Source organism: Patella vulgata, chromosome 9, assembly GCF_932274485.2.
Source record: "Patella vulgata chromosome 9, xgPatVulg1.2, whole genome shotgun sequence".
Lineage (NCBI taxonomy): Eukaryota > Metazoa > Mollusca > Gastropoda > Patellidae > Patella > Patella vulgata.
This window is the reverse complement of record NC_065887.2, coordinates 4,085,578-4,229,756: the sequence shown is the minus strand read 5'-3', so window position 1 is coordinate 4,229,756 and position 144,179 is coordinate 4,085,578. Positions and strand designations below refer to the sequence as shown.

General features: G+C 36.8%; 7 protein-coding genes, 2 long non-coding RNA genes and 1 other non-coding gene across 15 annotated transcripts; 7 read left to right on the top strand and 3 right to left on the bottom strand.

Moving 5' to 3' along the window:
• Positions 1 to 2,656: 2,656 nt before the first annotated feature.
• Positions 2,657 to 27,329, bottom strand: LOC126832499 (ADAM 17-like protease). Its single transcript, XM_050563295.2, has 20 exons — positions 27,263 to 27,329; positions 24,543 to 24,675; positions 23,745 to 23,878; positions 22,488 to 22,576; positions 21,221 to 21,345; positions 19,510 to 19,595; positions 19,133 to 19,263; positions 18,255 to 18,347; positions 15,325 to 15,420; positions 14,251 to 14,389; positions 12,108 to 12,218; positions 11,249 to 11,376; positions 9,728 to 9,797; positions 8,203 to 8,341; positions 7,729 to 7,830; positions 7,278 to 7,337; positions 5,577 to 5,662; positions 4,190 to 4,293; positions 3,773 to 3,854; positions 2,657 to 2,787 (listed from the first exon to the last, which is right to left on the bottom strand). The coding sequence occupies exons 1-20, from the start codon at positions 27,312 to 27,314 to the stop codon at positions 2,657 to 2,659; spliced, it is 2,091 nt and encodes a 696-aa protein (XP_050419252.2). The 5' UTR covers positions 27,315 to 27,329.
• A 1,184-nt stretch (positions 27,330 to 28,513) lies between these two features.
• On the top strand, positions 28,514 to 33,176 carry LOC126831578 (tripartite motif-containing protein 55). Its single transcript, XM_056103437.1, has one exon. The coding sequence runs from the start codon at positions 28,860 to 28,862 to the stop codon at positions 30,108 to 30,110; it is 1,251 nt and encodes a 416-aa protein (XP_055959412.1). The 5' UTR covers positions 28,514 to 28,859; the 3' UTR covers positions 30,111 to 33,176.
• A 5,446-nt stretch (positions 33,177 to 38,622) lies between these two features.
• On the top strand, positions 38,623 to 42,481 carry LOC126831568 (uncharacterized). Its single transcript, XR_008789284.1, has 2 exons — positions 38,623 to 39,136; positions 41,924 to 42,481. It is a non-coding gene; the product is annotated as an uncharacterized LOC126831568 (transcript).
• A 3,926-nt stretch (positions 42,482 to 46,407) lies between these two features.
• LOC130010326 (gastrula zinc finger protein XlCGF26.1-like) lies at positions 46,408 to 51,345 on the top strand. The gene has a single exon (XM_056103363.1). It carries the CDS (start codon positions 47,230 to 47,232, stop codon positions 48,757 to 48,759), a length of 1,530 nt encoding a protein of 509 aa, XP_055959338.1. The 5' UTR covers positions 46,408 to 47,229; the 3' UTR covers positions 48,760 to 51,345.
• Positions 51,346 to 54,101: 2,756 nt separating this feature from the next.
• Positions 54,102 to 68,428, bottom strand: LOC126831563 (gastrula zinc finger protein XlCGF26.1). Of its 2 annotated transcripts, XR_007684197.2 has the most exons (7): positions 68,133 to 68,428; positions 64,127 to 64,280; positions 63,233 to 63,354; positions 62,793 to 62,940; positions 61,296 to 61,419; positions 56,516 to 60,812; positions 54,102 to 56,452 (listed from the first exon to the last, which is right to left on the bottom strand). XR_007684197.2 is itself a non-coding variant. In XM_050562133.2 (6 exons), the coding sequence occupies exons 2-6, from the start codon at positions 64,243 to 64,245 to the stop codon at positions 59,616 to 59,618; spliced, it is 1,710 nt and encodes a 569-aa protein (XP_050418090.2). In that variant the 5' UTR covers positions 64,246 to 64,280; positions 68,133 to 68,428; the 3' UTR covers positions 54,102 to 59,615. The 2 variants fall into 2 exon arrangements, 1 of the variants encoding a protein (XP_050418090.2); XM_050562133.2 differs by having other exon boundaries at positions 54,102 to 60,812.
• A 5,883-nt stretch (positions 68,429 to 74,311) lies between these two features.
• Positions 74,312 to 102,941, bottom strand: LOC126831601 (guanylate kinase). Of its 5 annotated transcripts, none has more exons than XM_056103127.1 (8): positions 102,856 to 102,941; positions 85,568 to 85,705; positions 84,387 to 84,428; positions 84,137 to 84,233; positions 82,994 to 83,138; positions 81,321 to 81,405; positions 80,444 to 80,529; positions 74,312 to 78,746 (listed from the first exon to the last, which is right to left on the bottom strand). In XM_056103127.1, exons 1-8 carry the CDS (start codon positions 102,923 to 102,925, stop codon positions 78,726 to 78,728), a joined length of 684 nt encoding a protein of 227 aa, XP_055959102.1. In that variant the 5' UTR covers positions 102,926 to 102,941; the 3' UTR covers positions 74,312 to 78,725. The 5 variants fall into 5 exon arrangements, with proteins under 5 accessions (XP_055959102.1, XP_050418151.2, XP_050418152.1 ...); XM_050562194.2 differs by lacking the exon at positions 102,856 to 102,941 and adding an exon at positions 92,919 to 93,036; XM_050562195.2 differs by lacking the exon at positions 102,856 to 102,941 and adding an exon at positions 87,095 to 87,168.
• Positions 93,385 to 96,063, top strand: LOC130014233 (uncharacterized). Its single transcript, XR_008789189.1, has 3 exons — positions 93,385 to 93,737; positions 95,258 to 95,325; positions 96,008 to 96,063. It is a non-coding gene; the product is annotated as an uncharacterized LOC130014233 (long non-coding RNA).
• Positions 102,942 to 103,372: 431 nt separating the features above from the next.
• LOC126831573 (beclin-1) lies at positions 103,373 to 121,834 on the top strand. Its single transcript, XM_050562145.2, has 15 exons — positions 103,373 to 103,673; positions 105,194 to 105,261; positions 105,962 to 106,017; positions 109,110 to 109,197; positions 109,966 to 110,028; positions 110,674 to 110,820; positions 112,253 to 112,377; positions 113,157 to 113,219; positions 113,790 to 113,873; positions 114,481 to 114,541; positions 115,197 to 115,285; positions 115,594 to 115,704; positions 117,057 to 117,099; positions 117,857 to 117,960; positions 119,118 to 121,834. The coding sequence occupies exons 1-15, from the start codon at positions 103,535 to 103,537 to the stop codon at positions 119,224 to 119,226; spliced, it is 1,350 nt and encodes a 449-aa protein (XP_050418102.1). The 5' UTR covers positions 103,373 to 103,534; the 3' UTR covers positions 119,227 to 121,834.
• Positions 121,835 to 123,363: 1,529 nt separating this feature from the next.
• On the top strand, positions 123,364 to 127,277 carry LOC126831608 (uncharacterized). The gene is made up of 5 exons (XR_007684209.2): positions 123,364 to 123,391; positions 124,235 to 124,291; positions 124,678 to 124,771; positions 125,332 to 125,421; positions 127,267 to 127,277. It is a non-coding gene; the product is annotated as an uncharacterized LOC126831608 (long non-coding RNA).
• Positions 127,278 to 128,452: 1,175 nt separating this feature from the next.
• On the top strand, positions 128,453 to 141,602 carry LOC126832497 (pre-mRNA-processing factor 40 homolog A). The gene is made up of 16 exons (XM_050563293.2): positions 128,453 to 128,559; positions 128,825 to 128,852; positions 129,570 to 129,761; positions 130,813 to 130,915; positions 131,647 to 131,784; positions 132,383 to 132,474; positions 132,927 to 133,035; positions 133,313 to 133,463; positions 134,219 to 134,352; positions 134,771 to 134,977; positions 136,133 to 136,249; positions 137,045 to 137,101; positions 137,542 to 137,622; positions 138,504 to 138,680; positions 140,328 to 140,450; positions 141,585 to 141,602. Exons 3-16 carry the CDS (start codon positions 129,661 to 129,663, stop codon positions 141,600 to 141,602), a joined length of 1,608 nt encoding a protein of 535 aa, XP_050419250.1. The 5' UTR covers positions 128,453 to 128,559; positions 128,825 to 128,852; positions 129,570 to 129,660.
• The last annotated feature ends 2,577 nt before the right edge of the window (positions 141,603 to 144,179 follow it).

The window sequence follows — 144,179 nt, the reverse complement described above, 5'->3', positions numbered from 1 at the left end:
TATGTTAAGAACACAAATATTTAACGTTAAAAGTCCTGTTTGTCCATAAAGGATCGTATGGTATATACAGGAAAGTAATATTAACACCCCTTGTTGCCATTAGTTACCTACATAACATATAATAAATAGCACAATGTACAATTGTTTTATCTTAAGAGTGCAAGGTTTTCCATGATGATACTCTCATCAAATAATTCAGGATGGTAGACAAATATTATATACAACAATAATAGTGACCAAAGTATCCTTGAAACGTTACATTGAAATCAATTCAGTAATTGTGTATCCATAAAAATTGTACCTTGTGTTAAAGAAGCCAAGTCTTTAACTCAATATCATCAACAGTCTTCGACATTGCAAACAAGACTTAATGGTCAATTTAAATCAACATTGATGTTGTTATCTTACTGTGAAAAGATGGGCTTCTGATATTTCCAATATTTAAGACAAAATGAAAATTTTAAAATTGACAAATGAATCGTGTGCCAGAATGCGTTCAAGTGCCATTTGTAAAGAAGCAACTCGATGAATGCTACTAAACATACCTACATGAGAATACTACCAGGGTAGACAGGAATAACAAGACGCCAAAGATTGCCATTTAATTTGGACTCTTAGATTAGAAACTACAGTAAAAACAGAATTATACATTCATATTATATTACATTATTATTTGCGTTGGGACCCATTTGTGTCTATTTTTAGGCGATTCAGCACCTATAATATGCTAGATTACTAATTGTGCATCTATATAAATTGTACCTTGTGTTACTATGCTCAAATACTAAATCTCTAAGAAAGGAATGATCATATCACAGTTTCTGAGAATTTGTGTTAGTTAATATGTTCTAAATGTCTAAAAAAGAATTGATCATATCGCAGTTTCTGAGAATTTATGTTAATCTGCTCAAATACTAAATGCCGAACAAAGAAATGATCATATCACAGTTTCTACGACCTTGTGTTAATATGCTAAGAAAGAAATGATCATATAGCAGTTTCTGAAACTCGTGAACGACTATCTCTATAAGTCTGCGGATTAGGACGATTAACAACAACTGTAGGTTGTCGAACGGAAGCCATGTGACGCTTGATTCGTTGTTTTTGTGAATTCTGAACTTTAAATGAATGAATACTGTCTTGTAGAAACAAATCGTGGCTCTGAAAAATAAAAATAATCTAATTAAATATATTATTGAAACTAATGATTGTCATTTTGTATTTTTTGGACAATATTTAATTTCTCAAGATTTAAAGATAACGAGTTGGCAGTTCTCACTAAGATAGTTAAAAACTAGAAAAATGTAAAGACAATTTGCTGAAAATTTCATTCAAATTGATCCACTATGAACTGAGAACTAAGCGATTGAAATTTCACCTAGCCTCGATCATCATTACTAAACTCAGTACGATAAACAGCATAGTCTTGATTATCCATTTAATCATTAAATCGTGAAGGAAAGTTTTGCAGTAAATCGGCCCATAATCCACCAAAGATCGCAGGCTAACGATGCCATATAAAGTTGATTATGGTCTGGATAAGTTAATTAATGACTAATTAATAATTTAGATAACATTTCAGGCCTAAAGGAAGACCTGCAATAGACAGATTTAGCTCTTGCATAATGCATGTTTAATTCACACTAAAATAATTATTTAACATTAAATAGAGAATATGAAACCAATCGGACTAAAAGTACTACATAGAGCCATGTCAAAATATTTTAACCATTTGTCACACCTGAACCATATGTCATGATGGCCACATCTGAACCATATGTCACGATGGCCACATCTGAACCATATGTCACAATGGTCATATCTTAACCATATGTCACGATGGCCACATCTGAACCATATGTCATGATGGCCACATTTGAACCACACGTCTGAATGGCCACATCTGAACCATATGTCACAATGGCCACATCTGAACCATATGTCATGATGGCCAAATCTGAACCATGTGTCACGATGGCCACATCTGAACCATATGTCTCAAAGCCCACATCTCTTGTACCTCTCTGTTGGTGCAGGATGGAAGGCCTGATATGGAACTGTTTGTGATGGGACGAAAAAAAATGAGGTCCCGTATACCGAACCGTGCACATAAATTAAGACATTCACAATGTGTATGTTATGCCAAAATGCCACTGTCCAGGCAAAATTTCCCTCATAGCACACTGTATGGCATATTATAGTTATCTTCATTACCCCAGTCGGTGCAGAATAGTAGGCGGTTAACTCTATTTCATTTAAATTTCAAATTGTGAGGTATTCCTGTAATAAAATTAGGATATGGCACTGATATAGATGTCAAAGGGAAATAACCCCTCTCATATCAGCAAACTGACTCAACTTTAATAAAACTTACTCTTAAACTTTTCCACTCAGATAGTTGACGCATTTCTTCTTCTCTTTTTTTATCCTGCAAAAAATAATTTTTACTTTATCATAATGTCCACTAGATACAAACTAGGTTATTTTGGGACTATCATATCGTTCAATTTTGTCAAGTACAAGCAAGCAATTGAAACCTTTACACGTTGGACTTGACTCACTGACAGACCTTATGTTCTAAAGCACATGTGTTATTCCATTCTGCCAAACAACGCCCCGTTTCCACAGTATGGATTGTATACTAAATTGCACTATATTACAAAATCCATATTACCATAGAGAATATAATAATACTTACTATACAACTAAATGTCCAACTAGCTGGAATCCATATTACCATAGAGAATATAATAATCGTCCCCACTATATTACTCTTCATGAACTCAACTAAAATATGACATAAAATATATTTCAATAATTCTTATATATTAATCAAGACCGAGGTATTGGAAGAATACAAGAGTAGGAAAACCCACGAGGTTGGACAGGCGACCCTATTCCATGTCACGTACAACCAGGGAATCGAAACCACACCACTTGACTCAATGACAGACTTTATGATCTAACATGCATGCATTAACCATTCGGCCACCCAAACCAATTGTAACAGTTACAGGCTTGTTCTGGCTCAAATAAAACATCAAATATGATGTTACTTTCAGGAAGGAAACAAAGAGAGAGAGAAATGGGGTTAAACACACAAACTAGGTCAATTCGGGACTAACATACGGTTCAATTACATTTCAATAATTTGTTTGCATGTAGGGGTCTTTAGCAGTGGGAGGAAACCGGAGAACCCGGAGTAAACCCACGAGGTTGGGCAGGCGACCCTACTCCTTGTCACCTACAACCGGGGATTCGAAACCACGCCAGTTGACTCAATGACAGACTTTATGATACAGCACGCATGTGCTAACCATTCTGCCATCCAACCCCCCTGGAAGGAAACAAGTGCTACATTCATTGAAACAGAGAAGAGAGAGAGAAGAAAGAGATAGGGGGTTCAACGTCTACTCGACACAATCTAGGTCAATTCGGGACTAACATACGGTTCAATTTCATTTCAATAATTTGCATTAATGTAGAGGTCTTTAGCAGTGGGAGGAAACCGGAGAACCCGGAGAAAACCCACGAGGTTGGACAGACGACCCTACTCCTTGTCAAATACAATCGGGGAATTGAAACCATGCAAGTTATCTCAATGACAGACCTTATGATACAACATGCACGTACTAACCATTCGGCCATCTAACCCCCATCATTTAAATACTGTCAAACAAGCACAAATTATGAACACACCCATGAGTAACTGATTAACTAGAGGTCAGAGGTCAGGCTATACATGCATACTGAATAATAACTAGAAACTTACCGAATGCATTGGGAGTTAATTTTTCTATAAATGAGAACAAACGTTGAACCAGATTTTGTTCGCTCTTTTTACATTGTCCACTCTGTAATTATTGTAAAAACAAGTTATCAAGTTGACTTGTGTAAAAACACAAGTTATCAAGTTGACTGGTGTAAAAACACAAGTTATCAAGTTGACTGGCGTAAAAACACAAGTTATCAAGTTGACTGTGTAAAAATACAAGTTATCGAGTTGACTCGTGTAAAAACACAAGTTATCAAGTTGACTGTGTAAAAACACAAGTTATCGAGTTGACTCGTGTAAAAACACAACTACAACAATATTGTATAAATTGTGTCTAACTATAAATACCATGTTGTATATATCGTATCTAACTACAGATACAATGTTGAAGTATATAAACTGTATTTACATTACCTTACAGAAACCACGGTAACAGGCTCTTCCATCAGGTAGAATCTCATCACCAAACCGTTCACATTTACCCGATTTACGTGACTTACAACATCTATAACATGCATCTACAAATAAAACAACCTGTATAACACGCATCTAAAAATAAAACAACATTTTAACCTTGGTATCGTTTTATCAAAACTTAACAGTCAAAAGTACAAATTAGATGAATTTGGGTGATTTTAATTCATTTTTACGAATCTTTAAACAAAGATTTGATATTGAATGAATGTTAAAGAAATAAGTGCTAGATACACAAGATTAAATGATACCCAGGTTACAGTGATAGTCATTGGCCAAGTTCCTAAACGTCTTCAAAAAGAATATAGTCATTTGGGTGAGACTAAAAACAAACAGGTCCTGTGTGTGTATACATTGGCGTGCACGTAAAAGAACCTTTGAACATCGGAGTTCGATATAATAATTGACCGTAGTACCGCTTTCCAGACAAAATTGCCCTCATAGCAGACTGTATGGTGTATGCGTGTCTTCATTAGCCCATTTGGAGCAGAACAGTAGGACGTTAAACCCCTTTTCATTTCAAAAAGAATATGTCCGCCGAAATTGCAAAATAAATAGATGACACATATTAATTAATTGCACATTTTCATCTTTTTCAAAAGTATTGAGCAATCAAACTGATTATCTATACTAAGTCTACACATAAAATGTTCACCATCTAACTTAGTCAAGGTTTTAAAGTACCTGGTAGAAGAACTGTACATTAAGTTGAATCACTCTCCATCAGTTAGAATCAAAGTTATCTTGTCCCAAAGCATCGACCAATGAAATTTTAGTCGTTGTACTAAGTCAAGTCATTCACCTAATGAACATCTACCTCAATTAGAAGGAGACTTATTGTGTTCCAAAGTTTCGACCAATCAGACTGAAGTCTCCACTTTGCCTAAGCAGAAAATGCAGAGCTATTATGTTCCCAAGTCATGACCAATCAGATTTCTTATCGCTACTTAACCTTAGCAGAAAATTCTGATCATTGATCTTAGTCATGGTAGTGATATAATGAATCTATACTCAAGAGCTTAATCGCTCTCACCCAATTAGAACCAAAGTCATCTTGTTCCATGTCTCAACCAATCAAATTGTTTATCTCTGCTTACCCTCAGTGAAAAATGTGCATGTTCTAACTCTGTCAAGGCATTGACCTAATAGACACCTACACCAAGTTTGAACATTCTAGCTCAACTAGAAGGAAAGTTATTGTGTCCCAAAAAGTGTGACGGATGGACAGATAGACTCATTTTAATAGGGGCGGCGGCAATATACATCCACATGAAAATATGGGCGTATAAAAATTCTCTGTAAATTATAAAATAAATAATAATCTAACCTGCTTCATTTTGACATCTGCAGGGTAATTTACTTGGCTTTGCTCTCTCACAATATGATACACACTTACCATTTCTACACTTTCCCCTATAAAATCAAACAAGGTAATATGACCCACCTGTCACAGGTAAAATCATACAAGTTAATATGATCCACCTGTCACAGGTAAAATAAAACAAGTTAATATGACCCAAATGTCACAGGTAAAATAAACACTATTATAGAAAACAATTACTGTATTTTCATCAGAGCAACCTTATTAAAATGATTCTCTTGTCGTTTTCCAGTACAATACTGACACAGTAAAGAAAGAACGTGTCTTTCAGGCTAGCGAGCCACCATGTACCATCAAAACAGTAGAGAAACCAATAAATTATAAGAACGGCTAACCCTTTCACTGTAATCTGGGTATCATTTAATCTTGTGTATTTAGCATTCATTCAATATCAAATCTTTCTTTAAAAATTTGTAAAAATCTTTTAAAATCACCAAAAAAAACCCATCTAATTTGTACTAGTTTAAAGCTGACCATTCACTTTTGATAATGAGTGTCCAATTTACAAGTGTTTAATTTCTCGATCACTGTTAAAAAATAAACAACCCAACTGATTATTGATGTATAATGATTCATTTTTGAACAGTGGTCAGAATGTGAAAGAAATCAGTGCTAGATACACAAGATTAAATGATAACCGGGTTACATTGAATTAATAATGTATAATATGACAATGTTCCTTGCTGTTGTTAAATTTAATTGTCCAATACATTATATATGATGGACAGGTTGATTTATGTTATTTACATATGGTAGGGTGACCCATGCACCTACAGAAATACAGTCAACCGCTGATAGTTCGAGACTACCACTGAAGCGTGCACATTCGCCGTGTCGAGGCCAACTTTCTGACAGTATGATACTATAAATAGCCATGGCACGTGCAATTCTTTACAAATCTATCAACTATTACAGCGTAAAAATTTTATTGTTGACGATTTTGAATAGCAGTAAAATTAAGCTTCTTGGTTATTACAGCAGATTTAGAAATTATGTTCGTTTCATTTTTTAAATCGCTTTATCATTAACTGTACCGTTAAGAGCGGCATCTTTTGGTTTAGTACAAATAATATCTCTGAAACACTCGGGTTAGACAGGAACATGATACTAGCAGTAGTTTCATTTTACTTTTACAAGCTTCTTGAAACAATTGTTGAGCTAGCTAACGTGCTCATTTCTAAATTCAATTTCTTGTTCTAGCTTTCTGTTATGTTTCGTAAAAAAGTAGTCTTGATTATCCCGACCTGTCAATCAGCCCTAGAATGGTCGATAGACTGGTTAAGCGAGACTAATTTCAAAATAAGGGCACGTAACCTATCTTTTACTCAAAAGTGTCTGGATGTTATGGACGACACATGGAACCAGTTTTCAGTCTATTATTTATAGATGATTAATGGTCATACCTTATTAAGTACAACATGATCGTTTATTTAGTGACTATAGTAATTGCTTCGGAAGTCGGGGTCGATACATTCGTTGATTAGGGTAATCGATTTGAATTAGATGGACTTTAAAGATGTGATTGAATTGTAAATCACTTTGGCTAATCAGTGGTCAATAAAAAAAAAAGTGTTATTTAATAACCAATCTAAAACCAGAATAAGATGTTACAGGTTTCCAACATTTTATAAAAAAACCTGTACTCACCCTTCTAAACAATCTGTATCTTCATCTGCAGGTTCAGACTTTGGACAATCCATTGTTCCACTGTAAAAAAAAAAACCAGAGAAAAAATCCCACAATCTTAATTACAACTTTCAAAATATTGAGTAGATCTTTTATTATTCCCAGTTTCTTTGTTCACCATTTTACTAGTAGAGGTGGTGTTTGAAATCCAAGGAAATTTTTTTATTTTTTAACATGTTGGTAGAGTAGTGTTTGAAATCCAGTAAATTTTAGAATTTTAAACTTCATGTGTAGCATTCTTACTACATGTTTAACATGATGGAGTGGACATACTTACTACACATGAAATACATATGAGGTGGGGGGAGTGGTGACTACAATACGACAAGATATTCCAAGAATTCTGACCTGAGATATTTTAGCTAGGTAATAACAGGTGTACATGGCCTATAAACTAAACACCTGAACTTACTTGCATGCTGCCTGTTTCTCACAGCTTCCAGTATATGTTTGACGACATATTGTTCCAACAGGTGCAATCTTACAATCTTTACAACACTCATAATTCATAGAACTGAAAATAATAAAACAGTCTAGGTAGATAATAATATAACAGGTGTGTTGAGTGGATGTTCACCCCTCTTCACCTGCATTTCTCACCTATATATAACATTTCTCACCTATATATAACATTTCTCACCTATATATAACATTTCTCACCTACATATATGTATAACATTGCTATATATAGCATTTCTCACCTGTATATCACCTGTATATACATGTAACATTTCTCACCTGCATATAATATAACACTTCGCACTTGTATATAACATAACATTTCTCGCTTGTATATAACATTGCTCACCTGCATAGCATTTCTCACCTGTATATAGCATTTCTCACCTGCATATAACAATTCTCACCTGTATATAATATTTCTCACCTGCATATAGCATTTCCTTTAAGTTTACAATCTGGAGTACAACACGCATCTTTATCCTCCTTCCCTGTTTTACCTCCGTCGCACTCCTCCCCAGTATCTAGTACACCATTACCACAATACGGTGTACTCTTCGTCTGAGCTGAAACAATCAATTAATATTCATTTATCATAGTAACACAACCAAACCATTTATCATAGTAACACAACCAAACCATTTATCATAGTAACACAACCAAACCATTTATCATAGTAACACAATCAAACCATTTATTATAGTAACACATTCAAATCATTTATTATCGTAACACATTCAAACTATGTATTATAGTAACTATAGTAACACAATCAAACCATTTATTAAAGTAACACATTCTAACGATTTATTATAGTAATACATTCAAACCATGTATTATAGTAACACAATCAAACCATTTATCATAGTAACACAACCAAACCATTTATCATAGTAACACAACCAAACCATTTATCATAGTAACACAACCAAACCATTTATCATAGTAACACAATCAAACCATTTATTATAGTAACACATTCAAATCATTTATTATCGTAACACATTCAAACTATGTATTATAGTAACTATAGTAACACAATCAAACCATTTATTAAAGTAACACATTCTAACGATTTATTATAGTAATACATTCAAACCATGTATTATAGTAACACAATCAAACCATTTATTAAAGTAACACATTCTAACGATTTATTATAGTAATACATTCAAACCATGTATTATAGTAACACAATCAAACCATTTATTATCGTAACATAATCAAACCATTTATTAAAGTAACTATCATTGTTTCAGGCCAAACTGGCTTACTTTTCCCTTCCTCATTAGCCTAGTCAGACTAGGACGTTAAACCCCATTTAACTTCATTGTCTCACCTCAAACTGAGACTTTACTGAAGTAAAATAGGGTTTAACGCCCTACTGTTCTGCATTTATTAACACTCCAACTACTCGTTGTCTCAGCTCCACCTGCTGAGTTACATTTTATATTTCTTATTACTGGTCGTACATCAACCAGGGATCACAATCTCATTCTAATATAGATCTATATTTCAGTTCGTTTTTTATACTTTCAATGGCCTACACTACATGAAGATCTGACCGGTTTTAGTGGAAGGTCACGTCAGAGGTCATACGAGCGACTTTTGACCCTATGATGCCAGACATTTGATTAAATAATCAGCATCAATGTTTTTAGTGGGTTGCCCACAGTTTGGTGCAACTCACGCCAAAAACTCGCAGTAACAGACCGTTTCATTAGCTAATCCCTCACATCAACCAGAATGCGGGTTATATAACAACTCTTCCAGATCCTAGTGCAGTAAAGAAAAGTAAAATGAAATTTTGATCTATAACTATGGTCAGCCGCCTACAGACGGCCAAGATATTTCATAGGTTGATTGATATACGGTCAGCCACCTATAGCAAAAGATACGATTGGCCGAGATATTTGATTGGTTGATTGATATGCACATAAAGTAAACATCACCTGTGAAACAGACACTAGCTTTGGATTTTAAAACATCGAAAACATAACGCTGGCTACATGGAGAAAATTTCTACAAAATAAAAAACATAGACTTAACAGGAAGCAATCAAAATAGTTCTACCTAAAGACATTATGGCTCCAATTTCGACAGTTTTTATTCTGGGTAACAAGTTATACCCGGAACAATCAACTCCTGCACTTAGGCCCGTTCTGATTTCTGAGTGTTAGGGGGAGAGCATATATGGTTCAATTTGATTTCAATAATTCGCTTGCGTGTCGGGGTCTTTAGCAGTGTGAGGAAGCCGGAGGGCCTGGAGAAAACCCACACGGTTTGACAGGCTGGTGTGGATTTTTGCAGGAGGGGCTTTGCCAGGTTCCTGCGACAATGTATCCCCCCCCATCTCCCTCCCACATGGTCTCTATCGTCAGAGAAATTCAACACCTTGTTTGACGACAATTTTTATTATGAATTATACAATGACATTGTGATTCAATTTCATGAATTCAAAGCATTAATTGTGATATCACATTATGTCTATATCATTATCTCGTGCTTTGAGTGCCCATCCTATCCCACATCTGACGATAAAGGATAAAGCACACGGCCATTAAACTTTTCTCATAAAAAGTGTTGATTTATAAAAAATTTATGAAGCTGAGCGGGGGGTCTGCCCCTGACAGGCGGCCCTACTCCATGTCATGTACAAGATGGAAATGGAAACTTGAGTCACTGACAGATCTGATAATCCAAATAGCAAACGTTAAAACAATCAACCTCCCAACCCTCCTTGGGAGTGTCAGGGAACATTCAACATGCTTCTAATGGTCTACATGGGAGCTTATTGTTTTGTATCAGATTCTTCTCCATGACAGATCCTCGCCTCCTGCATTTCGGACAAGGCGAATCCAGGTTGACGAATCCCAAGGAACTTTCTAAGCCAACATCAGCGTTTCTGGTTAGCAAGGAATCCCAGGGAAAAAGATATTCACCGAGTCCACCAACTGATACCCTGATACACGAATGCCACCTAATCACACAGTGTAATATGCCATTCATCTAACAACTGGTTGGTTGCCATGCCAGAACCGTAACAACCGGTTGGTTGCCATGCCAGAACCGTGCCAACCGGTTAGTTGCCATGCCAGACCGTAACAACTGGTTGGTTGCCATGCCAGATATGCCCACATTTTGCAAGAGATTGGCAGGGAACATGCTAAAAAAAAAAATAAGCGATTTTTCGGACAATCAGGGGCCATAATCCAGGAAGTTAGGGTAAGATATGCACAAATATCGAACGGAAAAGAAATCTTTGGGTTTTAAGTTTCATCAAAATTCGATTAAATTAGTGACCATTAGAGTGTCCACAAGCTACAAAAACGTGATTTTTCGTACAATCAGGGGCCATAATCCATGAAGTTACAGTCCGATACATGCCAATATCAAGAGGAGGCGAGATCTCTTGAAGTGACGACAATATGCGTGTAAAAACGGGGCTGAGCAGAAACAACATTGAAACATACCCTATTATTATCTTCATACCCATCCACGGCGTAGGGATACATGATATATTTGCCGCTACCTGTTATAGATGACGGAGCACACTCACTCGTTTCAGCATCGTGTTCACTTCCCCAATTATGACCCAATTCTGAAAACATAATTTTTTTTTAAAAAGATTTTTATTCAATAGAAAATAGAAATAATATTGTAATATCAAATAAAGCATTATACAACTGTTTTAAACCCCACACAATCTCAGGTTGACCTTTTAACCCCAACACAATCTCAGATTGATCTTTTTAACCCCAACACAATTTCGGGTTGATCTTTTAACCCCAACACAATCTCAGTTTGATCTTTTTAACCCCAACACAATCTCAGGTTAATCTTTTTAACCCCAACACAATCTCAGTTTGATCTTTTTAACCTCAACACAATCTCAGGTTGATCTTTTTAATCCCAACACAATCTCGGGTTGACTTTTTAACCCCAACACAATCTTGGGTTGACCTTTTAACCCCAACACAATCTCAGTTTGATCTTTTAACCCGATGTACGTAATATGTTGGTGATTCGATGCATGAAGTGTGAAAAGCATCATTCAAAATCTAGACATTTTGGGGAATTAATATCAACCATTTTGACTGTATGACCACAAATATTAGCCATTCTGACTGTATGACCACTCATATTAACAAGTTTGACTATATGGCTGCTAATATCAACCATTTTGACAGCATGACAACTATATAATATCAACCATTCTGACTATGATAGGATTGTAACCTAAATATGATAGAATTGTAACCTGACTGTGATAGGATTATCACCTGACTATGATAGGATTGTAACCTGAATGTGATAGGATTTAAAACTCACCATGAGCTGTAACAAGGTTGGCTTCCTGTGTTAATAGACGATCACCGTTTGTGTTCATGGAACTCGACCAACCACTGTTTAATGTTAATCGTATCGTATCTTTAACGTAGGCTGGAATATAATATTCATCTATATAATAAAAACATTCCAGAAATCATTTAACGACCCGACATAATCAAAATGGAATCAAATGAAATGGGGATTAACATTCTACTTTTCACGGCTAGCCAGTTTAATGAAGACGGGCATAAGCCGCCCTATATGTTATGGTCCAAGTGAATCCAATCCTTTACTCATCAATTCTGCCTGAGTGACGAATCACGAGACCGTTTTCTTTGTAGAATTCACGTCCAAAAACATGTAAACAAATCAATGACATACATTACCACATTATCCGTCTTGTCCTTTAGATATAATTACCTTATTACGGCCCGTTAGACCAATAAAATAACGCAAAAATGGATATCAAGACTTTGTTAATTATCGTGACAGCTTAAACAAAGCCAATCGAGGCTACAGTGATTTTTAAAATAAGGTTTTCTCAGCTTAGAGTGAAGCAATTTGACTGAAATTTTCAGCATATTGCCGTTACATTATCTAGTTTTTAACTAACTGCCAGCTCGTTATCTAATCTTCCATAATGTATCTTTAAGCTCCTTATATAACTGGTGGCCTTACTAAGATTAAAGACCATAGATAAATAATATCCTGGCTGTGGGAATAAATCTATATATATATAAATGGCCTTCGTTTAAAGGCTCATAAGCTTGGTTATTTGCAACTGCAATATTATAGCAGCATACTTGTCTTGTCCGTCCCTACAATTTGTAGGTGCCATGACATGACATCACCCAGGATATATCAAGCCAATTATCGTACCGCATTAAGGATATGTTAGCAAATAAATATAGACATGAACTTCATATGTGGAAGTGACATTTGATCACGTGCGATGAACAATGTAGTGTGCATGGTATTTCTGGCTTAGCGTTTAAGTTGGATTTTATTAAACCCTCTAATTATGCAGTAAGGTTTCACCTTTATTTCAATGTGAACTGGTTTATTACATGTTAGGCTATGTACAGTACAGTTTGGGGTCAGTTTAATTGGAAATTAAGGGAGTTATAGGCCAGTAACTTTATTGTCATCAAATGTCTACAAAACTTGCTCAAAGAATGATCCACTACTGTAGCTGGAGCAAGATGGAAGATATTAGTAGTGGAACCAATTCTAAACTCACCCAATATGCGATCTATACACGTCGTATGAACAGAGCAAATGTATTTATATACCTAATTCCCATTTCCCCTTGATCCAACGTATCCAATTTCATCGTAATAAATATGTTTGATTTTTACATACACACAAGATTGTTAGTTCTTCCAATTAAAATGCTAGACTGGAACGAACCCCTAAAAAGTCTCTACTGCATAGAGGAGACGCTACACAGTCATCCTATCTAATCAATAAATGATGATAATCAATCATCCTATCTAATCAATAAATGATGATAATCAATCATCCTATCTAATCAATAAATGATGATAATCAATCATCCTATCTAATCAATAAATGATGATAATCAATCATCCTATCTAATCAATAAATGATGATAATCAATCATCCTATCTAATCAATAAATGATGATAATTAATCATCCTATCTAATCATGAATAACGAATGATAATCAGTCATCCTATCTAATCAATAAATGATGATAATCAATCATCCTATCTAATCATGAATAACGGATGATAATCAGTCATCCTATCTAATCAATAATGAATGATAATCAATCATCCTATCTAATCAATAACGAATGACAATCCTCCAGATTGGGAGGACTCAAAGATTATATTTCAAAAATAATGACTTGCGACTTTTGATTCATTTTGCTGTCACAAGATCACATTTGTTAAGAATTGTGCATAGTTTGATGACATCCAAGAATCATGGGGAGTATAAAGCCTGTCTCCATGTATGCTTTTTCGCTGTGTTTCCGCACGCTTTTTTGCCAGTTACATGGATACGGTGCCATTGCATTTGCATCAGACCGACCTTTTCAGCTGCGAAAACATGTAAATGGAAAACAGGTCGCAGTACTTGATATTAATTCATGACTTAAAAATTAAATTGATCTTACAGGGAGAGCAGATTCCTCCTACTGTACGTCGTCGTGGTGATGCTATATAAGCTAACCCCAGTACACCTCCTTTAAACTTCTGGTATGTAAACAAATGGGCCAAACAAAAGTTCTGATGATAATTCTCTCGACTAAATATCTTAAATATAACGTGATAAAGGTTTAAATATTAATGGAACTATTTCAAATATAATATGATAAAGTTATAATAAAGGTTTAAATAATAAAGGGACATGATAAAGGTTTAAATAACAAAGGGATGTGATAAAGGTATATATAACAAAGGGACATGATAAAGGTTTATATAACAAAGGGACATGATAAAGGTTTATATAACAAAGGGACATGATAAATGGACATGATAAAGGTATAAATAATAAAGGGATGTGATAAAGGTATATATAACAAAGGGACATGATAAAGATTTATATAACAAAGGGACATGATAAAGGTTTAAATAATAAAGGGATGTGATAAAGGTATATATAACAAAGGGACATGATAAAGGTTTATATAACAAAGGGACATGATCAAGGTTTATATAACAAAGGGACATGATAAAGGGACATGATAAAGGTATAAATAATAAAGGGATGTGATAAAGGTATATATAACAAAGGGACATGATAAAGGTTTATATAACAAAGGGGCATGATAAAGGTTTAAATAATAAAGGGTCATGATAAAGGTTTAAATATAAAGGGACATGATAAAGGTTTAAATAATAAAGGGATATGATAACGGTTTAAATAATAAAGGGACATGATAAAGGTTTAAATAATAAAGGTTTAAATAATAAAGGTATAAATAACAAAGGGAGATGATAAAGGTATAAATAACAAAGGGACATGATAAAGATATAAATAATACAGGGACATGATAAAGGTTTAAATACTAAAGGGATATGATAAAGGTTTAAATAATAAAGGGATATAATAAAGGTATATATAATAAAGGGACATGATACATGTGTAAATAAAGGGAAATTATTAAGGTACAAAATAAAAAATGAACATCAAATTTTAAGCACCGAAAACAATTAAATTGTAAAAGTATAAAGATATAAATGTTTACCTCTAGTAGATCGCGAGTTTCCCATTGTGTTGATTTGTGCATATTGTAGTGAGATTCACCAGAATCGACTTGTGTTGATTGTTCATGTATCTTCATCTAATTCATTGGTTAGTAGAAAACAAATACTCATTAATATCAAAAGAAAACAATTCAAACTTTTACAAAACAAATACTCATTAATACCAAAATAAGGAAATTGTTACGATCTAATCCTCTGATCCAAACTCACATCCAGTCTATGCTCTGATCCAAAGCTCACATCCAGTCTATGCTCTGATCCAAACACACATCCAGTCTATGCTCTGATCCAAAACTCACATCCAGTCTATGCTCTGATCCAAACTCACATCCAGTCTATGCTCTGATCCAAACTCTCATCCAGTCTATGCTCTGATCCAAAGCTCACATCTAGTCTATGCTCTGATCCAAAGCTCACATCCAGTCTATGCTCTGATCCAAAACTCACATCTAGTCTATGCTCTGATCCAAACTCACATCCAGTCTATGCTCTGATCCAAAGCTCACATCTAGTCTATGCTCTGATCCAAACTCACATCCAGTCTATGCTCTGATCCAAAGCTCACATCTAGTCTATGTTTAGATCCAAATCTCTCATCTAGTCTATGTTTAGATCCAAACTCTCATATAGTCAACAATCTGATCCAAATCTCTTATCTAGTCTATGTTTAGATCCAAATGAGATCATTTCCTGACTAAAGATATGGTAGGCCTACAATTTTATTTCAATAATTCGCGTGGGAGAAAACCGGAGGAAATAAATAAAATACAAGCGGTTGCCATGCAAGATACGCCCACATTTTGCAAGAGATGGACAGAGAACAAGCTCAAAAAAAGAAGTGATTTTTTCGTACAATCAAGGGCCATAATTTAGGAAGTTATGATCCAATATGTGCGAATATCGAAAGGAACCAAAATCTTTGGGTTATAAATATGTATTTCAAGTTTCATCAAAATCGGATCAAAATTGTGACCTCTATAGGGTCCACAACCTTGATATACCATATTCTTACGCAATTTGAGAACGAACGGCAGCCATTTTTGTCTGTCAATAAAATTCGAACTCAGTCGACCCTAGGGTGTAACAGTGATATAATAATACGTTTTTTTATATCGGATAAAAATTATGACCTCTATAGGGTCCACAAGCTAAAAATGCTATTTTTCGTACAATCAGGGGTCATAATTCAGGAAGTTACGGTCCGATATGCACGAATATCGAAAGGAACCGAGATCTTTGGGTTATAAACTTACATTTCAAGTTTCAACAAAATCGGATAAAAATTGTGACCCCTATAGGGTCCACAACCTTGATATACCATATTCTTACGCTATTTGGGAACCAATGGCGGCCATTTTGTCTGTCAATTTTGGGCCGATTTTCAAGAAATTCGAACTCAGTCATCCTTAGGGTGTAACGGTGATATAATAATACGTTTTTTAAATCGGATAAAAATTATGATCTCTATCGGGTCCACAAGCTAAAAACGCAATTTTTCATACAATCAGGGACCATAATTCAGGAAGTTACGGTCCGATATGCACGAATATCGAAAGGAACCAAGATCTTTGGGTTATAAACTTACATTTCAAGTTTCAACAAAATCGGATAAAAATTGTGACCTCTATAGGGTCCACAACCTAGATATACCATATTTTTACGTTTTTTGAGAACGAACGGCGGCCATTTTGTCTGTCAATTTTGGGCCGATTTTCACGAAATTCAAACTCAGTCGTCCTTAGGGTTTAACGGTGATATAATAATACGGGTTTTTAAATCGGATAAAAATTATGACTTCTACAGGGTACACAAGCTAAAAACGCGATTTTTCGTACAATCAGGGGCCATAATTCAGGAAGTTACAGTCCGATATGCGCGAATATCGAAAGGAACCGAGATCTTTGGGTTATAAACTTAAATTTCAAGTTTCAACAAAATCGGATAACCAGCGGCTGCCAGGCAGGATACGCCCACATTTTCGAGAGATGGATAGAGAATAAGCTAACAAGAAAGTGATTTTTCCTACAATCAAGGGCCATAATTCAGGAAATTACAATTCGATATGCGCATATATCGAAAGGAACTGAGATCTTTGTGTTATAAACTTACATATGCAAGACGATGTTGTCTTTAATCGCTGTCCATTTATCAAAAATATCGAAGCATAATTAATCTCTCGAATTATCCACTGCCCACGTCTTTTATCTCAGAAACTGTTGTGCGTCTAAGCTCACTATCAAGTTTATAAACATACATTAAGTGCTCACTAACGCTGAGAAATCACACAATGTTTGTGTGCAATCTTTGCTCAAGCAGACATCCCTAATCGTTGGGTTGCCAATTAGGGAAACCCTTACATTTTTGTCCTGCATGCACTCCATGAGTAATTTTCAAAGAATCCAGTACTTTTCAAGTAAGATTGGGTGTCTCTAATTTCCATATATACCAAAATTGCCATACTTTTATTGGAAATACAAATGTAGGTACCTGATAAATCTTTTGTGGGAAATTATTTTTAAATAACAGACTTTATGATCTGAAACGCACATGTTAAAACAAATGACCAGTTAACATTTTAAACTGAAATAAGATTGACCTGTTAAGTGCGTAGGTCGTTATATAACGTCCTGGACAACTGCCACTCACTGTGTGTAGGCCGTAATATAACCGCTTGGAGGTATTTTCCCCAACCTATTCTTAGAACATAGTTCGTCATAGATCGCAGCATGTATGGGACATTATATTATGTCCTGGAATATAACGCCTTGGAGGTATTTTCCCCAACCTATTCTTAGAACATAGTACATAGTTCTTCGTCACTTCGTCAATTAATAACACAATTGGGGGTAGTTAACGTTTTAAAAATGTCACGCTTAACAGGTTTATATATAATTTAAATAGAATCACTCACCTCTTTAAGCTGAAATCCAATATTTCTCATGTCCGTCTGTTTATCCCATAGAGTAGAACGAAATATACTATCTACCGCTTGGAACGTATTTATCTAAAAATAAAATAAAAACAATTTAAAATGATGTTTAACGTCCTACTTTTCTGCACCGACTGGGCTACTGAAGACGTCTTTAAAAGACAAATTAGGTATGTTCTGTCCAGATGTCAGACAGGGTTGAAGGTAAGCTTTTTGACTGACAACCTACTAGTAGCTGAACATACCAGTCTATAACACAGACATGTGCGTATTTTTTGTCCAATCCGAATGACTAGACACTGTCCGATCCTCCATCCTGCTCCAATGGTAGTGCTCCGGGTCCTTCGATTTCCTCCCACTGCTAAAGACCCCTACGTGCAAGCAAATTATTGAAATAAAATTAAACCATATGTTAGTCCCGAAATGACCTTGTTTGTGTTGAGTGGACGTTAATCCACATTTCTCTCTCTCTCTCCAATGGTAGTGTACAAACTGGATATGGCCTGCATAAAATGTTAAAACTTGCAACAGATAAATAACTTTATAGTGGATGTGAATATGGCCCATATAGTGAATATGGCCCATATAGTGGATATGGCCCATATAGTGAATGTGGCCCATATAGTGGATATGACCCATATAGTGGATATGGCCCATATAGTGAATGTGGCCCATATAGTGGATATAGCCAATATAGTGGGTGTGGCCCATATAGTGGATGTGGGCCATATAGTGAATATGGCCCATATACTGGATATGGCCCAAATAGTGCATGTCACCTATATAGTGGATGTAGCCCATATACTGTAGTGGCCCATATAGTAGGTGTGGCCCATATAGTGTTAAAATATACTACAAACCAGATAATTAACAGTGGTATGAGGACGACTGCTACCAATACCACTATGAAATAAATGATCTGCAACAACATACAGTTGACAGGAGTTGGCACCATATAAAATTCCTTGTCGCTTTTTCCTGTGGTGAACAGCTGAAGACAAAAATACAAAACATGTTACATGCAATTTACAGTAACTTGATTCGCAAAAATACACTACTGCGTCCCCAAATGAATGACCTAACTTTGAATGACTAAACAATCGAAATCATGCTACGTGACTCTATGACAAACCTTCTGATCCAATGCGCACACATTAACCATTCGGCCATCCAACCCCACTCATATCTATACTACAAGCGTATGACAATTGTAGCACACCAACACCAACTTGCTTACCTTTAGTTTTATTAACATCGGTCTCTCTGTCATCAATTATATCATCTGGATTTACATCAACATGGATACCTTCACATAACTTTCTCCTGAAAATAATACAAGTCATTTTTATTAAGTAACCTAGCTCTTTTTTAAATTTCATTTTTTTCTTGTTGTAACGGAGAGGTGAACCTTTAGACCACATCACTACAGTATGGTTCACTCTAACACACAATCATTGAAAACTTGGTCGATGAACCGGTCAATGTTCGGATAAAAGAGAGAGAGAGAGTCGACACAAACTATGTTATTTTGGGACTTACATTTTATTTCAATAATTCGCTAGTGCGTACAGGTCTTTAGCAGTGGGCGGAAACTGGGGGACCCGGAGAAAACCCACGTGGTTGGACAGGCGACTCTAATCCTTGTCACGTACAACGGGGAAAATCGAAACCACACCAGTTGACTCAATGACTAATGTCCGGATAAATTTCCACTTGTAGTCCACAGTATGATGATGCCTAGTTGGTGAAGACAAGTAGGATGTTAAACCCTATTTAAACATACATTATGCAAGAGCTAAATCTGATTATTGCAAGTCTTAATTTAGGCTTCAGATGTTATAGAAATTATAAATTAGATCTTTATTTAAACAACAAGCCCAAAATCAACTCTGTAGACCCACGGATGGCTCGGCTACAGCTCGGATTTAAATAGGATTTCACTAATTGATTAAATCAAATATGGCGCAACCTGATGAAAATACGTCAGTTAGATCGAGGCTAAATGATAGAGTGTACTTAGCGAGGCCGCTGTAAAGCGTTTCCGTATGCCATTGAAAACTTTACTTGATAATCAAGATATGTAGGTGGAGTTAACGCCTGTCAATCAAACGATCGGCCAAGGTGAAGACGCATTTCGCTACCATTTCTAGTCAAATATCACAACGATGATAACTATGTTCAGAATAAAGTAATTGGACTGAAATTGTCAATATATTCTTCTTTCATCATCTACTTTTGAACTGTTATAGCAAGAATGGCCAACTCTCTATAAAAATCTCCCATAATGTATATTTAATTTGAAATGTACACACAAGATAAATAGACTACACCTTGAGTTGAATATTTTATTGAAGACTTCCGGTGTCATACAACATACTTGTTAATTGACCACACTATATTAAATTCAATGGTATTTTATTCTGGGGGTCACGATGGCTAAGTGGGTAAGACGCTGGCTCGCTAGCCTGGAGGTCGGGTGTTCGATCCCTGCATTGGCCGTGAAAGTTCACCCAGATTTTCCGGCGTGGTTCCCCCTTGTCAGTGTTGCAGGAAGGAGGGCCTGACAAGGACAGCTGTCTAGTCATTCGGATGAGACGAAAAACCGAGGTCCTGTGTACACATTGGCGTGCACGTAAAAGATCCCTTGACAGTTGGAATTTGATATAAGAGTAGGCCGTAGTGCCGCTGTCCGGGCAAAATTTCCCTCACAGCACACTGTATGGCGTATGCCCGTCTTCATTAGCCCAGTTCGGAGCAAAACAGTAGGACGTTAAACCCCATTTCATTTCATTTTGTATTTTATTCTCACTTGCATTAAACCAATACAATAAATATGTTCTCGCTTCGATTTACAGAAGACTTGTTCATGCTTTACCATGGCAACTAGACATCACATTACTATTCATATATATACAAAGGTCATGAATATTCATGTTAACAATACTTACCGGGGAATGTTTCTCATATTCTGTCGTTGATGAGGAGTAGGGAATGAAATATTGCGTTTAATATCAGAACCTCTATAAGCTATGTATGAATAATCTCCTGATATTGGTAGATGGCGCCACGATGGCTAAAAAATATATAAACAATAGTAGGATTATACGAGGGGTTAGGGTTAGGGTTAGGGTTATGATGGAAGAGGTAGGGGGGAAATAAGAGAGGTAGGGAGCGATGAGGAAATGGTATAAGTACATGGAAGAGGTATGTGTGGGGGGGGGGGGGGAGGGTAAGTTTGAGAGAGGTAGAGAGAGATAAGGAAATGGTATAAGTACATGGAAGAAATGAAATGAAATGAAATGGGGTTTAATGTCCTACTGTTCTGCTCCTAAACTGGGCTAATGTGTGCTATGAGGGAAATTTTGCCCAGCCTACTCTTATATCGAATTCCAACTGCCACGGGATCTTTTACGTGCACGCCAATATGTACACAGGACCTCAGTTTTTTCATGCCATTCGATCGACTAGACAGCTGTCCTTGTCAGGCCCTCCGTCCTGCATCACTGACAAGGGGAAACCACGCCAGAAAATCTGGATGAACTTTCTCGGCCAATGTAGGGATCGAACACCCAACCTCCAGGCTAGCAAGCCAGCGTCTTAACCACTTAGCCACGTGATCCCCTGTACATGGAAGGGGTATGTGAGGGGAAGGGGAAGTTTGAGAGAGGTAGAGAGGGATAAGGAAATGGTATTAGTACATTCACAAAGAGAAGTTTGAACTCCACCGTAATTATGGTGTAATATATATGAATGTTTTTTAATATCTGATAAAAATATTCCTGATTGTTTATTTTTCAATTTTGAATGAAGTCTGTATTTGTTTTGTGTTATTGTGTGTGGTGCAGTCCTCCTGCACATACTAATAGAGGGTCCAAAAGCTAAAAACATTATTTTTGATACAACCAGGGGACATAATCCATGAAATTACGATCCACTATATGCAAGTATTGAAAGGAACCAATATCTTTGGGATATAAAACTATATTTCAAGTTTCATCAAAATTGGATAAAATTGTGACCAGTAGATTGTCCAAGAATAAAAATTGAATGGACACACAGATCGACGGGATGGACAGTGATGACGACATAATACATCGCCGTATAAAAATAGTCTTGATAATTCAGGCTTCAGAACAACCAGATTGTTGACTAATCTCCCAAACAAGGGTGTGCAACTCCCAATGGTATTGAATGTTGTTAAGTATAAATATTTACCTCAATATGATATGAATCTTGTTTAGTGTAAATATTTGCTATCCAGATTCCATCCTCTCTCGTAGCATCTACTAACGAGTCTCCTTCACCTGAAGTTAAACAAACCAGAAATAAAATGGGGTTTAACATCCTACTGTTATGCTTCGACTGGGCTAATGAAGATGGGCTGTGTGCTATGAGTGAAATTTTGCCCGGAAAGTGGCGCTCCAGCCTATTCTTACCGGGTATATCAAGTTCTAACTGTCAATGTTCTTTTACACGCAGGCCAATGTGTAGGTGTACACAGGCTCTTGGTTTATCATCCTATCTGAAGGACTAGACAGCTGTCCTTGTCAGGCCCTCTGTCCTGCACCACTGACAAGGGGAAACCACACCAGAGAATCCTGTGGAACTTTCTCAGCTAAAACAGGAAGCGAACCTGATACCTCCTGGTTCACGAGCAAGCGTCTTACTCACTGAGCCACTGCGGCTCTATGAAGTTAAACAAATCTTCTCTAGTTTGTTATCTCAGTTTATTATTTTGTGGATTGTGCATCACAAAATCAGTAACACCACAAATCTATTGAATCTAAGTGGAAAATACTCCTACCGGTCTAATGACGACATGCATACACCATACCGTGAGTTTTTGGCGTGAGGTGCATGGAACTGTGGGTAAATGAAATGAAATGGAGTTTAACGTCCTACTGTTCTGCTCTGAAGTGGGCTAATAAAAGACAAGCATACCCCACACAGTGTGCCATGAGGGAAATTATGCCTGGACAGCGACACTACGGCATAATCTTATACAAAATGAAAATAAAATGAAATGGGGTTTAATGTCCTACTGTTCTGCTTCGAACTGGGCTAATGAAGACGGGCATATGCCATACAGTGTGCTATGAGGGAAATTTTGCCCGGACAGTGGCACTACGGCCTACTCTTATATCAAATTCCAACTGTCAAGGGATCTTTTATGTGCACGCCAATGTGTACACGGGACCTCTGTTTTTCGTCCCATCCGAACGACTAGAGCTGTCTCCTTGTCAGGCCCTCCGTCCTGCACCACTGACAAGGGGGACTGGGAAAATCCAGATCAACTTTCTCGGCCAATGCAGGGATCGAACACCCGACCTCCTGGCTAGCGAGCCAGTGTCTTACCCACATATATTCCTACTGCCAAGGGTTCTTTTAGGTGCACGTCAATGTGTAGTGTACCTCAGTTTTTTAACCCATCTGAATAACTAAGCTCCAGAAGTAGAATATAGTTTAACCTACCTGCTAAATGTCCTCGAAACAACTCGTTTTTACGGACATTGACGCGAGTTGAACTGCCATCTTTACGAATCAACACAGCTTTGAAATCTTGCGATAAAATATCAGCATTATTTTCTAGTATGAGTTCGAATGACCTGAAATTTCGACAAATAAGATACAATACCCTGGTTGTAGGGTCAACAATATAAAGTCATATACATGTAGTGAGATATTTGGTTGTCATGACATTCTGATTAAAATACAGATACTATTAAATTTCGTTTAATACACAGATCCTATTGCATTTCGTTTTTTTTACAGTTCAAAATTTCGTTTTACTTGCTTCATTACACTAGGACAATGGTAGCGGCTGTGAGAAAGGATATTGTCATTGCTTTATGAAAAGATATAAAATATTTCATCTATAAATGAGCAAGGATATTTTTCTACTTTGGTGTGAGCAAGGATATTTTCTGGCTTACAGCACCCCCTCGGACTTGGACTAAAAAAGAACGGGTCACAGGAGCTGAGATGTGAGAAAGAACAGAAGGCGTATTGAGGAAGAAAAGGTACATTGTGGAATAATATACACATCTGGTGTACAAGGGAATTATTGAAATACAATTACTGTTCATCCCAAAATGACCTAGTCTAACCCCAGGCTTAACCTATGTAAAACCCCTCCGTCCTGCACCACAAACAAGGGGGAAACCACATCAGAAAGTCACGATGAACTTTCTCGAACATGCGACCTCAAGGTCAGTGAGCCAGCATCTTACCGACTCATAAAAATGTACATTTCAAAACTTCTTTACTGACCTGCCGAAAGCGTTAAATTTGATATCTTTATCTGTTGTTGTTGTAGTGCTGCCATCTAGACTGCGTCTCACACGTTTTATTTCCGTAACCTTGCTGAGAGTTTCATAATAATACAATTTACTGTCGATGTTACCTGACAAAAGAAAGTAAGACTTAATAAAATATTGATTTGAACACAAAACAATTGATAAAATCTTCAAAACGATGATATACCTTTCCTGAGTTATGATTGCTCAGGTGTGCAATGGTAGGGGAAGGCGGGTAACTGTGCTGCACAATCAATACTGGTAATGTGAGTAGTAGGGGAGGGTGGTAGGCTAGACGGACTGTGCTATAAGTCTTGAGGGTAGAGAAGGGAGGGTGGTAGGCTAGACGGACTGTGCTCTAAGTCTTGAGGGTAGAGAAGGGAGGGTGGTAGGCTAGACGGACTGTGCTGTAAGTCTTGAGGGTAGAGAAGGGAGGGTGATAGGCTAGACAGACTGTGCTGTAAGTCTTGAGGGTAGAGAAGGGAGGGTGATAGGCTAGACGGACTGTGCTGTAAGTCTTGAGGGTAGAGAAGGGAGGGTGGTAGGCTAGACGGACTGTGCTGTAATTCTTGAGGGTAGAGAAGGGAGGGTGGTAGGCTAGACGGACTGTGCTGTAAATCTTCTGGGTTCGCAATGGTACAGGTAAACAGTAGAATTTGGCCCAGTTACTGTGGATCGCGGGTGTGTTTGAGTCACGTATGATATTGCACGTGTTTCACAAGGCGCTGGAGAGAGGTGCGCCTAAACCATTCACTTTTATTTTTCCTGATACACCTCTGCCAAAATCGCCCTACGCATGTGTCTAATACACTGAAAAACATGGTACCATACATGCATAAAAGGCAAGACAATCCACAAGCTTTCGCCGTTACAACAGATAAACTTTCACACCAGTGTTTAATACACAGTTTATTATTAGATTTAACGATTTATGGATATTTCTTGTCAAAAATTCAAAAACAACGTTCACTCAGAATAGAGTAATTTGATTGAAATTTTCAATATATTCATTTCTCTTTTTACCAGGAACTGGTCTCTATCCGCTACTCATCGTGTTCTTGGGGTGACGGTCTTCGAAAAAGCCTAAGGCTCTGTCAATTTAAGTCCAATCAACATGAAAGTTGGCATGCTTCAGCATAGATGTGGTGAATTGGCTTTTTGAATTGTATCCAACAACATGGTCAGTAACTACATGTAGTCCATAGTACGATCCGATCGTAACGATCGTACTTGTTCATTCTATATTTTTAACAGCAAGAATGACCAGCTCTTTATCCAAATCTTAAAGTAAATATTTCTGTCAGGAATATCAGTCCAAAAATGGATCGGTTCAGTATTTAGAAAGATTTAAAATGCATTGATAATTTGGCATTCACTACAGACGGTATATAAGATATTAGTGCATTACCCGGCTCTTGTCTGTAACTCTGAAACCGGAAGCAGTAGGCCAACTCAACGTAGCCTAGCCTAAGTTACTACCCGGTTGGAACTACCCCTATACACCAAATTTCAGCCTCAGGACAGCCTCTAGTGAAGCCGCCAAGACTGAACAAATGACAGTTTTCAAAACGTACCATCACAGTTTGCATGGAAATAAGTAATTATGTTACAAATATTTTAGAGGTGACATTGAATCATGTGCATGTTCTAATTTTGGTTTGCCGGCCATTTTAAAAATGGACATAAACTTCACGTAGCAGTTGGATTAAATGAAATCATTATAATTATGCGGTAAGATTTCACCTTTTTTTCCATAGGAATTGGTTTATTACAGTTTGGGGTCAGGTTAGAAGTTATAGGCCATCAAATCATGACAAAACCTGCTCAAGGTAACTCCTTAGCAAGACAGAAGATATTAGTAGTTGAATCATTTCTGACTTAAATTGTAGGACAGTAAATTATGGCTCGATCAAAAGCAAATGACAAATTTAAAGGAGCTAAATCGCTAATATTTGGGACCTAGAAATCGACACAAATGAGTCGAAACACATATAATAATGTAATATGAATGTATATAAACTGATTTACATTCAATCGTTTCTGTTTTGACTATAATTTCAAATCAGTTATGTTCAGCGAAATACGCCAGAAGTCTCAATCGAGTGACAATCTCTAGCGTCTGGTTATTTAGTATTTATTGTGTATGCTCTATGCCATCACCGTTTGACATGACTTGTAGAATATGTTTAACCTCGTTCTTCGAGTCCCTTGTTACAAATGGGCCTGAAACGCATTTCGTGTACCAATGGTAAAATGTTTATTTTGTCTTAAATAATGGATATCAGAAGCCCATCTTTATCTGGTAAGATCACAACATCAATGTTGATTTAAATTGACAAATAATTCATGTTTTCAATGTCGAAGACTTCACTTCGGATGATATTGAGTTAAATAACTTTAAACTTAGCCACTTTAATCAAATATTTACAAGAGAAATAAAACAACCCTATTAACCAAACGATAATTGTGCACATTGACCGACTTCAGTTACAGTATGCAATAGCGCCCCGAATTCTTTACGGCATTAATACAATTTTACTGACAGGTTGAAACAGCAAATGCCAAGTGGACGAGATCAGTGTTTGAATTTAATTGAATTATTAATTAATATTGTTCTTTTGTTGAAACGAAACAATTCTTGAAAAACAGCTAAACAAACCCATCACAAAATGTGAATTTGCACAATCAACTTACAATAAACAGTTTCTAAAAATAATACTAAAGTAATGATGTATAATATATCCATTTTAACATCGTCTTTCTGTAAAACTCTTCATGAGATAAAAAGGTTCCTGAGTGAATTATAAGATCTATAAATAGTAACAAACAGAAATCCCGGAATTCCTTGAATACAGCGCCATCTATATACGGAAGTCAGAAATTACCTACCCGAGTAACCCATGACGAATAGCACATAAAATTAATGAAACTTTACTCCTCAACCGACAATCTGTTTCACAGAGGATTAGGAAAGTATTCTAATATCTCTGTAAAAGATAACTACCTTTATTTATTGGCTCAATGGCCCGTGACATTGTTTACATAAGACCTTACTGGTTCGGGCGGAAATGCGGAATGGAGCCTTTTACTCATTTTAATACCCACCTAGACTAAAGTAGGAAATAATAATTTTTACCTACAAGTACGTCAAACGTCTTTATTTATTTTTCTAATACACAAAAAAAAATGTTTTAGAATTCAATTTGTCGGAGGAAAAGGGTTAATATTTGTGACTCATTAAGTCGCATCGATGTCATCCTTATCAGTGATTGTCGCGGCCTAGCGAATATTCACTGCTGATCAGTGTGGGTCACGAGAACAGGGCTAGTGTTAATCCCAACCCTAACCCTAATCCTGGACCTAGCCCTAATTATGCTTACCCTAACCTACAATCTCACCAACAATCACGTGCTCTAACATTTACATCTCAGCGACCTTGACGAAAATTGAGTTGGCCTTAACAAATCGAATTAGCCGTACAGGTAACCTGCCTGATCTTGTGGGGTTTTCCCCCAGGCATCTCTCACCTCGTGACCTCCCACTGCTAAAAAAAAAGACACATAGCCATACGCACAAGCGAAATATTGGATTAATATTGTAGCATCATTTATCTTCGTCGGAAATGACCTAGCTGGTGTCGAGTGGACATTATAAAACACTTCGTTATTATTAAGTGGTTAATTTTTCAACTATTTCCTGCTGATAATGCGAAAGTCTTCTTTCACTTGGCCGAGCACACTGATCAGCAGTGAATATTCGCTAGGCCGCGACAATCACTGATAAGGATGACATCGATGCGACTTCATGAGCACATTTCCTCCGACAAATAAAGACGTTTGAAGTATTTGTAGGTAAGAATTATTTCCTATTTTAGTGTAAATGGGTATTAAAATGAGTAATAAAGGTGTCATTCTGCTCGAATCAGTTATAACGTCTTATATAAACAATGCACGCGCCATTGAGCCAATGATTGACGCCGCATGATATGACGTCATGTGTTGAAGGCAGTAATCTTTTAAAGAGTTATTAGAGTACGTTCGCAATACTCTATGAAACAGATTGGTAACGGCCAAGCGAATATTTACTGCTGATCAGTTTGAATTAACAGGGGTCCGTCAGTCTGGATGTACAGGACTACTTTCACTTTCACTTTGACCTTTTTATATACATTCTCGATCAGTTTAGTTTGATAGCCTACACTGATATGTATTCTAAATATATCTGTTTTATTTATTCATATTATTAATCATCAGATGTTTTCTACAATTATTTATAATTCTGATTTCCTGGGATGGCTTCAAAATATACCTGTTCTATTTGTATAGATAACTTTACCAAACCTAAATTACTGCCATGTTGTCATCACACTTTCTGCCAACAATGTATCGATGACTACATCAAGGCTCACGCTAAATTCAATAAGTTCAACTGTCCTATTTGTCGACAGGAGACCGAGGTACCATCAGGTGGTGCCAGTCAGTTTGTCACCAACTTTTATCTAGAAGACGATGGTGATGATAAACAGTATTGTACAAAACACAAGAAGAAAGAAGTACAAGTTTATTGTCGAGATTGTCGCAAACCATGTTGTTCTCTTTGTGTTATGGTGGATCATAAAGACCACACGATAGCGGATTTAGATGACGTAGACCAGGAAATGAGAGAAATTGTCATGAAACTGAAAACTGAATCAGAAAAGAAGATAAAACGGTTACAGAAACATTCTGACTTTCTGAAGGCCAAAATATCTGACATGAACATATCTTGTAAGACATCTTGTGATCGAGTTCAGCAACAAATAGATAATATTTGTGAAAAAGCCAGGAAGATTGGAGGAACAATTAAAGATGACATCAATAAAATTGGTGAAGATGAAAACAGTAAACTAACCAAACTAGTAGAAGAAGATGACAAGATGACATCTAAAATGAAAGAATGGTGTGAATATGCTGATCGTATATTACAACATAAATCTGTAATTACCACTGTAGACCAAAATACATTACCAGACATCCAAACAATAACAGATTACAACATATCAACAAATTTACAGAAACCTGTAGTCAGACATCCATGTTATTCTATGGTGAAGGTTGATGTAGACTGTTTAAAACGACTACTGGGTGAAGTACAAACACCAACAACATTTACCAGTAGTGTTAGTTTGAACCAGATAGTGAAGATAGATGAGCGGTACTATAGTGATGATGTTATAATACAAGGATTACCATGGCGTGTATATGTTAGACATGATACATCAAAATTATATATTTACCTGGAACTGAAGGACGTACATGTAGACGATAAAACTATTAAAGCTGTTACAGCTAGTTGTACACTGAAACTGTTAAATATCAATGATGAGAGTAAATCACTAGTTAGACAACGTACACGTACAACTGATCGTCTTTATGCTTATATACATACTGGTGTTTATATAAACCGTGATGAACTACAAGATATAAACAATGGTTTTATTGATGACAACAAGATATTTACTGTAGAGGCTACTGTACATATAACTGATATAGAACGATATTGAAGACATCTAATAAACAATAACAGTTATAGTTATATAATAAACAGTAGTCTATAGCATTACGTCATAAACAATAATAAACAATAACAGTTATAGTTATATAATAAACAGTATTAACTACGTCATAAACTATAACAGGATAAACTACAGAATATCAACATATTTTTGTTACTGTACATGTTATTGTAAGTGACAACTGATCCACTTGATCCAATATATTATGTTTTAGGTGTCTGTATATTGTGTCATGTCTGTACATGTACCTACTGTGTGCAAATTTTATTTTGTGGCAACATTATGTGGGCAGGATATTTCTACAAATGCCAGGTGTTTACATGTGGAACTTTTTATGTGATTCGGGGAGATTTGAAATCCGGAATAATTTTTCTGTATTCAGTAAAATGTTTGCGCTTGGTCGAAAACGCGTGTCGGCGGTTAGGAGGTGTTACACAATCACAGATTATCTGATGTTAAAGACGCTTCCTGCCAACTTGACACTTGTTCGTTATCGGCATGCCTGGAGTTCTTGGTCTATGTGATTATGTAACGATTATGTAAACGTTAACTTGCTGGCATGTTTTATTTAAACTTTCTTTGTCTGATTAGCATGTATCGAATGTTAAACTTGATATGATACATTAGCCAGATGCCTAATAAGATCCTTTGTTTGGAAGGGTTTATAAAACCAGATTAAGAAACAAATCGACAGACAGGTCCGGCCGGGACAGGCCACGCAGGTCTGGAGTTAAGACCGGACAACGGCCACGTAATGTAAATTAGTTGGGAGTTGGCACACTCGTGCCTAGCCGAGCTAGGACATGGCTCTCTCAACACAAGTTAGTTATGGAGTCTTTAAGTTTTGTATATAATATGTTAGAAGAAGCAGAGAATAAAAGTATTTTAAGATGTTAAACTAGTCTTGTCATCCGAACTTGATTAAAGAACCAATACTGTCACAGAGGGTACAAGGCGTATAACTATAAGTGTCGTGTACAAGGCGAGATATACTTAGTCTTTCAAGAACATTTAATATCACTTCTCATTTAGTTAAATTAGTAAAATATACATTATACAAGCTCTATATCTGCATATTGCAGATCTTTTATTGGCTACAAACGTTATATAAAGTATTAATTAGGCATATATGAACATGACACGCCCATAATGAACTCTCTAGAACATCGGTTGACCTTGACATTGAATGACTTAGAACAATCGCGCAATTTATTAATTTAACGTTTAAATTAGTTAATCAAGACTTTGTTTATTATCGTAGTAACGGTACATGCCAATCGAGACTATCTATTCCAAGTGCCGTAGTACTGTTTTCAGGGGGTTGTAGCTTATTCCAATACTAACGACGAGAACTCAGATGAATAATTAAAATTGTACTTTTAATAAACGAGTGTATAAAACTGGCTAACGGTAACAATAAAGAGATAGGTATCACTAGGGAGAATCGATCACCTGACTTAAAGTTACAGACGAATATATAAACAAATGGAATGGGGTTTAGCGTCCTACTGTTCTGCTCTGACTGGACTAATGAAGACCGGCTTACGTAATATGTCCCTCTAGGACCGCCACTGATGTCTTCCCTATGATGTCTAAACAAATTTAAACCCCGCCCGTTCTTATAAAGAGGATACGTGCATGGATCATGGACTGACCACCGGGAAATTGACCAGGTACTTAATTCCTTTATCTTATTGGTCAGCTACCCAGAAGCTACACTGAATTCCAACACAGTGTCCTTGTATGGGTACTCAGGACGATGGGTGTCCACGTTTTTAAAGCATGAGATTACCATATTTGGATTACCAGACTATGATGTCATTGCCCGATTTTAATCTACCGGACATATCCTTGTTAACCTAGTTCTCGTTGTCACTGAAACTAACTAACGATTTCAATACATTAACCAGAGCATCTTTTAGAGAACCTAAATAACCTCTACTGTATATAGGCTCAATAGTAATACATATATTGTTAAATATAGAAGCATATTTTAAAGAATTATTTTGGGGAAATTATGAAATTTTCCATGACTTAATCCGGGGTTAAATAAACTCAGATTGATTATTTAACATTTAATTAAGAAAACAAAATTAAAATATGAACGATCCATTCCCCGGATTGGATTCCTTCTGAATGAAAATAGGTTCATCACTGACCTGTGTTGAATATATCCTATAGGACGACAAATGTTGACAATTTTCAATTCCTTCGATCTTTATCAATAAAAATAATAACGAAATGGCGTTTAGCGTCATACTGTTCTGTTTCTATACTGGGCTAATAAAGACGGGCATACGCCATGCAGTGTGCTTTTTGGGAAATTTTGCCCGGGCAGCGGCACTATGACCGAGTCAGTGTATATTTGAATTTGACAGTCAGTCGTGTTTGTAATCAAGGTAATAATCTAATAATAAACAACCTATATGACGTCATGATAGACACGTGTCTATTATAAACTGTTCATTGACTTGATTGGTGTTTTATTACAATGTCCGCGTGTTGTCTGTTTTACTTTCACTTCGTGTCTCATCCTGCCACTCTAATGTTGATATAGACCAAACATCTGTGTTACTACCCCTTTAATGTTAATACAAATCACACAAGTACAAGTAATGTAGTTTTATTTCTAAGAATGGCGTCATTGTTAAATTTCCTAGAAAACCTATTGTTGTATTGATATGTTATATTATTTAGATGAATATCTATGGCCATGTTCCAATATGTAGAAGAATCATACATTAGCCTGTTGTTATGTCAGACTATATTTAAAGGGGGTATGGCTCTGTTCTTTTGAACCTATAAATAGACGAGAGTTGGTCTAAAAGTACATTAATGCAATATGAATGAATGAATGTAACATGATTTATATTCAGTAATTAGTATTTGTTTGTAATTTCTAATGAATTATGTTAGTTTATTGTTAGATGGTTCAATTCAACATATTAATATATCATGTATTCAACATTTTAATAGAAGTTTAACTGCAAAGTGGAATACATTTTAACAAACATTATTCTTATACCGAATAAACAAGTATTATTGCCATAAATACCCCTCGTTCTTATACCCAATACACGCAGTGAAGACTGTTGCCATAAATACCCCTACGTTCTTATATACCCAATACACGCAGTGAAGTCTTATTACCATAAATAACTTTATGTTCTTTTAAAGTTCATCCAGATTTTCCGGCGTGGTTCTCCCTTGTCAGTGATGCAGGACGGAGGGGCTGACAAGGAAAGCTGTCTAGTCGTTCGGATGGGACGAAAAACCGAGGTCACGTGTACACATTGGCGTGCACGTAAAAGATCCCTTGGCAGTTGGAATTCGATATAAGAGTAGGCCGTAGTGCCGCTGTCCGGGCAAAATTTCCCTCATAGCACACTGTATGGCGTATGCCCGTCTTCATTAGCCCAGGTTAGGAGCAGAACATTAGGACGTTAAACCCCATTTCATTTCATTTCATTTAAAATACAGATGTGACGTCATTCTTTGATGTTGGAGTACCATTATTTCAAATAATCGTACGGGCAATGTGCCAAGCGTAACTTGGTAAAATATTGAACTCGAGTGACGTATTTCATTGCAAAGCACGTGCAAGTGTCTGTATTTTAAGTTGTTTAATGGTCTCGAGCTTAAGAAATTGCGTAATATATTGTAAAAATATTCGGGCCTCACGAAAGTAAGTAAGGCTGTAAAAAGAAGATTCACTTTTGCAAATTTATTTTCGGGCAATGAAAAATTCGACGACCTTTTTTTTCTATTAACGTTTAGAGAAAAAATATAACTAACTTATTTCTATGAGATCCACACTGTCCGAAAAGTATTTTATCGTCTTTTTCTTGTCCACTGCATGCCCGAAAATATGCCCGAATCTCTCTTATGATAGGTATGCCCGAAAAAACGGTATTGCCCGAAAATAGGTATTGCCCGAAAAACGGACATCGCATCAATATAATATATATATTGATCATATTGATTTCGATATATATACTATATTGATTATATTATATTGATTTCGGGCAATTTTCTCTTATGCCCCCTGAATTACTTTGAGGTCCTACGCCTATGAAGATGATGCCTCTAAACCATGTCTTGTAGGTATAGGTTGCTAAGGTGATGCCCGTAAACCACGTTTTGTAGGTCCAGGACCTCCGGTTTAGGGGGCCAGCAGCTCACACACTGAGCCACTACGGCTCCTGATTTCTGCTCCAAACGGGCTAATGAAGACATGTATACATATGAAAGCCGTTGGGTACTCTTTTGTCCCCCCCCTCCCACATCTCCCCCTTGCGTTAAACAAGTGCAAAGGCCAAGAAGGTTTGAGGTTCGGTGCAAAAGCAAGAAATAATCAGTACGAAGCCAAGAAACTTATTAACTTCGCATTGTTCATTTCGTGCCTCGCTATGTTAACTCATAACAAAACAAAGCCGCGAGAGAGCGGGATTTCTTGACTTTTATTAGACTAAACAAAGAATGATTTTCTTTACATATTATTATGTTGATAAGAGCAGGGCCCCGTTTCTCGAAATTTTAACTAAAGATAAAATCCAATTTTAGTAGATACTTCAATTTTGATTGGCTAAGCACTAAAATCAATCTAATATTATCCAATCAAATTACTAAAATTTTGATTTTATCTTAGTTAAAATTTTGTGAAACAGGCCCCTGGTGTATAAAAAGGTAGTATTGTACCTGAATTGATTTATAATGACAGGTAAATATGATTGATATTCAATTTTATTTCAATAATTCGCTTGCGCGTAGAGGTTTTTAGCGGTGGGAGGAAACCGGGGGACCCAGAGAAAACCCAGGAGATTGGCTTTTGTACCGGCTTTATTTATATTTATGTATGATCACGTGTTCATTAGTCCGACTGGTGCAAGGGGATCACGTGGCTAAGTGGGTAAGACGCTAGCTCGCTAGCCTGGAGGTCGGGTGTTCGATCCCTGCATTGGCCGAGAAAGTTCATCCAGATTTTCCGGCGTGGTTCTCCCTTGTCAGTGATGCAGGACGGAGGGGCTGACATGGAAAGCTGTCTAGTCGTTCGGATGGGACGAAAAACCGAGGTCCCGTGTACACATTGGCGTGCACGTAAAAGATCCCTTGGCAGTTGGAATTCGATATAAGAGTAGGTCGTAGTGTCGCTGTCCGGGCAAAATTTCCCTCATAGCACACTGTATGGCGTATGTCCGTCTTCATTAGCCCAGGTTAGGAGCAGAACAGTAGGACGTTAAACTCCATTTCATTTCATTTCATTTCCGACTGGTGCAGAAAAGTAAGCGAATTATTGAAATAAAATTAAACCATATGTTAGTCCCGAAATGACCTAGTTTGTGTCGAGTGGACGTTAAACCCCATCCCCCCCCCCCCCACTTTAATTAATCAAGAGTTATCTCTTTTGTGCCGGCTTTATTTATATTTATGTATGATCACGTGCAGAAAAGTACTCGTTGAACTTAATTGATACCCACAAGAGGTGGTACAGAAAATAATTAATAAAACCCTATAAGATGACCCAAAACCACCGACACCCCATAAAGAACCTGTACGAATATCAATCCCCTTTAACGGCAAGGTATCATACCAAATAAGGAGAATATTACACCAGCATCCAGGGATTGGAGTAAATTTCATCAAAGCAAATGGAAAGTTGAACCCAACCACCCCATCAACCCAAAGACTGTGTTTACCATATTGCAGCTACGGAGAGTCGTACGTAGGGGAACCACGACTCCCTCTAAACATACGGGTGGACCAACACAAACGTGCACCCGCCAACATTGCGATTAACAGTTAATAATTTAATTCAAAAATGGAAAATCGGGACCTTGTTTATTATCGTAAGAAGACTACGCTCTTATTCAAACGTCCCAAACGCCGCTCAGAATGAAATAATGTGACTGAACTTTTCAACATATTCCCTTTTCATTATCGATTTTGAACTATTATAGTGAGAACTGTCAGTTCTTTGTCCATATCTTACACAATGCATCTTTATTGTTAATGTCAAGAAGGGGGGTTGGATGGCCGAATGGTTAGCACGTGCACGCTGTATCATAAGGCCTGTCATTAAGTCAACAGACTGGGTTTCGAATTCCTGGTTGTACGTGACAAGGAGTAGGGTCGCCTGTCCAAACTTGTGGGTTTTCTCCGGGTCCTCCGGTTTCCTCCCACTGCTGAAGACCCATACGCGCAAGCGAATTATTGAAATAAAATTAAACCATATGTTAGTTCCGAAATGACCTAGTTTGTGTCGAGTGGATGTTAAACCCCATTTCTCTCTCTCTCTCTCTCTCTCTCTCTCATGTCAAGAAAACCAGTAAACAATAAATGCGAGTAAAAGCATCAGAAACATCTGGTCGGGATGACAATCAATATACAGGACTATTGATAGATCACAGTGGCTTTCAGATGTCGGTATACTCCGTGTCAATTTAACCAGGTTTCGTCTTTCATCTGTCATCGAAATGAAATGAAATGAAATGGGGTTTAACGTCCTACTGTTTTGCTCCAAAACTGGGCTAATGAAGACGGGCATCTGTCATCGAAGGTGGATAAATATATATCAAACTTATTAAATTCATCTATCGACATATTTTGACTCGGATGTTGAAAATATTGTCGCCTGTCTGCTTATGTGAGTTGTCGCCGCGTACTCCCAAAGTGAGGTGTAAAAGCGTTCTGTGCACCCATCATAGGCGTACGAGGCGGGGGGGGGGGGGGGGCGGGAGGGCACCGGCCCCCTCAAATATTTTCATGAAAAAAAATAGAAATCTGAAAAGAGCTCAGAATTGTGAGATCGGTCATTAGCCGAGGAGTTTTTGAAAATGGGGTGGGGGTAGGGGTATGGCCTTGTCGGGGAAGGCTATTGTCTTGTCGGGAATGAATGCTCAGTTTGTCGGGAAGCGTCGCGCCGTCTGTCGGGTTTTAATATTTTTAATAATATGGAAGCGGAAAGAAAGCAGTCCAATCAATGATGAACACGTACGCCGTCTGAATAGAACTAGCACGTACACATGGCCTTTCTCAGTTCCTGAGTACTGTGTTCCTGTATACTGGCATCCAACTCCATGCACCGGACGAGCACAGTGATAGAAGTGAGCAGCTGAAAAGCAGTAAAAACCCTCTGTTTATGCCTTTCCTATCCATACATACACTTCATATGCTACCTGTCGATGCCAGAGGAGGAGATCTGTGATCTGGATCAAAAATGTGAAGTCTCATAAAATGAAAAATGTGGCAAAAGTAAATCGTTCGACTTGTTCTTGTTTTCGTAGTAATAGAGCTTGTATTTTAATAAGGACTTTTTACCAGTTTTTATGCTGCAACTGACATAATTTACTACCCACTCCAAATTACTAGAAAGTATTCGAAATGCCTGGAAATCGCGTCTACGGCCGTCTGGTTTTCAAAATTTTATGGGGGAGGCCCCCCAGACCCCCCGTCGGACGCTTCGCGCCTCTGGCACTCGCGGGTGGACGGCTTCGCCGCCCGCGGCTCCGCCGACTCTATAGAAATGTATTTGTCCGGAAAATATGCTGCCCCCCCCCCCAAACAAGTTCGGCCACGTACGCCTATGGCATCCATCCCGCTGGAGAACCTGGGGCCTGTTTCACGAAATTTTAACTAGGATAAAATCCAAATTTTAGTAATTTGAATGGATAATATTAGATTGATTTTAGTGCTTAGCCAATGAAAATTGAAGTATCTACTAAAATTGGATTTTATCTTTAGTTAAGATTTCGAGAAACAGGGCCCAGATCAGAGACTTCCGAACACATTTCTGGGATCAAATATTTACTGTATATAAATACATATGTTATCATTTGCTTGATAAAGACGAAACGTTGCATGTTAATAAACCAGTAATTATTATTCCATATCAGCCAGATATGAGTACTAACCATGCCCCAATCTGTTTCACAGAGAATTACGAGTCTTCTAATATCTCTGTAAAAGATGACTGCCTCTAACACGTGCCGTCACAGCACGCGGCGTCAATCATTGGCTGAATGGCGCTTGCATTGTTTACATAAAACGTTACTGCTTCGGGCAGAATGCTGCCTTTTAGTCATTTTAATACCCATTTACACTAAATAGGAAATAATTCTTACCTACAAATACATACGTCAAACGTCTTTATTTATTTTTCTAATACATGTACATTAAAAAAATCTTTTAGAATTTAATTTGTCGGTGGAAAAAAGTTAATATTTGAGACCCATTAAGTCGCATTGATATCATCCTTATCAGTGATTGTAGAGGCCTACCGAATATTCACTGCTTTTCAGTGTGACCATGCCCCTTTACTAGCGGATTTACGTCAGTATCCCTATCAATCCCATATTGTACAAGATGGCTTCAACAAAAACAAAATCTCTTGTTAAACACTTTTAATCTCACTAGAGGCAACACATATTGATGCCTGGCAAGGACCAATACATTGTCAATTAATTAGATTACTATTACTGTTTAAATACAATCATTACATCAATGGCCTATTGATATGAATTGCCACGTTAAACCCATGAAATGACAACGTCAGAGCCTGTTGTGTCAGACGTACAGAAATTCGTTTTTTTTTTAAAAAGTATCAATAATAATTTTGACAGTCTGTTTGTAACATATGGCTTGATGATTCACTTGAGTAAGATAAAAGCCATGATTTCTTCTCTCGATATCACTAGCTACCAAGATGTTTTTACAATTTTTGGTTATATGGCTATTACCTGCATTGTCGTTGGCCATGCCACCAGCGCTCTCTACAACTACCAATGTACAATATCCCGATACCACGACGTCATTGATAACGACAACAAAACCACCATGTGTTTGCCAAGATGGGACTGTTCTTAATATTGGAGAAATTTATTACCCAACGGACTGTTCATACTGTGAATGTAGACAAGAAGGTGTCATCAAGGCCCATGGTTCATGTCTTTCAGTTCCATGTACCGATCCATATTCTGTTGAAGGTGATGGTATATGTTGCCCTACCTGTCCCAGCGGTAAGATATTTTGTTGAAGGTGATGGTGTATGTTGCCTACCTGTCCCAGCGGTAAGATATTTTGTTGAAAGTGATGGTATATGTTTCCCTACCTGTCCCAGCGGCAAGATATTTTGTTGAAGGTGATGGTGTATGTTGCCTACCTGTCCCAGCGGTAAGATATTTTGTTGAAAGTGATGGTGTATGTTGCCTACCTGTCCCAGCGGTTAGATATTTTGTTGAAGGTGATGGTATATGTTGCCCTACCTGTCCCAGCGGTAAGATATTGCTGTCTTTGATATATAATTATGCACAGGTGTCTGTAACGTGGAAAATCTGTTTTATACAGATCAAAATACAGATCTATATTTCGTTTCGTTTTTTTTTATACTTGCAATGGCCTGTACTACATTAGACAAGTAAAATGAAATTTTGAACTATAAAAAACGAAACGAAATAGGATCTGTGTTTTAATCAGATTGGGTATTGCTAAGTGAGTGGGGTAATAAAAAAAACTGGTCTGAATCCGATTCAGGGGCAAATAACTCGTCTAAAAACGATTCATTAATAATTATCACTGTATCATAAGGTCTGTCATTAAGTCAACTGGCGTAGTTTAGATTACCGGTTGTACGTGACAAGGAGTGGGGTCGCCTGTCCAACCTCTTGGGTTTTCTCCGGATCCTCCGGTTTCCTCCCACTGCTAAAGACCTCTACGTGCAAGCGAATTACTGAAATATATTTGAATTATAATTATATGTTAGTCCCGAAATGACCTAGTTTGTATCGAATGGACGTTAAACCTCATTTATCTTTCTCGACGTCATTTTTAGACTGGAATTATGTAGTGTAGAAACTTCTTTACACAGGAACACTCAACCCCTTTTCATTTATTCAGCTATACACAGAAAAACGATAGTCTATCGTAGGCCTAAGTCGGAAAATGAAAACACTCGTCACTGATATATGCTATTTTTTTTATTGTCAAACACGTACAAAACATGTAGCATATACATTGGTTGCATTCACTCACTGTATTTAATGTCTTCAAATCGTATATTTCTTTAAAGATACAATATGTAAATGCTAAATCTGCCCATTACAGAGAGAGAGGGAGAGAAATGGGGTTTAACGTCCACTCGACACAAACTAGGTCATTTCGGGACTAACACATGGTTCAATTTTAATTCCATAATTCGCTTGCGCGTAGGGGTCTTTAGCAGTGGGAGGAAACCGGAGGACCCGGAGAAAACCCACGAGGTTGGACAGGCCTGTTCATTACAGGTTTTTATGTTGGCTTCAAATGTTATATAAGTTAGACCATCGGATTGTGGAGATTTCAACGGATTAAAACACGATCGCCCTTTAATGATTTAATCTTAAAAAAAAAAAATGGAGAAACGATGCTGATATGTAGCACCATGGGCCTTCTGTCAGACGTGGAGAGCGGGTTATTGATTCCGGTCGCCACATCCTACGTATGACCCATGCATCTTTTCTTACTACATATCTTAGTAGCCTTGTGGTCGTCTAGAATTAGTCTCTAGCTGTCTTTGCTTCTGCTTCACGTTGTGTATTTACTTCTTACTATTTTCTTAAGACGCTTGTCTTACCAGTAGTTATAACAAAGCAACAGTTCGTTTTTACATTTTATATATCAAGCTGGATACACGGATAAAAGCATAGTATAGATTACAATAATAAAGTCATTCTCTCAAACCTCATTCAGCCAGACTCGTTGGGCAAGTCTGCTGATAGAAATTGCTACATCTTCCCCCTTATGGAATCAAGCTGTTGTCGGACAATCGCCCACCAACATGATAGTTCTGTAGCTTTAGCTTATTGACTTTCAATTATCTAATTGGTCAAATATCATGTAAATAATTATAGATATTGGTCAAATAAGCCAAATGATGCAATCGTAATTTTCCGTCACATGTTTTTCGACACAATCTATCCTTGAACTCAGACCCTCTTTCCTGTTATTCTCACACTTTTTCATAAACAATTAATTTGCGTTTTAAATAAACTCATACCATAGCTACTATACTGACAATAGAGAATAATTTGTAAAGATAAAAATGTTGTTTAAACCATCTTATTTCTCTATTCCTTGTCTATAAATTTAAAACAATGTCGCAACAACGATATTGCTACAAAGTCTCAAATAAATATGCGATAACCCTTGTTGACTCCTCGGACTACTTAGCTGCTGTAGGCGTGTGTTCGTTGCCTGGCGATCTATTTTTTTATATTTTTAACACTTTTTCTAAATAACTATTTATTATGTAAAATTTATATGTAAAATTTGTATGTTTATTTCCCCTTCAAAATTCAACGTTTAATCGACAAACCCTGTAATATATCTTTGAAAAATCAAAATTCCACCCTTTCTATTTGCTGAAATATGAACTGGTTTACAAAGCAGGTTTAGGGGAAGGAAAGGCTGGTGATTTACTATCTCCGCCTCCAAGGAGGCTAGTCCATAATTTGCGCCCCTAGCATATGCCTCCCTCAGCCCCTCACCTATGTGAGGGCCCTTTGTTCAGTCAATATTCAAAATTTAGAATTGGAATGATATAATTAACGAACAAAGAAGACTCACGGTGAAAAATAGACGGTAGGGATTCCAAAATAGCCTTAGAACCGAGGTGATGTAAAGCGTTATTTTCATATTACATGTGTATAGGGACAGTCAGTAACGGTGAGGAAGGCTAGTCGGGTCAGACATGTACCGTTACTAAAGTAACTACCTACACCCCACCCAATTCTCTCAGGTAAAACATTGTTTGTTACTGTATTTTACAGGAATATGTAACGCCTTCTACGGCCCATATGGTATGTATTGGAAATCTATTCCCGCTGGTTCACCCGTTGTTCTTGGTGATTACGTGTGTGAATGTGACGAACCCGGTTATGTACCCGACGGGGTTATACCTACAGCAACATGTACTGAAATATCAACAATCCCATCACCAACCACAACTACTACTGTCACACCACCTACAGGACCTGGTCCAGAACCAATAGGTTAGATAAAGTCAAGAGTGGGGAATGATAAAAGGATATTCTACCATTAACTGATAATATCCAATATACTGCTTACACATGGAGACATATTGGTATTTTACTTTTTTAACTCTAACCCAACCCTTAAACATGCATTATGCAAGAGCTAAATCTGTCTATTGCAGGTCTCTCTTTACGCCTGAAATGTTATCTAAATTATTAATTAGACATTAATTAACCTATCCAGGCCATAATCAACTCTTGATGGCATCGCTAGCCTGCGATCTTTAGTGGTTTGTGAGCCGATTTACTGCATCACTTTCCTTCTCCATTAAACGATTAAATGGATAATCGAGACTATGCTGTTTATCGTACTGACTTTAGTAATGATGACCGAGGTTCATAGTGGATCAATTTGAATGAAATTTTCAGCAAATTGCCTTTACGTTATCTAGTTTTTAATTATTATAGTGAGAACTGCCAAATCGTTATCGAATCTCCCATAATGTATCTTTAAGCTATGATCGCTGACAATTTGGGTGTAAACACAATATATAGCTATGATCAATATAGCTATGTTCAATATGGGTAAACACGAGATATAGCTATATGTTCACTATGGGTAAACACAAGATATAGCTATGATCAGTATGGGTAAACACTAGATCAAGATATAGCTATGATCACTATGGGTAAACACTAGATCAAGATATAGCTATGATCACTATGGGTAAACACAAGATATAGCTATGATCGATATGAGTAAACGCTAGATATAGCTGTGATCGATATGGGTAAAGACTAGATCTAGTAATGATCGATGTGAGTAAACGGTAGATATAGCTGTGATTAATATGGGTAAACACTAGATATAGCTGTGATCGATATGAGTAAACGCTAGATATAGCTATGATCAATATGGGTAAACGCTAGATATAGCTGTGATTAATATGGGTAAACACTAGATATAGCTATGATCGATATGAGTAAACGCTAGATATAGCTATGATCAATATGGGTAAACGCTAGATATAGCTATGATCAATATGGGTAAACGCTAGATATAGCTGTGATTAATATGGGTAAACACTAGATATAGCTGTGATCGATATGGGTATACTAGATATAGCTATGATCAATATGGATAAACACTAGATATAGATATGATCGATATGACTAATACAAGATATAGCTCTGATCAATAAGATAAACAACAGATATAGCTATGCTCAATATGGGTAAACACTAGATATACCTATGTTCACTATAACTAAAACAAGATATTATAGTCGATGAGAATTAGATACGAAACCTCGTCTCTTGACCCTGCGCATCTCGAGATGTAGTTCCTTCTAGAAGATTCCGATGTGAAGCAAAACTGTCAACCTTTTCTCCAAAACCACGATTGATTATTGTTACATTTCTACCACATCTAATGACACTTTTAAAAAGCAGAAAATCCTACCTGACACGGGTACAAATCACCGTTTTTAAATCGAAGCGTCAAAAGCTGGCTTTACCCGGGATTTTAAAACGGAACAGGTTTGACATCTTAATTCCATTAAAGCAGCTAGATCTTTTTGGCAAGGCCAAATGCAGATTCACCCAAGGTCACTGGATATAAACAGGGTTAGGGCACGTGATTGTTGCGGAGATTTGTGAGTTAGGGTTAGTGTAAGGCGTAGGGCTAGGTCTTGGTTTAGCGCTAGCGCCCTGTTTACATCTCGTGACCTTGGGGAAATTATGCGTTTGGCCTTGTTAAATAGATGTAACCAATTAAAGCGGAGCTAAATATGTCGTGTACAACACCCAATCAAATTACCTTTATGGGTCGAGCATTGACTAAGGCACCGCAATTATGAATTGCCGTTCCAAGTTTGTTACAAACGCCGTTTGATGAACTTTACTGACAATATTTGCAGATAAATTAAAATTGATTAGATATGGTTGAACTACTGATGTCTTCCATCTTGTTGAAGTAAGCCGATACAATACTGCAGCTATACGTACATTGATGGGTAATTCGTCCTAATTAATAAAGACAATTAAGGCATCAAGTCGTAGCTAAAAATAAACACTTCAGTATATCTCAACAACGTGTTTAGGCTATATTCTCAACTTCTCATTTGCTAGATGACAAACGGGAGATGCTAATTGTAGGCCGGTTGGGGAGGTTCGGGTGTTTCCGGAATCCAAAATGGCCGCTTTTTATAAATGAGTATTTGGGGGAATACTAACCCGAACCCTAACCCTTTTTAGAAGACTGAACTTGGATCTAATTTAACGTTTACCCCTCTTAAAAAGGTTAGGGTTAGGGTTCGGGTTAGTATTACCCAAAATACTCATTTATAAAAAGCGGCCATTTTGGGCTCCGGAAATTCCCGAACCTCCCCAACCGGCCTACAATTAGCATCTCATATGACAATATGAGTAAACACAAGATATATCCAGCTGACGTACAACATTTAATATTCCCAGCGTTTTCAATGACAGTTGTCCTGAAAGCGTCGTCATAGGTCACGAGATATTTTTACAAACAGAGCTAACGTTAAAGATACATTATGGGAGATTAGATTTAAGCGATGACAGTTCTCACTTAATAGTTATAAACTAGATAATGTAAAGGAAATTTGCTGAAAATTTCAGTCAAATTGATCGATCCACTCTGGACCGAGATTTTAGCGATTGAATTTTTGGCCTGGCCTCGATCATGATCATTACTAAATCGGTACGATAAAAAAAAAAACATACTTTCGATTATCCATTTCATGATTAATCATGAATGGAAGTCGAGCAGCAAATCGGAACCTAATCCAATAAACATCGCACTTCGCAGGCCCTGCTAGCGATGACATCGAGGGTTGAGTATGGTTTGGATAAGTTAATTAATGTTTAATTAATAATTTAGATAACATTTCAGGCCTAAAGAAAGACCTGCAATAGGCAGATTTAGCTCTTGCATAATGTATGTTTAACTGAGACTCTAATTCTAATCCAACTAGCCCTAAGCCTTACCCTAACCCACACTCCTCATCAACAATCACGTGCTAAACATCTCGTGACCTTGACGAAATTTGCAAGTGTGCATGTGAAATAGATCAAAAGCCGATAACGTCTATAGCCGGTAGGCCTGCCGCCGGTGCCGATAAATATCGTCTCGGGCGGGCATTTGCCCCAACCAATACCTGCCAACTAATTCGGGATGTCAGCTGTTTCGTAACCTGGCTGTTTCGTACTTAGTTCATTCGTACCTCACATGAGCCGTTTCGTACTTCACTTCGTACCTCAAATTGATTCGTACCTTTTCCTATGTTGTTGAAATCAGTTAAAAGAAATTGAAATAAAGGTGAAACGATTTGATCAAATCCAACGGCTACGCTACATTTATATTACACAGCCTGCCCAATAGGTGGCTAAGTGGGTAAGACGCTAGCTCGCTAGCTAAGTGGAGGTCGGGTGTTCGATCCCTGCATTGGCCGAGAAAGTTCATCCAGATTTTCCGGCGTGGTTCTCCCTTGTCAGTGATGCAGGACGGAGGGGCTGACAAGGAAAGCTGTCTAGTCGTTCGGATGGGACGAAAAACCGAGGTCCCGTGTACACATTGGCGTGCACGTAAAAGATCCCTTGGCAGTTGGAATTCGATATAAGAGTAGGTCGTAGTGCCGCTGTCCGGGCAAAATTTCCCTCATAGCACACTGTATGGCGTATGCCCGTCTTCATTAGACCAGGTTAGGAGCAGAACAGTAGGACGTTAAACTCCATTTCATTTCATCAGTAGTAATTCACATACATTTATACTAAAATTGCTTCAGCATTTCACTAAATTTATATCGGTTACGATCGAAAGCCATTTTCATGCAGTTGGGTTTTAATAATAGAATTACCCCGTGATAGCCCATGACCGTATATACGGTCCATGATATAACAGATCAAAGAAAAGCGTACGACCATCTTCACACGTAGGCACCTTTTGGAGACTTAATTGCTGCGTTCTGTTTCTAGGCATAAATAACCCAACCATATCAGAAAGCATGCAGTTTCACCTTACAATTAGTAAAATTGATTTTGGAATTCTTAGTATATTCAATCGTTTTTAATCGCTTTAACAACCACCAATCAGTTGTCGTCAATAATCACAAATCACAACTCACTAAGCAGAATGGGTTCAATAATCAACCCCAGATTAAATATACTTTTCAATCGTTTTTTAAACTGCTTTAACACTGTCGTCAAAAATCACAACTCACTGAGCAGAATGGGTTCGATAATCAACATCAGATTTAAAAGAAAGGCAGGTAATCGTTTATTATTTCAATTTCTTTCAACAACATATAGATTTATTTTAATTTCTTTCAATTCATTTCAACAACATATAGGAAAAGGTACGAATCAATTTGAGGTACAAATTACGTGTGTATTCTAATTCTCGTTAGGCAGCCATTTTTATAAATTTAGCGCAGCCTTTGGATTTAGAAAAAGGAACTAATCAATTTGAGGTACAAATCTCGTGCATATTCTAATTCTGGTTCGGCATTTTCAATTTTTTTCAACTGATTTCAACAACATGGGAAAAGGTACGAATCAATTTGAGGTACGAAGTGAGGTACGAATGAACCAAGTACGAAACAGCCAGGTTACGAAACAGCCTACACCCCTAATTCGCCCAGTTTCATGCCCCGGACATTTTTTTTTAAAAAGGGTGATCCCGTTTTGTCGTCCCTGAAATCCCAGCACTGAATAACATTATCTATAAAAAGCGTGGAACTGGGACGAGATAACCTTCAGGTCTGGACGAAACAACTCAAAATATGACCGTAGTGTATCGAACAGTTCGTCAACTTCCGGTTTCGTGCAGAGCGTAAACTTTCTTTAGACCTCGGGAGCCTTTTAGCGTTCTGTTTCTTTAACTTAGGAGAAAGCGATTTGCAAGCTGTATAAATTGAAGGAATAAGCCAGAATTGGAAGGCCGAACAAATCAAGAATTTTTCAATCAGTGATTCAATGGAATCGCCAGAGAATCTATGTGAAAATGCTCAGTGACTGACAAAAACCGAAAGACTAAAGTAAATGATAAAATAATACCGGTAGTACCTAGTAGTAATAATATGGCCGCTGAGGAAGATGTTTCCACATCTACACTTTCACCAAATACACGAACAAGATCATATACTACAAGACCACAATCATCATCAAATAAACGACTAGAAACACATTCTAATACAGGTCGCAGTTCTAAAAATGAGGACGGTAAAATACATAAAACACGAAGACGAAGATCAAAGAAAAAATTAACCACATCTAAAAAGAAAAAATCAAGTCCACACAAGGAAAATGATTGCCCACCCAAGTCAGAAAAACGAGGAAATCGGCATGAGTGTGACATCTGCGACAAGATTTTTGGATCAAAAACGGGCCTAACACGCCATTATCGCATTCATACGGGTGAAAAACCTTTTAAGTGTTCACATTGTTCCAAGGCCTTTAATGATGGTGGTAATCTCCAGTCGCATATGCGTTCACATTCCGCTAAACGCCAACCATGTGAAATTTGTGGAAAATCTTTCAAATTTTTAAAGACGCACATGAAGAGCCACGATCCAGTGAGAACTTTGTTTACGTGTGATTTTGACTCGTGTGCGAGATCGTACAACTCGATGAGTGCCTTGAGAACCCATAAAAATGTTCACACGCAGGATAAGATATTTCAGTGTGACACATGTGGGAAGTCGTTCAGCGCTAATCATAGTCTGGTTCGTCACAAGCGCATACATTCAGGACTAAAACCGTTCAAATGTGACATGTGCGAGAAATCTTTTAACGATATGGGCAATATGAAGAAACATCTAATAGTACACGATCAAAATGTTGAAAAAAAATTTCACTGTGTAGAATGCGGCAAATTCTTCAAAAGCAAAACCAGTTTAAAGAGTCATCAAGCTATGCATTACGACGACAGACTGTTTCCGTGTGAACAGTGCAACAAAGTTTTTCGTTCCCGTAGCCACCTTTCATCGCATCAGTACGTTCACACACACCCGGCTGGAGTTATCAAGAAACATAAATGTGATATCTGTCCGAAGACGTTTCGTACCAAAAGTCATCTCGGCGACCACCTTCGCGTTCATTCAAAGAGTAAACCATTTACTTGTGAAACCTGCGGACGGGGTTTCGCTCAGAGTAGTGCTCTCAAAGGTCACATTCAAACACACAGCGACATCAAACCACACCAATGCGAAGTTTGTTCAAAGTTTTTCTGTTCTCAAGGTAGTCTTAAATCGCACCTCAAAATCCACACGGGCCAGCGAGACTTTCAGTGTGACGATTGCGGCAAGAAATTCTTTCAGAGTGGTGACCTGGGAAGACATAAATTAATCCATCTTGGTATAAAGCCATTCTCTTGCGATGTTTGTAGTAGTTCCTTCAGTCAACAGGGTAGTTTGAAACTACATTTGCAAACCGTTCATATCGGGGAACGGCCGTTCAGTTGTAAATATTGTGGCAAGCGTTTCACGCGGAAATTCTTCCTGCAAAATCACATCCGCATTCACACCGGTGAAAAACCCTTTCAGTGTAAAATATGTAAGCGGTCGTTCACGGAGGGGAGTACTTTACGCAAACACACGAAAACACACTGAAACAGTTCTCGTTGAAACACATGTACAATGTAGACGTTTAGTGTATAATTTGTTAGCGGTCGTTCACAGAGGATTTAACTACATGTACTTTACGCCAACACAGAGGAACACTATTTACCCTAACAGGCAAATTGGCATAAAGAAATACAATCTAATTAAAACACAGAGGCTTTTTTGTCTCGTTTATCATACTGTAGTTCAAAATTTCGTTTTATTTGTCTTCAGTACGCTAGGATCTGGAAGAGTTGTTATATAACCAGCGTTCTGGATGATGTGAGGAATTAGCCAATAAAATGGTCTGTTACGGCAAATTTTTGGTGTGAGGTGCACGGAACAGTGGGTAAACAACTAGAAACGTCAACGTTGATTGATCAATGTCTGACGTCATGTAGTGGAGGCCATCGAAAGTACCAAAAAAACTAAATAAAATATAGATCTGTATTTTAATCAGATTCAAAGAACGGTAAATTATCAAAAGTCGATGTACAAGTAGAAAAATATTATTATACGAGTTGAAGTGATGGTGAATTTGGGTAAATCGAGCTACTAATGTGGGTGTACCTACTCAACTGTCAAGGATACTGTTACATGCATGCCAATGCAAGGGCACCTACTCAACTGTCGAGGGTACTGTTATGTGCACAACAATGCAAGGGCACCTACTCAATTGTCAAGGGATCTTTTGCGTTCACACCAATCTGTACAAGGGTTGATCTTGGTATAATTGTAAAATCCAAATTAAGTATGGTTTAATGGTCAAGAGTGAGACATTAAAGATACATTATGGGAGATTAGATAAAGAGATGGCAGTTATCGCTAGGCTGACCTTAAAAATATCTTTGTTTCGCCTAATGCGACCGACTAACTAAAACCACCCCCGACTTAAATTATTTTATTGCACTTTTCCGCGATCTTTTTATTTTATTTTGTGTGTCAACCTGAAATATATCACGAGAGTTATTTCCCTTTATTATGGCTATGGTTTGATTCATTATTGAAACTGGTTGATCAAGACGAAAGCGTCATAGGTGTCGCTTCTCAACAAAATGGTTGCAGACGAAAGCACGTCCATTCCCACGAAATGATTCTGCCTCTATGTCTGTGGGGCGTCGTTTTAAACATGACGACGATATTTTCAATATCCGTTTTCGAGAAAAATAAAGGCACAACCCGCACGATCGTTAAAAACGTGTTGAGGGAGTTTCAAACGTGAGTTTGTCGCAATTTGTGTGCGAGTCGTGCATCAAGAAAAATCCCGATGCCGATGTCATTGATTTGTTTGCCAATAAAAGAAGACGAATGTTTGCACCCGGAAAATTATCAAGCTGTCAAATTAGCTCTTAAAAAAAAGATCTGAAAAAAACCCGACCTACCGACCCTTCTCCTCGATTGTGGGTCGGGTTTGGTGAAACAAAGATATTTTTAAGGTCAGCCCTATAATAGTTAAAAACTAGATAATGTAAAGGTAATTTGCTGGAAATTTCAGTCAAATTGATCCACTATGAGCCGAGAAAGAAGCGGGTGAAATTTTTGCATAGTCTCAGTCATCATTACTAAAATCATTAATATAAACAGCATAGTCTCGATTATCCACTTTTTCTGATTTAATTATCAATGGCCGTTAGCGGCATATAGGAATCTAATCCAGCCAACATCGAAGACTAGCCTTGACATCGAGAGTTTATTATGGTCTGGATAAGTTAATTAATGTCTAATTGATAATTTAGATAACATTTCAGGCCTAAAGAAAGACTTGTAATAAGCAGATTTTGCTCTTGCATAATGCATGTTTAAGTTAAAGTAATATATTGATACTGCATGAGACGTTAGCCGAGTGTTGTTTCAATATATTATGCAATGACTTTAGCTCGAGACCATTAAACAACTTAAAATACAGACACTATCCCGCACGTGCTTTTCAATGAAATATGTCACACGAGTCCAATATATCATCTAGTATAGATAATGGACGGTTAGAGGGGATCATGTGGCTAAGTGGGTAAGACGCTGGCTTGCTAGCCTGGAGGTCGGGTGTATACCTGCATTGGTTGAGAAAGTTCATCCAGATTTTCCGGCGTGGTTCCCCCTTGTCAGTGATGCAGGACGGAGGGCCTGACAAGGACAGCTGTCTAGTCCTTCAGATGAGACAAAAAACCAAGGTCCCGTGTATACATTGGAATGCACGCAAAATATCCCTTGGCAGTTGGAAATCGATATAAGAGTAGGCGATAGTGCCGCTGCCCGGGCAAAATTTCCCTCATAGAACACTGTATGACGTATGCCCGTCTTCATTAGCCCAGTATAGGAGTAGGACGTTAAACCCCATTTCATTTCATTTAATGTACGATTGGCAAGTTGCTTGTACGATTATTTGAAATAATGGTACGCCAACATCAAAGGATGACGTTACATCTGTATTTTACATGTAAATGTAATTAATGTACTAGTACAGAGTCAGAATATATTTTTTGTGCATGAATGTATTTTATATTTCTTAACTCAACTTGTTTTTGTATAATTCAACTAATCTGTTTTTGTATAATTCAACTAATCTGTTAGTTTATTTCAATAAAATAAATAATGAAGTACCGGTATTTGGTAGTATTTAGTTAATGTACTTGGTAGTGAAGTGAAGTGGGGGTTTAACATCCTACTAGCCGAAGTATTTGGTAGTATTTAGTTAATGTACTTGGTAGTGAAGTGAAGTGGGGTTTAACATGGGGCAAATGCCATACAGTGTGCTATGAGAGAAATTTTGAACTACAGTCTACTCTTCTATTGAATTCTGACTGCTAAGGGATCTTTTACATGCACGCCAATGTGTACATGGGACCACTGACCAGAGGGGATCATGCAAGAAAATAATATTTGGTATATCATCCTGCCTTCTGAAAATAGTTATGTGAAAATAAATTGTTTTGAATTATGTTGATCTAATGAAATGAAATAAAATGGGGTTTAACGTCCTACTGTTCTTCTCTAACAGGATTATTAGCAGACGGGCATACGCCATAGAGTGTGCTATGAAGGCAAGTTTACCTGGACAGTGGCACTACATGTATGGTCTACTCTTAGTCTTATGTCCAATTCCAACTGCCAAGGGATCTTTTACGGGCATGCCAATGAATACACAGGACCTCGTTTTTTTGTACCTTTCAAATTACTAGACAGCTGTCCTTGTCAGTCTCCTCCTTCCTTCACCACTGACAAGGGGAAACCACGCCAGAAAATCCTGATGAACTTTCTCGACCAACACTGGGATTGAACACGCAACCTCCAGACTAGAGAGCCGGTAACTTACCCACCATGGCTCCCCGGGTTGATCCAATAGTGATGAGACAATCTCATAATACAAGGTACAGTAGGCATGTTTCATTACCCGACAACCTGGTTATTTGTGCGCGCTGTATCATTGTTTCAATTCTCCAGTTGTACGTGACAAGAAGTAGGGTCGCCTGTTTAACCTTGTGGGTCTTTCCGGACCCTCCGGTTTCATCCCACTGCTAAAGACCCCTTGCGTGCAAGCAAATTATTGAAATAAAAATTGAACCATGTGTTAGTCCAGAAGTGACCTAGTTTGTGTCAAGTGGAGTTAAACCCCATTTCTCTCACTCCTGACAAGCTGTCTATGCTGTACTGCGTTGACATTGGAAAACAAAATTGGTTATATAGTTAATGGGGGGGGTGGATAGCCGAATGGTTAGCACACGCGCGCTGTATCATACGGTCTGTCATTGAGTCAACTGGTGGGGTTTCGATTCCTCGGTTGTACGTGACAAGGAGTGTTGCCTGTCCAACCTCGTGGGTTTTCTCCGGGTCCTCCAGTTTCCTCTCACTGCTAAAGACCCCTACACGCAAGCGAATGATTGAAATAAAATTGAACCATGTGTTAGTCCCGAAATGACCTAGTTTGTGTCGAGTGGACGTTAAACCCTATTTCTCCTTCTCTATATAGTTAATGAAATGAAATGGCGTTATAAAATGTCCCACAGTTAATAAAGACCTGTATGATATGGTATACATTTTACTATGAGGTAAATTTTGCCTGTACAGCGTTCTCCTACATCAAAATTTTACCGCCAAGGGTTCTCAGTACTGATTACTGCACATGCACCAAATGAACCTTGACCTTTTTCACACAAACTTTGACAGTTCTGACATCAGTTCTGTCAAAATTGCTGCCCAAACTAAATCAACCGCCATAATTGTTTTCATCTGGGTAATTTGCATATGAACTGAAATTAACTTTCTGTGAAGAGTTTCACATTTGGCATGCCTGGCACGGTTCCGAGACCAGTTACTTTAGAGTAATGTAAACGGGTCAATTTCTTAAAATTTATCGTGGTCTGGTACCGTGCCGAGAACGGCATGCTTATCGCGGCCAAGTGTAAACAGGGCTTAATATTTTTCAAGTCACCAGTGACCTGGTAAGTCAATAATACATGAACTAAAGAATTAAGAATTTTGGGACAGTCACGTGGCCAATTTTAAAACGTCATCATAGACTCAATGATTAGTGAGTAGCCTATTGCCACTGGTTGACAGAATTTCGAACTTTGATCCCAATTATTTTAATCTAATTCGTTTCTCACCTTGGTATTATTATATCTACTGAAACAAAATCAGTTTCAGACAAGTTATTTGCTCCTGAATTAGAAATCGGAATCAGACCAGTTATTTGATATTCTCTCTTACGAAAATGGACATAACAGACATAGCTTGATGTTATTTTTTTAAAAATATTTTCCACATTACTGGTGGCTGTGTACAGTAGTTGGGTTCAGTATTCTGACAACAGTATAGGAGTCGGGTCTAGTAGTTGGGTTCAGTATTCTGACAACAGTATAGGAGTCGGGTCTAGTAGTTGGGTTCAGTATTCTGACAACAGTATAGGAGTCGGGTCTAGTAGTTGGGTTCAGTATTCTGACAACAGTATAGGAGTCGGGTCTAGTAGTTGGGTTCAGTATTCTGACAACAGTATAGGAGTCGGGTCTAGTAGTTGGGTTCAGTATTCTGACAACAGTATAGGAGTCGGGTCTAGTAGTTGGGTTCAGTATTCTGACAACAGTATAGGAGTCGGGTCTAGTAGTTGGGTTCAGTATTGTAACAACAGTATAGGAGTCGGGTCCAGTTTTAAACAACACTATAGGAGTTGGGTCCAGTTTTAATGACAGTATAGTGTACCAACCTACCAGATACAGTTATATTTAAAAAAAGGGGGGGGGGGGCTGTGATGTACCATTTCACGAAGACAGACTCGAGGGGTGGATAAGACAAGAGCCTCTTTTATTTTTTATTTTATCACATTAAGGAGTTAATCTTAAAAAAACAACAACACACAATTCAGATATATTGTTTATTTTATAATACAGTTACGGTACACATGTATATTCTTACAATAGAATGAACGAGAAACGAGATTTAACGCCCATTTCAATGGAATGGGTTTTAAAGTCTCCTTAAGACAGTCATACTATTGATGTTCTTTTATCAACACATAATTAGGGAGAAGAAATCAGGACACAGGGTATATAGAATTCAGGACACAGGGTATATAGAATTCAGGACACAGGGTTTAGAAATCAGGACACAGGGTATACAGAATTCAGGACACAGGGTATATAGAATTCAGGACACAGGGTATTGAATTTAGGACACAGGGTATAGAATTTGGGACACAGGGTTCAGAATTCAGGACACAGGGTATAGAATTTGGGACACAGGGTTTAGAAATCAAGACACAGGGTATATAGAATTCAGGAGACAGATTACAGAAATCAGGACACAGGTTATAGAAATCAGGAGACATGGTAAAAGAATCAAGAGATGTACAGGAGTCTAAAGCTACGCTCCCTATAGAGAGATTCAGATCCTGACGGGATATTTTTAACCGAGTCTAAAGCTACGCTCCCTATAGAGAGATTCAGATCCTGACGGGATATTTTTAACCGAGTCTAAAGCTACGCTCCCTATAGAGAGATTCAGATCCTGACGGGATATTTTTAACCGAGTCTAAAGCTACGCTCCCTATAGAGAGATTCAGATCCTGACGGGATATTTTTAACAGAGGAAGATTAACCTGTATAACACGGTAAGACCCAAAACATTTAATTGAGTGCTAAATATTGGCTTATATATTTTTTAGGCACGGGAGAAGGGACGGGGGGATATTGGTAGACTACAGTGTCTGTGAGAAATACAGGCAATGGTGTCTGTGAAGAATACAGGCTATGGTGTCTGTGAGAAATACAGGCTATGGTGTCTTTGAGAATGAAATGTTCTTAAAAAAAACACTATCTTGTATTTAACATTTTTTTTTATTGAAGAAATCATTTTGGATTAAGTTCGAGAGTGCCAACCATATACCTTTTGAACATAAAGACATCAAATTACTTTATAATTCTAAAAAAGAATGCAGTGACTGTAAAAGCTAATAAGTTATCTGTTGCATTTGACGGGTTATTTAAATATTTTTTTTGTTTTTAATGTTAAATATCCTTCCTAAACACAACTATATTTTAATTCTCTCCAGAAATTTGTGTAAAATATAGATTGTAAAGTGACCTATAAATCACTTAGAATTTGGTCGTAAATCATAAAGTATTAAATAGGCAATATCTAGAAACCAAATGTAGGTAGATACACAGAATTACAAAAAAAAAACCTGAGGTACATTAAAGTGACTTTTCCTTGCTTATAAAATGAAATAGGGTTTAACATCCTACTTTTTTATGTTATTAAGATAATTGTGACCTGGCAGCCTTGCTACAACTTACTCTTTTATTAAACATGTCAAGGGTTCTTTAAAGTGTATATGAGACCTTGGTTTGTCCTCCCAACTGTGCGACTACACCACTGACAGTTTGTGTTGTTAAATAGAGACACCTAACTTGTGTTGAAAATAACACAAGTTTGTGTTGTTTAAACACAAGTTTTTTTTTTCAGTGTAAGGATACATTTTTTTTTTTAGTGAAGAAATGACTTTGGATTAAATTCAAAAGGGTCAGTTACTGAAACTGGCAAGACCAAAATAAGATGAATGGTTCTAGATTTACGGACAAGAACAGAACAGATTTACACTCTGAAATTGTGACTATGACAGAAGTTGATGCCTGTTCAAATACATGTACAAGGACTGACAACTACAGAAACAGACAGACTCAGGCAGATATTATAGAATATTATCATTGAAAAGAATAGACCCACAAAATGACAAGGAGAGGTAGGAGGTCTCAGAGTTGCGTTTAGTTCATCCATCTAAAGTAAATCCCAATTCATGAGAGACAGACAAGAAAATATGGAGAACTCTTTTTTTCCAACGATCTGGCTAAGACTGCAGTTGAGATAAATACATCCACAACAGAAGTTTCCGATACTTTCTAAGGATTGAATCATTAATCCTTGGTGGTGATGAAATAGTACCAGAAACTTACCAGAAACTGACCAAACAGTACAACAGATGCTGTCCCTTTAGAGAAAGGAGAAATCAAAAACAGAACAATCAGAATTTCCAACACTACCAGAATGAAATGAAATGGGGTTAAACGTCCCACTGTTCCGCTCCTATACTAGGCTAATGAAGACCAGCATAGACCATACAGTGTGCTATGAGAGAAATTTTGCCCAGGCAGCGGCACTGTGGCCTACTGCTAAGGGATCTTTTATTACGTGCATGCCATTGTCTACACGGAACCTTGGTTTTTCATCGCATCTGAGTGACTAGACAGCTGTCCTTGTCAGGCCCTCCGTCCTGAACCACGGACAAGGGGGATCCATGTCAGAAAATCGGGATGAACTTTCTCGGCCAACACCAGGAGCGAACCAGCGACCTCCAGGCTAGCGAGCCAGCGCCTTAGTCACTGAGCGGGGGGGGGGGGGGGTGTGTGTGTGTGTGTGTGGATGGCTGAATGGTTAGCACGCGTGCGCTGTATGATACGGTCTGTCATTGAGTCAACTGGCGGGGTTTTGATTCCCTGCTTGTACGTGACAAGGAGTAGGGTTGCCTGTCCAACTGCGTGGGTTTTCTCTGGGTCCCCCGGTTTCCTCCCACTGCTAAAGACCCCTACGCGCAAGCAAATTATTGAAATAAAATTGAACCATGTGTTAGTCCCGAAATGACCTAGTGTATGTCGAGTGGACATTAAACCCCATCTCTCTCTCTCTCTCTAGTCACTGAGCAACCATAGATCCCAGCTTGTAATTAAAACAGCTGTCCTTGTCAGGCCCTCCATCCTGCACCACTGACAAGGGGAAACCATGTCGGGAAATCCCTATGAACTTTCTCCAACCCTACCAAACGATCGACGAGATAAGATACATGAGGTAAGAATGGCAGTGTACAGCTAGTTAAAACAGAGGATACATCAATCAGCTGAGATGAAGTTGAAAACCGAACAACTCGAGCAAGATAAAGACATGACAAAGCTAAAGGCCAGGAATGTTGACCTACAAACCGAGCTCGCTTCAGCTAGAATTAAACAGAGAGTGGAAACTACAGACCATGATGGACTGGACACATCTGCATTGATTTACTTGGTGGATTTAGACCCAACTTTAAAGTACCCACCTACAATAGACACACATAGACACACTACCCCACTGAATCAAATGTTAACCAATAGAATTGCTGCACAACAGCCGGGCTAACACGATTCACCCAAATCTACCATTATTTTAACTTATAATTTATATCTGTATTTGATAATATACTGTTCTTTATGCCAAATTGTGTCAAAATGACCCTCAAATTGCATTTTCCAAGCAAATTAGAGGGACATTTTTGAAACAAAGATGTGGAGTATCACAACATTTGCGGGGGGGGCAAGAGCATTTAGTTTTCTTGCTCCATCAAAATGGAAGTTCTTCCTCGGTTTAAACCAATAGAAACAGATAACCCTGGAAGGCATGGAAACAAACTTTTGAAGTAAACATAATCGCAAAAGATTTAGAAAACAGTTTGGTTAACTGTAAGTGGAAGGTAAATCTTTTATTATAAGGATCAGGTGGCATTAAACTCTACAACCCTTCTGAGTTTAAGTCTGCTGCGAGAGCAAGACCTAGAGATGGAGACAGACCTGTGATTGAAGGACAGCTAGTGGGAAGCAGAGAGGATTTGGAAACCTCTTTATTATGTGACAGAATAGTGCAGGGGAAAAGTGATACTCATGTTAAAATGAGACTACTTGACTTAGCTGAACATGAACTAACATTAAACAATTTTAATTTTATGCCAATTTATAGGAGTTCTGATCTTACATAGAAACACTTAAAGGGAATGTCGTCACACAAACACAGGAAGAATCGATGTATGCCTGAAAACATTTTTTCAAATTCATTGAATATAGACAATAAGAGATATTGTAGATACTGTTGCAAACACCATGAATATATGACGAGTTTGATATATCATAATATTTGTAACAGAGAAGACGCATCTACATTCATCAGAAAGGAAAACTAATAGATCAACAAATGAAAGATTTCAACCAATAACACAAAATACTATTTCTTTAATACCACCTGAACCAAATATAGATCAATTACAATTTGGTTGAGTCGTACGTATTGGCTAATATATATTTTTTTGATGTGGAAAAGATACATACATGGTTTATAGAATTCAGGACACAGGGTTTATAGAATTCAGGACACAGATCCTAGAGTATATAGAATAAAGGACACAGGATATATAGAATTCAAGACACAGGTTATAGAAATCAGGAGACATGGTAAAAGAATCAAGAAATGTACAGGAATCTAAAGCTACACTCCCAATGGAGGGTTTCAGATCCCGACGGGGTATTTTTTTAACAGAGGAAAGTCAACGTGTATTAAACAGCAAATTAAAACCCAAAATGTTTAATTGAGTGCTAAATATTTTCATATATATTTTTTAGGCACGGGGAAGGGGTGAAATATTGGCAGACTTCAAAGTTCGAAATCTGATTTCTATACAGATTGTGACAGCAACATAATCCTATGTTATGATACTTGCACGAAAGACATCAAAATCTAAGAAGTATAGGCTACAAATACACTTCACAGCAATCAGAATATGGACCAAAGGACATGTCAGTAGAATTAAACAAGTGAAGATGGAATCGTTTGGGAGTTGAAATCGATGTATATGTAGGTAAGTACCCAAGTGCTCCAGCGTTGGAAGGAGAGTGAAAAACATATTCAAGACCTGTGTGTGATTAGATTTTGTTATTCGGATCCAGTGATAAAGAAGATGATTAATCTTTTAAATAGAGAGTGTGGTGTTAGGACTGACAGAATATCTTGTCATAATATTTATCAACCGTTCTTTTTTTATTTGATAGTTTCAACCAATATTAAGTCCTCCGTCCTGCACCACCACTGAAAAAGGGAAACGACGACAAATCCTGATCAACTTTCTCGGCAAACACCGCGAGTGCTCACACGACCTCTGGGCTAGCGAGCCAGTGTGACTCTCAAGTCACATCATGGAAAATCTAAAATTTACTGGTTTTAAGATATCACTGTCAACTCATCATTTTACCAAATATCTAGTCCACAGCTCTGTGAATGTTTTTGTAAAATGCTACAATATAGGGTTTAACACATCCTGCTTAGGGCTGGATTGAGACCATTAGCGACCCTGAGCACTAAAAAACTTATGGTACCTTCCATATATATATATATAAGTAATTTTTTTTCATTTATTGTGAACCCTTGTTCAAATACAACATTTGAACTATAATCCATGTTAAATCTGGCACTGGAAAAAACTCTGTAGGGACCCTTAACATGTTCTTATTCTACTTAATGGTCAATCCTGGACTGATCTTACTGAGATGACTTTTTGGACATCAATCAATCAGTCGATCGATCAATCAATGTTTAGGTCGACAACTATGATTTTTCAGAATATATTTTTTAGTATAATCTTTACCACAAACAGAACATTTATAGGGTCGAGGATTTGTGTGTTTCTGCGAATGCCGTTTAAAATTAAACGGAGATTTAAAAGATAATCCGCACACATCACAGGTGTGAGGACGGTCATTGGAATGGATGCGATAATGATTCTGTAGAACGTAGTTCGAGGTGAAAGTTTTATAACAAATCTTACACGCGAAGGGTCGTTCCCCCGTATGAATTCTGTTGTGGACCTGGAGTTGACTGTACTGACCGAATCCCTCTCCACAAATGTTACACAGAAACGACTTTTCACCTGTGTGGATTTTTTTATGCCTCGTGACATTGCTGATTGTAGCGAACATTCGGTTACATAACTCGCACTTGTAGCGTTTTTCCTCTATTTGTGAATTAATGTGAGTCATTTCATGTTTCTCGCGTGTTTTACCATCAACAAAACATTTTTTACAGTATAAACAGGTCAAAGCCTCGCCACGATCGTGAGCTTCTAAATGTCGTTTCATTTTTAACGGGCGCACTAGTAACCCACAAATGTCGCATTTCACTTTTGTTAACGCACTGGCCGAGTGTCTCATACGATGCATCTTCAGATTCCGCTTAGATGAGAATGATTTGGGACATACGTCACACGGAATGGTTCTGGGTTTGTGTGAGCGTGAATGTGAACTTAATCGAACTTTGCTTTCAAAACTTTTGTTACAAATGAAACATTCGAACAACGATTGCTCCTTGGTTTCGACGACACAATTTTCTCGATGTTCTCTGAGTTTAGTCTCTGTTGTGAATGTTTGAAGACATTTTTTACACTGTCGGTGCATCCGGAAATGAGAACGGAGCCTCTCCTTACAGTAAAATATCCGTTTACATATTGAACATTCGCATGACGCTTCTCCTTTATGCATTAACACATGTTCCGTTAAATGACTGGAGAACAGAAACGTTTCAGGGCATAATTCACATCGGAATGGTTTCACTGCAGAATGTCTCTTGACGTGTAATTTAAGGAGTCGCTGATATCCAAATGATTTAAGGCAAATATTACAAGAAAAGTGTTTCTGCTTCTCAGTATACGTTCCGGTTTCAGGTGAATCGTCCAACTGTGTGGCCACCATCTTGACTGGAGTAATTTCTTCCCTTTCATTCTCATCTTCCTGAAAAAATATTCAAATGAAAAATATCTCGAAACTGAATATAGGGATGAAAACTAGGTTTAATATTTCACTAACACGTTTTTAATATTTTCTACAACAATTTGATGAAATCAATTGCCCACTCTCCAATTCAACCCTTTCATCGGGTTATTTTGGTACTTTTCGTCACACAGTCTGCTATGAGGGAAATTTTACCCAGACAGCAGCGCTATGACCTATTTTTATATTTATATTCCAACTGCCAAGGGTTCTTTTATGTGCACATCAATGTGTGCACAGGACCTGTTTTTCATCCCATCCGAACGACTATGCATTATCCCTTGGCAGGCCCTCTGTCCTGCACCACTGACAAGGGGGAACCATGCCAAAAAAATCCTGATGAATGTTCTCGGTCAACACCGGGATCAAACAAGGGAGCTCCAGGTCAACGAGCCAACATCTTACTCACTAATCCACCACAGCAAAAATTCTTAACGAACTCACCTTCGTAGAAGACAAAATCTGTAAACACGAATATTTTAATTTTTGAGCTGATAATTCTGCTGCCAGCTGATAAAATGTCTGACTGTTTTCACTGGTTAAACAACTAATTAAATCTTCTTCACATCTATAAATAAAATAGCAAGACAAACATTAGCTGAGCGAACCTTCCGAAATAAACGAAAAGTGGTATTAGGGCCTTTCTTCCTAAAATTTAAATTGTTTAATCTTCTTGTTCGAGATTAAATATGTAATTGAAGGCAGAATCAATATTTTTCTGTTGACATACTGTTACTGAACCTTTTCATCGTAGCCACAAGCCAACTACTGGGTATTGATTTTTACCAACTGGGGAATAGAACAGAATTGAAACGAAAGGGACCTTGAAATTGTGTCTCTTCTGAATGACTACACAAACTTTCCTTATCAGCCCTACATGTGTTACCTTGGTAGGTGTGAACTCTGCTTCTAGACCTGTCAAGAATCAAACCTTAATTTTTTCAGGGCTTAAGGTCAGACTTAACCCTGGTGTCTAAAATAGCTAAAAATAACTCGTTCATGTTCAAACTTTGATCAAAAATACATATTTTTTACACAAATATGCAAATTACCACTCTTATATCGGGATCTTTTAAGTGCACTCTAATGTGTAGACGGGACCTCAGTTTTCCGTCCCATTCAAATGACTAGACAGCTGTCCTTGTCAGGCCCTATGTCCTGCACTACTGACAAGGGGAAACCACGCTGGAAACACATCATAACACATCATTCTGGGAAACAGAGTCTATTTTCACTAAAGTAAAATTTCGATGTTGTTACTTGCAAAATTTGAGAGAAATTGTGCAGGACGGAGGGTCTGACAAGGACAGCTATCTAGTCCTTCGGATGATACGAAAAACCGAGGTCCCGTGTATATATTGGAATGCACGTAAAAGATCCCTTGGCAGTTGGAATTCGATATAAGAGTAGGCCGTAGTGTCGCTGCGCGGGCAAAATTTCCCTCATAGCACACTGTATTGCGTATGCCCGTCTTCATTATCCCAGCATAGGAGCAGGACAGTAGGACGTTAAAACCCATCTCATTTCATTTCATTTCATTTTTTGAGAGAAATTGATATGATCCCGATTACCAATCTGATTAAAATACAGATCTATATTTCGTTTCGTTTTTTATACTTTTGATGGCCTACACTACATGATGAAGTTCTGACAAGTAATAGTGGGAGTTCACGTCAGGGGTCAAACGAGCGGCTTTTGACCCTATGACGTCAGACATTGATTAATCAATCAGCATTGACGTTTCTAGTGGTTTACCCACAATTTCGTGCATCAAAAGGCCAAAAACTCGCCATAACAGACCGTTTCATAGGCTAATCCAGAACAGGGTTACATAATAACTCTTCCAGATTCTAGTGTAGTAAAGACAAGTGAAACTAAATTTTGAACTATAAAAAACGAAATGAAATATGATCTGTGTTTTAATCATATGATTCTGATTACCTTTTATATAAATCATGGAGTTTAAATCTGGATGCCTGTTTCATCAATTCTATGGTAAATCTTTCCTGGTCTTCAATATTTAAACTTTTATCAACTTCATCGGTATAAAGCCATTTTATCATCGTATAACCAACTTCATATTCTAAATCTGGAATATAAAACAATGAATGACAAGGTTTTAACACTAGAAGTTAATTTGTGTGAAATTAACAGTCTGACATTCTAGAGTAAGACTTTGATCGCTAACCTGGGGATCCCATGTTGCATCCCTGTATTGGCTTGAGAACGTTAATTGTGATTTTATGGCGTGGTTTTCCAGTGGTATAGGAAAATGGTTCTGGTTTATTTATTGGTAAATAATTTACCTCATCAATTATATTATACAGGTGGTAATAATACCTGTTATATATTTAATATATAACACTACCAGTAATTAATACCTGTTAAATCTAACTCATCAACTAGATGAAGATCAGCCACACCCCAATTATCACCCTGAGCCGATAAAACTAATTTATGACCATTTATCTGATGACCGTCTCTTAGAATAATCTGGATATCACTAAAATATATATAAAACATACCTTGACACTAAAGACATAACTAGGTCAATATTTACCAATAAAACAACACGATAAATCAATAATTGATATTTTTAGTACTGCTGATGTCGTAAACATAAAACTGTTTAAAGGTGTTTGTGTACCTATGGATAATATGTGACGTGGATAATTAAGAGTGACAGGTTTTAACCTTACTAAAGCAATAAATAAAAAACATAAAAAACAATCGTGAATCATTGATTCAGCATATCACGATTTAATAGTATACGCTATCACAAGAAAGTGTATTGCGATACATCGATTCAATAATCATGCCAGCACTATTGACAAAACTAACAAGATGAAAATAATCTGTGAATGAAGTTAAATGAGATGTAACATTCTACTTTTCTACACCAACCGGGCTAATGAAGATGAGCTTACACCATGAAGATGAGCTTACACCATGAAGATGAGCTTACACCATGAAGTGAGCATGAGGGAAATTTTGCCCAGGCAGTGGTACCATGGCTTACTCCTATTTTGATTTTTCACCTACTTTGATTAACTATGTTGTTCTGTTTTTGTTGGGTAGTTATTGTACCATATTAAATACAACAATGTATGCTGTTTTGTTTTTGGGCGGGGAGAGTGCATCAATTCAGCCTGATTTCTTAAACTTAATGCCATGATGGCACATTCTAGCCTTTTTTTTTATCAAATAGTCCTTACCTGCATTAAGCTTTATCAAATAGTTCTTACCTGTATTAAGCTTTATCAAATAGTTCTTACCTGTATTTAGCTTTATCAAAAAGGTTTGCTACATATTGAGTTATCTGGGTTGTAAATTTACTGAGTGAAACAACGTCATGTTTACTTTTCTTACGATCATCACAAGATTCTCTGTCCATCGGTTGTGGTCTGTAATTACATGATCATCATCAATCTAAAATAGAAAAACAATTGTCTAGTATTAGTCCGAAATGTCGAATTGTTTCCTTCCCTACATGTACATGACTTGTATAGTTGTTTTGTATATGGTTCATTTTAGGCCTGTCGGACACTACCAGGGACGGATCCAGGATTTTCAGAAAGGGGGGGGGGGTGCTGCCCCCACTTTGGAGCGCGAAGCACGGCCCTCGGTGGGTGAACTGACGGGAAATCAACCAAGTCACCACCAACCGACTCGTTTCGGAGTAAATTATGATTTCCAACCTAAGCTGACTGCTAATTCCTTTCGGGCGAGAATATATATGGGGTAAAAAACTGTTTGCCACCGCAAAAAATAGGGAGGGGAGGGCGTGCGCCGGGTGCGACCCCCCTAGATCCACGTCTGACTACAGGAGAGAGTGAGAAACCAGGCTCTTGTCAAATCTTGTCTTGAGATTTCCATATCTCTTTCCCTTCATCGAAAAGACGAAAATAGAAAAATGTTGTCTAGAACTAATCCAAAATGTCTAATTTTCCATTTAGCCGATTTCTCTATGGTTAATTTTAAGGCTAATCGACGGTAGACATAGAAACTAGGCCCTATTTTACCTGGCCTTTTCTATCATTAAATAAGATAAATTATTTTAGACCTGCTTCTGTGGTTAATTTTAGGGCTGACAAACACTTTTATATAACAGGGGTAGGGTGGTTCATAGCTACGAGAATGTAGCTAAAAACGTTGAGATATACTTGTATTTGTTTTTAGCTACGACTGGATGCCTTTAGTTTCACCTGGCAAACTTACTTTCTTTATTAATGCATGTAACATCTTGAAAATAAGTTAATTTTTATTTTATAGGACAAATTAAACACACCCGACCCAATGTAGTTACCGGTACACAACTTTCGTTTATCTGCAAATATTGTGAGTAAGAATAGACCATTCATGGTGCCATTTCATACACGACCCTTAAATGTTTTATGTCCGTATCTTGATTGGCTTGGCTGTTGTAAACGCACAGCACATATTTAGCCCCAATCATGACGTTAAATAAACCCCATTTCACTTCATTTCCTTTTTCAAACCTATTCCGTTTTAAAATGTCGGGAAATGCCAGCTTTTAACGCTTTGATTTAAAAGAGATGATTTGTACTTGTGTCAGCTAGGATTATAATATATGCTTAATTGTAGATGGATGTGACGGAGATGTAATAAATAATATAACAATAATCAATCATGGTTTTGAAGAAAACAATGGACAGATTTGCTTATTGAAATACTATGTGATGTGATTCACATCTGCACCTGCTAGAAAGAACTACAATCTGGTTAAAACACAGATCCTATTTCGTTTCGTTTTTATAGTTCAAAATGTTTTCATTTTATAATTTACTTATCAACAAACAATCACAAGAAAAAAAAACCAGAATGCAGTACAGACATTGACATTAAAGAATTTATATGGCATCCGGTTAATCGACACTACTTTGAATCAGTTATTATCCGGCTCTTGCAGTTTATTTCTAATTGAGCCAAGATTGAATTTAGATCCGACTTATGTGAAGTTTACTGTAGACCATCTCGGCGCAGTACGTTGATCCGGCGGCTACTCTAGGGTTAGGGTTAGTAGTAGAAATCTTGTGAAATCGTGTGGAAGTCAAAAGTAGCCGGGTCAACGTACTACTGTGTGAACCATCGTAAATTTTAAACGGATTTCTTCGATTATGAACAAACTACTTAACTTTGGTTATTATAAACTTACCTGTGTGTTTGTAATGAACTCCCGTTTGATAAAATCCATTGCACAACTAATTATCACAACGATGAGAACAAGTTCTCTCTTGAAAAATTTGAAAATTTACTTGTAATTTCGACAGAGTCGATGTCAACAATGTCTTCGTGACGTATTGGTCGAATCCAATATACCTGTTGCGGGGGTTGGTTAACATTGAAAGATAGTTTGACAGCGCGATCATTTTGATCGTATATGGGTTTGGGCGACGAAAAATATCAATTGAAGGCAATTACATAGGAGATTTATATGGAAACCATTGATCGCCAGTCTATCAAATTTTCTTCACAATTGCACGGATACTCGTAAAAATAAAGTCATGTATAAACTATATATATCCTATCTTCTTTATGTTATAAATAATTTAACAAGGATCATGAAGCTTACCTCCGAATTCTCTGAGTGTATTTTTAATTTTATACGCATTCTTTCGATCGAATAATAACCGCTTCAGTAACATATATAATGGTATATAATGCTACTAAGCCCGTATGACCCCGTAAGAAGCGGAATATTAATTCTCGATTCGACAGTTTTGACCGAAGTGTGATAAAGCCCGTAAAACGAATGTATAGTTGTGTTTGTGCGGCATGCGTGTTCAAAAGTAAATAATCCCATCCGAGTCGCTAATCAAATAATTAGAACAAAATATTTCAAAAAGTAAAGCTATAAAATTTGCAGAGATTTTACTAGAATGTAAAAGACGGTTACTAAATACAGGAATGCGGGTAGTTATGTGTGCGAACGCTCAAACTCAATGCCAATTGTCGTAGGTATCCAGACCACTCGGACCAAAGACTACTTGGACTAAGACCAGTCGGACCAAAACAAGACCAGTCGGACCAATTAAATTATATTATAAGGCTAGACAATATGCTATTTATTTATTATTATATCACAATACAAAGAAGCAAATAATTCTTATACGGAATTCTTATATTTAGAGTTGTTTAGTTCAATTTTGTGTACGGAAAATAAATCAACGATTAGTTTTAAAATTAATTAATAATGGTGGCAAAAAAAATATCAATCTAATTTTTCTTATTTACTCTTGCAATGAGACTCAGTATGTCCAGACTTTTGACAGTTTCTACATATACGGGTATACTGTTCTTGTCTGATAGCCTAATTTTACTTTTTCCACATTCGCGGTATCCCCAGTGGTTTCATTCCGTTCTACCCCACTAACCCCTGGGTTACTATATAGGGGGGGGGGGGGGGGGAGACACGTTTTCAAGTTATCCGCCCTTGATGCGTTAATATAAACAGCACATAATAATACGAAGACCGGACGTTTATATGCCCCTTTTTAAACGTGACTACAAGTGTGGTTCTCGATATTTTGCGATTTGGAATACAATTATCAATTTATTCAAACAACACGTTATTATTAGTTCGAGTAGTCATATTAAAACACACACAATTAGAAATTTATTCAAATAACACTTTATTATTGTTTCGAGTAGTCATATTAAAATAAACACAATTATCAATTTATTAAAATAACACTTTATTATTGGTTCGAGTAATCATATTAAAACAAACGCAATTATCAATTTATTAAAACAACACTTTATTATTGGTCCGAGTCGTCTTTCTGTTGGGTCCGAATGGTCTTTTTGTATGGTCCGAGTAGTCTATTTGTTTGGGCTGAGTGGTCTATCAGTTGGTCCGACTGGTCTTGAACCGAGTGGTCTTTGGTCCGAGTGGTCATGGATTCTTGTCGTAATTGTACTTGAATTTCCTATGCTGTCACCCCTAATACGAAATGATATCTTCCGCAGAGTGACGTAACCATCTTCCATATTGGTATTTTTCTCTGGGAAAAGTTTGTGATATTTCAATTTTTCAAGAGAGAACTTGTTTTCATCGTTGTGATAATTAATTGTGCAATGGATTTTATCGAACGGGAGTTCATTACAAACACACAGGTAAGTTTATAATAACCAAAGTTAAGTAGTTTGTTCATAATCGAAGAAATCCGTTTAAAATTTACCAAGACTCAGACAGTAGGCCACCATCTCTTATCTCGGTCCACAGCCTCAAATATTTGTTCTTATAAAAGCTGCACCCACTTGTCTGCCTGTTGAATCTTTTTTCTGGCCATGGACCGCCCTGACACGTTCAAGTAACATCACGTTTTCGTCCAGGACTGTCTCTTGACGTGCATACCTGCTTCCTTCCAATGGCAATGAAAATAAACACACTCTTTTTTTTCTTCATTTAAAATTAGGCCTCCTTACGTGCGTTGTATATGACTATAATGTACAGTATATCAAGTATTATTCAAATAACAAAAACTTAAAGTTTCTTGACAGGAAAATATCTACAAAAACTAAAACGCCATTTTCTCCATTTATGTATCACGTGATACGAAAAGTTGTTGACAAAATCGAACTTTGGAACCAATGACATTTTCAAAGTTTAAATGTAGTTGTCTCCCTTATACCACATTTACTGCACTTCGCCATTAGAAGATTCGATCGTCCGTATAATTTAGAAATTAGGTAAGGGTACCAAATAAATTTCCTAGTCATTAAATCAACAGGCGTATGTTATCTTATGGCATATAAACCCTCATTTTAAAAGCTGTATGAAGATGCTAAAAATTAGGCTACCGGGTCCTTTTGATTCTTTATATAATTGATCTTTTTTATTCATTCACTAGGCCTACTTAGTACGGCGCTATTGCACTTTCGTACCTCTACCAGTTCCCGTGGTCGTAGGAACTTGAAATTTTCAGAGGATGTTCAGGGGGACTAGCAATGACCACACACCAAATTTCAGCCGAATTGATCAATAACTTTTTATTTTACCGACCTTTTAATTTCTAACGAGAGAGAGCTTCATCCGTTTGACGCCATTTGCTTTGTTTACTATTTAGACTCGAATAACAAGACACTAAGACGGAAACCGACTCGAATAACAAGACACTTAGACGGAAACCGACACACTGCACCAGCTGCCTAACACTGCAGTTCATAAAAATTAATATAATTTTCGTATACTTTAATTTTTGCGCGAAGCCACCATTTTCAATAAAATACTATTTGGTGTTGATCAGTGGATTGGCCGTTAGGTGTAAATATTGCCGTGACCTTGATTTTGACCTTGAGGCCAAACTTCCCACCCATATCGGGGCCTTTGCGTTTATGCTTGCCGTGGCCTTATTTCTAACTGTATTATCAAAGTTAATGTTCGAGGTTAAAGCAGAGACGACGTCCTCCAGAAAAGATAATTGGGTCAAAGTCGTAGGTCAAGGTCATCTTACAGAAAACTAAACTCAAACTTTTCAAAGTCAGTTTTGGGACATTTGACCTTGACTTACGACCTTGACCCCGTAACCATTTTCGAAGGCTATCAACTTGGCTTGAACCATCGACGTTTACTTTGATCCTGTCGCACACTGTTCGGTCAGATTGGTTCACCACAATCGTATCATGAGGTCAGATGAATCAATTACATTGACCGCGCCTATTGACTTCCTTTCGAACACAGACCCTCTTCGTTTGATCGTTTTCTGACCGAGCAGTGTGCGACAGGACCAAGGTAAACGTCGATGGCTGAAGCCCAGATGATGGCTGTTTAAAATAGTTAGGGGGTCAAGGTCGTAAGTCAAGGTCAAATGTCCCAAAAATGACTTTGAAAAGTTTGAGTTTATTTTTCTGTAACATGACCTTGACCTACGACTTTGACCCAATTATATTTTCTGAAGGACGTCGTCTCTGCTTTCACCTCGAACATTAATTTTGATAATACAGTAAGAAATAAGGTCACGGCAAGCATAAACGCAAAGGGCCCGAGATGGATGGGAAGTTTGGACTCAAGGTCAAAATCAAGGTCACGGATGGTTAACGGTGACTAATGGAGGTCACCACGACCTTTCACATTGACCACGCCCATTGACTTCCTTTCGGACACGGGCCCTTTGCGTTTGACCCTTTTCTGACCGAACAGTGTGCGACAGGACCAAAGTAAACGTCGATGGTTCAAGCCAAGTTGATAGCCTTCGAAAATGGTTACGGGGTCAAGGTCGTAAGTCAAGGTCAAATGTCCCAAAACTGACTTTGAAAAGTTTGAGTTTAGTTTTCTGTAAGATGACCTTGACCTACGACTTTGACCCAATTATCTTTTCTGGAGGACGTCGTCTCTGCTTTAACCTCAAACATTAACTTTGATAATACAGTTAGAAATAAGGCCACGGCAAGCATAAACGCAAAGGCCCCGATATGGATGGGACGTTTGGACTCAAGGTCAGAGTCATGGTTACGGATGGTTAACGGTGACTAGTGGAGGTCACCACGACCTTTCACATTGACCACGCCCATTGACTTCCTTTCGGACACGGACCCTCTGCGTTTGACCGTTTTCTGACCGAGCAGTGTGCGACAGGACCAAGTTAAACGTTCATGTTTCAAGCCAATGTGATAGCCTTCGAAAATGGTTACGGGGTCAAGGTCGTAAGTCAAGGTCAAATGTCCCAAAACTGACTTTGAAAAGTTTGAGTTTAGTTTTCTGTAAGATGACCTTGACCTACGACTTTGACCCAATTATCTTTTCTGGGGGACGTCGTCTCTGCTTTAACCTCGAACATTAACTTTGATAATACAGTTAGAAATAAGGTCACGGCAAGCATAAACGAAAAGGGCCCGAGATAGATGGGAAGTTTGGACTCAAGGTCGAAGTCAAGGTCACGGATGGTTACAGGTGACTAGTGGAGGTCACCACGACCTTTCACATTGACCACGCCCATTGACTTCCTTTCGGACACGGGCCCTTTGCGTTTGACCCTTTTCTGACCGAACAGTGTGCGACAGGAACAAAGTAAACGTCGATGGTTCAAGGCAAGGTGATAGCCTTCGAAAATGGTTACGGGGTCAAGGTCGTAAGTCAAGGTCAAATGTCCCAAAACTGACTTTGAAAAGTTTGAGTTTAATTTTCTGTAACATGACCTTGACCTACGACTTTGACCCAATTATCTTTTCTGGGGGACGTCGTCTCTGCTTTCACCTCGAACATTAACTTTGATAATACAGTTAGAAATAAGGCCACGGTAAGCATAAACGAAAAGGGCCCGAGATAGATGGGAAGTTTGGACTCAAGGTCGAAGTCAAGGTCACGGATGGTTACAGGTGACTAGTGGAGGTCACCACGACCGTTCACATTGACCACGCCCATTGACTTCCTTTCGGACACGGGCCCCTCTGCGTTTGACCTTTTTCTGACCGAGCAGTGTGCGACAGGACCAAGGTAAACGTCCATGATTCAAGCCAAGGTGATAGCCTTCAAAAATGGTTACGGGGTCAAGGTCGTAAGTCAAGGTCAAATGTCCCTAAAACGACTTTGAAAAGTTTGAGTTTAGTTTTCTGTAAGGTGACCTTGACCTACGACTTTGACCCAATTATCTTTTCTGAAGGACGTCGTCTCTGCTTTCACCTCGAACATTAACTTATACAATACAGAAAGAAATAAGGCCACGGCAAGCTTAAACGCAAAGGCCCCGATATGGATGGGAAGTTTGGACTCAAGGTCAAAATCAAGGTCACGGCAATATTCACACCTAAAGGCCAATCCACTGATCAACACCAAATAGTATTTTATAGAAAATGGTGGCTTCGCGCAAAAATTAAAGTATACGAAAATTATATTAATTTTTATGAACTGCAGTGTTAGGCAGCTAGTGCAGTGTGTCTGTTTCCGTCTTAGTGTCTTGTTATTCGAGTCTAAATAGTAAACAAAGCAAATGGCGTCAAACGGATGAAGCTCTCTCTCGTTAGAAATTAAAAGGTCGGTAAAATAAAAAGTTATTGATCAATTCGGCTGAAATTTGGTGTGTGGTCATTGCTAGTCCCCCTGAACATCCTCTGAAAATTTCAAGTTCCTACGACCACGGGAACTGGTAGAGGTACGAAAGTGCAATAGCGCCCTTAGTACTTGGAATCCATCTCAGTAGTATAGAGGCGACCCTGGGCGGGGGGGGGGGGGGATCTAGGGGCAGAGTTATCTCCCCTTAGAAAAGATTAGTTGAGTTATGTCCCTTGTGGGCTTCACGCCGCTTTGCCTAATGGGGTGTATTTGCCATGGTTGCGGTATAGAAGTTGCAGGGTGTATTGACATGGCCATCTAATGATCATGATGAACATATGATGAGTCAGATCCATTAATTATACTTTGGTAGATGGGAGTGGTTTAAGTGGAAAGTGTATGTCAATTAGACACATCGTCGGTGTGCAGACGAAGTGACGATATCTTCATACGACTTTATTTGACGATACGTCACTTCGTCTACCTAACGACGACATGTTTAGAGTTGATTCTGTAATGACCAAGTAACCCTAAACAATGCTATCTATGATCTGATGGTAACATCATCCACCCGCCAGATATGCTACAACCTGACAAAGCCATCTGTAGGCCTACGCTAATTTCAATTAGAACAAAGTGCTCAGTAAGTAAGGGGGTAGCTCCCTAATCAAGACGTCACGGTTTCAATCCTGGTGTTGGCTGAGAAATTCTTATTATTATTGGTATTGTTTAGCTTTGCTTTTTAATCCCTGTGTTGAAGGAATGAGGCCCTGGCAAGGGAAAAGGTATCTGTATGAAAAATCAAGGTCCAATGCGAACCATTGGTGCAAAACTGTAGGGATTTAAACCCCATTTCACTTCATTTCCTTTCAAAACAAATAGTTTGACAGCCCACACCACAGGTTCCCCAACTATGCAACTAAAGTTTGATCTATGACAAAAATGAAGTGAAATGAAATGGAGTTTAACGTCCTACTCATCTGCAGCTGCTGGGAAACTGTGAAGACAGGTATATGTCATATGTTGTGCTATGAGGAATAATTATATCTGTACAGTGGGGCTATGGCATGGCCAACTCTTATTTCAAATTCTGTCTGCACCCTTTAACAAGGGGGAAACCACCACGCCGAATCGAAATGAAATGAGATGGGGTTTAACGTCCTACTGTTCTGCTCCTATGCTGGGCTAATGAAGACGGGCATACGCCATACAGTGTGCTATGAGGGAAATTTTGCCCGGGCAGTGGAACTATCGCCTACTCTTATATCGAATTCCAACTGCCAAGGGATCTTTTAAATGCATTCTAATGTATACATGGGACCTCGGTTTTTCGTCTCAATCGAAGGACTAGACAGCTGTCCTTGTCAGGCCCTCCGTCCTGCATCACTGACAAGGGGGAACCATGCATTCTCAGACTTAAGTTGAGAATTTACTCAACTTTCAATCACTAATTATGAAAAATATCTTTGATCCAGAAACACGAAACTTTGCACATAGTTGCTTATTGATGTATTTGATACTTTAAAACAACAATAGTTTCATAAAGGTCTATATTATTTTAGTTAAAATAAGGAGAACAATTTTGAGTAAATTCTCAACTTAAGTCTGAGAATGCTTTGTGAACTTGGGGCCTGGATGAACTTTCTCGGCCAATGCAGGGATCAAACACCGAATCGAACCTCAGACTGTCTGGTTAGTGAGCCTGCACCTGACTCACAAAATCCCCCCAGCTTCAGATGACAAAAGAATATACATGGCTCAAGACGTACGTAACTAACGTACGAAAATTAATTGGTGGCTAGCTTTTTTTTCGCACGTATACAGTGAATGGCCATTTTGCTCAGTAATCCCAGCCAGAATTTGGCTATTTTCTAAATTTGCGTTAAAGTTTAAAATATTTGTTTTAGAACTGAAATAAATTAACTATTAGTCAATCCCAACGCTAAAAACATTAACAGAAATGATTATGTATATCTGAAATAGACCGAAGCACAAAATAGTGCCCTCTATGAATAACAATTCGCAGACGCTGTCATTGAAGACGCTGTCATTGAAGACAACGTCAATTCTATGAGTTGTAGATGTTATTTTTGTGAAAAATAATTGGAAGAAGAAAGAACATGTTGGGACTGTACGAATGATATAGTCTTTATGGGTGCTAAGGACACAATGCTGAAGATAAACCTATTGTTTCCAATATAACGTGTTGTTGACCTCATGACCCATTGACGTCAATGTCATGACCTGTGATGTGTAGATCACATGATATGGATATCATGGCTGTTGACTGTGTCTGAGATACTACTCCGCAGGTAGCGTGTCTCAGATGTTCAGAATGGGCTCAAGAACAATAAATCTGTAGTAGAATACGAAATTCACAATTTGTAACCCTTAAATCCCATAGGTTGCCAGGCAACAAAACATATAACCATAGAAACAAAAAACCGAATAATTTTCCTCTTTATTACAACCTCTAGATACATGAAATTAATTTGACAAAACCAACAAATCTGACCACATTATAATGACAAATAACATATAATAAATAGCCTACCTATACTCAAACTTAACAGATAGTCTAATAATTGATAGTCTTAAATAATGTGTCAATTTAACAGATAGTCTAATAATTGAAAGTCTTAAATAATGTGTCAACTAAACAGATAGTCTAATAATTGATAGTCTTAAATAATGTGTCAACAAAGTGATTAAATGATGTTAAATATATGACTGAGCCAATAAGTCTTAATGTTAAATTGTTTCAATGACACAAGGTATAATTTTATGGATACACAATTACTGAGTTTAATACTAAGCGACGTTTTGACCAAGCAATTGATGTTTCAATGATAGTAAGTATTAACTAGGTCACAGTTCGAAGGACTACATTTACTCAATCCGATTAAAATACTGATCTATATTTCGTTTTTTTTTGTACTTTCGATGGTCTCTACTACACGAAGATCTGACTGGTTGTATTGGAAGGTTTGCGTCAGGGGTCATATGAGCGGCTGTTGGCCCAATTCAGCATTATTGTCACAGTTCCATGCACCACACGCCAAGAACTCGCCGTAATAGATGGTTTCATTGGCTAATCCCTCACATCAACCAGAACACAGGTTATATAACAACTCTTCCAGATCCTAGTGTAGTAAAGACAAGTAAAACAGAATTTTGAACTATAAAAAACGGAATGAAATAGGATCTGTGTTGTAATCAGATTGAGAATTACTGCAATTGTTTTAATATGACTGGATAATCCTGGTCATAACCTCTTCAGTAATTGTTTTAATATGACTGGATAATCCTGGTCATAACCTCTTCAGTAATTGTGACCTGTGTAAGTATAAATGTCCTGTTTTTTAGTACAGGTTTTTTTTAAACCCAGGGTCTCCAGGCCAGTGAGCTAGCATCTTACCAGCTGAGCCACCATCTTACCAGCTGAGCCACCATCAGGATCGGAGACGGTCTGGCACATATGACGTCATGTGTCGAGTGTGGGTAAGGGTTAGGACTGCAGATTTCGTCAAGGTCTCGAGATGTAAACAGGGCTAGCGCTAACCCTAGACCTAACCCTAACCAGCAATCCATATATAACGTCATTTGTGCTAGACCGTCTCCGATCCTGATGGTGGCTCAGCTGGTAAGATGGTGGCTCAGCTGGTGAGATGCTAGCTCACTGGCCTGGAGACCCTGGGTTTAATACCAGTGTTGGTCTAAACCCTTCTTATAGTTTTATCCATGTTTTTATTTTTAACAACAAATAACCTACAATTACTACAAACATATGATTACCTAGAATACAACAAAATATACTGTTTTAGCTATGCGATTCACCCAAATGAATAAACTGTTTTAACTATACGATGTACCCAAATGAATAAAATCTTTAAGCTATGCGATGTACCCAAATGAATAAACTCTTTAAGCTATGCGATGTACCCAAATGAATATACTGATTTAACTATGCAAGATCCCCAAATGAATATACTGTTTTAGCTATACAAGATCTCCAAATGAATAAACTCTTTTAGCTATGCGATGTACCCAAATGAATAAACTTTTTTTTTTAACTATGTGATGTACTTAAATGAATATACTGTATGCGATGATCACGAATAAGAAATGGTATGAGGAGTAATGCTGATAGATTATAGTTTTATATTGAAGTTTCGTCAACCAATAATAATAGAATAACTCACAGAAAATCTTGCATGTAGAGAGAGAGAGAGAGAAATGGGGATTAACGTCCACTCGACACAAACTAGGTCATTTCAGGACTAACATATGGTTCAATTTTATTTCAATAATTCATTTGCGGGTAGATGTATTTAGCAGTGGAAGGAAACCGGAGGACCGGGAGAAAACCCACGAGGATGGACAGGCGACCCTACTCCTTGTCACATACAACTGGGGAATCAAAATCACGCCAGTTGACTCAATGACAGACCTTATGATACAGTGCGAACACTCTAACCAGTCTACAAAGATCCGTGAGATTATCGAATAAAAATACACCAAGATCTGTGAGAGCATCGAAAAAATACTACACCAAGATCTGTGAGATTATCAAATAAAAATACACCAAGATCTGTGAGAGCATCGAATAAATACTACACCAAGATCGGTGAGATTTTCGAATAAAAAATACACCAAGATCTGTGAGATTATCGAATAAAAAATACACCAAGATCTGTGAGATTATCTAATAAAAACTAAAACATGGTGCATGCTGAAGACATCTACAGAAAAATATGAAAAAGAGAAGACTTTAGGCAACATATTTAACAACTGTTTGAGATTCATTATACAATGATAAAGTGGTTTAGATATTGTTATTGGTATACATGTAGTAGTTTTAGTTTGGACAGTCGAGATTCAATTCATCACCCAAATTATTCATCTTCTTTTTTGGTTGTGTAAAAGAAATAACAAAATTAAAGTTTCTGATCGATATTTAAGGGATGGGAATAACTTGCAAACTACAATATGGTGGAAGATGAATCTCAAAACAGGATTATCAGTGTGAAAATGGCTCAATTCAGTTCAGTCTGTAGAGTTTCACAGACGATATAAACAGGATGTTTAATCTCGATTCTATAGATAACTTGAACCTTCGTTTATCTCTGGTAAAACCCACAAGCCATTAAAAATCACCGCCCATTAATCAGAGTGAAATCGGTCCCTAAGCTCCGCCCAGGGGTTCCTCATTGGCAGGATGTGTTAGAATGAAATGCTGCCTATTTCTCAACATTTAGGCATCGGTTTGCATGAGTTACACATCTTGACATCAAAAGTTCATTCGATTTGATGATTTACCGGGCACTATTTTTAGCGCACAATGTGAGTGATTTGGCTAAATGCGTGAATTTCTGAAGAAACGCAAGTGTGAGGCGTCATCTTGGATCTTTGTGAAGCAACATTCAAAACGACCACATATGGCCGGCGAGTTTTCCCAGAGATAAACAATATGTAAATTTATGTCTTGGATCGAGATTGGAAGTTTTAACGTCATATTTTTGCTGAAAACAAACCATAGAAGAGAGCACAGAGAAGTGATGGTCTAGAACAATGACGTAGTCCACGTAAGATGGCGTGGCGCTATTTTAACGCGTGCCCCCAACATGCAAATCAAGCAGACGACAGAGTAGATAAATATATGACAGCCATGATCACCAGCTTGCTATTGTACGATACAAAATTCGATTGTGAATTACCATTTATAATATTTAACTCAAGGTTTATCCTATCAAGTATAAAAATATATAAAAACACTACTTATTCTAACTAACGTGTTAAAAAATACATGATTTTTCCAGAAATGTGAAATAAATGATCTGGTTTTTGAAAAGAGGTTTGTGTTCCTTACTTCTGTCTCTACTACAGTAATTTATAAGACATGTGACACGGACAGAACGAATGGTACTGTACCAATTTCTGTGTTGATTGAATGATTATTGTAATATTAGACATATCTATCAACATCACTAACATGTTATACGTATTAAAGGAGGCAACTCAATATCATCCACAGTCTATGACATTGTAAAGATGACTAAATAGTCAATTAAAATCAACATTGATGTTGATAATTTACTGTGAAAAGATGGGCTTCTGATATCTAATACTTAAGACAAAATGTAAATTTTAAAACTGGCACACAAGCTGCGTACCAGAATGCTTTCGAGCATCATTTGTAATGAAGCAACTTGATGAATGAGGCTAAACATATCCCACAGAATACTACTGGTGTAGACATGAATAACCAGACATCAAAGAATACCATTTAATTTGGACTCCTCACATATTTTTTGCCGAACATAACTGATTGGAAATTAGGGTAAAAACAAAAATGATTGAATGTAAATCAGTTCATATACATTCATATTACATTATTATATGCGTTCAACACAACTCGTTTATGTTTATTTCTTGTTGCCAAAGAATATAGATTTAGTTCCTTTAATATCCTGACTTTAGCAGGGGTGAGTTTGGGGTCTGGGGCATTACACAAAAATTTTATAAATCAGATGTTCAAAAACAAGATTTCTGCTTGTTCACATCTTGTTTCATTAGACATTATTTCGATGAATGTTGGAGGAATAAAATACGCTCTGAACACGCGCCTGGTTTATCACAGCGATAAATAAACCTGATGTTATTTGACTATTATGAGAGAAATGGAACGTCAATGTAAAATGATCAACATGAGGTAATGTTGGTTTTTTACTGGTGATGTGGTGGTGTATGGATATTTCTGGTGACAAACGGTGAACTCGCTACCAAGTTTAAGAACACAAAATAAAGTAGTCCCTCTAATAAAGTGAGCAATATAAGTAACCATGTGCTGATGTGGAACGTCTTCACTGTAACGATTTCAGATCCTGTCAAAGAAAAACACGATAATTACATACATAATTGCAATCTGTTTCACAGAGAATTACGAGTCTCGTATAATATGTCTGTCATAGATGACTGCCTTAACATGTGCTGTCACAGCACGCGGTGTGAATCATTGGCTGAATGGCGCGTGCATTGTTTACATAAGACATAACTGCTTCGGAGAGAATGCTGCATTTTAGTCAATTTAATACCCATTTACACTAAATCGGAAATAATTTTTACCTACAAATACGTCAAAAGCCTTTATTTATTTTTCCAATATATACAAAAAATGTTTTAGAATTTAATTTGTCGCAGGAAAAAAATTAATATTTCTAGCTCATTAAGCCGCATCAATGTCATCCTTATCAGTGATTGTCGCGGCCAAGCAAATATTCACTGCGGATCAGTGTGACATAATTGTGAAGAGGAATAAAGTCCTGGAAACTTGGGGAGTCACAGTGGCTCAGAGAGTAAGGTGCTCACTCACTCACCAGGAGGTACCAGGCGTGATCCTCGTGTTGTTCCTCATTATTTGTCAGGTTAAAGGTCTGGTGCACCTTTTGTCAGAATTTGAGAACATGTAGGTGGAAGCAAAATAGCATAGCAAATGAATGAAATGGGGTTTAAAGCGAGAATTTCATATTTTCTAAGAAAGTCAAAAGATAATTATTTCTATGTCTTTTGCTCAATAGGTTGTCAACTCACTATTATACGATCATAGGTGTCATTCTCACACTTAAAACTCATTTACACCGGAAATAATAACACAATTACCTCCCTTGTTTTTCTAATCCCCCCATGGAATAGCTATCTTCAAACGTTTGGATTTGAAGTTGAAAATGATATTTTTGCCAATTTCTCAACTGGCAATAGTGAATTATAGGATTAATAGGATTATTCTTTAACAAGGTAGGACTGTTGATAGATACCATCTATTTTAAGGCTTTATTTTAATACATTTTAAAAATATAACTTAAAAATATGAAATTGTAACTTTAACGTCCTACTGTTCTGCTCTGAACTGGGCTAATGAAGATGGAAATTGTATAGCCCGGTGGGTGCAGAAGAGTAAACCCTATTGCACTGCACTTCATTTCTTCAATCGTGTTTGGCCTCTCAGGGGAGGAACCCATGGTGCTCTCAGTAAGCTGCTGGTTCACTAGCTATGAGTTCCATCGTTCGATTCCAGTGTGTGCCAAGAAAGTTCCGCAGGTTCATCCATGTCAGTGGTGCAGGATGGAGGCCCTGGCAAGGAACAGTGTCTATTCATTCGGATGGTATAAATAATCAAGACACCTTGGTAAAAGAAGCCTTAACAGTTGGAATTAAATTGCCGTCCGGACAAAATTTCCCTCATAGCACACTGTATGGACTATGCCCATCTTCATTAGCCCAGTTGGAGCAGAACAGTAGGACGTTAAACCCCGTTTCATTTCATTTTTCTTGCGTGCAGGGGTCTTTACAGTGGGAGGAAACCGGAGAGTACCCGGAGAAAACCCACGAGGCTGCACAGACAACCCTACTCCTTGTCACGTACAAATGGGGAATTGAAACCATCACTCTACTTGACTCAATGACAGACCTTCTGATCAAACTACGACAATAAAAGTGAATACTGGAATAGCTGATTTTATAAACTAAGAACCCTAGAGTAGTTCAATGATAAAACTAGAAAATTAGAAATAATAAAACTTACTTGCTTAAAAATATTTTTAAATATTTTATAAGCATCTTCTAGACTATCGTTGATGATAATATAATCATAGACACCGTCTTTACCAGCTTTAAAATAACAATTTTATAATACACTAAAACTACTCATTAATAGAGACTGAGAGAGAGAGAGAGAGAGAGAGAGAGGGGGGGGGTATGATCAAATGATCCATCTTTAAAATAACAATTTTATAATACACTAAAACTAGTCATTAAAAGAGACTGAGGGAGAGAGAGGGATGGGGTTTAAGTCCACTTGACACAAACTAGGTCATTTCGGGACTAATACATGGTTCAATTTTATTTCAATAATTCACTTGCAGGTAGGGGTCTTTAGCTGTGGGAGGAAACCGGAGGGCTCGCAGAAAACCCACGAAGTTGGACAGGCGACCATACTCCTTGTCATGTACGACAGGGGAATCGAAACCAGTTGACTCAATGACAAAATTTATGATAACAATTCAGCCATCCACCACTTCCCCCGCTACCTTTGAGAGAGAGAGGGTTTTATGATCAAATGAACCATCTTTACCAGTAAATACAATTTAGTAAATAAACTGGAATAAACAGTTCACAATTCTTTGAAATACAATTACCTATTATTATACATCTCCACCATCACGAATGTATTGTCAACTATTGTTTTATAAAAACTGATATACTATATACATGGTAATAAACAATTACTTAACACAAACTATGTCATTTTGGGACTAACATATACTTCAAATTTATTTCAATCAATCGCTTGCATGTATGGATGTTTACAAGCAGGAGGAAACCAGAGGAACCGGGCAGATCTCTGTTGTAGGGAACCTTGAGAACAAGGTTGGGAGAAATATTTTGTGAGTATATTTTACCGTAGTCTAAAGCTTCGGCTGCTGTATCAAGTCGTTTTTGTAAACTTTCTGGTGTTTCAGTTCCTCTACCTTCTAATCTACTCTTCTACAAAATAAAATCAAACTTCATTCGTATCATTTTTCTAAATCGTTTATCATTATTTGTTTATTTGGTGCAATGTCTATTTTCTGTTTTATCCGCAGGTTTGTCTTGTAGATTTTGTTTTGCGTGTAGTCAGTGTAGTGTGGTTTTTCTGCACTTACTATTAGTCTACTGTTACATTAATATTATTGTGTACGACCCACACGAAAGATTATAAACGCTCATGATTGGTATCATCAGTCTACTGTTACATTAATATTACCCTGTACTGCCCACACTACAGTGGTGTCATCAGTCTACTATTACATTAATATTACCTTGTACTGCCCACACTACAGTGGTGTCATCAGTCTACTGTTACATTAATATTACCCTGTACTGCCCACACTACAGTGGTGTCATCCGTCTACTATTACATTAATATTACCTTGTCCTGCCCACACTACAGTGGTGTCATCAGTCTACTATTACATTAATATTACCTTGTACTGCCCACACTACAGTGGTGTCATCAGTCTACTGTTACATTAATATTACCCTGTACTGCCCACACTACAGTGGTGTCATTAGTTTACTGTTACATCAATATTACCCTGTACTGCCCACACTACAGTGGTGTCATCAGTCTACTGTTACATTAATATTACCCTGTACTGCCCACACTACAGTGGTGTCATTAGTTTACTGTTACATCAATATTACCCTGTACTGCCCACACTGCCCACACTACAGTGGTGTCATCAGTCTACTGTTACATTAATATTACCCTGTACTGCCCACACTACAGTGGTGTCATTAGTTTACTGTTACATCAATATTACCCTGTACTGCCCACACTACAGTGGTGTCATCAGTCTACTGTTACATTAATATTACCTTGTACTGCCAACACTACAGTGGTGATGTGGTGTGTGCAATCCAGGTACAGTGAAGGAGAAAGAAGTGGAGCCCTTTTGAAGCTGGAGGAAATCAGGCTTCAACTTATGTGATAATTCCAGGTATAGAGAGAGATGGAGTATGTTATACATTCAACACATACTGGGTCATTTTGAGACTAACATGTGGTCTCTTGAAGTTGGATATAATCGAAGTGCCAAGTGAGAACACAAGAAGTTACGTAAACAACCCTGACACATATCCTGTGACCAAACCCATGACAGACCATACTATTTCCAACTGGCCAGCCAACTACTCCATTCCTCGTACAATGATCTACAGGGTGTGTGTCAATCCACCGGGCCTGCCAACTCTTCCATTCCGGGTACGATAAACAAGTACGATCATACTATGGGCCAGGAATTCAACAACGTAATTCACCACATCGGTGTAGATTTGTGGAAAGAAGAAGCATGCCAATTTACAAGTCAATTGGACTTGAATTAATGGAGCCTTAGGGTTGTTTTGAAGAGCATCACCCCAAGAACAAGATGAGTAGCAGTTAGTGACCACTTCCTGGTCCTAAAATTGTACTGAGGAATCCTATAACTTCACAGTGATCCACTTGGGACACCATAATTTTTTATGAGCTGTGAAACGTTCTGTAATCAACTCCCACGTTAATGTTATTGTAAAGTAATTAAATTTAACGAACCAATATATCTAGACTTGGTGGTTTAATAAAGATATATCTTGGTGTTGGCTGTAAATCGGATTTTTTTATACTTTTAACCCCAGTAATTTCTACTTCTAAAATACAGATTTTACCAGATTTCTGGATATCATTCACTGATTTTTTACTGAAAATAAAAAAAGTTAAATCTATGTTTTTATATTTTAAAAAGATAATTTCTTTTTTAAAAGATTTTTATATATTTCTGTGTGTCAGAATATTGTATTGCTGTCCGTCATCACCTACATTAAACAAGTCACCTCTTCTTTTGTTAATTTTTCCGATAATCGGGAGCTCGAGGGCGCAGTGAGTAAGGCAGTGGCTAACTGAGCAGGAGGTCCATTCAGTGTTAGATTGATACAGTTTTCCGGAATTTTCCAATGTGGGTGGTTCCCCTTGTTAGTGGATGCAGGACAGAGGGTCTGGCAAGGACATTGTGTACACAAACACTTGACAGTTGAATTCAAAATAACAGTAGTTCGTTGTGCCGCTGTCCAGGTAAATTTCCCTCTTAGCCCCCTGCATGGTGTACGCCCAGTCGGTGGAGACAAGGAGGATAATTAATACCCATTTCATTTCATTTTTCTGTTGAAACATATTTGTCCGGCACACAGCTATTTTGGCAATGCCGAGATATGATATTTGATAAACTGGAAAACCCATCATACTAGAGCTATATCACTTTAACTCACCTCCCGACAGCCAATTCTATTTTTGAATTGTGAGATACCCTCCCACCGTCCTATATAATAACTTTTCAACTTCAACTGAATTATCAGTGAAATGAAATTCGATCGTTTATCTGTTATCGCTCATTACTTCAATCAGATATATAGACGGATAACTCGTGTGTGTCATGTTTGGCGTCACTTCCCGTTTCGTCACGTGCTTGTTACACATCTGCCGTAGCAATGATCTCTGTGTTAAAATAATATTTGGAATGAATTTAACCAGTTCTATCACATATTTTATAGTGACTGACACCAATATTATCCTTTAACTCACCTGGTCCCATACATATTGCCTGAAAACCCATCATACTAGAGCTAAATCGCTTTAACCCACCTGGTCTCATACATATTGCCTGAAAACCCATCATACTAGAGCTATATTGCTTTAACTCACCTGGTCCCATACATATTGCCTGAAAACTCTGCATGTTCTAAAAATTCCTGGTTGGAAATCATTTCACCAAATTTCTCCTTCTGTACAAAATGGTAATCTGCAATAGACCAATCATATTTATATATTTTATTCAAATACACAAATCATATTTCACCAAAAAATTTAGAAACCTCAGTCCCATTCCAAAGGATTATTTAAAGAAACAAATAGTTAAGAATTATAATTATAATTAATCTGTTTTTAATATTACCTTTTCCATCAGATTCACCTGGTCGTGGTTTTCTTGTTGTATCTAAAAAAAAAAAAAAAAAAAATGAATAAACAAGGGAAAATATTTTAAAGTGCTACATGTACAGGTAAATGTACAGGTAAATGTACATTGGTACCTCTTTTTTAATTGAATGAAATGGAACAGGGTGAATGAAGATAAGCATTCATGTACGCCATACAGTGTGGCCTTTTAAGGAAAGTTTATCTGGAGAACAGATTTTCCACCAATTTCTCATTGGATTCCAACTCGACCAACTGTCAGGGGTTCTTTTACGTGCATGCAGTTTTTCATCCCATGCAAACAACTAAAGCAGGCAGAAAATCCTCAGGAACTGCCAAGGATTTTTTACGTCCCATCCGAACAACTAGACAGATGTCCTTGCCAGGCCCTACATCTTGCATCACCGAGAAGGGAAAACCATCCTGGAAAATCCTGATGAACTTTCTAGGCCAACACCGGGAGCGAACTGAGACCTCGTAGTCATTTAGCCACCGTGGATCCCAGATTGTAATAAAGACCTAGCATAATACAATGAATGTACTTACGGGAAACATAGGGGTGATGATTTTCCGTGATCGCGGAAAAAACGTGGAAATCGCGGAATTGTCCACTCAAAACTGAATTTGAAATCTCACACGGAAAAAGACGGAAAAGCCGATATTTGCTGATACTAAACACAAACTCAAAACAATTTTGCAGTTATCCAAGTATTTCATCTTTTTATTCATAAAAATCGGAAATATTGAATGATATCGCGTGGTTTTGTTACTGTCTATTTTAGTATTTAGCTACTTTCATTTCATCATTTAGGAATCATAATTTTAATCGAAACGAAAACCCATCTTTCATGTATCCCTGTATACAATTACTCTGTAGTTTAACTTGAATTAAACATTGTAATAAATATATATGTCTTAAAAAAAACTTCTGTCACTTCATAAAAGTAAAAATCGTTTCATTTACTTCTTATTTTGCTGCCGGGCTTGTGACTCGTGTTTATCCGCATTAACCACGTGACATCACAAATATACTGTAGCCTTATGAATCCAGCCCTTATTCTCGAAGAAACGGTAGTAACTACGAAGATGTCTGGATAAATCTGAAACGGAAAATCATCACCCCTAGAAACACTGAAGGCAAAACTGTTTGGATGTACTTACGGGAAACACTGAAGGCAAAACTGTTTGGATATTCTCCCATTAACTTGGTTAAGAGAGTAGATTTTCCTCCCCCTGATGGACCGCTGATAACTGCTGCACGACAATTTGATGACATTTTTCTTAGAAATATTTTTGATACTGAAATGAAAAACAAAATTTTAAGATGTGTATAAGCAGGTGTGGTTCGAAAGGGAGGGTACAAACACTTTTTATGAGTAAAGTGTGACGGCCTTGTGCTTTATCATCAGATGGTTGGATGAGATGGACAGTCAAAGCACGAGATAATGATATAGAGACATATGTCATATCACAATTAATAATAAAAATGTTGGATTTCTCTCTTTTTGTTAAAAGCTCAATAATGTATGTATGCCTACGTAATTTAGAGGAAACAAAATGTGAGAAACGAATGCCAAGGGGGAGACCCCCTCCCCCCCAAAAAAGATACATTGTCTTAGGAACGTGGCAAACTCCCTCCTATAAAAATTACTGGATCCTCCCCTGATAAGTAATATCTTACTGTAGATTTATAGACTAGCTGTGAAACTAACAAATTTCCCAGGCCTGGAGGCCCTGAAGCCACAAAACATACTTAGTATTGTATCAATTCTACAGAAATACTCAGATTTTTATCAAATAAATGCAAGTATGAAACATCTATAATCTATGTTGCGGAGTTGATGTATGTGATATTCAATTGTGTGGTTTAAACTACAAATGAGGGTTTAATGTCCTCTCTCAACACAAACTAGGTCATTCCGGGGCCTAGCATATGGTTCAATTTTATTTCAATGATTCACTTGCATATATAGGGGTCTTTAGCAGTGGGAGGAACCTGGAGGACACAGAGAAAACTCACCCTGCTGGACAGACAAACCTACTCCTTGTGACGTAAAACCGGGGAATCAAAACCACGCCAGTTGACTTAATGACAGACCTTATGATATACATGTAATGCCATCAAATCCCTGTACCTTATGATTTAACATGTGCGCGTAAAACCACTAGACCCCACCCACCTCCACCTGTTATTTATATCAAGCAGGAAATATATTGTTACAAGTTACCTGAGCAAAATGTTCAAAAATCGATTCAGTCTCTAATTATAAATAAACATCATTCATTATGTATTCATGTAATTTTTAAAACTAATTATTTTCTCGTTGATGATTAACGGAAATATTACCCAATTAGTCGACAACTGGATTGATCCAAACTACATGAAGGATAAGACATCAATCATACATGTATTTACATGACCTATACAATTGGGAATAATATGGATCAAATTACACATCCACACAATGTTCTTGCAATAGACATAAACTGTATTTTTAGCCACCATGTTGTCCATAAAATACAATACGAATAATAGGCTTTACAGCTGATTTATTGAATGTATGTAGCTAACCATTCATATACTGTACAATCCATTTAAGTGGAACAATATATACTAATGTCCAAAAGAAAGTATACCAAGCTGTCTACTACAAGCTAAATAATTTGTATTATAAACATGTACATTACCTACAGGGACGTACATACATGTACATGTACATCTATGTGGGTCGTCTCAACTACCTGTCTGCCTATTTATGTTTCTAAGCTACATTTACACTGTAACTTTATATGCACCGAGATAATATGTAAGTTTTTAAAATGCAAACAAAGAGGGATCCATTAAAAAGAACAAGATTTTTCGTCTCGTAAACAATACTCTGGCCATTTTGAAACTAACATAAAACGTAATTTTTGAATTCTTAATTTGCATATAGGAGATTGTTTGAATAGCATTTTAGTAATTGGTTACAGTAAATAAAACTTTTATTTTGTATAATTACTGAATTTAACAGGAGCAAATGAAATGGGGTTTAGCATACTACTTACTGTTTTCACTAACTGAACTCGTAGAGCAATATTTCAACAACAATTCCCTTGTCGTTATCAAGCACAATTAAATTCAGATATTTTATAACCATAAAAGTTTTGTGGTTTTTTTGAGCTGGAAACTATTTTTTCAGAAAGTGGTATTTTTATCTAATATTTTAGATCATTAAAGGTGAGATTACATGTCTCAACCTCTTCTTATTTATCTACATGAAGGAAAAGGTCTTCTCTGTGGATTTGGTCCGTGAAAACCATGATTCAGAGAAAACTTATGGACTCTTAGAAATTGAACAAGGTTTAGCCAAGCGTTGTTAACTTACAGTTATGGGGGATGCTATCTGTATGCCACACTTTATGACTTGCGCTGCACGTCATACATGTACATCACCAAAACTGATGACGTTTAACGGTCTAAATGTACATGTAAAGTTGAGAAACCTCTCTAATGTCTACTACAAATCTTCACAGAGAAGGTCCTGGAATTTTTTTGTCCCATTCCAACGACTATGAACATTATCTTTGTATAAAATTCCAGACTGTTCCTCAACTCTGTTCCAATTACGGATCAATGACAAAAAAAACTAACAATTTCCACAAGTTTTGATAAATTTTTCTTCAACTATCCTAGTTTCTAAAGTTTCTGTGTTATAAATAAATGTGTTAGATTGTGTTGCCTACCTGTATTGTGACAAACGAGCAGTCAGATTCACCTGTACATTGACTCCAGGTAAAATAAAGCTAACAAACATCAACCTTTTTTTAAATATTTTCATACATCGTATTATAAATAAATATTTAATAATCCACCTTGTCCTTCCTACCTGTATCCTGACTAACGAGCAGTCAGGTTCACCTGTAATTGACACCAGGTAAAATAAAGCTAACAAATTTCCACCTTGTGCTTCCTACCTGTATCCTGACAAACGAGCAACCAGGTTCAACTCCAGATATTCTATGTTAGTCTCTCAAACAAGCTACAGGTAAATGATACAATAAAACTATTTCAGATCCTTTATCTTTTACAGGTACCCGATAATAATCCTAATTAGTCGTTCAATTTTATACCTTAAATATGTAAACCACCATCAATAATAACCCTAATTAATTACTCAATCTTATACATTAGTACACTACCACCAATTATTGTATAGTCACCATGGAAACCAGCCGTCTTTTATTGGGATTGGACAGTATGGAAATGTGTGATTTATTGGAAATTCTTCCACTAGTATAGTCTATCAATAATTTATATCTCAGGTAGCAATTATCTCCTACTTTCAATTTCCCTGATTAGGATTTAATTTCCCAATCTGATGAAGTGATAAGAGTGATAACTAGATTATTTTAGAATCCATACAGGTAACATGGGTAATTAATTGATCTAATTTACAACTGGATAATCTCACCTGGTTGTTATAGATAAAGCCTCTATTAACCAGGGCCCTTATTCAAGAAAACTTAAACTAAGATACAATCGAAATTTTAAGAAATACTGCAATTCGATTGGCTGACCAGTAAAATCAATTTGCATATATCCAATGAAGTTGCAGTATTTCTTAAAATTTCGGTTGTAACTTAGTTTAAGTGTTTGTAAATAAGGGCCCAGGAGTACATGCATGATTTATAGATATTGTTCTGTTCCATATTAGGGTAGAATCACAGTCAGAAATGGGCTCTACGTTTCTGCACCAACTAGCTTAATGTATACATGTACCATCCAGTATGCGATGAGGATAATTTGCCAACCGTGGCTCCTCAATACATTTGAAATGAAATGGAGTTTTAACATCCTCCATTTCTGCACCCACTGGGTTAATGAAGGCAGGCATGATGCATTGCTGTGTGTGATGTATGTGCCACAACAGGCTACTCTTATTTCATATTCTCCCAAGGATTCTTTTACGTGCACCCCGATGTGTAAGCAAAACCTGTTTGTTTATTCCATCCGAACAGTTGGACATTTTTCCCTTGCCAGGTCCTGCACTACTGACCATGGGAAACCACACTGGAATATCGTGACATGCTTTCTCGGCCAACACTGGGATCGAACCCCGGACCTCTATGTTGGTGAGTCAGCGCCCTACTCATTAGGCCACCACGACTACCTAATAAGCCTTGTTATATATGTACATCAATATATGGTAGCATAATTATCAACAATTATAGATATTCGTTATTGTGGGGCATCCTACCATATAATATGATACCGTCTCAGTTTCTCTGTTATTGTGGGACACCCTACCATATAATATGATACCGTCTCAGTTTCTCTGTTATTGTGGGACACTCTACCATATAATATGATACTGTCTCAGCTTCTCTGTTATTGTGGGACACCCTACCTTATAATATGATACTGTCTCAGCTTCTCTGTTATTGTGGGACACCCTACCTTATAATATGATACTGTCTCAGTTTCTCTGTTATTGTGGGACACCCTACCTTATAATATGATACTGTCTCAGTTTCTCTGTTATTGTGGGACACCCTACCATTTAATATGATACTGTCTCAGTTTCTCTGTTATTGTGGGACACCCTACCATATAATATGATACCGTCTCAGTTTCTCTGTTATTGTGGGACACCCTACCATATAATATGATACCGTCTCAGTTTCTCTGTTATTGTGGGACACCCTACCTTATAATATGATACTGTCTCAGTTTCTCTGTTATTGTGGGACACCCTACCATATAATATGATACCGTCTCAGTTTCTCTGTTATTGTGGGACACCCTACCATATATTATCCCTGAGTGAAGCTGGAGAAAAACCCAAATGATTATTAGACAGCATTATAATGAGCATATAAAATCAGGGAGGAAAAAATTAATCAATACATGTATTTCCTTCACATTCAACAACAAATTAAGCATACATGTACAATCATCCTACTCTGATATCAACTGGAGTTCACGGTGGCTAAGTCGGTAAGACGCTGGCTCCCTAGTCTGGAGGTCGGGTGTTCAATCCCTGCATTGGCCGAGAAAGTTCATCCAGATTTTCCGTCGTGGTTTCCCCTTGTCAGTGATGCAAGACGGAGGGCCTGACAAGGACAGCTGTCTAGTCGTTCGGATGGGACGAAAAACCGAGGTCCCGTGTATATATTGGCGTGCATGTAAAAGATCCCTTGGCAATTGGAATTCAATATAAGAGTAGGACAGAGCGCCGCTGCCCGGGAAAAATTTCCCTCATAGCACACTGCATGACGTATGCCCGTCTTCATTAGCCCAGTTTAGGAGCAGAACAGTAGGACGTTAAACCCCATTTCATTTTGTTTATCATTTCGTTTTTTTAACAAAATTAATCAGCAATTAATACTCATACAACTTAAATAAAAAACAATTTAGAAGTTCAATTGAAACTAAATTATTTAACAATTATTTTGCATCACTTGATAAACTCAAAATAATTATGAACAAACCTCACCTGGATGTCACAGACACTGTCAGGTCAGGCATGTCATTCTGTGCGGCACGAATTGGGTTTTTTTTTCTGTGTTTTTTATTGATATTAATAACACATGTCTGGCACTAAGTTGACAATATCAGAAACTAGTTCAGCAGTGTCAGGGACAACTAAATGCCTTATATCCTGCCCTGATTATAAAGGTTTTTACAAAAATAAGCTTGACTCTACTCAGCAGGGGCGTAAAAAAATTTTTGAATCCACTAGCCCAGGGCTAGTAGTCTACTGTCAGGCACTAGCCCGGCATTAATATCCACTAGTCCATAGTTTGACAAGGTACAAGATTTAATTCAATATTTTGGCATATGTTTTGTTGACTGCCAACCTATCGATTTTAATAAAGATTGTAGACTTGATTGCCTAATAATTAAGGATGTATACGGCTACTCGGTTAACCCGCCACGGTTCGGTTGCACTGGTGAAACGGTTAAAAAAACTACAAACCGATATTCGTTTTCATATCATATCTGACCTTCAAAACCAGGAATGGTAGCCACAACAATGTTTTCTTTCACTGAAGACCATATAAATACTTCATATAGCACATGTCATTTATAATATATCACAGTAAATTAACGTCCTTTAATTCCCGCTCGAAGATTTGTATACGTTACGTTATTATTAGCACTTACTGCAAAGCAGGAGATAGCCTCGACTGATTGACAAATTAATTGTTTTACGGTATTTATTTACCTGATCACTCAAAAAAGAGCCTCAAAATGAAACAAATCAGTTTGATGTGCTGATATATTAAAATAGACAGGATAGGTAAAATTGTTTATATTATCACTAGCTGTGTGCCGATAGGGTCAAAGTTGATAACACACGGGTCACTGGAACCATTCATCATGGCGAGTGTGTAATGAACACGTGTAGTAAATTCTTTGGAAATACCTGACATGTTAAATAATCAAAATTAGCTTGTATTTAAAAATACAAAGGTATGCTTTTTAAATATTTATGTCAGAACTAATCTAATATAAAGTATAAGCGAGTCTTTTGTTTTTAAATCAACCTGATTTCAACTGGTTTATACGTGACCTGTCAAAGCGTGCAAGATGCAGAAATGAAATGTCAAGAATGAATGAATAGAAGGGGTACAAAAAAATGTCCATACGGCTCTAAGTTTTACTACTCAAAATCTATTGTTATGATTGAGTTTTCAGTGGAATATGAGAAATAAATGTGGGATATTTTACAGTTTATTTATCTATATCGTCACTAGTTTGATTCACAAACCAATAAAAGGGCACTAGCCCAGGACTAGTACGGCTAAATAGATCACTAGCCCAAGTTATTTTTGGTAGCCCTGGGCGTCGGGCTAGTGGATTTTTACAACACTGCTACTCAGGCAATTATGCCTGCTATATAACTTATAAGCTTATTATTTTCAGTTGAAGCGAAGAATTTTATCTAAAACAAAAAATATATCTTAATTTTTTTCCTCCAACCCAGGTAGCACGATTTACCCAAACCACCCAAATCTACCATTACTTCAATATTTAAAAGACAATAATTTATACCGGGTATCGATATTTAATAATATACTGTCCTTTATGCTAATTTCTCATTTTTAACTTACAATCGTAAATTTTTATAATATGAGTTGAAATAATGTTGGATTTGGGTAGATTTGAGTAAATCGTGCTACCTCCCTGACCCCTCTCTGGGTCCTTGACCAAACTCTGGGCCCTAATTGGACCACCACGTAAAACAGTCTAACCCTGCCTCTGGTTATTCACTGTTCAGCGGGGATGACACTTATGATTACTTACAGGGTTCCTGACTCCATAATCAATAAGGTCCTGCCATATACAATTATGACAATTATGGCCACGCTGTCACGGTCAAATTATTTTAATCAAAATAAAACAACATTTCTTTTAAAATTGATCTTCATATCTTGGTTTTAAATTTAAAATAAATTATTGAATTTTAATGAATGAATTAATTTAATTGACATAATTGTGTTTAAACTTTTAAAATTGTTTTACCTGCTGGTGCTACGATGTTATGAATGGACGAAGATGAGTGCCAACACAATAGACACGACGACAATTTCATGAATGAAACCGGTTTATTGACAATGGCTACACCGGAAATAAAGAAAGACATCTTGTCAAAAGTATGTCGTAAAAGAACAATCCAACTATAAAATAAAGCTCTTGGGCTCAACTTTTTTATATTCGTTTAACTTTCTCAAATCAGTAACTATAAATTCGCTATGTACTAAGACTGTGAGAAGTTATATTTGGTTCGACATTTTAATGTCGTAAAATTATCCTCCTTTTTTTTTTTTACTGTTATTGGTTGTATATAAAATTGAACGCGCGCAAAACTGATTACAAATGTGTCTTTATAAATACCACAAAAGAAGAACAAAATCAAAGACCTCGTTTTTCTCAGTAAAATCCCCCCTTTCGTTTGTTGAGAAATGTAATCCGTTTATCAGCAGGAAGTACTTGATATCAAGAAAGCGAAATAGCCACGCGGAGATCCAAATTCACATTTTGAACTAAATTTAATCATCAAAATAAAAACAAACCCATCCCCCAGGTCTTTTAACTTTAGGGAAATATTTGGAAATTATTTGTGTTTGGGCCAGTTATGGTAGTTTGAGTCAGGAAGACCTTATTGTCCTGAACGTAATACACTTTTCTTTCCTACTTTGTAAATGGCCGCGCCTCTGTCAGAACCAGGGAAGTCCGGAACGACGACGAATGTGAGTTTCGTCTGTCAAAGATGTCTGCAACCTTTGAAGTTAGACACATCTTTTAACACGATCGAACAGCGGCTGTTTGATGAGCTGACTGGTATGTATCTGATTGATAATATCTAACAGACATTGCCTGAGTAGAGCGAAGCTGATGTGATTGTTGTTAAATATAAAACCTTCATAATTAAAGGAGCTAAATCGCTAACATTTGGGACCTAGAAATTGACAAAAGTGGGTCGCAACCCATATAATACTGTAATATGAATGTATATAAACTGATTTACATTCGATGGTTTCCGTTTTTACTCCAATTTCAAATCAGTTATGTTCGGCAAAATAAGCCAGCAGTCTCAAGCGAGTGCATATTTCTAGCGTCTGGTTATTCCAGTCTACATACGCCGTTTGATTTGGTGCAATGTGTCTAGCCTCGTCCCTCGAGTCTCTTGATACAACTGGGGCTGAAGCGCATTATGGTACACGATTCGTGTACCAATGGTAAAATGTTTATTTTGTCTTAAATATTGGATATCAAAAGCCCATCTTTTCCCGGTAAGATCACGACGTGAATGTTGATTTAATTTGACAAATAAATCGTGTTTTCAATGTTGAAGATTTTGGATGATATTGAGTTAGAGACTTAGCTACTTTAAGCTTCTCAAGTGATACAAAGAATGTTAAATAATTTCGTTTTTCCGAATTCATTTTAAATTAGATCTAAATTGTATGATTAATTTTGTTTAAAAAAAAACCAGCATAAAAGTGTGAGAATTATTTTCATTGACGTCAGAAATGTGTGATGTCATTGATTAAACGCGTCATAAAAATATTTCTATCAGACACGTAATCACGTACGCTTGGTCGATATTTGGTAAGTTGGCATGTGCATTGCCATTTTTGCCCAGTAGGCCTATATCCGGTTCCGGTCTGAATTTTTTTGTAATCAACAATCTGTGGGTGACAGTTTAGTTACGCTCCTGTGTTACCAGAAAAGAGCTTTGCTCAAGCACTGCGCTTCACGCGATGCTTTAGGGCTTTGCTCTATATTAAAGTGGGGGGTTGGGTGACCCACACTGACTACATAATGTGACACTAACAAGTGCTATGAATCTCTGTGTAGAAAACTGATAGACCAAAAGGTCGCTGACCTACATAATGATGATTCCCCGCTTGTATGTGACATGAAGTAAGGTCGCCTGTCTAATTTTCTGGTTGTTTCCTCCCACTGCTAAGGCCTCCTAGACGCAAACGAATTATTGAAGGAAAATTGAACAAATATGTTAGTCCTGAAATGAACAAGTTTGTATCGAGTGGCCATTAAACCCCATTGCTCTCTCATATTTTTTTTTAAAAGTTTTACCATAGATAGGTACAGTATTTCAGTTTACAGCTAAACCATTCTAGTATCTTTTAGAATACTGTAGCCTTATAAATGATTATAATTTATTCACAACTACATGCACATGTATTTCATGTGTATTCATTTTCTTTGCAACTACAGTATTTAATTTGTTTAAAACTATGGTACACCTATTACAATTTCTTTACCACTATGTATGTATTCCATTACAACTGCATGTATATTCAATTTGTTTTAACGTTTTTTTTTTCTTTCTTCAGCCCCTTTAACCAGATATAACGATGAAGAAGAAGAAGAAACAATAAATATTACCACAAAGAGGACACAGGTGTGTACAGGCCTTAATCCCATTCTCGAAGGAAATAGGGTTTAGCTTACTACCGCTAATCTCCGATTGGGCTAATCAAGACAGGCATCAATAATATATTGTTCTATGGGGGAAAGTTTGCCTAGACAGCGGCGCTTCAGCCTACTTTTATATTTGATTCCAACTGCCAAGGGATGTTTTACCTGCATGTCATTGTGTACTCGGTACCTTTGTTTTTCGTGCCAGGCCCTATGTTGTGCATCACTGACAAAGAGGGACTATGCTGGAAATTCCCGATGAACTTTCATATTGTGTAGTAAATCCAATACTGGGAGGCGATAAAGTGTCAGTAGTCAATACAGGTACTTTAATTGAACAAAAATAAGTGTTGAGGAGTCTGTAATTTTATTTTCTCTTGTCATTAGAAATATATTTCTGGTTGACCCTACGATGATTGAAAGAACATACCTTTATATAAAAAACTTGAAATGTATAATTTTTGGCTGTTTACAAAATGCTCTGTCTGTGTCAATAGAATTATATTGTAAAATAATGATATGTTTTCTGGTTGACCATACGATGATTGTAAGAACATACCGGTACATGTATCTTTAAATAAGTCAGATTAAATTGTATAATTTTTGCCTGCGCTGTCCTTTGTTGCATATTAATCTTATCGTTCTGTCTCTACATGTATATATAGTTACCAGAGTATGAAGAAGATGGTAATATCGTGAAGAGGATCATTCCATCGTCAGGGTACAATATTAATTAATTATTCTTATTTATCATTGGAAGCAAGTTACCCAGATCCAGGACTCTTTACTAGGATTTCCTTCGTATCTACGAACTAACTGTATTTATTACCGACAACGATGCATGTAGCTTGACAACTGTATCTACTTGCTAACTACTAGCTAACTGTACTCGTTACTGACGACGATACATGTAGCTTGACTATCGTGTCTACTAACCAACTGTACTTGTTACCGACGACGATACATGTAGCTTCACAACCGTTCTACGAACTGTACTCGTTACCGACTACAATACACGAAGCTTAACATTCGACTAACTGTGCTATTTACTTGACAATACTTTAGATAGGGCATAGAGTTGATGTAAGCTTTTACGTTTGAACCAATTCTTTGCTTGGATATGACAAGACGTGGCATGGTTTCAATTCCCTACTTGTACGTGAAAAGGAGTAGGGTTGCCTGTTTAACCTCAAGGGTTTTCTCTCGTTTCCTCTCACTGCTAAGGACCCTTATGCGCAAGCATATTATTAAAATAAAAATTGAACCATACATGTATGTTAGCCACGAAATGACCTGGTTTGTGTCGAGTGGACGTTAAAACCCTCTCTCTCTTTATAACAAGACACAGAAATATTTTGGTCAGTTTGGGTCAGAGAAGGTCCCCAAGTATGTGATATATTAAAATATGCTGGAAGTTGAGTTAAATTAAACATCTGAGAATTATTTTAATTTTCTAATAATACCCCACTGCCTTTCTTCTATCTAATAATAAACAATGTATAACCATGTGATATTTATTACATCTCTAATTGATCCTACTTGATAATAATGTATAAATTACACATCCATTAACATTAGATCCACTTATATTAATAATTAACTAAATTGATTGAAGTGTGTTCTTGAGAACAGGTGGACTTGGTCGTATTGATTAATTATATCACACACAAATTATTTGTCAATTTAAATCAACATTGGTGTTGTTTTCTTACTGGGAAAAGTTAGGCTTCTGATATCCAATATTTAAGACAAAATAAACATTTTACCATTGGTACACAAATCGTGTACCATAATACATTTCAGCGCCATTTGTAATAAGAGACTCAAGGAACGAGGCCAGACATATTCCACAAGTCATGTCCATATAGGAGATTGTTTGAATAGCATTTTAGTAATTGGTTACAGTAAATAAAACTTTTATTTTGTATAATTACTGAATTTAACAGGAGCAAATGAAATGGGGTTTAGCATACTACTTACTGTTTTCACTAACTGAACTCGTAGAGCAATATTTCAACAACAATTCCCTTGTCGTTATCAAGCACAATTAAATTCAGATATTTTATAACCATAAAAGTTTTGTGGTTTTTTTGAGCTGGAAACTATTTTTTCAGAAAGTGGTATTTTTATCTAATATTTTAGATCATTAAAGGTGAGATTACATGTCTCAACCTCTTCTTATTTATCTACATGAAGGAAAAGGTCTTCTCTGTGGATTTGGTCCGTGAAAACCATGATTCAGAGAAAACTTATGGACTCTTAGAAATTGAACAAGGTTTAGCCAAGCGTTGTTAACTTACAGTTATGGGGGATGCTATCTGTATGCCACACTTTATGACTTGCGCTGCACGTCATACATGTACATCACCAAAACTGATGACGTTTAACGGTCTAAATGTACATGTAAAGTTGAGAAACCTCTCTAATGTCTACTACAAATCTTCACAGAGAAGGTCCTGGAATTTTTTTGTCCCATTCCAACGACTTTGAACATTTTCTTTGTATAAAATTCCAGACTGTTCCTCAACTCTGTTCCAATTACGGATCACTGACAAAAAAAACTAACAATTTCCACAAGTTTTGATAAATTTTTCTTCAACTATCCTAGTTTCTAAAGTTTCTGTGTTATAAATAAATGTGTTAGATTGTGTTGCCTACCTGTATTGTGACAAACGAGCAGTCAGATTCACCTGTACATTGACTCCAGGTAAAATAAAGCTAACAAACATCAACCTTTTTTTAAATATTTTCATACATCGTATTATAAATAAATATTTAATAATCCACCTTGTCCTTCCTACCTGTATCCTGACTAACGAGCAGTCAGGTTCACCTGTAATTGACACCAGGTAAAATAAAGCTAACAAATTTCCACCTTGTGCTTCCTACCTGTATCCTGACAAACGAGCAACCAGGTTCAACTCCAGATATTCTATGTTAGTCTCTCAAACAAGCTACAGGTAAATGATACAATAAAACTATTTCAGATCCTTTATCTTTTACAGGTACCCGATAATAATCCTAATTAGTCGTTCAATTTTATACCTTAAATATGTAAACCACCATCAATAATAACCCTAATTAATTACTCAATCTTATACATTAGTACACTACCACCAATTATTTATAGTCACCATGGAAACCAGCCGTCTTTTATTGGGATTGGACAGTATGGAAATGTGTGATTTATTGGAAATTCTTCCACTAGTATAGTCTATCAATAATTTATATCTCAGGTAGCAATTATCTCCTACTTTCAATTTCCCTGATTAGGATTTAATTTCCCAATCTGATGAAGTGATAAGAGTGATAACTAGATTATTTTAGAATCCATACAGGTAACATGGGTAATTAATTGATCTAATTTACAACTGGATAATCTCACCTGGTTGTTATAGATAAAGCCTCTATTAACCAGGGCCCTTATTCACGAAAACTTAAACTAAGATACAATCGAAATTTTAAGAAATACTGCAATTCGATTGGCTGACCAGTAAAATCAATTTGCATATATCCAATGAAGTTGCAGTATTTCTTAAAATTTCGGTTGTAACTTAGTTTAAGTGTTTGTAAATAAGGGCCCAGGAGTACATGCATGATTTATAGATATTGTTCTGTTCCATATTAGGGTAGAATCACACAGTCAGAAATGGGCTCTACGTTTCTGCACCAACTAGCTTAATGTATACATGTACCATCCAGTATGCGATGAGGATAATTTGCCAACCGTGGCTCCTCAATACATTTGAAATGAAATGGAGTTTTAACATCCTCCATTTCTGCACCCACTGGGTTAATGAAGGCAGGCATGATGCATTGCTGTGTGTGATGTATGTGCCACAACAGCCTACTCTTATTTCATATTCTCCCAAGGATTCTTTTACGTGCACCCCGATGTGTAAGCAAAACCTGTTTGTTTATTCCATCCGAACAGTTGGACATTTTTCCCTTGCCAGGTCCTGCACTACTGACCATGGGAAACCACACTGGAATATCGTGACATGCTTTCTCGGCCAACACTGGGATTGAACCCCGGACCTCTATGTTGGTGAGTCAGCGCCCTACTCATTAGGCCACCACGACTACCTAATAAGCCTTGTTATATATGTACATGTACATCAATATATGGTAGCATAATTATCAACAATTACAGATATTCGTTATTGTGGGGCATCCTACCATATAATATGATACCGTCTCAGTTTCTCTGTTATTGTGTGACACCCTACCATATAATATGATACCGTCACAGTTTCTCTGTTATTGTGGGACACCCTACCATATAATATGATACTGTCTCAGTTTCTCTGTTATTGTGGGACACCCTACCTTATAATATGATACCGTCTCAGTTTCTCTGTTATTGTGGGACACCCTACCTTATAATATGATACCGTCTCAGTTTCTCTGTTATTGTGGGACACCCTACCATATAATATAATACTGTCTCAGTTTCTCTGTTATTGTGGGACACCCTACCATATAATATGATACCGTCTCAGTTTCTCTGTTATTGTGGGACACCCTACCATATAATATGATACCGTCTCAGTTTCTCTGTTATTGTGGGACACCCTACCATATAATATGATACCGTCTCAGTTTCTCTGTTATTGTGGGACACCCTATCTTATAATATGATACCGTTTCAGTTTCTCTGTTATTGTGGGACATCCTACCTTATAATATGATACCGTCTCAGTTTCTCTGTTATTGTGGGACACCCTACCATATAATATGATACCGTCTCAGTTTCTCTGTTATTGTGGGACACCCTACCTTATATTATCCCTGAGTGAAGCTGGAGAAAAACCCAAATGATTATTAGACAGCATTATAATGAGCATATAAAATCAGGGAGGAAAAAATTAATCAATACATGTATTTCCTTCACATTCAACAACAAATTAAGCATACATGTACAATCATCCTACTCTGATATCAACTGGAGTTCACGGTGGCTAAGTGGGTAAGAAGCTGGCTCCCTAGTCTCGAGGTCGGGTGTTCAATCCCTGCATTGGCCGAGAAAGTTCATCCAGATTTTCCGGCGTGGTTTCCCCTTGTCAGTGATGCAGGACGGAGGGCCTGACAAGGACAGCTGTCTAGTCGTTCGGATGGGACGAAAAACTGAGGTCCCGTGTACATACTGGCGTGCATGGAAAAGATCCCTTGTCAATTGGAATTCAATATAAGAGTAGGACAGAGCGCCGCTGCCCGGGAAAAATTTCCCTCACAGCACACTGCATGACGTATGCCCGTCTTCATTAGCCCAGTTTAGGAGCAGAACAGTAGGATGTTAAACCCCATTTCATTTTGTTTATCATTTCGTTTATCATTTCGTTTTTTTAACAAAATTAATCAGCAATTAATACTCATACAACTTAAATAAAAAACAATTTGGAAGTTCAATTGAAACTAAATTATTTAACAATTATTTTGCATCAATTGATAAACTCAAAATAATTATGAACAAACCTCACCTGGATGTCACAGACACTGTCAGGTCAGGCATGTCATTCTGTGCGGCACGAATTGGGTTTTTTTTTCTGTGTTTTTTATTGATATTAATAACACATGTCTGGCACTAAGTTGACAATATCAGAAACTAGTTCAGCAGTGTCAGGGACAACTAAATGCCTTATATCCTGCCCTGATTATAAAGGTTTTTACAAAAATAAGCTTGACTCGACTCAGCAGGGGCGTAAAAAAAATTTTGAATCCACTAGCCCAGGGCTAGTAGTCTACTGTCAGGCACTAGCCCGGCATTAATATCCACTAGTCCATAGTTTGACAAGGTACAAGATTTAATCTTCAATATTTGGGCATATGTTTTGTTGACTGCCAACCTATCGATTTTAATAAAGATTGTAGACTTGATTGCCTAATAATTAAGGATGTATACGGCTACTCGGTTAACCCGCCACGGTTCGGTTGCACTGGTGAAACGGTTAAAAAAACTACAAACCGATATTCGTTTTCATATCATATCTGACCTTCAAAACCAGGAATGGTAGCCACAACAATGTTTTCTTTCACTGAAGACCATATAAATACTTCATATAGCACATGTCATTTATAATATATCACAGTAAATTAACGTCCTTTAATTCCCGCTCGAAGATTTGTATACGTTACGTTATTATTAGCACTTACTGCAAAGCAGGAGATAGCCTCGACTGATTGACAAATTAATTGTTTTACGGTATTTATTTACCTGATCACTCAAAAAAGGCCTCAAAATGAAACAAATCAGTTTGATGTGCTGATATATTAAAATAGACAGGATAGTAAAATTGTTTATATTATCACTAGCTGTGTGCCGATAGGGTCAAAGTTGATAACACACGGGTCACTGGAACCATTCATCATGGCGAGTGTGTAATGAACACGTGTAGTAAATTCTTTGGAAATACCTGACATGTTAAATAATCAAAATTATCTTGTATTTAAAAATACAAAGGTATGCTTTTTAAATATTTATGTCAGAACTAATCTAATATAAAGTATAAGCGAGTCTTTTGTTTTTAAATCAACCTGATTTCAACTGGTTTATACGTGACCTGTCAAAGCGTGCAAGATGCAGAAATGAAATGTCAAGAATGAATGAATAGAAGGGGTACAAAAAAATGTCCATACGGCTCTAAGTTTTACTACACAAAATCTATTGTTATGATTGAGTTTTCAGTGGAATATGAGAAATAAATGTGGGATATTTTACAGTTTATTTATCTATATCGTCACTAGTTTGATTCACAAACCAATAAAAGGGCACTAGCCCAGGACTAGTACGGCTAAATAGATCACTAGCCCAAGTTATTTTTGGTAGCCCTGGGTGTCGGGCTAGTGGATTTTTACAACACTGCTACTCAGGCAATTATGCCTGCTATATAACTTATAAGCTTATTATTTTCAGTTGAAGCGAAGAATTTTATCTAAAACAAAAAATATATCTTAATTTTTTTCCTCCAACCCAGGTAGCACGATTTACCCAAACCACCCAAATCTACCATTACTTCAATATTTAAAAGACAATAATTTATACCGGGTATCGATATTTAATAATATACTGTCCTTTATGCTAATTTCTCATTTTTAACTTACAATCGTAAATTTTTATAATATGAGTTGAAATAATGTTGGATTTGGGTAGATTTAAGTAAATCGTGCTACCACCCTGACCCCTCTCTGGGTCCTTGACCAAACTCTGGGCCCTAATTGGACCACCACGTAAAACAGTCTAACCCTGCCGCTGGTAATTCACTGTTCAGCGGGGATGACACTTATGATTACTTACAGGGTTCCTGACTCCATAATCAATAAGGTCCTGCCATATACAATTATGACAATTATGGCCACGCTGTCACGGTCAAATTATTTTAATCAAAATAAAACAACATTTCTTTTAAAATTGATCTTCATATCTTGGTTTTAAATTTAAAATAAATTATTGAATTTTAATGAATGAATTAATTTAATTGACATAATTGTGTTTAAACTTTTAAAATTGTTTTACCTGCTGGTGCTACGATGTTATGAATGGACGAAGATGAGTGCCAACACAACAGACACGACGACAATTTCATGAATGAAACCGGTTTATTGACAATGGCTACACCGGAAATAAAGAAAGACATCTTGTCAAAAGTATGTCGTAAAAGAACAATCCAACTATAAAATAAAGCTCTTGGGCTCAACTTTTTTATATTCGTTTAACTTTCTCAAATCAGTAACTATAAATTCGCTATGTACTAAGACTGTGAGAAGTTATATTTGGTTCGACATTTTAATGTCGTAAAATTATCCTCCTTTTTTTTTTTACCGTTATTGGTTGTATATAAAATTGAACGCGCGCAAAACTGATTACAAATGTGTCTTTATAAATACCACAAAAGAAGAACAAAATCAAAGACCTCGTTTTTCTCAGTAAAATCCCCCCTTTCGTTTGTTGAGAAATGTAATCCGTTTATCAGCAGGAAGTACTTGATATCAAGAAAGCGAAATAGCCACGCGGAGATCCAAATTCACATTTTGAACTAAATTTAATCATCAAAATAAAAACAAACCCATCCCCCAGGTCTTTTAACTTTAGGGAAATATTTGGAAATTATTTGTGTTTGGGCCAGTTATGGTAGTTTGAGTCAGGAAGACCTTATTGTCCTGAACGTAATACACTTTTCTTTCCTACTTTGTAAATGGCCGCGCCTCTGTCAGAACCAGGGAAGTCCGGAACGACGACGAATGTGAGTTTCGTCTGTCAAAGATGTCTGCAACCTTTGAAGTTAGACACATCTTTTAACACGATCGAACAGCGGCTGTTTGATGAGCTGACTGGTATGTATCTGATTGATAATATCTAACAGACATTGCCTGAGTAGAGCGAAGCTGATGTGATTGTTGTTAAATATAAAACCTTCATAATTAAAGGAGCTAAATCGCTAACATTTGGGACCTAGAAATTGACAAAAGTGGGTCGCAACCCATATAATACTGTAATATGAATGTATATAAACTGATTTACATTCGATGGTTTCCGTTTTTACTCCAATTTCAAATCAGTTATGTTCGGCAAAATAAGCCAGCAGTCTCAAGCGAGTGCATATTTCTAGCGTCTGGTTATTCCAGTCTACATACGCCGTTTGATTTGGTGCAATGTGTCTAGCCTCGTCCCTCGAGTCTCTTGATACAACTGGGGCTGAAGCGCATTATGGTACACGATTCGTGTACCAATGGTAAAATGTTTATTTTGTCTTAAATATTGGATATCAAAAGCCCATCTTTTCCCGGTAAGATCACGACGTGAATGTTGATTTAATTTGACAAATAAATCGTGTTTTCAATGTTGAAGATTTTGGATGATATTGAGTTAGAGACTTAGCTACTTTAAGCTTCTCAAGTGATACAAAGAATGTTAAATAATTTCGTTTTTCCGAATTCATTTTAAATTAGATCTAAATTATATGATTAATTTTGTTTAAAAAAAAAACAGCATAAAAGTGTGAGAATTATTTTCATTGACGTCAGAAATGTGTGATGTCATTGATTAAACGCGTCATAAAAATATTTCTATCAGACACGTAATCACGTACGCTTGGTCGATATTTGGTAAGTTGGCATGTGCATTGCCATTTTTGCCCAGTAGGCCTATATCCGGTTCCGGTCTGAATTTTTTTGTAATCAACAATCTGTGGGTGACAGTTTAGTTACGCTCCTGTGTTACCAGAAAAGAGCTTTGCTCAAGCACTGCGCTACACGCGATGCTTTAGAGCTTTGCTCTATATTAAAGTGGGGGGTTGGGTGACCCACACTGACTCCATAATGTGACACTAACAAGTGCTATGAATCTCTGTGTAGAAAACTGATAGACCAAAAGGTCGCTGACCTACATAATGATGATTCCCCGCTTGTATGTGACATGAAGTAAGGTCGCCTGTCTAATTTTCTGGTTGTTTCCTCCCACTGCTAAGGCCTCCTAGACGCAAACAAATTATTGAAGGAAAATTGAACAAATATGTTAGTCCTGAAATGAACAAGTTTGTATCGAGTGGCCATTAAACCCCATTGCTCTCTCATATTTTTTTTTAAAAGTTTTACCATAGATAGGTACAGTATTTCAGTTTACAGCTAAACCATTCTAGTATCTTTTAGAATACTGTAGCCTTATAAATGATTATAATTTATTCACAACTACATGCACATGTATTTCATGTGTATTCATTTTCTTTGCAACTACAGTATTTAATTTGTTTAAAACTATGGTACACCTATTACAATTTCTTTACCACTATGTATGTATTCCATTACAACTGCATGTATATTCAATTTGTTTTAACCTTTTTTTTTTCTTTCTTCAGCCCCTTTAACCAGATATAACGATGAAGAAGAAGAAGAAACAATAAATATTACCACAAAGAGGACACAGGTGTGTACAGGCCTTAATCCCATTCTCGAAGGAAATAGGGTTTAGCTTACTACCGCTAATCTCCGATTGGGCTAATGAAGACAGGCATCAATAATATATTGTTCTATGGGGGAAAGTTTGCCTAGACAGCGGCGCTTCAGCCTACTTTTATATTTGATTCCAACTGCCAAGGAATGTTTTACCTGCATGTCATTGTGTACTCGGTTCCTTTGTTTTTCGTGCCAGGCCCTATGTTGTGCATCACTGACAAAGAGGGACTATGCTGGAAATTCCCGATGAACTTTCATATTGTGTAGTAAATCCAATACTGGGAGGCGATAAAGTGTCAGTAGTCAATACAGGTACTTTAATTGAACAAAAATAAGTGTTGAGGAGTCTGTAATTTTATTTTCTCTTGTCATTAGAAATATATTTCTGGTTGACCCTACGATGATTGAAAGAACATACCTTTATATAAAAAACTTGAAATGTATAATTTTTGGCTGTTTACAAAATGCTCTGTCTGTGTCAATAGAATTATATTGTAAAATAATGATATGTTTTCTGGTTGACCATACGATGATTGTAAGAACATACCGGTACATGTATCTTTAAATAAGTCAGATTAAATTGTATAATTTTTGCCTGTTTACTAAATGCTCTGCGCTGTCCTTTGTTGCATATTAATCTTATCGTTCTGTCTCTCTACATGTATATATAGTTACCAGAGTATGAAGAAGATGGTAATATCGTGAAGAGGATCATTCCATCGTCAGGGTACAGTATTAATTAATTATTCTTATTTATCATTGGAAGCAAGTTACCCAGATCCAGGACTCTTTACTAGGATTTCCTTCGTATCTACGAACTAACTGTATTTATTACCGACAACGATGCATGTAGCTTGACAACTGTATCTACTTGCTAACTACTAGCTAACTGTACTCGTTACTGACGACGATACATGTAGCTTGACTATCGTGTCTACTAACCAACTGTACTCGTTACCGACGACGATACATGTAGCTTCACAACCGTTCTACGAACTGTACTCGTTACCGACTACAATACACGAAGCTTAACATTCGACTAACTGTGCTATTTACTTGACAATACTTTAGATAGGGCATAGAGTTGATGTAAGCTTTTACCTTTGAACCAATTCTTTGCTTGGATATGACAAGACGTGGCATGGTTTCAATTCCCTACTTGTACGCGACAAGGAGTAGGGTTGCCTGTTTAACCTCAAGGGTTTTCTCTCGTTTCCTCTCACTGCTAAGGACCCTTATGCGCAAGCATATTATTAAAATAAAAATTGAACCATACATGTATGTTAGCCACGAAATGACCTGGTTTGTGTCGAGTGGACGTTAAAACCCTCTCTCTCTTTATAACAAGACACAGAAATATTTTGGTCAGTTTGGGTCAGAGAAGGTCCCCAAGTATGTGATATATTAAAATATGCTGGAAGTTGAGTTAAATTAAACATCTGAGAATTATTTTAATTTTCTAATAATACCCCACTGCCTTTCTTCTATCTAATAATAAACAATGTATAACCATGTGATATTTATTACATCTCTAATTGATCCTACTTGATAATAATGTATAAATTACACATCCATTAACATTAGATCCACTTATATTAATAATTAACTAAATTGATTGAAGTGTGTTCTTGAGAACAGGTGGACTTGGTCGTATTGATTAATTATATCACACACAAATTATTTGTCAATTTAAATCAACATTGGTGTTGTTTTCTTACTGGGAAAAGTTAGGCTTCTGATATCCAATATTTAAGACAAAATAAACATTTTACCATTGGTACACAAATCGTGTACCATAATACATTTCAGCGCCATTTGTAATAAGAGACTCAAGGAACGAGGCCAGACATATTCCACAAGTCATGTCCAACGGTGATGCCATATTCTTATCTGGAGAGCATTCGCAATAAATATTATCGGTGTAGACTTGAATAACTGGACGCTAGAGATTGCCATTCGATTGACACTTCCTATGTATTTCGCCGAACATAACTGATTTGAAATTAATAGTAAAAACAGAAAGATTAAATGTAAATCAGTTTATATACATTCATATTACATTATTATATGCGTTGCGACCCATTTGTGTCAATTTCTAGGTTCCAGATATGAGCGATTTAGATCCTTAATAATAATAATCTTTATTCAAAATCTCAGTGAGACACATGAATATAATATACACATAAAATATTTACAGTTAGTGATAGTATACGTACATAGTATTTTCAGATAATATAATATACACATCATTACAGATAACATTCAGTATTCATTTAAACTTATTTAAACTTATTTACAATAATAGAGATGAATTTACATAGATTCTCCAGTTCTGCACCGTGGCTATTAAATATATTGTACACGTTGATAGCTGAAGGACACTTCAGGTAATAACTTTTTATAAATTTACAACGTTCATTTTTAAGGATTTGGCATTTGAAAATGTAATGAAATTCGTCGCCTAATTCACCTGTATTGCAGAGAGAACAAATACGATTTTCTTCTGGGGTCTTTATGAAAACCCCGGCTTCAATTGGCAGTCTATGACTTCGACATCTAAATTTACTAAAGTAATGTCTATATTTCGGAGGTAGATCTATTAAGTACTGTTCAAAGATGAACGTGGATTTAAATAAACGATAATTTTTGCATTTGCTTGTATTATGTACAGTGCTATTCCATTCTTGTTGATATTGATCCTTTAGCCTTAGCAGTAAACATTGCTTTAACCAATTAGCATTAATGTTACAGGCTTGGGAATCCCAAATATAAGACAACCCAGCACTGTTCAAAGCGTCTTTTATATAATTTAACCATGTATTAGGCTCATATGATTTATACAAAGTGTTATACAGTACACAAGCGATTTTAGATCTGGGGCCAGTTACAAGCTTATACTAGTAATTAATCATTCTATATTTTATATAAATTTGCAAAGGATATACACCAAGTTCACCATAGACCATAACATTTGGAGTAGACATTTTTACTTTTAATACATATTTACAAAATCTCAGTTGAAGTCTTTCTAACAGTATAATATCAGTAAAACCCCATATTTCACAACCATACAGGGCGATAGGTACTACAAGGCAATTAAACAAATGTATCTGGGTATCTACATCAAGATTTAGTTTACGAGCTTTTTGGATTAATGAAAACATTGCTGAAGATGCTTTGCTGTGAAGTTGTTTCTTGGCCTTGACAAAATTTCCATTAAAATTAAAAATTATACCAAGATAAGCATATTCGTGAACGTTTTCTATTTCAACATCTCCATAGGTAATTTTAGGTGTTTTTCTTATTTTACCTTTTGAAAAAACAATTGTTTTAGTTTTTGTTGAATTAATTTCAAGTTTCCAGACGGTGCAATATTCTAACATGGCATTGAATGCAGCTTGTAATTCTGATTCACTTTCTGCTAAAAGAACAGTGTCATCCGCATACAAAAGTGCAAATAGTTTCAGGTATACACCTACATTTTCAAGATCAGTTTCATGGACGCTTAAACATTTATAGTGTTGTGACAAGAAAGATGACAAGTCTTGCAAATATATGGAAAACAGAAGCGGGGACAGATTTTCTCCCTGACGAACCCCAAGTATGGGTTTGTCATGTTAATTAATGTCTAATTAATAATTTAGATAACATTCGAGGCGCAAAGAAAGACCTGCAATAGGCAGATTTAGCTCTTGCATAATGTATGTTTAAGGTGTACCTGCCACCGTATTCTGTGAATAAATACGACCACACACTATGATCGACTTCTGTACTAATTCTGGATTAGGTTTTGAAAATTGATCCATTTTTGATTTTCAGTGAAATGCAGTTAAATCTTAGTCACGATTTTACGTTACTTGGTGATCCAGGGCCGGGCAGTATGGATAATTTAAGTCACAGATTAAAGGTAGAGTCTCTTACCATATTACACATATTTATTTAAAGATATATGACTTCAATATATCACGTTTCTTTAAACTATATATACCATAGTTTTTTTTTATTTTATAACTCTTCTTTCGCTTTCATTTTAAGATTGATGTGTTCACAACATTTTATAGGTATACTATATTGAACAGTAACTAGCAAGTAGATACATGTAGGTAAAAGAAACGTCAGAAGTGGGTACATCATATTCAAAATAGTTAAATATTCATGATGGTTGTCTTGGTATTGAATATTCATGATGGTTATCTATGTATTGAAAATTCATGATGGTTATCTATGTATTGAATATTCATCATGATTATGTAGGTATTGCATAAAACAATCACTTAATTCAAATGTCTTGTTAATTATAAAGTGTTTTATAAACTACACTGAAAATCTTTTTACAAATTAGCGGGGATTGGGTGTTCGAATGGTGCGTTGGATCAGACGGTTTGTCACTGAGTCAACTGGCATAGTTTTGTTTGTGACAACCTCGTGAGTTTTCTCCAGTTTCCTCCCACTGCTAAAGACTCCTACTCGCAAGCGAATTATTGAAATAAACTTGGACCATTTAGTTATACCCGAAATGACCTAGATTGTGATGAGTGGGTGTGAAACCCTCTCTCTCTCTCTCTCTCTCTCTCTCTCTCTTTCTCTCCTTATACAAATTTTGTGGATTTATTTTTGTCTTAAAAACAACTACACCTTGTCTGTGATTGTTTACTATATATTTGTCTGTTGCTAGGTTACAGCCTGTTTGTTCGATATTATGTCAGGACAATCGGAAGTTGATCATCCGCTCTGTGAGGTAAGATATAACATCTTGATTCTCTCTTGTCTGTTAATGATGTGGCATGGGGTCTCGACCCTCGGGGGCCAAGATGATTTAGGAGACCAACACAGGTAGTAAATATTTTGGCCTATACTAAATTTGATTAAATTGTCTACTACAGGTAGGAGAAAACAATAAAATGAAGTTTTGTGAATTAATGATATAGCTAACATAATGTTAATGTTTTTAAATATTTGTCAGACTTGAAATAGGGTTTAACATCCTAGTGTTCTGCACCGACAGGGCTAATGAAGACAGGCATACGCAATGCAGTGTGCTGTGAGGGAAATTTTGCCCAGACTGTGGTGCCAAGACCTACTCTTATATCGAATTCCAACTGTCAAGCTTCTTTAATGGGCACTGTAATGTGTACACAGGATCTCGTTTTTTTTGTCCCATCCAAATGACTAGACAGCTGTCCTTGCCAGGCAGCCTATCCTGCACCACTGACAATGGGAAACCACGCCGAAAATATCTCTATGAACTTTCTAGGCCAGCACCGTGATCGATCCTGAAACCTTCAGGCTAGCGAGCAAGCACCTTACTCACTGAGCTATCTTGACTCATCCCTCCTCCTTCCTCGTCAGTGAGCCTGTACCATTATATATATGTTAATTACAGGAGTGTACAGACTCATTATTAGACCAATTAGATAATCAGTTGAAGATTACAGAAGACGAGTGCCGAGATTATCGTGATCTACTCACTAAATTACAACATGAAACAGATGATGTGGATGAAAAAGCTCTTGATAAGGAACTTAAACAGGTAGGATAAACAATATTTTCATTTGAAATACAAATGTGACGTCATCCTTTGATGTGTCAATCACACATTGTTGAAATATTGGACTCGCCTGATGATTTTATTGAAATACATGTGCTGGATAGTGTCTTATTTTAGGTTGATTAATGGTTTCAAGCTGTATCAATATGCTACTTTTAAAATGTCTTGTTCTTGACCACTTAACCGCACTTAAGAAGTAATTTTTGATCCTGGAACTTTTTGCAAACGCGTGATAGTCTTCTTTTTCTTCTTGTTACGACACTCTTGAAAAAAAGAGCCTTAAAGGCTTCGCAAATTGGTGTACAATCAACATGAAACTGGGCAGACTTGTTCTTTGGGTGACTGCATCAATTGACTGAATTGATATGATGTCACATTACCAATGATGACACGGATGGCAGTACCTTGACCTTCCGTTTGGAATCACTGAAAAGGGAAACCATGTTAAAAAAAATTGCAAGGAGCTTTGGGATCGAACCCAGGAAATCTTGGCTAGTGATTCAGTGCCATTGTGCCACTGCGGCTCCATACAGACAATAGCTAAAGTTTCATGAAAACATTTCTGTTTTAGGCTGTGATGACTTTGCAATAATTTTAACAAGCATGTAAATAAATATTACCATTCATTGATAAATTAAAAATATTAAGCATATTTGATTCTCTGAATGTATTTTGTTGGAGTTATCAGTTGTCTATGCTAATATTTGTGACGGTCGTTTGTCTGTTTAGGGTTGGCAGCTACACTAGGGCTGTCTCACGGCTGAAATTTGGTAAATAGGGGTAGCTCGGATCGGCGAGTAATGGTGGTGTTGGACTACCGCTTCTGGTTTCAGAGTTTTACTACTTTCAACCTGTGCAGCGCCGGGTCATCCACTAATTTGTATATAAATACCCTCATTAGAATATAATTTTAAATATCAGACATTTGGGAGCCGTGGTGGGTAAGGCGCTGGCTCACTAGCCTGGAGGTCGGGTGTTCGATCCCTGCATTGGCCGAGAAAGTTCATCCCGATTTTCCGATGTGGTTTCCCCTTGTCAGTGATGCAGGATGGAGGGCCTGACAAGGACAGCTGTCTAGTCCTTCGGATGAGACGAAAAACCGAGGTCCCGTGTAAACATTGGAATGCACGTAAAAGATCCCTTGGCAGTTGGAATTCGATATAAGAGTAGGCGATAGTGCCGCTGCCCGGGCAAAATTTCCCTCATAGCACACTGTATGGCGTATGCCCGTCTTCATTAGCCCAGTATAGGAGCAGAACAGTAGGACGTTAAACCCCATTTCATTTCATTTCATTTCATCAGACATTTGTAAGTCTCTGAATAACTGATGTATTGTTAAACTCCACTCCATTCTCTTCCTGTTCAATAAATATATAATTATTTGTGGATAAATATTTTGTTTTTTTTATTAAAGTTAAAAGCTGAAGAAGAAACGTTACATAAAGAACTGGCGAAGGCTGAAGAGGAACAAAAGATAGTTGTTGCTAAGTTACAAGAAGAAGAAGATAAATCTAAAATATTAGATGAAGAGGAAGAAAAGTAACGATTATTTCCTTCCGAAATTTAAATATAAATCTATATTATTATTTTCCCAGTTATATTTTATCTCAAGTTTAACAATATCTTAAAATTCTTATTTCGCAACTGTAATATTTAAAAAAATTATGTTATTTCACAACTTTAATATTTATGTTTTTTTAAAGTTATAGTATTTCATAACTTTTTCAAAATTACATTGTTTTAGAAGTAAGCTTATATTATATCCTTCACAACTGCAATCATATTTTACAATTACTGGGTTATACATATATTATGGTATTCACCATATTATGATGTCTGATTGGGCATATTCCGGGTCGGACGTTTGGGAAATAGTGTAGGACATGTCCGGAATATACGACCGGAATAACATCCATGTTATATTCTATCACAGTTAATTTATTTCACCATTTTGTGTTATTTTTTAAACATTGTTTCACCAAGCCATTGTTAGAAAATAACTCTTGACTAGAATCTCTGTGAGACTAACAATAATAATAAAAACTTTATTTAATGAGGCATCTTATTTAGTTTGCAAAAAAAACCTAATCTTCCATAAGTCCCTCCTAAGCTACACAGACATATATACATGTAATATCAGGATAAATTCAAAATCATTTGAAATGCAATAGCATTTTAAAGTGGGAAGTTTGGGAAGTCACTCCTAAACAAGGGGAATGTGTCTGATTATTTGAATAGGACGTATCTCCATGTTCACTGTAAAAATAAATCTTGTCAGTTGATGTAGATATTTTATTTGTTTGTTTTTTTGTTGACAGATATTGGAAGGAATATAATGAATATAAACGTCAAGCCTTGGAGTTGGATGATGAACAAAGAAGGTTTGTGTGTATATAATCTTCAAACATAAACATCATTAAAATCTTAAACACATACATTATACAAGAGCTAAATTTGTCTATTGCAGGTTTTTCTTTAAGCCTGAATTATTAATTAGACATTAATTAACTTATCCAGCCATAATCAACTCTCAATGTCATCGCTAGCCTGCGATATTTACTGGATTAGGTTCTGATTTGCTGTTCGACTTCCATTCTTGATTTAATCATGAAATGGATAATCGAGACTATGTTTTTTATTTTACCGACTTTAGTAATGGTATTCGAGGCTAGACCCAAAATTCAATTGCTAAATTCTCGGTTCAGGGTGGATCAATTTGACTGAAATTTTCAGCAAATTCCCTTTACATTATCTAGTTTTTAACTATTATAGTGCGAACTGTCAGCTCTTTATCTAATGATCCATAATGTATCGTTAATATGTCAGTGCAGAAAACTTAAACTTAATTTTATTTCCTTTCATTTACGGTATATGATGATTATTTTTTTTCCCCGTTTCAGTATAGCTAACTAACTTCAATATGATAAATATTTTTTTTTCTGTTTTTTCAGTATAGCTAACCAACTTCAATATGCGCAAACTCAACTTGATAAACTTAAAAAAACAAATGTTTTTAACTCTACATTCCATATATGGTAAGTTAATTACTATGTTCCCTAAATTCTATCATGGTGAGGAAGATACCCTACTTTTCCATGTTGAGACAAGCTTCCCCTTTTTATTGTAAATATATATATTTGTAGGATTGCAGTTTGGTGGGCTTGCAGTCTAAGGGCTGTCATAGGTTCAAGTGTCATGGTTTTGATCACAGGCTTGAGGATTGTCAGTCAAACTTTGTTGGTTTCCTCCGAGTCACTGCTATAGACCTTCCACATGCCATACCAAACTTAGGTTGCCTGTCTTCAGTTAGCACCCCTTGAGAGAAACAGACACTAAGCTAATTAACTAACATTTTAAGTCCTAAATCGATGATTCTAGTCGAAAACATTATGTATATTTTGAGAATTATTTATTCCACATCCATTCAATAAATTTGAAAAAGTTTATTTACTCTTTGTGAGTATGACAGATGTGAGACGGACTAGAAACACATTACAAAATAGTATACTTGGATATGTTCTATTCTCAAAGTATGAAGTACATGTAGTTGGATCTCTTTGTGCAGAATGACCACATGCATTATAAAGATTTATAATTTGTTAGTTCTGAAATGCCGTTAAGCTGTTTATTTATAACTTGTAGGCACAGTGGTCAGTTTGGTACCATCAATAATTTTAGATTAGGACGACTGCCCAGTGTTCCAGTAAGTATCATATTATAAGATATTTAAAAATCCCTGAACAACAGCAGTACAAAAAACTAGTTTATACATCTTCATAATATTTTAGGTTAAAATACCCCTTTATTAATTAAGGGGCTGTTGCCATCCCCTCTCTTGTTCCCCCTCTCGTTCCCTATTTTATTATAAATTAGATGTTTCCTTAAACTTTGTTGAAGCGTGCAAACACCAGAAAATCTAATAAATGTCACAGAAAATGGATTATTTGCTATTGAAGAGACTCAGTGTTCTAGAACCAAACTAAATGTAGTATTTAGGATTGATCCCATTTGCTGTGAATGTTCCTCAAGATTATTCAGCCTGATTTCTCCGTGGTGCAAGACGAAAGATCTGGAAAGTAACACTGTCTAATCATTTGGACGGGGGAAAAAAAACCAGTCCTATGTATATTTTGGGATTCGATATAGAGTAGTCAGAAATGCCGCTCCCGGGGCAAAATTTCCCTCATAGCACACTGTATGGCGGATGTCAGTCTTCATTAGCTCAGTGGTGCAGAACAGTAGGACGTTAAACCCCATTTTAATTCAATTCATTCCATTCTAGAAATATATCACAGTTCTTCTTTAGACATGTATTACGTTAAACCCTTTTCAATTCATTTCTTTAAACATATTTGTAGGTTGATTGGAATGAAATAAATGCTGCATGGGGACAAACAGTTCTTTTACTACACTCACTGGCTCGTAAAATGAATTTAACATTTCAAAGGTAACTATTTCACAGGCCCCACCAAAAAATTCACTTATTATTCTGTGAAACATATAAATTTAAGTTTTTTGTTGGTTGGGGTGGTGAGGCCTTTATGAGTGCTCGGAAGGCCAACTTATGGATGTCGGGGATCTTGATTTGCTAGAAAATGGTCTACTTTTGGTTAGGATGTCATGTTTCAAATTTTATTTACTATACTCACTTATCTATCATTTCAAATGTCTTTGGGGATTTTACCTTAACTTTGATAACCAGTCCAATTGTAAGGCATTTCTTCATTTGTATGTTTAAGATAATTTGTTTTCTAGGTATCGTTTAGTTCCCTATGGCAACCATTCATATTTAGAATCACTGACGGAGAAGAATAAAGAATTGCCCTTATATGGTTCTGGTGGATTCCGCTTTTTATGGGATACAAAGTAAGAAAATGTAGCTTTAGCTTGCATTAGATATGCATTTACTTATTACTTCCCTATGAATTATCTCCTGTACTGAAGTTGGAGTCACAGTGGCTTAGTAACCAGGACGATCCCAGTGTTTGCCGAGGTTTCTCAGGATTTTTCAGTCCGAATTATCATCCCATCCGAATGACTAGATGCTTTTGCCAGGCCCTCAATCCTGCACCACTGACAAGGGGACACTGATTCATCCTGCAATACTGACAAGGGGACACCGCATCATCCTGCACCCCTGACAAGGGAAGGCCACTCTGCCCTGCACCACTGACAAGGGGACATCACTCCATCTGGCACCCCTGACGAGGAGGTCACTCCGCCTGCACCACTGACAAGGGGACATCACTCCATCTGGCACCCCTGACAAGGGGAGACCACTCCGTCGTTCACCACTGACATGGGGACATCATTCCATCCTGCACCCCTGACAAGGGGAGACCACTCCACCCTGCACTACTGATATGATTATTATTGTCCCCCGCCTTTCGAAGAAAGCAGGGGACTATTAAAATGGGTTCGTCCGTCTGTCTGTCTGTCTGTCTGTCTGTCCGTCCGTCACACTTTTTGGGACACAATAACTCTCTTCCTAATTGAGCTAGAATGTTCAAACTTGGTGTATGTGTTTATTAGGTCAATGCCTTGATGGAGTTCGAAGATGAGCATTTTCCGCTTAGGGTAAGCAGAGATAAGCAATTTGATTAGTTGATGCTTTGGGACACGATAACTCTCTTCCTAATTGGGCTAGAATGTTCAAACTTGGTGTATGTGTTGATTAGGTCAATGCCTTGATGGGGTTCGAAGATGAGCATTTTCCGCTTAGGGTAAGCAGAGATAAGCAATTTGATTGGTTGATGCTTTGGGACACGATAACTTTTAATTGAGCTAGAATGTTCAAACTTGGTGTATGTGTTTATTAGGTCAATGCCTTGATGGAGTTCGAAGATGAGCATTTTCCGCTTAGGGTAAGCAGAGATAAGCAATTTGATTGGTTGATACTTTGGGGCACGATAACTCTCTTCCTAATTGAGCTAGAATGTTCAAACTTGGTGTATGTGTTGATTAGGTCAATGCCTTGATGGAGTTCGAAGATGAGCATTTTCCGCTTAGGGTAAGCAGAGATAAGCAATCATCAAAAACATTGTATGCTTAGACTATAAGTAAAGATATACTTACTGTTTGATTGTTCAATACTTTGTAAAAGATAATTTGTGATAAATTTATATGTGTCCTCTAATTATTTTCCTATTTCGGCGGGGGACATCAGCCTCACTGTTGGCTTGTTATTATTATTATTATTTTATTTGCTTGTGTTTTAGGTTTGATCAAGCTATGGTGGCATTCTTAGATTGTTTACAACAGGTAGTTTTATATAATCTAATTGAGTCTAATCCAGGAGATTATCTATGGTTGATTTTGGTGTCCTAATGAAATAACTAATATGAATACATTTCACAGTGGATTAAACCTAGAAAAATTGAGATAAAGATCAGTGATTTTAAAACTGAAGTGTATTTTTCAAGGTTAAATTCTGTAAAGTGTATGAGATCATTAGTTTTATTCCCACAATCCACAGACATCTAGTCTAGGTTCAGATATATTTTATTTATGAATTCTAATCCCTCCATATTGTAATCCCTCCATGTTTGATTGTAATCCCTCCATGTTTGATTGAAACCCCTCCATGTTTGATTGTAATCCCTCAATGGTTGATTGTCTTCCCTCCATGTTTCATTGTAATCCCTCCATGTTTGATTATAATCCCTCCATGTTTCATTGTAATCCCTCCATATTCGATTGTAGTCTAATCCTTCCATGTTTGATTGTTTTTCCCCCCTGTTCAGTTGTAATCCTTCCATATTTGATTGTAATCCCTCCATGTTTGATTTAAACCCCTCCATATTTGATTGTAATCCCTCCATGTTTGATTGTAATCCCGCCATGTTTTATTGTTATCCCTCAGTGTTTGATTGTAATCCCTCCATGTTTGATTGTAATCCCTCCATGTTTGATTATAATCCCTCCATGTTTGATTGTAATCCCACCATGTTTTATTGTAATCCCCCAGTGTTTGATTGTAATCCCTCCATGTTTTATTGTAATCCCTCATGTTTTACAGTTCAAAGAAGAAGTAGAGAGGGGCGATACCAGTTTTTGTTTACCCTACAGAATGGAGAAAGGAAAAATAGAAGACTCTAATTCCGGAAATTCTTATTCCATTAAGTAAGTTGGTGTTGTAGTGTGAGACTGGTCTAGGTATCATAGCTAATCAGGAAATAAAAACACTTTTCTATAATTATTCCAAGACAGCGACAAATAAACTCCTTAATATATAACGTCCTCACTATAAAATTATTCCAAGACTGCGACGAATTGACTTACTAAAGTTGTAATAGTGGATGGAAGAATCCGTGGAACACTGCAGGTCAGCATGGATCTCAGTGATACCGTAGGGGGAGAAAGGAGGCGCTCCTTTTTAAAACATATCAAATATATATAATTCCCCCCAGCAAACACACCAGACAAGACTGCAGTAGAGTAGTAGTGGTTTTAATACCAGGATCAGGGCCGTAACTAGATCAGAGCAATGAGGGGGACGGGAAGCTGTATAATTGACGGACACTTAATATCTGGGGGGGGGGTATGGTTGACAAATTTTTCACATGGGGGGTGGGGGTGCAAAGCCCCCCCCCACCCCCCCAGTAACGGGCCTGACCAGGATGCATTTCAGGCGCAATGATAAAGAACATTATATATTTTTGGTATTTTCTATAATTTGTGTAGCCTGTTTAATGAAGTGATAATGGTTATAACCAAAGGTTGCATTTTAAATATGCCTGCCTCGGTTCGCTTATCAGTTTGTTTAAAAGGGTGAACTCAACGAAATCATAGAAATGTTAGTCAAAATTATCTTGAGCAAAACAAATAAAACACATTTACCTCATTAAACAATCGTGATTAAAACACAGATCCTATTTTGTTTTGTTTTTTATAGTTCAAAATTTTGTTTTATTTGTCTTTACTACACTAGGATCTAGAAGAGTTGCTATATAACACGCTTTCTGGCTGAGGTTAGGGATAATCCGATAAACGGTCCGCTGCGACTGGTGTGATGTGCACGAAGCTGTGGGTAACCCACTAGAAGCATCAACGCCGATTAGTTAATTAAATGTCTGACGTCATAGGGTCAATAGTCGCTCGTACGACCCCTAAAGCAACCTCCCACTAGAACTGGTCAGATCTTCATGTTGTAGAGACCATTAAAAGTATAAAAATAACGAAACGAAATATAGATCGGCATTTTAATCAGATTTTCCTGTTAATTAACCCAAATCATAAAATACATTTTCATTCATATAATCATTTCTTTTTCCTTTCAGAATCCAATTTAATTCGGAGGAACAGTGGACTAAAGCCTTGAAATTCATGTTGACTAATTTAAAATGGGGTTTAGCCTGGGTTTCATCACAACTTATTGCTGAAAAATAAAGAAGAAGATTCATTCTTAAACAAAAATACAAAAGATTACTATAATATTAAAACATGAACAGTCATTATGAATGAATAAATGAAATGAGATGGGGTTTAACGTCCTACTGTTCTTCACCGACTGGGCTAATGAAGACAGGTATATGCGCCATACAGTGGCACTACTGCCTGCCCTTATATTCAAATTCCAACTGTCAAGGGTTCTTTTATGTGTGCGCCAATGTGTACATGGGAACTCCGATTTTTATGTCCCATCCGAATGACTATACAATGTCCTTGCCAGGCCCTTTGTCTGGCAGCACTGACAAGTGGGAGGCACACCAGAAACTTCCGATGAACATCTCGGCCATCACCGAGATGTCTATATAATTACTGAGCCACCACAACTTCCACATAAATGAATGAAAGATGGGATGAATGAATGAAAGATGGGATGAATGAATGAAAGACGATTTAGGACCTTGATATTACATGGTTATTTATGTTCTGTCTGTTGTTAATTATTTTTCATGTACTTTTTATTTATTTAAAGGAGCTCAGCTTCTCTGATTTATGTTAAAATAAGGAGTTGGAATGTGATAGGGGAAACTGTATATGATTTAATTCATGGATGAGTACGGGAAACTGTATATGATTTAATTCATGGATGAGTACGGGAAACTGTATATGATTTAATTCATGGATGAGTACGGGAAACTCTATATGATTTAATTCATGGATGAGAACGGGAAACTCTATATGATTTAATTCATGGATGAGTACGGGGAACTCTATAACATTAAATTCATGGATGAGTATGGGAAACTCTATATGATTTAATTCATGGATGAGTACGGGGAACTCTATATGATTTAATTCATGGATGAGTACGGGGAACTCTATATGATTTAATTCATGGATGAGTACATGGATGAGTACGGGGAACTCTATATGACTAAATTCATGGATGAGTACATGGATGAGTATGGGAAACTGTATAAGATTAAATTCATGTATGAGTACGGGAAACTCTATATGATTTAATTCATGGATGAATACTGGCAATCTTATTTTTAATGGAAGAAGAAAGGGATATTGAAATAAACCAACTAAAATTTATATAGAAGACATTTATTAAAGTCACTTATCCTCAGTTACATTTTTAAGACAATAAAAAAATATCTATTTTTTCACCAGTTAAACATACGTTATGCAAGAGCTAAATCGAGACTTTGTTTTTTATCGTAACAATGGTAACAATCAAACCTACTGTGTTTTTAAAATTTGGTTTTCTCAGAGTAATTTGACTGAAATTTTCTGCATATTCCGTTTATGTAATTTATTTAACTATTATAGCGAGAACTGTCAACTCGTTATCTAATCATCCATAATGCCCCTTTAATCCATGCCAATATTTAATTAAATTCAATATTTAACATTTAATTCAGGATGCATTATGTTAGATTTGGATAAAGAGCTGAATATTTTAAATATTTCTGTTATGCCCAAAATTAGTATTTTGCGTAAAAAGACGAAGAACGCTGAATGCAGCCGATGAGCGCCGCATCCATGTGTCCGGTTGAATTATCTGTATTATTGTCATAGTAACTGATTATTATTGTTTAGATAGAAGCCATGCGGTGATGTACGATGGTGGGCGCCTGACGTCCGTATATTGTTTTCACCTGTGTTGTTTACTGTGTTGTAGATGTATACTTTGTTGTTGTAGACTATTTTGTAAGCCGTCCTGTATTGTTTACATGAGTTAAATCGACAATAAACCCAATTACTAAACAACCAGCATTCGAACTAGTGATTACAGAGCGCCCCCCGACTTCGTCCCGGCGAGGTACTATCATCATGTGCAGCCCACAATTTCATTCAAATTACTTTGTTCTGAGCAAAGTTATAATTTTTGTAGTTTAGACAATGCTGACATGGTAGATATTTTATAATTCTTCCAGATGTTCTAATCCGTTTTAATCTTGGCCATCTGATGGTCTAGAGAATTGATTATAGACTTGTCATGTAAATAAATGTCCAAATAATAGTTTACATAACATTTGAAGTCAAAATAAAGATTTAGCTCTTAACTAATGTATCTTTAAGAAAGAAAGATCAAAATATCAACAAAAGATAAACTGTTCAAAAGAGGCCCATCAAAAGATTTCAGAGAAAATCATAAATATGGCACTGGCTTGTGTTGATTATATCCTACACTTCGTCTGAAGTGGATGCTGAATGTTGTCAGCTGTTAATACTGAATGGAATCGAACTGAATATGGACTCATATTTCTTATACTGATCCAGTGTTTACAAGATGGTAGTTTACAAGAGATTAACAATCCCTCACATGTAGATCAGTGATTTTAATATACATATAATGATAACTACACATGTATACTAGCATGGCAGGACAATTTACCCAATACTATCAAATACTACCCAATACCACCCAATACTACCCAATACTAATTAAATACTACCACATAGCACATATATACTATCTGGTAGTATTGGGTAATATTGGATAGCACTGGGTAAATCTTCCTGCCACATGTATACATCTGCCTATATTTGTTGATGTAATTTTGTTAAGTTTCATTAAAAATAAAATGTAAAACTGTTATTTTGTTTACATTATGGGTTTTCTCCGGTTTCCTCTCCCTGCTAAAGACCTCTAGGTGCAAGCGAATCTCCTATATGTGTATGTATGTATGATTCGCCCATCACGCTTCGTAGAAAAGATCTCCCCACCCCCCAAACACATGTGATATCAAATTAACCAGCTTGTCCCTATAAATGTTTTAGGCCACTGAATTTGAGCCCCAGGCCAATTGGGCCTGGCCCCAACAAATCCAGCTTCGTCGCTGCTCCCCCCTCCCACCCCCCTCCCACATATGTGGTATCAAATTAACCAGCATGATCCTGTCAATGTTTTAGACCATCAAATTTGGGCCCTGGGGGAATTTATGTCCCAGGCGAATTGGACCCGGGCAAAGCCAAGTATCCTGCTAGTTGAAATAAAATTGAACCAGGTTAGTCCCAAAATTACCTAGTTTGTGTCGAGTGGATGTTAAACCCTTTTTCTCTATCTTTCTACTTGAAGCCAGTCCAGTGTTAAATAAAATTAAACTATATGTTAGTCCCGATATGATCTGGTTTGTGTCAAGTGGATGTTAAACCTCTCTCTCTCTTTCTACTTGAAGCCAGTCGAGTGTTAAATAAAACAGACCCGGTGTCACCAATTATATTATCTGGGTGAAATCATAAGATATACCGGTGCTGTTCTATTTATAGAATGTCCCAGATTCTGATCCCGGTTTCGATTCTTCAATGTCGGCGATGGCGCTTGTAGGGACAGTGCCTGCTGGACTGACAGTGAAATTGCACCTAGTCTTTTGGATTGGAAGAAAACCAAGCTTTATCCCATGCACAAAAACCTGTAAAAACGCTGTTGTAAGGGCAAAATTCTCTCCCATGTAGGCCTATTGCACACGTAACCATTGAAAAATACCATATTTTAGTCTCAAAATGGCCGAGAAAGTTCCTCAGGATATTCCAGAGTGATTTATTTCCCTTTATTAGTGGTGTAAGACAGAGGGCATGGCAAAGTGACTAGTAGTTTGGATGGGATCAAAAACCAAGGTCCTGTGTACACATTGGCCTCCTGCACCACTAGCAAGGGGAAATCACTTCGAAAATTCCTGATGAGCTTTCTCGGCCAATGCATTGATCGAACACGCTATTAAGGCAGCGTCTTACCCACTCAGCCACCATATGGCTTCCCACTTATAGCGAAATTTCATTCGTACGACACGGTAGGCTATGCCCGTCGTAATAAGCCCAGTCGGTGCAGAACAGTAAGACATTTACACCCCATTTCATTTTCTTCTACTGTCCCCTTACAATACATGGCTGTTAACTGCAATCATAGGCACTTCTAAAGGGAAATAACTCTGCAGGCCTACAGAATTACAACAATGCTGATGAAATGAGAAATGATCAGAGATTAGTTCCTAATTACCCTGAAAATAATCAATAATTTTTTTATAAAATACAAGTCAAAGTGCTCAAAGAATTGGCTGTTTCCTCATTAATAACATGTTTGGACATTCAAGACTACTGTTTGTGAAGTGGATTTAGCTCCCTTTGTAAAAAGGGGAGATAATAAGGCAAGATGGCGGTAAGTTTCACGCGTTTTCTGAACGTTATGTTATTTTTCTCTAAAACACAAGTCATCTCTTATATTTTCATTCTGTCAAGCATTAAAATAGTCGAATATCGCCACAAAATTTCAATTACAATCATTTGCATCACTGATCATATTTTCAGCACCAAATAGGGCTAATTGTTTTGTCTTCAGATTGAGATTACACCAGGCTCTGTGACTGTCTAGCACCTCATATATCCGTTAACTATAAACCTCATTGGCATCGTTATTGAATTGTTTTCACAAATATCAGTTTTAACCCAAATTGATCTACTGGCATGTACATTAATTGTGACTTCTATTGAGAACCAATATGAACAGTCACAACAGCAAGACTGCACTGAGTATCTTTGTTCTATGTCTAGCCGGATTGGCGTTATTGTCAACTGTACAAACACAAGAACAAATATTATCTATTAACACAATTTGACCTGAAATCCAGCAAGGTTGGTTAAAATGTGGTACTGGTATATTGAAAGAAATGTCTGTCCATCCTTTCCTCCGTCCCTTCACAGTACATTGTATTACCAGGAACTGTTCCACATCTTTACGAAACTTTGTACACAAATAAAGCCGTTGTATCAGTTGTAAACAGATGAAGCCGTTGTAGACAGGACGAAACTGGGGATGGGACAAGACAAACCTGTGGACAAGACAAACTACACAGACATTGTAAGAAATAAACAGCGTGAGCTTCACTCAAATTGAAAAACAAACTAATACAATAAACAATTATAAATAAAAGCGATTCAAGAAAAAAGGAGAATAAACATGTAGCACTGCGTACAGTAATTAAATATTTTGATTTTTTTTCAGAATAATAATCCTAACAATGGAGCTGTTAATCCCCCTCCATTGATGCGACCCCCTTTTGTAAGTTTTCTTTTAAAGTGTATTATTATTATTGTTATTTGCAACATTTTAATTTATGCTAACTGTACATCAAGGTATACACGAGAATCGGGTCATGGTAGAGTGCGTTTGCATGTACATATGCAATGTTGTGTTGTTTATTTTAGAGAGACATGTTGAAATTCATATTTTTTACGATGACAACTTTTCTATTTATCAGTACAGAAAACTGTTATTCTTTTAAGAATTATTGTAATATAGTCAGTGAGTATTTAATACCACATGACCTGGCCTTTAATATCAATGTCCCCAGAAGACACAAAAGAAGGATCTATCCAAATCAATTTCATATTAAATTTTGATAGCATTTATGTATTTATTGATTAATATTTGTATTTAATTTTTAGATGCCCCCAACAGGACCAGGTGGTGCTCCACCCCCCGGTTTTATCCCTCCAAATATGGGCGGACCTCCAGGTGACCCGTCTATGATGCCTCCAGGTTAGACATATTTTCTCATGATGTCAGAAATAAACATTTAACATGGAAATAACCCTCTAACATAGAAATTTAATAATGTGGATTGCAAGATTTAGAGAAAGAGTTGGCCGTTCTTGCTGTGATGGTTCAAAAAATGAAAATGAAAATTGAATATATTGAAATTTCAGTTGCATTACTATATTCTGCCCACAGTTAATATTCTCGAATATCAACTATCATTGCCATGATATTAATTTAATAGATGAAGTCTTGATTGTCAAGTAGCATTGTCATGATAATGAACGAAGTCTTGATTGTCAGTTCCTTTACCAGCAGTCTCCGGTTTATAACAGATAAAACTGGAATTGTCTAATCCACTCAATATCTAAGCTATCCGATGATCTAGAGAGTTGATTATGGGCTAGTCATGTGAATAAATGTCTAAACAATAATTTAGGTCACATTTGAAGCCAGAAACATGCATCCATCTTTAAGTCTATATTTAACTTAATGTGCAGTATGGATAGAGGTCTTAAATAGGTAGTTTGAAGATTCGTTAAATATGTTTATTGATGTTTTAGGGTTTCCTCCTATTCCCAACCTGCCACCACAAGGTTTCCCTGGAATGCCACCTATGATGCCACCTATGGGAATGTTTAAACCAGGTTTAGGTAAGACTTGTGAAAGGTATTGTTTCTGTTTGTATTAATCAAGGTTTATTATGGCAGAATGCTGCTACATCTTAATTATTTCAATAAAATGTGTTAAATTGTCATTCCATAAATTGATGTTCCATAACTTCAGACACCTCCAAAACAAAAAGCCAATTATATGTATTGCAAATGAAATGATTTTTAAAAATTCTACTTTACTGCTCCGTCCTGACTAATAACGATGTGCCACTTAATTTTATTTCACTTATAACTGTGTATAAAGTATTCCACTATAGTCCTTGCTTCTGTTAACCGTATCCACATATTTATAGAGAAAAGATTATTATAAAAAGAAAGTACACAAAACACCCATTTTGTAAACCTTATCAATAAAATGATTAACTATAATAATATATCCATTTGTAAAGTGCCGAATCCACAAATAGACGCTATATAAAAACACCCATTTGATTTATTTTATTAAATTGACAAGAACTCTTTGATAGGGATTTTAAATAAAATTATCATTTTTTTATATTGATTTGTTGTCATGGAAAGTTTTTAGGTCTATAAATAATGCTGTGTTGAGATATAGTTACTTTTCATACTCCACTGTTGTTCACATACATATGTAGTGACCCAAAATCAGGAAACAAGTTGATTGCCAACAGATCAATCCAAATCAGTATATCACTTTCACATACGTACGTAACTGACGTACGAAAATTTGGTGGCTAGCTTTTTTTTCGCACGTATACAGTGAATGCCCATTTTGCTCAGTAATCCCAGCCAGAATTTGGCTATTTTCTAAATTTGCGTTAAAGTTTAAAATATTTGTTTTAGAACTGAAACACATTAACTATTAGTCAATCCCAACGCTAAAAATATCAACAGAATTGATTGTGTATATCTGAAATAGACCCGACCGACGCACAAAATAGTGCAATATGGCGGCCTCTATGAACAACCCTCGCAGACGCTGTCATTGAAGACAACGTCAATTCTATGAGTTGTAGATGTTATTTTTGTGAAAAATCATTGGAAGAAGAGAAAACATGTTGGGACTGTACGAATTATATAGTCTTTATGGGTGCAACGGACACAATGCTGAAGATAAACCTATTGTTTACAATGTTGACCTCATGACCCATTGACGCCAATGTCATGATCTGTGATGTGTAGATCACGTGATATGGATATCATGGCTACTGACTGTGTCTGAGATACTTCTCCGCAGGTAGCGTGTCTCAGATGTTCAGAATGCGTCACGCCTTTTATCACAGATAGCGTGTCTCAGATGTTCAGAATGTTTCCCAAATAGAATTGGATCCTGGTCTTATGGGCTGGCATGTTCCTGAAGCAACGATCGCGAGTTTTACAATATCTAACCATTGCTTCAGAACTGGGCAATTCCCGAAATTTTGCGCTCGTTGTGTTTACACGTGATCAATTAGCATTGTCCAATCAGTGGTCGTCGCACACAACACACTGTAAACAAATATGGCGGCCTCCATAGAAACTCTTTGTTGATAAGGTATGATTTCCAGCAACCTTGACATTGATCGAACCTTGAACTTTGCAACTCGATTGTCACATGTAGACATTTTAGCTATAAGCGCGAGACTTGATAATCGTAACAATATTTTTAACGAAGGAATCTGATAGGATCACAAGCTGGGCTTATACCCAATCAAAAATAGTGCCAAAATATGCGGGGTATTACGTGAAGGGCTTGATAAGATGTACGTAGTTAAGGCGAGATTAAGCCTTCTATTGAAGATGATGGGCTGGCAAACTGACCAATGTTACAATCTTTTAGTCAAATAAATAAAAATGTAATTTATTTTCATTTTCTCTTTTCAGATTCAGATAAGGTAAGACAATTATTTACATTTATGAAATAAAATGACAATTTCATTGAAATGTACTTGCGAGATAATGTCTGTATATTAGGTTGTTTAATGCAGTGAGTAATATATCCATACAACACTCAGACTAACGTCGTCGTGCGGTATCAAGATATCACTTTTTTTCTCACTTTCAACAATTAAACTAGACGTATATACACTTATTATTGCCTCTCCAACCTCGTGGGTTTTCTCCGGGTCCTCCGGTTTCCTCCCACTGCTAAAGACCCCTATGCGCAAGCGAATTATTGAAATAAAATCAAACCATATGTTAGTCCCGAAATGACCTAGTTTGTGTCGAGTGGATGTTAAACCCCATTTCTCTCTCTCTCTCACTTATTATTACAGAAGGGGGAGCCACAGTGGCTCGGTGAGTAAGATCCCTATGTTGTCAGTGCTGTAGGAGTGAGGGCATGGCAAAGGACAAGGACAGCTGTCTAGTTGTTTGGATGGGACGAAAAACCGAGGTTCCATGTACACATGTACATAAAAGAACCCTTGACAGTTGGAATTTGATATGATGAGTAGGTTGTAGTGCTGCTGCAAAATTTCCCTCCTAGCACATTGTATGGTGTATTCCCGTCTTGGGTAACCCTGAATAGGATAACAATAGGATGTTATGTTAACCCCCACTTCAGTTGATTTTTGTTTATTTTTTTATTACAGAAGACCTGGTCTGAACATAAAGCACCAGATGGTAGAACATATTACTATAATAATCTCACGAAACAATCGAGCTGGGAGAAACCAGATGAACTTAAATCAGATGCTGAGGTACGTATATCGGTTTTACACAATCAAAACTTGATCTTTAAATATCAACCTACGTTTACAGGAATATATAACTCCAGACAGACGGTCATCCTATTGGTCAACTATTTGTAGTCCGTTTTCACTGTCATTCGGATCGGGCAAAAAAACAATGTGTCGTGGAGACATATTGGCTTGCCCGTAAAAGAATAGATAGTTGGAATTCGATATAAGTGTAGGCCGTAGCGCTTCTGTCCAGGCAAAATTTACCTCATAGAACACTGTTTATGGAAGATGCCGGTCTTCGTTAGCCCAGTAGAAAAGTAGGACGTTACACCCCATTTCATTTCAACTCATTTATTCGTTTTTATATTTTAGAAATTATTATCACAATGTCCGTGGAAGGAATATAAATCAGACAGCGGTAAAGTTTATTATCATAATTCACAAACTAAAGAAAGTAAATGGACAAAACCTAAAGATTTAGAGGATTTAGAAGGTAAGATGGCTAATTCTTCTGTTGGATAGAATAATAAAACAAGTGGGTTTAGTGGATCAAGAGGAAATTACCCAGTCTGTTCTCTACATGTAGCATGTTATTGATAGAGGAAATTATCCAGTCAGTCTTCTACATGATGGCCTGTAATTTATAGAAAATAAAAGCAGCATGTCAAAGATATATTACCTTGACAGACAAGAATCTAAATACATAACCACTGATTAAAAAATAAAAATATATGAATTAATTTATCTGTATATTTCAGCTCTTGTAGCCAGACAATTGAGTGGACAGTGAGTAATATTTAATTTCTTATATCGTACATTGACCTTGTAAATTCGTAGCATGGTCTCATGAAAATTTTACAGATCCAAACCCCCATTAATTCATCTCATTTGGTTTTCCATCGACCTAGTTGATTCTATCTATAGTCTTATCTCTCTGTTCCTTCTTCCCCCTTTTGGTTACCCAAGAACCTAGTTCATTCATCTTCCTCCTTATGCCTGACAATTTTTATTGTCCTGTTTGTATAAAATCGACGAAAATGGTTTAAATTTACATTTCTTACCACTTTCTCAATTTGTTTTTTCAGTGTCATTTGTTCAGTTCTCCTGTTTACTATAAGAAATATTTAATGCAAATATCTAACAATTAAAAGTAAATAAAGCGAAATGAAAAATATCTTCTCAATCTCTAGAAATCTGAAAAAAGCACCCAAAGCAAAGCAAACATTGATCATTTAAATTTAATCAAATGATGACCCCTGGATCCATTTAGAGGTTATAGGTCGAGATGTTAAAGGTCATGAACACAGATCCATTCACTTGATTTGATATTTGTTATTTCTTGCACTGTCTATATGTTGTCCGTCTTGTGTGTAGTGAGATTTCTCCTGCACTAACTACTAGAATAATTAAATGAGCGTTCGATGATATCTGGTAGAAGTCGTCTACATCAATTTGGAAATGAAACAATTGGTTAAATGGATTATTTATTTTTTTTTTTATCAGATCTGCCCCTGTGAGTGTTGCACCAACGGGTGTGTCCACGCCACCGATTCTACCGAAAGTGTCAGCACCTTCGTCGGCCATTGAACAAGCGATGCAAGCTACACTAGCTTCTATAGAACTACCACCTGCTGGCCCAGCAGTTGTTCAACCTGTAGTCGAGATTCCAAATAAAATAGAAATTCCAGACAGCAGGTTTGTTAATTTGGTTCTAGTTTATAATTATACTATATTTGTTTCGTAATGAGGTGCAAGTTTACTAAGCAGTAAGCAGAAGGTCTGCTGTTCGATCCCGGTAAGGGTCGAGAAAGTTCCCTCAAATTGTCCAGCGTGGCTTTCCCCCGTTTCGGTGAATGTTGTTGTGGCTTAGTGAATAAGATGTTAGCTTGTTAACCAGGGGTCTGGGGTTTGATCCCTGTACTGGTCAAGAAAGTTACCTGTGAATTTTCCAGCGTTGTTACCACATGTCAGTGGGTGCCTAATGAAGGGCCTGGCAAAGACAGCATCTAGTCGTTTCGATGAGACGTAAAAGAAACTTTGACAAGGATAAACCGCGTCGAAAAATCCAGAGGAACTTTCTCGGTCAACACCAGTAGTAAACCTGAGATTTCCTGGTTAGTTTGCCAGCATCTTATTCACTGAACCACAGCGGCTCCAGACACAGAAATTACATGAATTGTTTGTTAACATTTATTGACAATGTTTAAAGTTATTGATAGCTTATTATGTCATGTTACTGAGGAGGTTGAGAATAAAACATTGTAAAATAAAGTTAAAATCTGTTCAAAGAGAGTTGGATTTAAAAAAGGACAAGCAGCAACATTGGTCTGTAAGCAAACTTCACCTGCCATGCATTGCACAAGTACCATGTGTTAGTCTCATGTCACCTCCCACCCATTGTACATGTACCATGTGTTAGTCTCATAATGTCTCCTCCCACGCATCGTACATGTACCATGTGTTAGTCTTATAATGTCACCTCCTACACGTCGTACATGTACCATGTGTTAGTCTTATAATGTCACCTCCTACACGTCGTACCATGTGTTAGTCTCATAATATCACCCACCACGCATCACACATATACCATGTGTTAGTCTCATAATGTTACGCCCCACCCATTGTACATGTACCATGTGTTAGTCTCATAATGTCTTACGTACGGTATTTATTTGAAATATTAAACCCATTTCCATTTGTGAATGTGGGAATTATCATTTATTTATTTCTATTTTTGTTGCTTTAGTTCTGAAAGTGAAGAAGAAGAACCACCAAAGAAAGAAGCTCCCCTGGTGTTTAAGAATAAAAAAGAGGCCATTGAAGCGTTTAAAAGTTTGTTAAAAGAAAGAGTAAGTTATTTATAGATCTGGCTACAGAGACTTATCCTGATAGGCCTAAACATTTTTCCTGTTAGAGTTAAGCTCTGTGTACCAGGGCTCGAAATAATACTTGTCGAATCCAAGTAATATTTTAAAATGACAAGTAGAAAAAAAATCTGGATTAATATGCGCACTGATTTTGATTTGATTAAAACCAAGTCAGGAGATAATGTACCCGTGATTTTATCTTAATCATTAAAAGTTTTATTCGGGTTGAGACTAAGAATTAGGAGTGAGAGAGATAGGGGTTTAGCGTCCCCTTGACACAAACTAAATCATTTCAGGACTAACATATTTCAATAATTCACTTGCGCGTAGGGGTCTTTAGCAGTGGGAGGAAACTGGGGGACCCAAAGAAGACACACAAGGTTGGACAGGTGACCCTATTCCTTGTCACGTACAACCCGAGTATCGAAACCATGCCAGTTGACTCAATGACAGATCTAATGTGATACAATGCGCACGCTAACCATTTGCCCCCCCCCCCCCCCCCCCCCTTCAAGGCTTAGGGCCTGTTTACAAATCTGCCCACTTTAAGTTTAAGAAATAATTGTATAACCGCCAAACCTAGTGATTGATATTTGTGAATATCAAAATGTCAATCCATACCATAACAGATTAAAATTTAACCCAATAAATTCCACTTTAATCTTTCTTAATCAGTTGACTTATGACATCATTTACATTTATTTATTATACAGGAAGTGCCATCCACAGTGCCATGGGAACAGGCAATGAAACAGATTATCAACGACCCTCGTTACGGAGCATTGAAACATTTAAACGAAAAGAAACAGGCATTTAATGAATATAAAACACAAAGGGCTAAAGAAGAAAAGGTAAAATTCAATTATATTTTATATTTACAAGACAGCACACTGTAACCCAGGTGTCAAAACATTAATCAATATAAAGTGATTGAGAAATTAAAATACTTGTAAATTGGACACTCATTATCAAAATTGAATGGTCAGCTTTAAACTGGACAGAAGTACAAATTAGATGATTTTTGGTGATTTTAAACGGTTTTTACAAATATTTAAACAAAAATTTGATATTAAACATATGTGAAAGAAATTAGTGCTAGATACACAAGATTAAATGATACCTGGGTTACAGTGGCATATGCTTACTGTTTCTAGAGCACCTATACCCTGTTTCAATTGTTTTAGTAAACTTGTAATATGGCCAGGGAGACTGTTGTTGAAAGAAACTAGTCGGTTCTCAGTTTTGTCTCCAAGTTTCAAAGGTTCCAGGATTATTTTGTTTTTAGATTTTTCATTCAGATTCTGGTCCCTACCTGACTTTATCAAACATGTGGACATGTCGGTAAAGCTGGCGGTACCAAGTGTTCCGATATTAAATGACGTATACACTGTCTCCCCCACGTGATAGTCAGTATTGAACCAGTCGAATAATATTTTGTTTTATTTACAGGAAGAACAAAGGTTACGAGCAAAACAAGCGAAGGAAGATTTGGAGAAATTTCTGCTGACTAGCGATAAAATAAACTCATCTATAAAATACTGGTTTGTTCTGCCATCTTTTATATTCTCTTTATTGATTTAGAATCTCGGGGAGCCATGGTGGCTCAGTGAGTAAAACATTGACTCGCTAACCTCGAGGTCCCGTGTTCGATCCCTGTGTTGGCCGATAAAATTCATTTGGATTTTCCAATGTGGTTCCCCCTTGTCAGCAAGTCCCCTTGTACACATTGACGTGAACGTAAAAGATTCTTTGACAAAATTTCCCTCATAGCACACAGCTGTATGACATATGCCCGTCTTCATTAGCCGTGTCAGTGCAGAACAGTAGGAAGTTAAACCTCATTTCATTGGCCTAGTAGTGCCTGGTTTCTCAAGGGGAGCTAACTGTAGACAGACAGCCTAAGTTTAGTATTGTAATACTATTCATAATTTGTTTATTGATATAAAATATACAGAAAATAAATCGCATTAATTATATAATTTTTTTTTAATAGGAAAGCTGATAATATATTTGGAGATGAAGAAATCTGGAGAACTGTCAGTGATAGAGACAGACGTGATTTATTTGATGATGTCGTACATTTATTAGCTAAACGAGAAAAGGTTAGTGATTCTATATGAAATGTCTTTCTCTACTAATATATGTACGCGTTTTCACCTATGAAAAATTAATAGGACCGTTTCCATGCAACTAATGAAAACTTGTATATGCCGAAACATGTAAATGGAAAACGAGCCTTACATTAAAAACATCTCCTCGTCATACAGCTTCTGTTCTTCTTGAATTTGGAGATCCCGTACTTATTTGTTCAAGATTCTATTCAGCTCATGTTTTTCTACCTTTCCTAGTTAAACATGATCTTGTGTTGTTTGATTTCAGGAAGAGGCCAAGACACTCAGAAAAAGAAACATAAAAGTATTTTCCGAGATTTTAGACAGCATGCCCAATCTAACTCACAGTACGTCGTGGTCAGAGTTACAACAGATGTTGGTGGATAATCAGAGATTTACAGATGATCCTGATCTCGGCAGTAAGTATCAACTCTTGCTTGAGTTTATTGTGTATATCTTGTATATACAGATATATAAGATATTTGTATATCAGATGTGGTATATCAGTTGTGGTATGTTAGATACATATATATCAGATGTGGTATATTAGATACATGTATATCAGATGTGGTATATTAGATACATGTATATCAGCTGTGGTATATAAGATACATGTATATCAGCTGTGGTATATCAGATACATGTATATCAGATGTGGTATATTAGATACATGTATATCAGATGTGGTATATCAGATACATGTGTATCAGATATGGTATATCAGATACATGTATATCAGATGTGGTATATTAGATACATGTATATCAGCTGTAGTATATCAGATACATGTATATCAGATGTGGTATATTAGATACATGTATATCAGATGTGGTATATCAGCTGTGGTATATAAGATGTGGTATATTAGATGTTGTATATCAGATGTGGTATATAAGATACATGTGTATCCAGTCTGATTAGAATACGGATTCTATTTCGCTTCTTGTTTATAGTTCAAAATTTCGTTTTACTTGTTTTCACACCAGGATCTGGAAGAGTTGTTAAATAGCCCACGTTCTGGTTAATGTGATCGATTAGCCAATCAAATGTTCTGTTGAGTTACAAGCTCTAAACGGGTGGCTCTTGGAATTGTGGGTAGGCATTTGCATTGTAAGTATATAAAACTAAATGAAATCTTGACCTGTATTTTGATCAGTTGTCGTATTTATTTTAGGTATGGACAAGGAAGATGCGCTGATTTGTTTCGAGGATCATATCCGTCTGCTGGAACAAGAAAATGATGACGATAAAGAACGAGAGAGAAGACGAGTCAAAAGACAGCAACGTAAAAATAGAGAAAGTTTCCTCGTAGGTCTTTAATTATCTCCATCTTATCTGTTTAAATGTATCTTCCATGGTCCAGTGTATTATCCCCTGATTAAATGTATCTTCAATGGTTATAATGTAACTTTCTTGGTTGTATGTATCATGCACAATTCAGTGGATCATCCATTGTTAGATGTATCATCAGTGTATCAGCCAAGATTCATCCACAATTAAATTCATCATCCCCGGTATCAAACAAGGTTAAACTTATCATCCCCTGTATCAAACATGGTTAAAATTAACATCCCGGGTTAGATGATTCATCAAGGGTAAAATGTATCATCCACGGTTCAATGCATCCTCCATGGTTCAATGGATCATGCATGGTTCAGTGTATCGTCCACGGTTCAGTGGAACATGCAGGGTTAAGTCAAATCTATTGTATGTTTATATTTTACAGGTATTGTTAGATGAACTTCATGACAAGGGTAAATTAAATTCCATGTCATTATGGATGGATTTATATCCTGTTATTTGTCAAGATGTTCGTTTTACCAACATGTTGGGTCAACCAGGGTCAACTCCCCTTGACCTGTTTAAATTTTACGTAGAAGATTTAAAGGCCAGATTCCACGATGAGAAAAAAATAGTGAAAGAAATATTAAGGGTAAGTTAATTAAAAAAATTGACACTAAAAGCTGGTGAATAATACAACCAAGTACTTAGTCTTTTTCCTGAAGAGCGCAATATAGCCCGGTTGGAGCTGACGTGCATAAAACCACATTTCATTTCATATAGTTCCTGAAGAAAATTTTTATCGTGTTCACGAAGAAGAGAAAATAAAATATGTGTGGCATGAACAGGACAAATGTCTTTTCACAATTTATCAACAATTGGAATCAGCTGCAGGTGCTACAAACAGGACACGGGCAAAAGCCATTAACACCTATTACTGTAATCTGGGTATCGTTTAATCTTGTGTATCTAGCACTAATTTCTTTCACATTAATTCAATATCAAATCTTTGTTTAAAAATCATTTAAAATCACCAAAAATCATCTAATGTGTACTTGTGTCCAGCTTAAAGCTGACCATTCAATTTTGATAATGAGTGTCCAATTTACAAGCATTATTGAATGAATGTTTAAGGATAGATGTTTCTGTTTATTAGGATAAAGGATAATTAAATGAATATTTATGTTTAAGGATGAATATGTTTCTGTTTATTAGGATAAAGGATAATTAAATGAATATTTATGTTTAAGGATGAATATGTTTCTGTTTATTAGGTTAAAGGATAATTAAATGAATATTTATGTTTAAGGATGAATATGTTTCTGTTTATTAGGTTAAAGGATAATTAAATGAATATTTATGTTTAAGGATGAATATGTTTCTGTTTATTAGGATAAAGGATAATTAAATGAATATTTATGTTTAAGGATGAATATGTTTCTGTTTATTAGGATAAAGGATAATTGAATGAATATTTATGTTTAAGGATGAATATGTTTCTGTTTATTAGGATAAAGGATAATTGAATGAATATTTATGTTTAAGGATGAATATGTTTCTGTTTATTAGGATAAAGGATAATTAAATGAATATTTATGTTTAAGGATGAATATGTTTCTGTTTATTAGGATAAAGGATAATTAAATGAATATTTATGTTTAAGGATGAATATGTTTCTGTTTATTAGGATAAAGGATAATTAAATGAATATTTATGTTTAAGGATGAATATGTTTCTGTTTATTAGGATAAAGGATAATTGAATGAATATTTATGTTTAAGGATGAATATGTTTTTGTGTTTTTAAGGATAAAGGATTTGGTGTAGAAGTTAATACAGTTTTTGATGAATTTAGCGTTATAATTAATAATGATAAACGTTCTGCTAGTCTTGATTCTGGTAATATTAAACTCACCTATAACAGTGTAAGTCATTTCTCTCTTTACACCTGTATCCACCTGTCTGTCCAACTCCTGTATCCACCTGTCTACAGGTTTTAAGGATCTTTTGTCACCTGTGTCCATCTGTCCAACTCCTGTATCCACCTGTCTACAGGTTCTAAGGATCTATTGTCACATGTGTCACCTGTCTAGCCAACTCCCATATTCACCTGTCTACAGATTTTAAGGATCTATTAAGGCTTTCAGGCATTGTTGGTCATGACGAAGAAAAGAACCCAATCAAAGTTCTTCAATTATAAATTTATCTTACCCTTTACGTTTGAAGTTCTGTAATCTTGTGAACAAAGTTCTTGATAGAAATTTTACAACTTGATGTGGTTAGCGTGTGCGCGTTGTATCATAAGGTCTGTCATTGAGTCAACTGGCGTGGTTTCGATTCCCCGGGTTGTATGTGACAAGGAATAGGGTCGCCTGTCCAACCTCGGGAGTTTTCTCTGGGTCCTCCGGTTTCCTCCCACTGCTAAAGACCCCTATGTGCAAAGGAATGATTGAAAAAAAACTGAACCATGTGTTGGTCCTGTAACTCTCTCTCTCTCTCTCTCTCTCTCTCTCTCTCTCTCTCTCAATTTATAATATCTAGTTTAATAATGAAATGACCTAGTTTGTGTTGGAACCCATTTCTCTCTCTGTGTCCACAATTAGATCAAGTCTGTTTATTTTTAATGATGTGTTGATTTTAAGACATGGAAAGGAGGTGGTCACTTTGGTTAATTAGTTCTTTTTAGATTGCTGTTACAATCGTTGAATGTTTTATTATAGTTGATAGAAAAAGCTGAAGCCAGGGAAAAGGAACGATTAAAAGAAGAAGCTAGAAAGGTAAAAAAAACTTGAATTAAAATTATTTTGCAGTTTAAAGTTATTTTACACTTTTAAATTATTTCAATTATTTTACACTTTTAGATTGTAGGTCATATGAATTATACTTGAAATACTCTTCGATTCTTGTGGGGTTTGCATGGTCGTATCGTTAGTATGTGTGCTGTATCATAAGGTCTGTTAATGAGTCAACTGGCGTGGTTTCGATTCCCCGGTTGTACGTAACAAGGAGTAGGGTCGCCTGTCCAGTCTCGTGCGTTTTCTCCAGATATTCCGGTTTCCTCCCAAAGTGATTTATTAAAATAAAATTGAACCATATGTTAGTCCTGAAATGACTAATTTTGTGTCGAGTGGACATTAAACCCCATTTCTCTGTCTGTCTATAACCTCAACCGACATGTAATCAGAACCTCAAAATATACAAATATTATTTATTTCAGCTGAAGAAGTTAGAAAATGCGTTTAAAACTTTATTAAAACAAGCTGAACCTCAGATAGAATTTGATACGCCATGGGATGAGGTGAGTTTACACAATAACTAGTCATATTTATATAATAACTAGTAAAATTTCACAGCGAACACCCAACGTCAACTTCACATCAGTCATCATATGAAAAATCTTCATCAATTAGCTGTCCAAATAAATTTCTGACAAAATATTTACCGATTGCTATTTTCAAATTCAGTTTCAGTAAATCTATATAGGAGTAAATCTCTCTCTATATGTTTACGGTAGATAAATACATAAATAAATAAAATATACGTCCAGGTAAAAAATTCTCCACTTTACTTCATTCTGACATACATTAAGTCATATAAGCTAGCTGGCTGCCTTCTATAGGCGTCTTCAGATATTAATGTTTGTATTCCCATGGAAACAAATTAACTTAGATTTTGTTGTTCAGTGGTATAAAATATTAATGACTAAATCTTTTTCTTTGTATTTTATTATTAATTTAATTTTGTTGTTCGATCAAGACAAATTTAACAAGTTGTTGATTTACAATGGGGTGCATGACGAGTCTTATTGATTATCAATCTGTTTGTAAAAGATGACTGCCTTCAACACGTGATGTCACAGCACGCGGCGTCAATCATTGACTCAATGGGGTGTGCATTGTTTACATAAGACGTTACTGGTCCAGGCAGAATGGTGCCTTTTACTTATTTTAATACCCATTTACACTAAATAGGAAATAATTTTTACCTACAAATACGTCAACCGTCCGTCTTTATTTATTTTTCTAATACATCAAAAAAATGTTTTAAAATTTAATTTGTCAGAGGAAAAAAGTTAATATTTGTGGTTCATTAAGTCGCATCGATGTCATTGTTATCAGTGATTGAAGTGGCCTAGCTGATCATTTTGATTGATTATATGTATTGATGTTTATTTTAAAGGCTCGACAAAGAGTTGAACGTGAACCAGGTTTTGATATAATAACCCTTGAGTCCGAGAGAATCCGACTTTATAAAGAATACACCCTGGCCTTAGAGGAAACATGCGGTCATCATCACCCAAAGAAAAAGAAGTCTAAAAAACATAAAAATAGACGATCTAGGTCCCGGTCTTTATCTGTAAGTTGTTTAAGGTTTTTTGATGTGTCTATTTAATAGACAAGGGCTGATAATCCATGAGGAATTTTCTCGGCCAACAATAGTATTTAACAAAGTTAAAACAAGGGCTCAGTAACAATCACCCTTTAGTTAAAACGGTGGCTCAGTAACAATCATTCTAAGTTAAAACGATGGCTCAATAACAATCACTCGAAGTTAAAACAATGGCTCAGTAACAATCACTCGAAGTTAAAACAATGGCTCAGTAACAATCACTCGAAGTTAAAACAATGGCTCAGTAACAATCACTCGAAGTTAAAACAATGGCTCAGTAAAAATCACTCGAAGTTAAAACAATGGCTCAGTAACAATCACTCGAAGTTAAAACAATGGCTCAGTAACAATCACTCGAAGTTAAAACAATGGCTCAGTAACAATCACTCGAAGTTAAAACAATGGCTCAGTAACAATGATTCGAAGTTAAAACAATGGCTCAGTAACAATCACTCGAAGTTAAAACAATGGCTCAATAACAAATCACTCTAAGTTAAATACTGTTGTTGGCTGAGAAAATTCCTCATGGGTTATCAGCCCTTGTCTGTGTTGAAGGACAGCGAGCCTGACAAGAAACAATGACAGTTTGTTAGGATAGGAAGAAAAATCTGGCATGAATGTTAAAGAACCCGTGGCATTTTGATTTCCATATTATTTTGTATTGTCTGGACTGTATCCAACCTGGTGGGTTTTCTCCGGGTTCTCCAGTTTACTCCCACTGCTAAAGACCCCTACACGCAAGCGAATTACTGAAATAAGATTGAACCATATGTTAGGATCAAAATTACCTAGTTTGTGTCGAGTGGTGGTTAAACCCCATATTTCTCTCTCTCTCTCTCTCTGCTGTATTTATGTACTGACTACATCATTTTTTGTATTTATTTAGAATGTTTGTATATATTTGGAATTTTTGTAATGTTTGTATCAGTGATGGGATTTTGCCCGTATATTCCGGACTTGTCCGAATCTTTTTTCAAAACGCCCAAAATTGTCCGACCGGGAAAATGCCCAATCGGACATCAAGACAAGGTGAATAATATTCAAAATTCCGAAATTAATATAGTTTACTGAGTGTATAACTACCACTCAACCAGATTATCGTCGATAATACGCTGGATTGATTAGGTAATTAAGTGATCAACGTATTGATCGTGTTATACGGTCTATAAACCTACCTTGATTAACTACTTAATCTGCCTTGATTGACTGACTTAATCCTTTGTCGGACAATTCATCAATCTAATCTTAAACAGAAGCCATTGTTTCCCCTTTGTCGAACTATTCATCAATCCATTATAATTTTAATCTTCGTGTTAACTTCGTGGCTTCTGCATTGTCGGACATTTTAATCGCATTCATGTGAGCCGACAATATGTATAAACTAATCATAGAAGTCACATATTGTAAGAGTATATAACGCCCAGATCAATAGACAGTCATTATAACTTTGTATATTTGGAATGTTTATATATTTGAAATGTTTGTATATTTGGAATGTTTATATATTTGAAATGTTTGTATATTTGGAATGTTTATATATTTGAAATGTTTGTATATTTGGAATGTTTATATATTTGAAATGTTTGTATATTTGGAATGTTTGTATATTTCTAGAGTGAATCAGAAACAGATTCTGTGAAATACAAATCACGTAAATCAAAGAAAAAGACGAGATCGGAGTCCAGATCACCCAGTCCTGGTTCACAATCGGGTAAATATCTTGCTTGTTTTATTTATGTATTAACAACCAATCAAATCAACTTATTTAAACTTGAACTTGCTCAACAGTGATCAAGAGCCACCGTGGCGCAGTGTGTGAGACGTTGGCTCGCTAATCTGAAGATCCCACGTTTCACCCCTGTGTCGACCGAGAAATTGTCCGGCGTGGTTCCCCCTTGTCTTTGGTGCATGACCGAAGGCCTGGCAAGGGACAACGTATAGTTGTTCGGATCGGAGGAAAAACCAAGGTCCCATCTACACATTGGCATGCATGTAATGATCCCTTAAAAGTTGGGCCATAATAGCTCCACTGTCCGGACAAAATTTTCCTCAAAGCATACTACATATCTTGTGCGGTCTCCATTAGGAGCAGAACATTACGACTTAAACCCCTCTCTCTCTCTCTCTCTCTCTCTCTCTCTCTCTCTTTCTCTTCCATTTATCTTTCCCTTGACGGTAGGAAGTCAAAGAAGAGTAGGTGAAAAAAACAACCCTGCATTGCAAACAGAAAATATATGATATGTTAGTCTCAAATAGAGCGGGGTGTTGGATGGCCGAATGGTTAGCATGTACGTGCTGTATCATAAAGCCTGTCATTGAGTCAACTGGCGTGGTTTTGAATCCCCGGTTGTACGTGACAAGGAGTAGGGTCGCCTGTCCAACCTCGTGGGTTTTCTCCGGGTCCACCGGTTTCCTCCCACTGCTAAAGACCCCTACGTGTAAACAAATTATTGAAATAAAATTAAACCATATGTTAGTCCTGAAATGACCTAGTTTGTGTCGAGAGGACGTTCAACTCCATTTCTCTCTCTCTATCTCAAATAGAGCAAAGTACTGTTCTGTTTTAACCAGACATTGTGAGGGGTTGGATGGCCGAATGGTTACCGTGTGCACATTGTATCATAAGGTCTGTCATTGAGTCAACTGGCGTGGGTTCGACTCCCTGGTTGTATGTGACAAGGATTAAGGTCGCCTCTCCAACCTCTGGTTTCCTCCCACGGCTGAAGACCCCTACTCACAAGAGCATTATTGAAAAAAAAAATTGAACCATATGTTAATCCCGAAATGACCTAGTTTGTGTTGAGTGGACGTTAAACCCCATTCAATTTATCTTTTGTTTAATACACTTTCATGTTTGGTTTCTATTTTAAGATGAAAAAGAAAAATTGAGTAAAAAACACAAGAAAAAAGCTAAAAAGAAGAAACATGTTTCTAGATCTGTGAGTATTAAATATTCAACAAAATAAGAATTAGTTTAAAGTCGATGGTTATATCATACATCGAGCTTCTTTGTTATGGAGGGGTGACACGGTGGCTCAGTGATGAAGATGCTCGCTTGCTAACCAGGAGATCTCGAGTTCACTGGGGGGGAATGGTTGAATGGTTAGCACGTGCGCGCGTTTTATCACACGGTCTGTCATTGAGTCAACTGGCGGGGTTTTGATTTCTCGGTTGTACGTGACAAGGAGTAGGGTCGCCTGTCCAACCTCGTGGGTTTTCTCCGGGTCCTCCGGTTTCCTCCCACTGCTAAAGACCCCGACGCGCAAGTTAATTATTGAAATAAAATTAAACCAAATGTTAGTCCCAAAATGACCTAGTTTGTGTCAAGTGGACGTTAAACCCTCCCTCTCTCTCTCCCTCTCTCTCTCCCTCTCTCTCTCTTTCTCTCTCTCTCTCTCTCTCGTGTTCGCTCAAGATGTTGGTCGAGAAAGTTCCTCGTTATTTTCTGGCATAGTTTGCCTCTAGTCAGTGGTGCAGGATGGATGGTCTGGCAAGAAATACTGACTAGTTGTTCAGATGGAGGGCCTGAGATAGAATAGTCTCTTGTCTTTTGGATGAGACAAAAATCCAATGTAATGTGTACACAAGGGCGTGCTCATAAAAGAACCCTTAACAGTTGGAGTTCATAGTACACTGTAGCCCAGTTGGATGTTAAACCCCATTTCTGTATCTGTCTGGTTTCATCCCACTGCTAAAGACACTGGTGCACAATTAAATTATTGAGTAAAGATTTGCTGTATATTAGTCGTGAAATGGCCTACTTTGTGTTGAATAAATTTTAAAGCCTACCACTCTCTCTTTTTCTCCCTCATCTTGTACTGATGTGATGATAAGTCATAGCCTTGGCCTTGGCTACAAATTTTACAAACTCAGCACACATGAATGATTTGTGAGCGAATAAAATAAAATTTTACTTGTTTAAAACACGACGTATATTACACTAGCATCTCTATATTTCAGCCGTCTAGATCAAGTTCTGAAGGTGAATCAAAACCATCTCGGAGACGTAGGTCACCATCTGCTGACAATAAAAAAGATGTAAGTTACCATGGTTACTTATTGAGATATGTTTATTTGTTATTATTACAAAATTTATATAGACCCCCCCCCCTCCACTTAAAAGTGTTCAGGGGTGCTTTATGTTACAATTAAAGGAATACAGATAAAATAGAAAAATATACATAATAACTAATAAAAAGATTCTAAAAAGAAAAAGCTCTTAAAAATAAAATGTTTTCAAATTCTTCTTAAAACTATAAACAGATATTACAAGATGTTAAAATAAGAGGTGATTAAACAATAAATGAAGGTTGTCCAAATGGTTTTGTCAATTTTGGTTTTAAAATCAGAAAAGTTTAAACTTCAGAGATACTTTGATCAAGTAGTTGTTAAAATTTGAGAGTAAATTTTCAGTCAGATATAATTATAACTCTGACCCTGACACTATATATAGTCTGTAAATGAATGTGAATTTTATATTTGGGTGTTTTATTTCAACAGAGTGGGGTTGGATGGCCGAGTGGTTATCACGTGCGCGCTGTACCATAAGGTCTGTCATTGAGTCAACTGGCGTGGTTTCGATTCCCTGGTTGTACGTGACAAGGAGTAGGTTTTCTCTGTGTCTCCGGTTTCCTCCCACTGCTAAAGATGCTTACGCACAAGCGATTAATTGAAATAAAATTGAACCATATGTTAGTCCCAATATGACCTAGTTTGTGTTGAGTCTCTATTATTTCAACAGTGTTCTGACAGTGTAGTGTATATTTGATGGTTTTATTATTTCAGCATGGAAGTTCTGACAGTGAATTAAGTGAAGGTGAACTAGAGAAACAGAGACGGAGATTATTACAGGAATTAGAGGATGATACACATTAGATGTTAATATTTATTACAATCAATTTTCATCTTCTTCGTTATCACCATCATCATCATCGTATTATTTTAACGGACAATTATTCAACCAATCAACATCCATCATGTACAAGAAGAATCAACGAATCAGCATCCATCATGTACAAGAAGAATCAACCAATCAACATCAAGAATTATCACATACAAGAAGATTTAACGTATATCAGTATGAGACAAGTTGACGGGAAAATTAACATCAGCGTATTATTGAACCAATCATCACGTACAAGGAGATTTAACGTATACCAGTGTGAGACCCGGCAGTTAATGGTGAAAATTAACATCATGTAAACAGTTTAAATAATGGACAAATCTTGAACGAAATTACCATCTGACTTCAATTGTATTTAAATCATCACATTTGTTGGATCAGGAACTGGTCACTAACTGCTACTCATCTTGTTCTGCTTGGGATGACGTTCTTCGAAAAAGCCTAAGGCTCCGTCAATTCAATTCTGATCGACATGAAAATTGGCATGCTTCTTATTTGAACAATTCTGCATCGATTTGGTGAATTACATTTTTGAATTTCATCCAACAACATGGTCAGTTCCT

Bases quoted from the DNA above. Each gene is read 5' to 3' on its own strand.
- LOC126832497 (XM_050563293.2), top strand. From the start codon at position 129,661: ATGCAAGCTACACTAGCTTCTATAGAACTACCACCTGCTGGCCCAGCA. The intron at 131,785-132,382 runs GTAAAATTCAAT...TTTTATTTACAG, and splicing joins AAAGGGCTAAAGAAGAAAAG to GAAGAACAAAGGTTACGAGC. The intron at 133,036-133,312 runs GTTAGTGATTCT...GTTTGATTTCAG, and splicing joins TATTAGCTAAACGAGAAAAG to GAAGAGGCCAAGACACTCAG.
- LOC126832499 (XM_050563295.2), bottom strand. From the start codon at position 27,314: ATGGATATATTATACATCATTACTTTAGTATTATTTTTAGAAACTGTT. The intron at 11,377-12,107 runs GTGAGTTTTAAA...TTATGTTTTCAG, and splicing joins CAACCTTGTTACAGCTCATG to AATTGGGTCATAATTGGGGA. The intron at 8,342-9,727 runs GTGATGTTTACT...TGATTGTTTCAG, and splicing joins AGCTAGTGTCTGTTTCACAG to CTCAGACGAAGAGTACACCG.
- LOC126831601 (XM_056103127.1), bottom strand. From the start codon at position 102,925: ATGAAATTGTCGTCGTGTCTGTTGTGTTGGCACTCATCTTCGTCCATT. The intron at 80,530-81,320 runs GTAAAATATACT...GTTATTTTAAAG, and splicing joins AGCCGAAGCTTTAGACTACG to CTGGTAAAGACGGTGTCTAT. The intron at 78,747-80,443 runs GTAAGTTTTATT...TTTCTTTGACAG, and splicing joins TTAAAAATATTTTTAAGCAA to GATCTGAAATCGTTACAGTG.
- LOC130010326 (XM_056103363.1), top strand. From the start codon at position 47,230: ATGGCCGCTGAGGAAGATGTTTCCACATCTACACTTTCACCAAATACA.
- LOC126831573 (XM_050562145.2), top strand. From the start codon at position 103,535: ATGGCCGCGCCTCTGTCAGAACCAGGGAAGTCCGGAACGACGACGAAT. The intron at 115,286-115,593 runs GTAACTATTTCA...TTTGTTTTCTAG, and splicing joins ATGAATTTAACATTTCAAAG to GTATCGTTTAGTTCCCTATG. The intron at 115,705-117,056 runs GTAAGAAAATGT...CTTGTGTTTTAG, and splicing joins CGCTTTTTATGGGATACAAA to GTTTGATCAAGCTATGGTGG.
- LOC126831563 (XM_050562133.2), bottom strand. From the start codon at position 64,245: ATGGACAGAGAATCTTGTGATGATCGTAAGAAAAGTAAACATGACGTT. The intron at 62,941-63,232 runs GTATTAATTACT...TTTATATTCCAG, and splicing joins TGATGAGTTAGATTTAACAG to ATTTAGAATATGAAGTTGGT. The intron at 61,420-62,792 runs GTAATCAGAATC...TTTTATTTATAG, and splicing joins CTCCATGATTTATATAAAAG to ATGTGAAGAAGATTTAATTA.
- LOC126831578 (XM_056103437.1), top strand. From the start codon at position 28,860: ATGGCTTCAAAATATACCTGTTCTATTTGTATAGATAACTTTACCAAA.